This window comes from Heloderma suspectum, chromosome 10 (genome assembly GCF_057233095.1).
Source record: "Heloderma suspectum isolate Gila_16-S chromosome 10, 16-S_ref, whole genome shotgun sequence".
NCBI classification, from domain to species: domain Eukaryota; kingdom Metazoa; phylum Chordata; class Lepidosauria; order Squamata; family Helodermatidae; genus Heloderma; species Heloderma suspectum.
In genome coordinates this window covers 17,381,690-17,525,868 of record NC_139467.1, presented here as the reverse complement: position 1 = coordinate 17,525,868, position 144,179 = coordinate 17,381,690, and the positions used below count along the sequence as shown (strand labels likewise).

The following is a 144,179-nucleotide window of genomic DNA, read 5'->3' as shown; positions in this document are numbered from 1 at the left end:
GCATTAGTCATGAGATTTGCAGCTGGTCTAAATGACCTTCTGAGGTTCCCCACACAGCACCCTTCCCCAACCTGATTGCCCTCCAGATGTGTTGGACTACAACTTTGGGAGTGTTGGAGTCCAATACATCCAGAGGTAGGGAAAGGCTGCCTTAGAGCCTAGTGCAGCCTTCCACATCCTGGTGCTCTCCACTCCCATCATTCATCATGGCTGGAATGATGCGGGGCGGGGGGCAGCCCAACCCTTCTGCGGGGCACCAGGTTGCAGAAGACAGGCCTAGTGACTCTAAATGAATCAGCATTAGTGGGAGGCCAGATCTGATGGAACAAGTCTGGCAGACCCATTGTGTGGCCAATGGCTCTTAGAAGGCTCTTAAGGGGCAGCAAAAATCCAAAAATCACCCACTCGTACATCCCTATTTGGGATAACCAAAGTGCCTCTGTTCTGTTCTTTTATTGTCTCATGGAGTCCATTGCTATCCCCTTCTTCTCTTGGATTTATTTCAAAACAAACAGGACTTTAAAGGGGGAGGGGATCCAAAATAGCCCAATTGGAGTCTCCATGAATAGCATGGCCTCCCCCAACCCATCCCACCAGCTCTCCACACCTTCAAAGCATACTTTCCCTGCATGCTCCCCTCCAATTTGGCCCTGGCACCTTGATTCTGGCTCCCATGCAATGCAGTCCATTTGTTTGCCGGGGGGTGGGGGGCAGAATCAAGATAATAAAATATGGGAGCCAAAACAGAGTAGGGGAGAGGGAAGTTTGTGAATTAAACTGGACCTGCTGAGAGGTGGGGCAGGGTAGACATGCGGCATCTATGGAATGGGAATTGATAGTAGACAATTGTGAGAGATGGGCCTTGACCCATGCCTTTGTCAAAGTGGCCCTCCCCCTTTTATTAATTGCTGACAGGAGCCTTCCCTGACCTAAGTGATTTGGTTGCTCAGGTTCAGCAAGGACTACCTTAATTTGCAAAAGAGCACAAGGCTTTGAAAAATTGCAGTACGTCTGACACTGAAGTCTTGCTACACAGAGCTGTGTACAAAATAGTGCACTAACTGAAATTAGCTAAAGCAAAGTCAAAATATCTGATTCGTATAAAATATGGCATGGTTTTATTTCATATGCAACTCGGGGACATATACAGCAATATTTGTCAAAGCCTCAGATTATGGAAAAGAGACTAAATATAATATAAATTGTTATCATGAAGAACCATAAAGAAAACCGCCACATAGCCAATGAATTCCATCATATTTTTTTGTCTGTAAAGCAAAGACCTTCAGTGTGGTGGCCCCTCTCCTTTGGAACTCCCTACCCCTGCAGGTCAAACAGGCACAAACACTGTGTTGCTTCTGGCAACTCCTGAAAATAGCTCTATTCCAGGAAGCATTCCTTAACTGAACAGCCATGGTTTTTATTTGTTTTCTGTTTTTAAAAATAATAATTTTACTATGGTGTTCTTAATTCTTTTTACTTTTTTACCCTTATGTTCACCACTCCGGAATCTCTTTTAGATTTGGAGCAAGTGTTTTCATCCCTCTTTGTGTACCCCTCAAAAGATCACTAAAGATCATCCCCTTTCCACAGTGGGTGACATGTTTTTCAAAAAAGACCACCCTTTCTTTTGTCTTAACCCTATCAGAAATTCTTACAACATTCTTGCAAGGTTGGCCCACAGCATTAGTCCTATATTACAGATGATCAGGCAGAAAGGGAGAAAGAGAGGCTTTCAAAAAACCACCCTACAGGTTCATACCTGCACTGACATTTGAACCCAGGACTCATGGCTTATGACTCTCTCTCTCCTCCACCCTCTCTCCTCAACCACTACAACAGCTTTCCCTGAAGTCAGGTGTCCTCCTGACTTTTTGAACTCAGATGCCCATAAGCATGGCCACTAGCTGGGGATGATGGGAGTTGGAGTCCAAAATACCTGGAGAACACCAGTTGGGGCAGGCTGCATTACACAGACAGTGCTTGAGACCCTCTCTTAAGGGATGTCATTGGTGCCAGTCCGGTCGGTGACACCGGCTGCTAGTGATCTCTGATGGCTGGGCTGTCCACTGACCATAGAATGCTATGGCAACAAAACAGAAGCCCAGATGCTAGTCATGTCTGTTTCGATCTCCAATTGCTAGAATAGAGGATGTGCTGCTTGCCCTTGATGGGGAGTTGGGCTCATGTCATTTGCCAATGTGGCACATTAAGGCATACTCACAAGTTGTCTTCTTGCCAGAACATGGCTAGGCGGAGGGACGACAGGCTGAGGAAAGAAAAACAATGAAGCATGGTTACCGGATTCTACTTTTCCATCTCCAGTGATGGAAACAGGAATGATGTTCTGTTGGCACTTCCTTGGAGTCAATGTGCATGGAAATCCTATCTCCAGGTCCTTGTTATCTCAACCGCTATGCTGCTGACAAAGCTTGAGATGGGGGCAGGCTCCGGATTTGAGGCAGCCCTTGGCAAAGTGGTGGGCCCTTTCCTACTTCAGAGGGTTTACCTGGCAGCAATGGTGAGAGCATCAACCAGCCATTTGAGTTGCTCATAATGCCCTGGAGTGACACTACATCAAATTAAAATCCAGACACCAGGGCAGGCATCAGTGCCAGTGGGCCTTGCCTGGGAGCTGGGGCCCCAGCAGAGACATCCTGTTAAGGCAGGGATGGGGAACTTCAGGCCTGTGGCCCTAATCTGGCCCAGAGGTTCCCCATCTGGTCTAGGGATGTTGGAGAAATCTTCAAGGGAATAAAATGAGTTTGGATTTCTATGAATCTGACCCATGGGTTCTGCAGAAGACCAGCTTTTCCTGAGTCACACAGATTCTGCCAATGGAGGACCGTTTGTTTTTACTGTCCGGAATTTTATTCAAATTTAATTGTGGAAACATAGATAGAAACCAGCCAAAAATGCACATTTCCCCCATGAGCTAAAGCATGAAAATGTGCATGATGGCAGGGAGATTTATGTATTGGGGGGGTACATTTTTGAGAGTGCTAATTTATTTTGGCCACCTAATGTGAAGAGAAAACTCTCTGGTAAAGACCCTGATGCTGGGAAAGACTGACTGAAGACAAAAGGAGAAGGGGACGGCAGAGGATGAGATGGCTAGATAGCATCACTGATGCAATGAATGGACTTGAGCACGCTCCGGGAGACAGCGCAGGACAGGAAGGCCTGGCGTGCTATGGTCCATGGGGTCACGAAGAGTTGGACACGACTGAACGACAAAAATTTGTGTAAATTCGGGAAATGGGAAAAATCTGATTTTGTCAATGAGAGGACGATGGAATGAAAGGGCCCTGGCAATCCATGAAATGCAGATAGAATGGATTTCACAAAACTTATACCTCCCTAATGGTCTGTGGAGGCTTGGGCTCCCTGTCCTCTGGAAACTAATGGGAAGAGAAATCCCCCCGTTACCTCTGATCACTGAGATAACTCTACATCATATGGGTGGACTGCTCCTCCACCCCGCACCTCAGTTGGGGTGGCTTTTGTGCACATGGGTTTCACCATTCACTGCATCGCTGGGTGGCACAACCTCCTCATATGAACTGGCCCCTGGAAGGATCAGCAGGGGATAATCTGGCCCCTGACCATGAAGAGGTTCGAGGGCTCTGTGTTAAGGGACATTTTGGCACCAGTATCAGTATGTCATTTGTGATACTCACCACATTATTTAGAAGTCCAGAAGCCTGTGTAATGGAGGAAAAACAAAACCCAGATGTTACTCATGTCATTTCTTGCCCCCCATTGACAGATGGAGAGTGCTGGACTAGGGGATCTGCAAGGATCAGGAGAAATGCCCAGGGGGATGCTTTTTGCTGCCCCCCCCATCCCATGCCCCCCATCACCTTGCTGCAGATTGCCCCCAGTAAAGTAGCCACTGCTATTTTAAAGGTTTGTGACAGATCCATTTCTTGATCCAAGGATGATGGCCATGTGTCCTATTTTATAGGGGAGAGTCTTCTGTTTGTAAGGCTGACAGTCTGCTATTTTCAGGCACCCTCTGTTTGAAGGACTGCCCTGCCCAATTTAAATATAAAGAACCAGATGAAGGGAAAGCAGTCAGGGGCCCCACAGATGTCCATCAGCAGTGAGCACCTGGATATCGGACTGAGCAGGCACACAGGACACTTGTTTACCGCCACGTTGGTGAGATGCATTGTATTTCTATTTCAATGGTAGTCATTACTGTTGAAGTTGCATCAGTACATGTAAATTAGCACATCCAAAAAGTATGCAAATCTGTATCGTCTTTTGTCCACTTCTGTGATGATGCATAAGTGGTTGTCCTAGGCCAGTAGTTCAGAATGCCCATTGTTGCAGGCTAGTCCATCCTGGGATTTATACTAGAAAGAGGGATTCTGGGAGGGATAACAGGACTCTACTTACAGCAGTATGCAAGGAAGGGAGCAGAACCACAAACTCCACATCTGTTCAGCTCAGCCTGCATCCAGATACTTATTGTCATAGATGCCTCCAAACACAGTGAGCAGGTGAACATTTTTGCCCTTGCCTGTGAGCCAGAGGTTTAACACCCCTGCCGATATATTCCAAGAATATTTGAAGTGGGAGTGTGGCTACACACACTGGCCCTGCCCAAATGTCCCTATCCCCACCAACTCTGCCACCAGACCTTCATGTGTTGGGTGGAAGATCTGAAGGGGAAACCCATGTGCATTTGACTGAAGACACATAGCCCCCTCATGCCATTGGGAACATCAGTTGCATGGGGCTCATGTTTGTATGGAGGAGGCTAGATGTGTTCTGTATTTTCCCCAAACAGTCAGCGTCCCATGCTCACCAAGCATTATGGGCTGTCCTGTCCAATGTAAGTCCCCATGGGCTGTTTTAGGGGTTCTTTTCCCTTAAAGCTTTTTTTTGGGGGGGTACTTTTGGTTCCCCAAAGGCTGCTGGTACTAGAGCTGCACACAAATGGCCTCTCAAAATTCTCCAGCCTATTTGTGGGCAGAGAAATTGTGGGGACAATTTCACCAAATTTCTCCTAGGGGAGGAGAAATTCTCCAACAGTTTCACACAGATAGGGCTCACTATTGGCAGAGGATGTAGCACAAGGTCTTTCTTCTTTCCTAAGGGTTTCTAGTTTATTGCACTGCTCCTGCCAGTGGCAACAGCATCAACTGTGTTGAGGCTTCCACTTTTTTGAGGCAGAATTTTGAATTTCTTTTGGTCATATTTTTGAGCCTACCTAATCCCTGTGAGGTGGCGGAGGGTGCTGTGCGTATCTTCGCTCTCTATTACACATCTTTCTATCACTCTGCAACCTCCCAGGCCACCTGCACTTCCTGAAAAAGCCCCATGGGAGGAATTGCTTCATGATGACTTTAACTGTAGTGCGGGAAGCCAAGGAGGCTGCAGGCTGACAGAGAGATGACTGTACAATGACAGACAGGACAGGACACTCATGCACACTCCTCAGTCACCTCACAAGTAAGGTAAGCACAAGAACCCCAAACCCAGCCCATGAGAATTTCTCTGAAATTTCCCCTCCTTTGAATTTCTTTTTAAAAGCAGGGTGAAGGGTGATCCTGTCTCTCAATACACAGCTTCTAAATGGCCATCAGGACAGTCAATGCTGAAGATGTATCTATTTAAACAAGCATTTCCTGATTAGTAATTGCACTGCTCTCTTTTAATGTTCATATCATGATTTAGGATGCAATCTTGCACATGTTTAGACAGGAAAAAGTCATGCAACTCACAGCATTCCCCAGCCAGTTTGGCCGGCTGGGGAATGCTGGGATTTGTAGGACTTTTTTCTGTCTAAACATACATAGTATTGCACTCTTAATATATCTGTTTTTATACTGGCCTTCACATTGTATTTTATGTATTTTTTACACAAACTGCTTAGATATCTTAGGCTATAAAGCAATATATGAGTGGTTTAGAATAAATGAATAAATAAATAATGCTGGGACAAATTTCTCGGCAGTTTAACAGCATCAAAATGTGCATTTTTAACTATATATTTGGGAAGAAAATAGATATTTACATAAATATTTTGAGGGGAAAAATGCATGTTCTTAACATATATTCAAATATTATTTTGAGAGGAATTTCTCTTTCTCAAACACAACAGAATAATGGGTAAAAAGACACAAACAAAAGGATGCTGTCTATTTTCTTTTGCAAACAAAAAACAGACAGATCCCTAACTTTAAGCCACAGAAGAAGTTTACATTGCATTCACAGATGCCATCCAGATGAGCTGGACTACGGCACCTATCATCCCTAGACAGCATGCTCAATGGGTGCATTGGCTGGAGGAGATATGAGCTGTAGTTCAACACATTTGGAAGGCATCAACATGGAGATGGCTGAAATGGCCAACAACAAATTCATTTTTTCAAGGTAGGTGATCCTTATGTAGCTAAATCCAATTTATTCACAAAAAAAAAGAGAAGGAATTTAAGAAGGAAGCAACTGCAATGTTTACAGCATGAAGAATGGCAGTCATAGTAGCAGAAGCAGCTTAATGAAGCAGGCTGAATAAGTCCTAAACCGACAGTTCTCTGGCTAAGGCTTGGAAATATAAAGCACGAGAGCAAATCAAGCCAGCCGTCAAACAGAATGAAACCACTACTACTACAGAAGATATTGAACATACTAATATTATTTACACAAGACACCCAGACTAAAAAGGAAACTTATTTGACTTTATTTGGCTGCTAAGCAACATCCCCTGTCCTTGTGTCCCCTCCTTGCATCAAGTCGTCTCTGATGCATCCAGAGCTGCTAATTAGCTCTTTATCCTGACTGAGCCTTCCCATTTTTGTTGTTCTCCCATCTTTTTTCAGACATGATTTGTGACCTTTGGGGTAGGGGGCAGGGACTTGAAATGCAATTGCTATGCGAGCCTGTCTAGTATGAACCAGCAAACCACTGTTGAGCTCTTTCAGGGCTAATGTACATTTAATTAGAAGCTTCCTCTTCCCCCACCCACCCTTTTAAAATGGGCTAATTGGTTGCCTCCTATTCATTCACCTAGAGCACTCCTGAATTGCCTTTAATTAGTCTGTTCAATTGTTCATTAGTCTATTTTTATTTTTAATTATTGCAATTGCACCCCCTGCCTTTCTATATATGGACCAATTGCTCAAGCTGCAAAAGGAAACTGGCATTCAGAAACCAATTCCTGTCTTCATCTATCCTCACTCATGGTGACACATGAAGAAGGTTGCTCCGCTGTACTACAAGGCAGAGCCAGGCTGATCTAACAAAAATAAAGAGTGCTTGCAGCCTGGTAAAGCTTTCTTATAAATGAATCAGACAATTAGGCCTGCAATAGCTCTCCACAGCACAGGGGACAGATCTTTCCCAACTTTGCTACCCAACCTTTTCTTTTTTAAAGAGGAGGTGTCAGGGATTGATCCTGAGAGTAGTCATGTGAACATAAGGCAAAGCATGCTGCATCAGAACAAAGGCCTATTGAGTCCAGCATTCTGCTCACTCAGTGGCCAACCAGCTGCCTGTGGGAAGCCCACAAGTAGGACACAAATGCAGGAGAACCTTCCTGCTCATGTTCCCCAGCCCCTAGTAAACAGAAGCATATGGTCTCTGATACAGTAGGGAAGGGGCCATAGCACAGTGGTAAAGCACATGGCTAGCATACAGAAGGTGCCAGGTTCAATCCTCAGCATTATCTGGTAAGGTGGTAGGGGGAACCCTGCCGGAAGCCTGAGAGATCCACTGCCAGTCAAAGTCAACAGTATTGGTTTATGTGTACCAATGGTCTGACTCAGTATGAAGCACCTTTCTGCTTTCCTTATCACCATCATGACTGTTATTAAGCCATTGCTAGCCTTATCCTCTATGAATTTGTCCAATCCCCTTTTAAAGTCATCCAAGTTGGTGGCCATCGCTACATCCTGTGGTAGCAAATGCCATAGTTTTAACTATGCACTGTGTGAAGACCTCCCTTTAATTTGCCCTGAATCTCCCACCATTCAGCTTTACTGGATGACCCCGGTTTCTAGTATTATGGGAGAGGGATGAAAACCTCTCCCTATTCACTTTCTCCACAGCATGCACAATTTTGTACATCTCTATCTTGGAGGTACAATATAGCTCTCCAAAGGAAAAGCACTAGATTCTAGAAGGAAGTTATGTGAAACCATGGAAGTTTGAATCATAGAATAGTAGGGTTGGAAGGGACCTATAAGATGCTGCAGCCCATCTCCTTCCTCATTTTAGAACATGCCATTTTTGAAGAACTTGTAGCCTCTTAGGGTTCTTGTTGTTGCTGATTAAATTTTATTGACTTTGTTTAATTTCTATTTTGTTTTTACATACATCGCCCTGTGCATTTCACTGAAGAGTACTATAGAAATACCTCAGACAAACAAACCGACACTGAACGTGGTTTGAATCAAATTCAGGTTAAGCAGTAAATTGTATTAAATAAGCCAGAATTTTCTGAGAATATTCTTTCTCAGACTCAGGGAGAATTCCATCCCCTGCCATCAGAAAACATTTGCCAAAATGGCCACCACAGTGGTTCTGCTTACAAACAGGGAGAAGAATCTTGGGAGGCTATGTTCACATCAGATATCCATGGGCTCAGTTTCTTTGGCTAATAAATGAAGGGTTGGGAGGAAGAAACTAAGTCTATGTAGAAGACAGGATTCCAGTGGAACACTTACCACATCAGCATTAGGATCAATTGGACTCACCACGATGGAATCCTTTTCCTGCGGGCAAGAAGCATGGATTTATCCACAAAGTTCTGAATGGAAAATTCACATCTTAAAATGACTTTTCATTTCATAACTGTAGGAGTTTTTCTGTCTAAACATACATAGGATTGTATGTATGTTTTTATGTTTTTATCATTTCATACTGGTTTTATATTGGCCTTCATATTGTATTTTTTAATGCAAACTGCTAAGATATCTTAGGATATCAAGCAGTATATGACTGGTTTAGAATGAATGAATAAATAAATAATACTGGGCCAAATTTCTCAGCAGTTTAAACTCATCAGAATGTGCATTTTTAACTATGTATTTGAGCAGACAATAATATGTAAACAGGGATTTTGAGGGAGGAAATACACATTTTAAACACATATTCAAAGGCTATTTTGAGAAGAATTTTTATTTTTCAAAAATCTCAGATTAAGGTGGAAAAAGAAGAGAACGATGGGTAAAGAGATGCGAACAAAAAGGATGTGGCCTGGAAATAGAGAGATCCCTAACTTTAAGCCACAGAAGGAGTTTACATTGCATTCCCGATGCCCTCCAGATAAGCTGGACTATTAACACCTATCATCCCCAGAGAGCATACCCAATGGGTACATTGGCTGGAGGTGATGTGAGCACCACATCCCCAATTTGGAAAGCAGCACCAAATTGGAGATGGCTGATATATAATAACAGCAAACTCAGCTCTTCAAGGGCCGGTCCTTATGTTGCCAAATCCAATCCATTCACACAAAAGAGGAATGTTTTAGCAGGCTTTGGGAAACCCTGAGTTTTGCAGAAATACAAAAATACTATAGGGGAAAAATGATACCGGGTGGGATGGGGGACCCCAAAACAGCCCAGTTAGGATTGAGCATACTCACTGGGTATGGAAAACTAGTGCCGCGCCCAAATTTTTGACTCTCCATTTTTGGCTTTTCATTGGTGGTGGCGAGGGACAAAAACTCAGGAGAAAGATGCTGGGAGGGGTGAGAACTTTGAAGAATTTTCTCTTGGGGAAAGGGACAGGGTTTCCACATACCTTTTTAAGGACAGGCAATTCTTGTGGGGTATTCCTTCTATATATTTTTTTAATTAAAAAAACCCCCATCCCCAGATCTCCAGCTGGGCAATTCTTTCTGAATTCCCAAGAGATCATGTGACCTCGCCCTCTCCAATAGGCATTCAGGAAGAACTTCCAGATGGAAAAGAGGCCTCAGCTCCTGGAAGTACGGGTGGTGTTTCAAAAAAGAAAAGAAAGAAAACCCCTCAAGTATCATCTACACTTTAAAAAGGTATGTGGAAACTGGAAACCTTGTTTCTCTCCCCATAAGGAGAAAGTTATCTGAAATCCCCCTCCCACCCACAAAATAAGCAGGAAAAAAATGCCTCTTTCACAGGGAGAGAAAAAGTTCCTGAAAACAGGGGGCAGGATTTGGCACAGCACTCTGGAATACTGTTGGAGGGAGGGAGACAGAAAATCAGAGGGGAGGTAGAATGGAGTGGATGGACATATGAACAGAAACACTCCATGCTACAACATTTAGTTGCAGGTCCCAGTTCTTTATTAAAATTAGCAGTTAATTCCCCTACTCTGGAGCTCTCCATCAGTGTGGAAGAAGTCAGATCCTGGGCCCAGAAATGTTCCAGCTATTCAGGAAGGAAGCCACTGCCATGTTTAAAGCAAGAAGAATGGCACTAATAGTACAAAAACATCATCTAATGCTACAGCCTTATATGATATGCGGCCTTACATATAAGGCCACACAACCAGTTCTTGCCAGATTGGGTACTTCTTTTGGCACCTTAAAAACAAAAGCACACACTGGTTTCCAACTGTTCTTAGGAAGCTTTGGGGCTGGCAATGACCAAAGCTATTTGCACCAATTCAGCCAAGTGTTGCTTCTGTCGTCTGAAGAGTGCAGTATTAATAACTCAAGCAACAGAAGCAAATGTTCTTTTTGAACAGCAATGCTTATTTTAATTAATGTTCATAGATGCGGAATACAATCCTGTGCTTGTGCTTTTGGAAAGCTTCCCTTGGCTTACTTCTATACTAAGAACTGACATCCTTTGTTCACTCAGTTTTGATTCCAAGTTAGCCGAAGCAACTGAGTAAAGTAAGTACCCTCTTTAAACTGAGTAAAGTAAGTAACCCATGCGTCCAGTGACCCCTGTTTGCATCCAATGGTCTCTGATGCATCCAGAGCTGTTAATTATCTCTATATCCTGACTGAGCCTTCCCATTTTTGTTGTTCTCCCATCTTTTTTTCAGACATGATTTGTGACCTTTGGGGTAGGGGCCGGTGATTTAGAATGCAATTGCTATGCCAGCCTGTCTAGTATGAACTAGCAAACTACTATTGAGTTATTTCAGGGCTAATGTACATTTAATTAGAAGCTTCCTCTTTATCTCCCCACCCCACCCCCACACTTTTAAAATGGGCTAAGTGGTTGCTTCCTGTTCACTCAGCCAGATCATTCTTGAATTGGCTTTAATTAGTCTGTTCACTTATTCATTAGTCTATTTTATTTTTAATGATTGCAATTTCAAACCCCTCTGCCCCCCCCCCCCATTGCTCAGGCTGCAAAAAGAAGCTGGTAACTGAAGAGCCAACAGTTTAGAAAGCCTTGCTGCACCATTCAGAAACCAGTTCCTGTCTTCAACTATCCTCACTCATGGTGGTGACACATGAAGAAGGTTGCTCCACACTACTGCATGGGATCCTGACGTAACAAAAATAAAGAGTGCTTGTAGCCTGGAAAAGCTTCCTTACAAATGAATCAGACAATTGGTCCATTTAGCCCAGTATCACCCACTCCAGCCTGCAATAGCTCTCCACAGTTTGCTACCTGACAGTTTTTGGGGGGTTTTAAGCAGAGATGTCAGGGATTGATCCTGACAGTAGACATGTGAACATAAGAAGAGTCATACTGAAGCAGAACAAAGGCCTATCTCTACACTTTCTCCTCACCATGCACAATTTTGTACACCTTTTTCTTGGAGCTGATGGTTGCACAGAAGGAAGTTCTGTCTGTGCAACCATGAGAGTTTGAGATGCTGCAGCTTGCAGCCGATCTCCTTCCTCAGTTTAGAACATGCTATTTTTGAAGAACTTACAGCCTCTTAGGGTTCTTGTTGCTGCTGCTGTTTATATTTTATTGAGTTTGTTTAATTTGTATTTTAACTGTCAACTGTATTTTTTATGTATATGTATATATGTGTGTGTGTATATATATATGTATATGTATGTGTGTGTGTGTGTGTGTGTGTGTATATATATATCATTTATATCCCGCCTTTTTTCCTCTTGCAAGGAACCCAAGGCGGCTTACATTATCCTCCTCTCCATTTCATCCTCACAACAACAACCCTGTGAGGTAGGTTGGGCTGAGAGTGTGTGACTGGCCCAAAGTCACCCAGTGAGCTTCCATGGCTGAGTGGGGACTAGAACCTGGATCTCTGAGCTCCCAGTCCAACACTCTAGCCACTACACCACACTGGCTCTCAGTTGTTTTTACATGAATTGCCCTGTGAATTTCATTGACGAGAACCATAGAAATGCCTCAGACAAACAAACCCACCAACAAACCAACACTGAATGGGGTTTGAATCAAAGTCAGGTTAAGCAGTAAATTGTATTAAATGGGTCAACATTTTCTGAGAATATTCTTTCTCAGACTCTGGGAGAATTCCATCCCCTTCCACCAGGGAATATTTATCAAAATGGCCACCACAATGGTTCTGCTCACAAATAAGGAGAAGAATCTTGGGAGGCCATTTTCACTTCAGGTATCCAGGGACTCAGTTTCTCTGTCCAATAAATGAAGGGTTGGGAGGAAGAAATTAAGTCTATGTAGAAGACAGGATTCCAGTGGAACACTCACCTCACCAGCATTAGGATCAATTGGACTCACCACGATGGAGTCCTTTTCCTGTGGGCAAGAAGCATGGATTTATCCAGGAAGTTTATTTTATTTTATTTTTATTTATTTATTACATTTCTATGCTGCCCTATAGGCAATGCTCTCTGGGTGGTTTACAAAAGTTAAATCATTAATAACAATATACAAAGTTTAAAAGCCATTTACCTAAAAGCATACAGACAATATATACAAACAACATATAACTAAAAACAACCTTGAACTAAAAACAATTTAACAAAAAATAAAAATCAAACAATAAAACAACACACTTTAAAACAGCACAGCTTAAAAACAGTATACAAGAGTCAGCAAAAGGAACGAGAGTTCTAGAAAGGAAGGCCTGCTGGAATAACAGCATCTTTAATGCCTGCTTAAAAACCTTCAATGAGATCATCAGGAGCATTTCAACCAGCAGGTCATTCCACAACTGAGGGGTGGCAAAGGAAAAGGTCCTTTTGTGTGTGGCTGGCCGCTGGTCTCACATTAGGCAGCTGCAGCAGTTCTAAATGGAAAATTCACAACTTAAAATCCCAGTTTTTTTTTCTTTCTTTCTTTTTTGGAAGGTTGGGGGGTGTTATAATTGTTACTGACATAGTAGCTGCCATTAGGATTAGTATTCATGAAAGAGGGGCTTGTATATAGTGGAGATCCCCAGAAGTGGAATGCATCATGCTCTGTATACAGAGGTACACTTGTGGTTAGAGATGGTACCCTAGCTTGTAATTATAGTCTGGTTCAATATATGAATTTGTCTGGCTCCTGATGATCTTGGCTGTATTATGAATCAAGTGCTAGTTCCATAGGAAATTCTTTTCCAGCTTGGAGTGTTAAAAGAGATTACGTACATGTGGCATCAGCATTCAGCAGACCAAAAATGCTCAGCGCACTGTTTTGTGAGCACAGTTGAAGAACTCTTGGTCAGGTGTGGCGAAACGTCATTGGCTGGGGACTGAGTTTCAATCTGGGAAGGGTCTGGGGGGAGGGGCATATGCCATCAGTGGGTGGGGCCAAGAGCACAGGAGGCAGAGCAATAACAGAATGGGGAGAGCAAAGCAAAGTGGGTGGGGCGAGATGTAACTGTATCGATTTTAACATTTTCTCACCAAGCATACAAGCCCCAGCTCAGCTCAGCTCAGCTCAGCTCTAGGCATGTCTACTCAGGAGTAAGCCCCAGTGCATCAGCTTTCAGGCATACAAGGTACAGCTCAGTTCTAAAATAAAAAGGCATTTAAGGTTTAAGGCTTTTAAATAGCTGATCAGAGATAAGCACAGGGTTTCCCTGGGCTGTGCCAGAGAAAGGCTGTCTTTCTTGGGAAATCCCAGCTCTTATCAGCATTCAGAGACTACTGCACAGTGCTGGAGGGAGAAGGGGTGGAGCCTGTGGAAGAAGTTTGTGGATCTCCCACCCCAAGCTCCACCTGGAAGAGAGAGTTACCATCAATCTACATGAATTAGAAGAGGAGGGTTTCTGCCCCAAGGAGATTACAAACTAAATTTCAACAGTATGGAAGACAATAGGGAGCAGGTCAAGGTACAAATCAATGACTTGGGGACAGGGGAGAGACAAGGGTAAATAAGTTCCATTAGAAATGCATGCTTCTGTGCAATCCTATGCATGTCTACTCTCACTGAGTTCCGTTAGCTTACTCCCATGTCTGAGCATATGTGATTATAACCTAAGATATTTTGTATGGCTTTGTGCTCAATGCTGAAAGCCGTATTGAATTGCTTATTACTCTGCTCTGCTTGTACATTCTGCTACAGGCATCTGCTTAGATTGTGGGGGAAAGTGCTATGAAGTGCACGCAAGATGTTACTTGTAAGTTACTGTAACTGCTCGGGTCTAGCAAAGGGTATTTCAATGTGTTAAGAGTGCTAGGGTCTTGTAATATAGCAGTCAAGTTTTGCAAAGCTTCTTTCTAAACAGCTTGTATGGGAGCTGTGTAGGGTCTGCCCCACTGGACTCTTAGGGTGGAGACAGACATAACATTTTAAAAGTGTGGCAGAAATGCTTTGAGCTCACATTTGCTGCATTCTTGTTTTCACAGCAGCAAACGTGGGTTCAAAGCACTTTTGCCACACTTAAACTGCCTGTCTGCCTTTATCCTTGGAAAATATTTCTTAGATGCCAAGCTACATTTTATATTGGACCATTGGACCATCTTGACCTCCCCCCACCCACTGCCAACCTTAAAACACTTCTGGGATCCCTGGAACTGTGCAAGTATCAGCAACTTTCACATGATCTGCACATATGTTAGGAAGCCACGACAAGTTCTGAATTGGTATAAAAACAATATAAAGGAGTGACCCAGGGGAAAGAGGGGACCAAGAAGAAGGCCAGACAGTAGAACATCTGGTTGGGAGAGGAAAACTGGGTGAGTGAAGAGACAGAGAGGAGAGGTTCACAATGTCACAAGGACAGATAGCTGAGGATCATATGCTGATATGAGAAATCTTCACCTGGAAGCCTCTAACCTTGCCAATAAATAATTAAACACAGAATGGTAAATTAATTCTCTCTTACCAAGCTGTGGACAGACACCACCAGGAAAACAGCAGCCAGCAATGGGAACAACATCATCTTGACTCTCTTCCGTGCTCTGCTCTTTCAGATACTGAACTAAATTTTGCGTTCCTAGCTGTTCTAACCTGTGGCATTTATACTTCACTTTGCAAGCCTCACTGGGCCCACATCAAAGTCCTTTATTGTTAAGGAGGTCATGGGGATGATCACTTTACCACTTTATCAGTAAGGAAAGGTCACAGGATTAATTGCATCAGCCTACCCATCATGAGAAATAATATCATTGCATCCAACAAAAAGATGGCTACAAAGGACAACTGGGTGCATGGCATGATGTGGCAAGTGGCATTTGGCCATGCAGCAGTCATGGAAATCTGTACTTGATCTTCCATTTCTTTGATGCTTGGAAGAACCTTGAGAACATTGGGCATGCCCAGTTCTGATCTCCTGCTGTACATATATTTGAGAAGCCAAACACACCCTGCGTCATTTTCTAAGAACATTTTCCTTGATAGCCAAGATAGGGAATAACTCACCTACAGTATTTAGCAGAAGCACAAATTTAGCCATCATTTGCTAGGCTGTGAAAATGACCAAATGCATATCTGTTGCATCATGGTTATGTAGGATTGACAACAGGAATGGATGAATCAGCCTTCTTCCAATTCATGTCAAGTTTGTATGTATTCTATCAGATTGTTTTGAACAATTTCTATATTAGTCTGCAATTAAAAAAACACACACACACAAAACTCAGGAACATTCATATAGGGACAGTTGGATTGTGCTTAATCCATTCTGCATGAGTTTCATGAATTGAGTGGAGTTTTGAGATCCGTTGTTCACAAACTCATGAGTTCGGGGTAGTGGTGGTTCTACCCAGAAAATTACATAAATAAATTTGCAGCAAGTTACGGAAGTATTTACATAACAATTTATAGAACTTACATTTGTGAATCACGCAAGGTTCTTCATCTAACTTGCAGTTTTGCCTACCAATTTATCTACGTAAATTTCCAATTTTTTTTTAGACACCACATATCCATGGAATTCACCTAACATGCAGATGCTGATCTGGCATGAAATCTACAGACCAGATTACAAGTTATCCAGACTCATTCCAGTCAGTTTGGGATTTGTCTGACATCCCTACATTCATATTTATTTTTCTATGCAATTTTCCCTCACAAATTCATTTTCTTCACATTTCCCCTAATATACAGGGTTGTTGTTGGGGTTTTATTTTTATTTTTTTTTTGGCAGGGGGTAGTATGCAACATTCCCTGTGTGTGCATTGCTGTATGTAATTTTTGAACTGAGAATGGCATCACAAATTTCAGAGAAGTGTGCAGTCTGAAGGATGCCTGTGTTCCAGTCTACAAATTAGTCTGGGAAGTATGAGTCCATTCGCTTAAAAATGTGGACCTAACAAAAATCTCGCCCAGCCATTCCTTGTAAAGGATGAATAAAAAAATTTAGGGGTTTTTTGAAGTCCACAAGCCTCACCCCTTGACTCACCCCAATTTTAGACAAAACATAATCCCTGCAGATTTCAACAATAGTGGCTAAGGGAGGCCTCACAAAAGTTAAGGGCCCCTGTTGTAGCCCCCTATAATTCAAACACTGCTCTCATCTATGTTGTACTGCACTATGGAATCTGCTGGTTGTGGTGGGATGGTGTATGGATGCTTCTGGTAGTGACTGGCTCAGCTCACATGATGTCACAGAGAGTTATGACTTTTGGATGCCAATGGCTGACTCTTGAGAGGGCAAGATAATCTAAAATCATACTTTGCTGATATTTTATGATGTTCAGTTTTCAGTGCAAAACTTGCCATTTGAACAAGTGTCCAAAGGTTTGCAAACTCACTCTCCCATTTCCCCACACACACACCTGTTTGTAGCTATTTTATCCTGATCTGCTGCTTCAGTGCCATGTTTTTACTTGAATGGTAAACTTTTATTAAAACTTTATTTAAAACCCAACTTTTCAACATTCGTCATGATGTGATCCCAGCCAATCAGGAAACACATCATGGGCCAATCTGGCCAACTAAGCCAACCATGTAGTCCACAGGGCCTAAGGCAATTTCCTTCCCCAAAGCCTCTCACCTGAAGACGAGCATGAAAGGGAATCCCCATTGTTCTCTCTGATCAGTGAGCAGGGATAACAGTGGGGATTCATCCCTCAACTAGCTTCACTCACACTTCACCAAGTCAGGGTCTTGGTTGGGGCAGCTTTGCTGCACACAGGCTTTCCTGTGTTGAGCCTGTTTCCCGCCTCCCAGCTGAGCAGAGCAGAGCAAGTTGGTCCAGCTGGTCCAGGGACTACAGAAGCAGGCAAGCTCCCAGAGAGCGAGCGAACAGAGCAAGCAACCAGGGGGAGCAAACAGGAGTTGGCCAGGGGAGTTCAGCAGGGGAGGTCAAGGGGGAGGCCCCTAACATTTTTTTGTTATTTTTATTTTTTTAACTAACTTTTTTCCATTTATTTGTCTTGTAACACACACTTTCACACCAGTGGGACTCTGCTTTTAACCTCTACTGAGTAGAGGAGCAGGCACAGGCTAGTCTAGAACAATCACAAAGCTAGACACAAAAAGGGAAAAGAGGCTATGGAAGGACAAGACTCTCCAGTGGTGGTGACCTGCAAGGTGTGTGCAATGTTTGTTTTCTTGCCTGAGAACAACATGGCCTACACCTGCAACAAGTGCAAGTTGATCACGCTGCTGGAAGAAAAAGTAAGTCGACTGGAGCGGCGACTGTCGACCCTCCGGGGAATAAGAGAACACGAAGAGTTCTTGGACAGAATGGGGGAACTACAGCAGCAAAGGGAAGACCAGAAGCTTGAAGAGAACAGCAAGATGAGGCAGAAGTGGGAAATGCTGAGGTGAAGAAAAATGGAGTAGAGGATACTCCTTGGAAAAGGGTGACAGTTAGGAGAAGAAGAACTAGACGCCACTCTGCACCAGTGGAAGCAGTGGAGCTGTGGAACCGATTCCAGGTACTTGCGGATGAGACTGGAGGACAGCCTGTGGAGGAAGAATCACAGGGGAACCTGCATGAGAGTGAGGAAGAGGCTGAAGGTCAGTCAAACAGAGGCGATGAAACCCAGGCCTACAAGAAGAAGAAGAGAAGAGTGGTAGTAGTGGGAGACTCCTTGCTGCGTGGGATCGAGACCCAAGTATGTCACGAAGACCCGTGGACTCGCCAGGTATGTTGTCTCCCGGGAAGACGGATTAGAGACGTGACTGAAAGGTTGCCTGCACTCATAAAGCCCACTGATCCCTTTCTTCTCATCCATGTGGGAACAAATGATACCGCCAAGCGGAGCTACGAAGAGATCACGTCAGACTTTGAAGCTTTGGGAAGGAAACTCAAGAACTTTGGGGCTCAGATAGTTTTCTCATCCATCCTTCCAGTAGTTAGAAGAGGGATAGAAAGGGAACGAAAAATACTCTGGGTGAATGACTGGCTACGAAGGTGGTGCCGATGAGAGAGATTTGGATTCTGGGACCACGGGCTATACTTCCTGGAAGATGGGCTGTTGGCTAGGGACGGGTTGCAACTTGCACCTCACAAAGGATGGGAAGAATGTGTTTGGCCACAGCATGAAGAACTTCATCAGGAGGGCTTTAAACTGAATCCTACGGGGAAGGGAGATGTAATGTTGGGGGTAACAATGGATGTAGGCGCATGCACTGCAATGGAGAGAACAGCTCTGATAGTGCCCAATAATAGTCTTCAGACACATGTAGGAAGAAAGCCAGAATATGAAGCACATGGTCTTCGATGTCTATATACGAATGCCCAGAGTATGGGAAACAAACAGAACGAACTTGAACTCTTAATACAAGAGCGAAATTATGACCTGATAGGTATAACTGAGACTTGGTGGGATGACTCTCATGACTGGAATACAGCAATTGAAGGATATAACTTGTTCAAAAAGAACAGGAGGAACAGAAAGGGAGGTGGGGTTGCACTGTATGTGAAAAATACATGTCTCTGCACAGAAGTACAGGAGGAGGAGCTTGGTAGCCCCATCAAGAGCATCTGGGTTGAAATAAATGGAGCAAATAATAAAAGGAACCTGGTGGTCAGAGTCTACTACAGGCCACCGAATCAAGGAGAAGACAAGGATGAAACTTTTGAAAAGCAAATAGCCAATGTTTCAAGGAAGCATGATGTAGTAGTAATGGGGGACTTCAGTTTCCCCGATATTTGTTGGGAGACAAATTCTGCAAAACATGGCCCCTCCAGGAAATTCCTGACTTGTGTGGCAGATAACTTCCTCCTTCAGAAAGTAGAGGAAGGAACTAGAGGATCGGCTGTCCTTGACTTGATCCTAACCAACAGAGATGACTTAGTGAATAAAGTAGCAGTTACAGGAACTCTGGGGGAAAGCGACCATGTTGTACTTGAGTTCTTGGTTCTAAGGGAAGCAAAAGCTGGGTGTAGTCAAACGCGTACCCTGGATTTTAGGAAAGCTGATTTTAATAAACTCAGAACAATGATCAGTAAGGTCCCATGGCAAGCGACGCTAACAAGAAAAGGAGTCCAAGATGGGTGGGAGCTTTTAAAAAAGGAAATTCTCAAGGCACAATCACAAACAATTCCAACAAGAAGAAAAGGTGGAAGACAACAGAAGAAGCCAATGTGGCTTCACAAAAAGCTTAGGGATGACCTGAAAACAAAAAAGGACACATATAGGAAGTGGGAAGAAGGCCAAGTAACAAGGGAAGAGTACAGGCAGATAGCACAGAATTGCAGGGATGGCGTCAGGAAGGCTAAAGCTGAGAACGAGCTAAGGTTGCGAGGGATGCTAAAAACAACAAAAAGGCTTTCTTCAGCTACGTGCATAGTAAAAGGCAGAGGAAAGAAATGGTTGTTCAGCTATTAAATAAGGATGGCAAAACGATAACAGATGACAAAGAAAAGGCAGAGATGCTCAATTCCTACTTTGGCTCAGTCTTCTCCCAAAAGAGGGTCTATGACCCCCCTGGCAAAGGCGAAGTACAGGCTGAAGGGGCAGGATTGCAGCTTGAGATCGATCGATAGGCATATGGTCAAGCAACACCTAATGACTTTGAATGAGTTCAAATCTCCAGGGCCAGATGAACTGCATCCTAGAGTAATAAAGGAACTGGCAGAAGAACTCTCAGAACCGCTGTCTATTCTCTTTGAGAAATCATGGAGGACGGGGGAAGTGCCAGATGACTGGAGGAGGGCTAAGGTTGTCCCTATCTTCAAAAAGGGTAAAAAGGAGGAACCTGGGAACTACAGACCAGTCAGTCTGACATCAATCCCTGGGAAAATTCAGGAGCAGATGATAAAGGAATCCATCTGGAAGCACCTTGACAACAATGCCGTGATTACTTGAAACTGACATGGATTTGTCAAAAACAAGTCCTGCCAGACAAATCTGATCTCATTTTTTGATCAAGTAACCTCCCTTGTAGACCGTGGGAATGCTGTAGACATCATATACCTCGACTTCAGCAAAGCTTTCAACAAAGTGCCCCATGATATCCTGATGAGCAAACTAGCTCAAAGTGGGCTAGATGAAACAATAGGTGGATCCACAGTTGGCTACAGAATCGGACTCAAAGAGTGCTTATCAATGGGACCTTCTCAAACTGGGGAGAGGTAATGAGCGGGATACCGCAGGGCTCAGTCCTGGGCTCAGTGCTCTTCAACATTTTTATTAATGACTTGGAGGAGGAGGTGCGGGGAATGCTGATCAAATTTGCAGATGACACAAAATTGGGCGGGATAGCTAATACTTTCGAAGACAGAAACAAAATTCAAAGTGATCTGGATAGACTGGAGCGCTGGGCAGAAAACAACAGAATGACATTTAATAGGGATAAATGCCAAGTTCTGCACCTAGGAAAAAGAAATCAAATGCATAGTTACAAGATGGGGGATACGTGGCTCAACCACACTACAAGCGAGAAGGATCTTGGAATGGTTGTTGATCACAAGCTGAATATGACCGAACAATGTGATGTGGCTGCAAAAAAGGCAAATGCTCTTTTGGGCTTCATTAATAGAAGCATCACTTCCAAATCCCGGGAAGTACTAGTTCCCCTCTACTCAGCACTGGTTAGGCCTCCTCTGGAGTACTGTGTCCCGTTCTGGGCACCACACTTGAAGAATGATGCAGACAAACTGGAGAGGGTTCAGAGGAGGGCAACAAAGATGATCAGGGGACTGGAAACAAAGCCCTATGAAGAGAGACTGAAAGAACTGGGCATGTTTAGCCTTGAGAAGAGAAGACTGAGGGGAGATATGATAGCACTCTTCAAGTACTTGAAAGGTTGTCACAGAGAAGAAGGCCAGGATCTCTTCTTGATCATCCCAGAGTGCAGGACACGGAATCATGGGCTCAAGTTACAGGAAGCCAGATTCTGGCTGAACATCAGGAAAAACTTCCTGACTGTAAGAGCAATACGACAATGGAACCAATTACCTGGGGTGGTGGTGGGCTCTCCCACACTGGAGGCCTTCAAGACGAGGCTGGACAGTCATTTGTCAGGGATGGTCTGACTTAGATTCCTGCATTGAGCAGGGGGTTGTACTCGATGGCCTTGTAGGCCCCTTCCAACCCTACTATTCTATGATTCTATGATCCTCAGCCAGGGAAAGGCCACGTGCAGAGAAGCTAGGAATCTGCCCAAGGCATGGACTGGAGGGATTCCAGCCAGCACTTCAGATGGGGACCAAGTGACATCAGGGATGTGCCCTGACCCATAATGGAAGGGATGTGACCCCACCCCCTGACATCATTCAGTCCATGGGGGTGGAGTATGGGGGAATTATGTGCCCCCCTCCTAAAACAGTGCCCCAAACCTGTCATAGTGCAAATGATAAGTTCATGGGCCCATATAGCTAATCAGTTTTGGCCAGGTATCAGTCATGACTAGTTGCCCTTTTGCGTTGACTCGTAGCAGCATTATCCAATCAGTTAAGGCCACATTGTGCTCTGAATCAAAAACAACTTTGCTACTCTTGGACCAGCCTCAGATTGGGTTGTCTGTTGTTTGCAAAAGGGAACTGAGAACTGATAAGGAAGGCTGAGGAAATGAATCTTATCAGTGAAAGGGCATCTGACTGAAAGAGCATCACACGTACTCTTAGATAGAGCCACTTGGCAGACCTGCTGTGGACCCGACAGATAAGCCAAAACCATCAACCTTTTGGCAGGGGCAGAGAGAAAGCACAAGCAGCAGAAGCACCTCATGGAGTCCCCCAAAATAAATAATCCACAAAGAAAACTCACATTAGGTCTTCTCCATGCTTGTAATAAAATGAAGTGGGAATTAGGGAAGGGTGAACAAGCAACATTCAACATTGCTAGGATCCTTTGACTATCATCTCACAGTGCATCTCGTACCTGATTCCTGTTCACGTTTGCAATTGCTTCTCACTCTTCGCAAATGGGAAAATTCCACAAACGGAGCAGCATTTGAGCATGAAATTAATGCAAATTTCCCCAAATCTGCATTATTTTCCTAATTTGCACAACTTTCCTCCATAGACTAAAGCAGAGCTGATTCAGTCCACAGGGGAAATGTGCACGAATTAGAGAATTTGTGCAAAAGTGAACTGGGAAAGTTGTGCAAATCAAAAGCAGGCACACGTCCGGCAATTTGCGAACATTTTCAGTGGACACATGCTCATGATCGTGCTTGAGTGAGGCTTCGATTTGAACAGGGCACACTCACATGTATGTGAACAAAAACAGAATTCTCATACATCCCTGGTGGGAAGGAGGTGGTAATGTCCTAAGGTGGTAAAATGTAGGGCTGTGCAGGGACACCTCCCCGGACCTGATTTGCAAGCCGCTTGACAGCTTCCCAGGCAAGCCCGATCTGGCTCGGGCAAATTCAGGGAGCCCACGACTTGCCTCAGCCCTGAAACCAAAGCAGGTCCCCCCCAATGCCCCCACGCAACCCTCCAGCAACTTACCTGGGCCACTGCCTCCTCTGCCGCCACCACCGTCACCTTCTCCATTGCGTCGCCTGCTGCTGCTGTCTTCGCCGCTTCTGCAGCTGCCATCTCCTGAAGCCTGGACACGCAGGCACTCTTCTTGCAGGGAGTCGCCATTTTTAAAATGGCAACTTCCTGGAACTTCCAGGAGGTCACCATTTTAAAAATGGCGACTCCCTGCAAGAAGAGTCGCTGCATGTCCAGGCCTCAGGAGGAGGCAACAGCAGTGGTGGCGGGGTGGTGGTGGGGTGGTGGCAGCGCAGCAGAAGCTAGGAAAAGGAGGCTCAGGTAAGGACTTGTAGGCATTGGGGGGCCTGGGCCGGGGACCGATGCACACTGAGCCCCTGATCCACTCTGGGCCACTTTGTGCCCCCTCTGCTTCACCTCAGAAGGGGCACAAAGTGGCCTGAAGCAGCCCACTTCAACTCGGGGTTTGGGCCTCGGGCTGAAGCGGTGCTCAGTCCTAGTAAAATGGTCTGTACCACTTCGGATACTATAGTGTGTGTGTGTGTGGGGGGGGTACATTACTTACATCTACCTTCCATTAAAGAAAAGTCCCTGAAAGTACATAAGACCTCTGCTGGATCAGCCCCAGGCTCTGTCTAATCAACCATCCCAGTGTGGCATCCAGGTGCCTCCAAGAAGCATGCAGGTAGGCCTTGGAGGCAATAGCCCTCCCATACTGCTATCCCCCAGAGAGAAGTATTCTAAGGTATACTGCTTTTGGATATGGCGGTTCCATTTATCCACCATGGTGGTTCCATTTATCCACCATGGCTAAGAGCCAGTGATAGAGCTCTCCTCCCTCAATTTGTCTAATCCCCATTTAAAGCCATCTAACCTAGTGGCCATTGCCACATCTTGAGACAGGGAGATCCACCAATTAATTGCGTGTTGCATCTGTTCTAAAAATAGGAACAGTCAGTTTCATGGAGTAACCCCAAGTTCTGGTATTATGGGAGGAGAAAAACAACTCTGCATCCACTTTCACCATATGACACATGATTCTCTACACCTCTGTTATGTCTGCTGCCCCGCCCCCTTCCCTATCTTTTTTCCTAATCTAAAAATCCCTGAACACCCTGGCTTGGTCCCGGAGTAAGGCAGTCTCACAGAGCTCCCAGTAAAATCAATGGGAAATACATTTGATGTGTTTGACTCCTCACATTGATTTCTATGAGATTGCTTTGCCTTTCTGTAGTGACATGAAAAATTAGAACAACAAGGAACACCCTGCTCTGTGATGTACTCATTTTCAACTGGCGGGGATGTTTTTGTTTGTGCTTTTACAACATAGGTGGACATTCAGAAATGGCATTCTTTATGCTATAAGCCCAGCCAATTGGAGAATGTAGTAGTGAATCGTGGATTACATGGATGTGTGTGTGAGAGAGAGAAAGCGGGAGGGAGAGAGTATATGTATATATTAGAACTGTGCACAAATGGCCTCTCAAAATTCTCTCGCATATATATGGGCAGAAAAATTAGGGGGGACAATTTCACTGAATTTCTCCTAGGACAGGAGAAATTCTCCAACAGTTTTTCACAGATAGGGCTCACTATTGGCAGGGCTTGTAGCACAGTTTCTTTTTCCCTCAGGGTTTTTGGATCATTCAACCCCTTCTGTAGGTGGCAACAGCATCAACTATATTGAGGCTTCCACTTTTTTGAGGTAGAATTTTGAATTTCTTTTGGTTTTTGAACTTACCTAATCACTGTGAGGTGGCTGAGGGTGCTGTGTGTGTTTTCTCTGTCTATTGCATATCTTTCTAATGCTCTGCAGCCTCTCAGGACACCTGCCACTCCTGAACTGAAATAGCCTCATGAGAAGAATTACCTCATGATGATGTCTTCCTCATGATGGCTTTAACTGAAGAGTGGGAAAACACAGGCCGCCACAGAGGTTATCGTACAATGCACCTCTCTACACTCCAAGGCTACCTCATAAGTAAAGTAAGCACAAGAACCCCAAACCCAACCCATGATAATTTCTCTGAACTTTCTTCTCCTTCTTTTCGAAAGCAATTTGTCTTCTATCAAATTGAATGAGAATGGTAAAAAATAACGTGGGAGAAATTTTCAGCACAGCACCAGTATATATATATATATGTATAGACAAATATATGAGTTGCTTGTTTGTCTATGTGTTTGTGAGAATGGGTGTGTGTGTGTGTGTGTGAAAGAGAGAGAGAGAGAGAGAATTCATGTGTGTATGAGTGGTGATCTATGGTGTGAGAGAGAAAGAGATGGGGAAATGAGTTGGCTGGCAGAGTGGGGGAGAAAGAGAAAAAAGAATTTGCCTTCTATGAAATAGGTTTCTGTTGACACAAAAGCCACAAAGTTCAAAGGTGTTGTTTGGTGTGTTGGGGCTTACACCCCACCTCTGCTCTGTCCTCGGTCTCTCTGGGCAAGTTACTTGTCCTTTGTGACTAGTTACACCCCCATAACAGCCAAATTGCCAATTGCTCCCACTGGCCCAAAATAGTTGGAGACTCCCAACAATTATTGTCTCTTGGCAGAGAAATGGCAGCCCTGTACTATCACAGCAGCCATAATAGTATATGCTACATGTATGAATGAAGATAAAATACCCGCAGTGAATGTAATGCTAAATAAGCTTTGGGGTTTTGCAATACTGTCTAAAATAATAAACTGTCTTCATAACAGAAGACAGATAATGCATACTTTTATTCATTATAGTCATTGTATATGCATACACACACACACACACACACACACATGTGTGTATACATATACATGTATACACATACATGTATATGTATGTATGTATACATATATGTATACATACATATATATACATATATATATACATATACATGTATGTATATGTACATATACATATATACATATACATGTATATATATATACATATACATGTATATACATATACATGTATGTATACATATATATGTATATGTACATATACATATACATGTATACATATACATGTATATGTATATATATACATATACATATACATGTATATGTATATGTATACATATACATATACATATACATATATATATATATATATACACACACACACACACACACACACACATGCACGAAGACCCTATTCATAGTGGGCAATGATACATTTTATCCCTGATTTATTTATTTAAGGTGTTTTTACCCCACTCTTCAGCCGAAAAAGGCTCTCAGAGTGGCTTACAAAGATGAATGTTAAGACAACCCCTGCCCTCAGGCTTACAATCTAAAAGACATGACACAAAGGGAAAAGGGATTGGGAAGAAGGAGCTTTAGCTATGAACAATACAGTCACTTCACATGGCGCATTTCAGCCCTCAGCATTTCCTTGTAGATGAACAGATAGGCTTTGACAATAGAGGCATTTGATTTGGCCAATCAGGCCTGCCAAATAAGATATTAAATGTAGCTGTGGAGCTGGATCATGTCACTGCAAGAACATCAAGGTCTGGAAGAGTCCAAGAGCAGCAAAGAAGATGCAGCTCATTTTAGTGGCTGCTCTACTCTTTGTGGTCCCTGCACAGAGTTTGGTAAGAGGAAATGTCTCCTGTGGGCTGGAAGAGCTCTTTGGTTGGTGCACCTGAAGGCAATGCCTGCCCCAAGCTTTTGAGGGTCCTGGGGTAAGATGCCCTCAATGGGCCGCCTCTCTCAGTGAGTCTACCTTCTCACCACCATTGTCACCAGCTGCTATTGCTCCTCATCCTCTTTCTCATCATTGGTGTCGCTTGCTTGCTTGGCAGGCAGAGACCCAGTGAGCAAGGAGGTAGTGGCATCTAGTGCTTCTCCTTCTCACCAATGGGGCCAGAGTGAGAGTCAGGTGAACAAGCAGGTTGCATGGTGAAGAGGAGGAACAAGTCCATGGGGCTCTTCCCAGGGGGGCCCTTGCTGGTCTGTGGTCCCATGGCAGATGCCCGACTATGCTTAGCTTTGATGTCAGCCCTGCCTGAAGGCTCTGGATCCTATAGGGAAGTGTTACCTCTACCACCCAAACTCTTAACAGATTTAATTTTAAGCTTTAAAGTCATCTGTTGTCTAAAACTCCAATCCAGATTTAGCAAAGCACATCAACACACATACAACCTGGGATGATGTAGCATCACTCTGGGTCATTGTGGGAAATTAACATGGTGGCCCAGTAAAAAAGCAAAAACAAAATAAAGGACAGGCATTATCAGTGGTGGCTTTGCTGGGTGCTGGTGGTTGTGAATATGTACTCCCAAATGCAGGGATGGCCAGCCGGCAGCAAAGAAAGGAAAAGATAGCTGATAGTGTTCTCCTATGGCCAGCTTGCTACCCATGGGCTGGATCCATCATCTCAGGCCATTTTCTCTGCCTCCTGTTGACACCTTGCCCAATTTGAATTCATGGTCAAAGATTTGCCCACAATTTCATTTGTAAGGAAAAAGGAAAGTTTTTCAAGTTGTCAGAAACAGAGTTGTGATTCAACCTTGCAATGTGACGTCTCTGTTTTGACTTGGATTTAACAGTTATGTAAGTAATATGCAAATGCATGTATTTAGTAGCCACCTGAGCCATAACTGGAAACCACATGCTGCTAGATGTGTCACCTTTCTTATGGAACTGGACCGCCTGGGATGGTCTCAATTTGTGCAACAAACTGTAGCATGAGCCCTCCTCCTCTTCACCACCATTGCTGGTAGCTCAGGGGGTCCCCAATGTTTTTGGATGTGTGGGCACATTTGGGAATGTGAGAAACTGCTGTGGGCACTACCACAAAATAGCTCCCATGGAGAATGAGGCTAGTCTCAATGGCTGCTGTGAGGGCCTGGCTAGTCAAAAGTGAGCTGAAGAGGTGGGAGGGGGGCAGAGAAATAGTGAGGCTAGAGGCTGGGAGGAGGAAATAGCAAGACCAAGGGGGAGAAGGGAGATAAAGAGCAAGGCTAGAGGCTGGGAGGGGGAGAAACAGCAAGGCGAAGGGGTAGAGAAAGAGCAAGGCTAGAGGCTAGGAGGGGGAGAAAGAGGTGCGGGTAGCAAGGCTAGAGGCTGGGAGTGGGGAGAATCAGCAAGGTAAAGAGGTGGGGAGGAGAAATAGCAAGGCTAGAAGCTGGGAGTGGAGAGAAACAGCAAGATAAAGGGCTATGTGGGAGGGAAAGAGCAAGGCTAGGGGCTAGGAAGGGAGAGAAAGAAGAAAGCTAGGGATGGGGAAGGGAGAGAAATAGCAAGGGAAGGGGCTGGGTGGAGAGAAATAACAAGGGTGGGAGTAGAGTGATAGAAAGAGAGCAAGGGAGAAAGGTCTGCAAGGGTGGAAGAAGATTCAATGGGACCAGGAAGCCACACTTCCCTTCTTTTCCTGCCCACTGAACAGTTGATCAGCAGCAAGTTCAGGAACAGAATGGAGAACTTGTTGCCCTGATGTGTGTGTGTTACTTTTTAATTAAAAATAAATGTTTGAAGGGAGCAGAGAGACTGGAGAACTTTGAGGGCAGCATTGGAGGTGCCCATGGGCACCGTGGCACCCATGGGCACAGTGTTGGAGACCCACTGTGTTAGCTGATGTCTTTTGAGAGAGACAGCTGGTGAGTACAGGGACAGGAATAGCAGCTGATCCTCCTTTTTGCTGCTTACTGGCTCATCCCCTCTGGGCCAAAAGATGGGTAAGCAAGTATTCGGCCATAGGAAGGAACAGGCACAGTGGATCCATGAGGCTCTTGGCTGGAGGGACCTCTGCTGGTGCATGGGCCTTTGTGGGTGCCCAGTCATGCTGACCCCGGACATTGGTCCTGTTACCAACCCACTTTCTGGAGAACAGAGTGACCTCTAAGAATTTGGCCATCCCTCCTCATCTGCACTGCTGTGCAACTGGAGGTGCCCACCTCTGCACCGTGACATGTGTGAATGATGTGAGCATTAGATGCTTCATATTGGAATGAACCTTTTCAGGTAGGTGCATGTCTGAAGGCGCACACACAGAGCTCATCGCTGTCTATGGTTAGGGTGGCCATGTGTCCTACTTTACAGAGAACAGTCCTCTCTGAAGATGTCCTCTATTTGAAGGGCTGTCTGGCCCAAGTCTGGTTTAAAGATAAGGGAGAGCAGGCAGGGGCCCTGAAATTACCCACCCACAGTGAGCAGCTGGGGAGCAGACTGAGCAAGTAGGCACCAAAGTCACCTGGCCAAATCTCCCCTCCCTCAGGGAGACTTCTGTTTTGTACACCTAGAGGACACATCAATGATTCCAAACTAGCAAACAGACCCAGCTCTGCCCAGGTTGGAATAGCTCTTAGCTTGATCAAGTGAAGCCTTCAAGCAAACTCACACACCTGTCAGGCTTGGACACATTCTGGCTGCCCTGTCTGAGTGAAGCCATGCTTGTCAGCACTCCTAGGAATGGCCCCTGCCATGGTGCACCTGTATAGCTCCCTGAGGGAGGGTCTGTCCCCTGAGCGGGGCTGCCCCACAGCAGGAGGCAGGTGTATAACTCTGTCTCTCAGCCGGCTAATATCATGTGGCTTGAAACTATACGGAGTGCAAAGCTATGCACTGGTTAGGGATGTCTGCCCCTAGTGGCTGAAGTCGTTACTTGAGGCTTCAACCACATGGACACATTAAAAATTAATAAAATAATAATAATGCATTAAAATTATTTATTTGTTTGTTTATTCATTTCATTTCTATACCACCCAATAGCCGAAGCTCTCTGGGCGGTTCACAAAAATTAAAACCAAACAACACACAATAAAACAATTTAAAATATATAGAACATTAAAACCACAATATAACTATACAACCACAATAAAACCTAGCAGCAGTGCAGGAGTTTAAAATACAGATTTAAAACAGCAAAGATAAAAATTTAGAAAGCTAAAATGCTAAAATGCCTGGGAAAATAAAAAGGTCTTCACCTGGTGCCGAAAGGAATACAATGTAGGCGCCAGGCAACCTCACTAGGGAGCTCATTCCAGAGCCGGGGTGCCACAACAGAAAAAGCCCTGGGGTGCATGCCCTTAGAGTCGCTTGACACTATGGCACTGACTGACATACACACATCCTCTTTTATTGTTCTAGATGATTGTTATCTATTGTTATAGATAATTTATTTATTCCAAATAAAATACATTTATTTGGAATATGGTTCCATTGGTGACAGTGGAGCTTAAGGCTTAATTCTATGCACACTTTGTTGCAATATGTCCCATTGAACTAAAGGGACCTTATTCCTATTCTTATTCAAACAGGGTTGAGATCAGTTGTGTCAGCGATTTCATTTTTCATTGGATTTTCTTCTTTTTTTAAAATCAAGGATAGATGTGAAATCCACCTATATTTTGTTACCAAATGAAGTGAAAGGCCAACATGATAGATAGAAATGGTGATCGTGTGCGCACACACATGAATGACACCCTCTTTTGAATTTGCTACCTGAAATGGCCAACTCACCAACCCTGAAGCATGCATGCACAATTCTTTGGGAGCATTGTTGCCCTGAAGATCCCATACTGCAGATAAGCAGCATGGAGGCTGAGATGTGTGGGATTTCAAAGGAAATGAGCACCTATTTCCCAGAATATGTCGAAGAAGTATGGACAGAACAACACCAATGTTCTAGACTCATCTCTACAATGGTTGAAACCAGTTTGGGGGAACATGTGGTCCTCCAGATGTTGTTGGACTATGACTCCCATCAGGCCTCACCAGCATAGCCAATGATGAGGGTTGATGGGAGTTGCAGTCCAACAGCTATGTCTGCATCCATCTCTAGTTGAAACCATCCATCTATAAGTGAAAGTCATGAAGCTGAATAACAAATGATTTTGTTTTGCATGATGCTGAGGACGACAATGGGGGTGGGATGCCAGTAGGTCACATAAAGCTAAATTTCAGACCCAACTATTTTCCTCCAAAATCCTAACTCAAGGGTGGTGGAGGTGTGATGAATATGGCTAACCCCTTTAAATGTCTCCTGCTCCTGCACAGGAATATTTCTCAAATGTGTATCATATTTGATACATATCAAATGTATCATTTGATTCCTCTCTAAGGAGACCAAAGAAGCCTGCATGGGATTCCCCCCCCCCTTTAAATAACAGACCTATAATTAAAGATGTGTGGATTGTGTTTAATCTGATCTATATATGTTTTGTGGATTGTCAGGTGTTTCCTGCTCTGTTGCCCATTCATTGATGAATTTGGATTCCCCCCCACCCCTGACCATTGGAAAAACACACACACACACAATTTATGGAATGTTTGCTGGTACATAACATTTTGTGGATTTTTCTTAGTTCATTGTAAAATCACAAAACACAAAAAAACATTGCTGCACAGCTGAGACTGAAGAGAGATCAGTGACGTATAAAAAGTTGTGTGTGTGTTTTTAAAAGGCATATACTTCCCTGTACTTTATTTTTACAGCAACTTTCAAGATTGTGTATGACCAAATTTGTGTACAATTTCAGAAAGTTAAAAAAAAATGGTTTGCAAGTCTACAGAATTTGTGCAACTCAGAAAAGCCAGCTGGCTGATGATTTTGCAGATCAGATTCATAGAAATCCAATGTCATTTCAATCCGTTGTGGATTTCTCCAGCATCCCTACCTATGAGGGAGGCTGAGTGTGAGTGGCTGACTCAGAATCTCCCAGTAAAGTTCATGACGAAGCAGGTATTTGAAGTCAGGTCTCTATCTGGTATGGTGCAACATAAGTAGCTGCCTTGTACCAGGTCAAACTATATGGCCATCGAGCCCAGTGCTGTCTACTCTGACTGGCAGGAAGTCTCCAGGGTCACTGGCAGGAAGTCTCCAGGGTCTCAGGCAGAAGTCTCCATCGCCTGCAGTGGTGTAGCTGTAAATTTGGAAGTGCAGGCACTCATCGTGTCTGTCCCCATAGCCACGCCCCCCCAAGCAGAGTCCAAAAATTTCAGGCAGCTGCATTGATCTATATCAACAAATCAGTTCTAGAAGTTTTTATCAACTGCAAGCACATCCATTGGAAAGCCGATGGGTCTTCAACTGCCCATTCAAGACCAAGCCACCCGCAAAGTATTTTCCATTACAGCAATCAACAATAGACTGTGGCTGAGAAAATTCATTTCCCTCCCACCACTGGGAGGGTTGCAGGGGAGCTCAGAGGGATCAGGGAATTCTTGGGGGTGGCAGATGACATCAGCATCCCTGCTAATAAAAAAGTGCCAGCACTGCATCCCTGTCAGCCCTGGCTCCACTAGACCACTGATCTTCTGTTACCTGATCCTTTTTAATTGGATTAAACCTGGCACCTTCAGCATGCAAATCATGTGTTCTGCTACAGAGCTATGCTCCATATGGATGCTGTCTACTCTCAAATAAAATACATTCCTGGCTGCCCAGTGAGATTCCCTGAAAAGCAACATCAGATGCATTGAAATGTTGAATATCCTTAATCTTGGTTATTTTCTTTACGGTCAAAAATTGGTTACACTGAGCTAGTGGTGGCTGGTGACTCCAGTTCCAGAAGGGCTGTGCTTCCATTCAGGGTTTTCGTTACTACCAGCCTTCTCAGGGTGCTATCCATGGTGCTGAACCCATTTTGAGGATAGGGGTAAGCACCTTGGATAGCATGGTTAGAGTTTTGGCTGGTGGTAACTACAACTCTGAATGGAATGATGGCCCCCCCCGGAACTGAAGTCACCAGCTGCCACTGCATTGAACTATCATAAAACTGGCATATGAAACTCAGCTTGCCAGCAATTAAATTGATCTACAATGGCATCTCAGGAAAAAAGAAAGAAAGATTAATGCAAGCACAGTTAGGCCCTGTCACTCAAGTTACATCATGCCAGAAGATGCAGATTTCCTGGCCTAGAGAATGCAGCAGCTCATGTATGGCATATGCAAGATAGGGGCAGTATACACATGTGTATTGATCAGAGAAAGACCAACACCTTTTCTTTCTCCTTTGTAGGATCTAGGGTCTCTGCTTGGAGGTGGTGGAGGTGGCGGGTTAAAGGTAAGATCTGTGTTACTCTCTCCCATTTCTTTCTGTGATCTTCCTATTGTGAAGTTGCAATTCATCCACAAACATGACTAGGGATGGCAGAGAATTCCACCACAGACTCCAATGAGGCCTTGAATGGACTGCTCAGGCTCTGCCACACTGTGGAGTTCGCTGGGATGGACCCTACCTGCCGCCGGCCAGGTCTGGGTCCGTCTGCTGCCGCCTGCTGCCAGTCTGGTCTGCGGACACAAATGGCGTCTGGAGTAGCAGACACCATTTGCATCCCTGCTCTTTGCTGTGATAGGCTACATAAATGTTTACATAGCCTATCACGGCAAAGAGCAGGGATGCAGATAGAATCTGCTACGCCGGATGCCATTTGTGTCCGCAGACCGGCAGTGGGTAGAAGTCCAGCTGCGGACGGGCCCAGCCAGCGGCTCTGCAGACTCGCCACAGAGTGGAGCCGGCCAGGGAGGATTCCAGGGGGAGAAACGGATTGCCTCCCCTCCCCACAGACCCCCCAGTGGACTGGTGAGTGGGGTTCGTACACCCCTAAACATGACACGTGTCTTTATTGGGAGTCACGTAGCATCATCCTAAGGGACCAGACACCCCTCACACACATACACATATACACACGTAATTTCAACCCTTGCTATGTGAGGAACTGTACAAACACAAGTGATGGTCTGGGACTCAGATACCCTAAGAATGGTTTACTTGTATATATGTTCTCATCCAGTGTTAAGAACATAAGAAGAGCCCTGCTGGATCAGACCAAAGGCCTATCTAGTTGAACATTCTGTGACCAACCAGGTGCCCGTGGGAAGCTGGCAAGCAGGACAGCGGTGCGATAGCACTCATCATTATTGGAGTTCCTATTCTAGGCTCCCTCTACCAATGGCGGTTTGGCATGTGGGCATAAAGATTGAGGATTTCCAGTCACGCCATGCACATTTTCAGTCAGGAGATCCCTGTGGCCCCATCTCTGTGAGTGATGGGCAAATCAGTCTATTCCCATTTTGCGTTCAGCCGTACATCTGTTCTATCCTGCAATAATTTGTTGCAAGCTGCTGCTGCTTCTACAACTGCATGAAATTCAGATTGAAATGCATGTTTTAAAAAATATTTTCTCTCCAAATATTGCCTTTAAAAAAAAAGTATTTTGACATTTTGTTGAGCCGAGATCTATATCAAAACTTTGGGGAAGTGCAGAGGCTGGTGGATAACTAAATTCCAATCCACACACTTCCCTGGGAAGCTTTCTCTGTGTTGTTGTTCACATTCTAAAACATTGAAATGCCTATTCTAAGGGTCAATTATAGTGATGCTGGAGAAATTCAAGGTGGACTATAATGAGTTTGGATTTCTAAGAATCCAACGTGCAGAATTCGCTGTGAACCGCCCTCCACAGGCCATGCAGAGTCAGTGCTTCCAGTTAATTTCTTTATTTTATTTCCAACATTTGAATACTGCTCCATATCTATAACAGATTTTGGAGTGCTGAACAGCAGAGGTACAACAGTAAAAAGGTAAAAAGATTAAAATGCCATATTGCAATTATTCAAAACAGAACGTCGATAAAAAATGTGGCTGGTCATTTCAGGAATGCTTCCTAGAACAGAACTTCTAGTTTCGGGAGGCGCTGGAAGCAATACAGCGTTTGTGCCTGCCCGACTTCCAGGACCGTGGAGAGAGTTAAAACGGCCTTGGAGAGAGTCCCAACACGGTGGCATGTCCTGGAGTGGCTACAACCCATTTCAGGTTTTCTCCCCAAACAATAAAGGAAATCATATAGGGCAGGGATAGGCAAACAGGTGCCTTCCAGAAGGGTTTGACTACCAGTCCCATAAGCCCAAGCCAGTATGGCCAATGATCAGAAATTAGGGGCATTTTACTTCAAAACATTTGGAGGGCAACAGATTGCCTACACCTGATATAGGGCATGATCAAGATGGAGGCATGGATATGTGCATCAGAGAGGATGATGCTCTTTTCTTCCTTGTAAGGCTTGCTGCCTATGCTTACAGGAGGAGGAGGTGGTGATGACAAGGAATGTGGCGGAGGTCTTATGATACGGAAATATCTATGTCTATATCAGGGCTATTCTTGTGATGAAGTCAGAAGTTAACCTAAAACATGATACTTGTTGATCTGAATTTTCATGCAAAATATGCATTGCTGAAAGTATTTTGACACTTTTTTAAGCCAAGAAATGTGTCAAAACATTTGTAAGTACCAAAGCCCTTGGCTGACTAAGTACCAATTCCCACCTTTGCCTGGGAAATTTAGATGAGTGAAGTTCATATTTGAATTTGCAAAGGTCCAATTCCACAGGTTTCCATACTTACTATATACATTCTGGTTTCTGGTAAAATACTCTCCCTTTAAGGAGGCCTTGGGGGGGAGTTCTGCTCCCATATGTTCTTGTTGAGATGATGGATGGATGGATAGATAATAGGCAGACAGAGGATAGAGCAATTTCAAAATAAGTTTAGTGCTAAACATTTTGGCTTCTGCCCACATCAGTAGCTGCAATATTAGATGGATACCAAGAGTGGCGCTTTGGAATGCTGGGAGATGAAACTTCCTTAGGAGAAAAAGCAGAGGTGTGAGTGGTATAAAGCTTACGAATTGCCATCCAGGTTAAGGCCATGCAGACTAAGAGTCCTGAGCCTGAATTAGGGATGTACGAAACCACTTACCTGTTTCGTAAGTGGCATCTTCGGTGGGGGAGGAGGCGCTCCGTCCCTCCCCCCGGAATCCTCCCTGGCCGGCTCCGCTCCTCAGCGACTCTGCAGAGCTGCCGGCCGGGTTCATCTGCAGCCAGACATCCAGTTGCGGCAGGTCTGCGGATGCAAATGGCGGCCGGCGTAGCTCCGGTGTGCCGGGTGCCATTTGCGTCCCTTCGCTGAGCCGTGATAGGCTATGTAAATATTTATGATAGCTTTTGCTATCACAGCAAAAGCAGGGATGCAAATGGCGGCCGCTATGCCATTTGCGTCCCCACTTTTGCCATGATAGGCTATGTAAATATTTACGTAGCCTATCATGGCTCAGCGAAGGGACACAAATGGCACCTGGCACACCGGAGCCGCCGCCGCAGCTGCCGTCAGGTAGGCTCCATTCCGGGGGGCTTCCAGGGGGTGGGGGGGGGCGGGTTGCTCCATTCCACTACGAATTCTGGAGGGTCGAATTCACTGGAATTCGGCCTCCCTGGGATCCGTGGTGGAATTCTCTGACATCCCTACTGTAGATCCAGAAGTTTTCCTTTCTTTCAAGTATGTCAGTTTCCTTTATTTATTTGACTGGAATAATTGTAAGTCAGAGAGACTGTGTCCAGGCGTATTAAATTGTCTTGCAAGTGGCCACTCTAGGGTGGGTTTTTTTTAGTAAGAATTGCAGATGTGTGGTTAAGAAATCCTGTTCTGAGGTCCATGGTAGTATTTCCTACTCCACTCCCCAACAGCCCTGCCACCTGAGTTGAAAGAGGCGGCCTTGATGTTGAGGACCCCAAGGACATTGGTCTTAGGGGACTTCAGTCTTAGACACTGAGATTGTGGGTTATTTAGTGGGTTACTCTCTGGACTTGGATTTCTCAGCGGGACAGGAGGATGCTGGTCTAAGAGCAAGTCGCAACCTCTGCTTCCCCTCCTCCCCACTGCTATCTCCAATCTCAGATCCACCATGGAGTAGGGATGTAGGAACGTTCCGCCACGGATCTCGAGGAGGCCGAATTCCAGCGCATTTGGACCCCTCAAAATCGGTGGCGGAACAGCCACCGATTTCTTCCTTGCAGAGCATGCTGGCTATGTTTACAGGAGGAGGCGGTGGTGATGACGAGGAGGGTGGCGGAGTTCTTAAGGTAAGGAAATATCCATGTCTATGTCAGGGCTATTCTTGTGATGAAGTCAGAAGTTAACCTAAAACATGATAGTTGTTGTTGTCCTGGATTTTCATGCAAGATATGCATTGTTGAAAGTATTCTGACACTTTTTAAAGCTGAGAAATGTGTCAAAACATTTAGAACTTACCAAAGCTCTTGATTAAGTACCAATTCCCACATTTGCCCGGGAAATTTAGATGAGTGAAGTTCATACTTGAATTTACAAAGCTCCAATTCCACAAGCTTCCATACTTAATATATACATTTTGGTATCAGGTGAAATACTGGATCCTTTAAGGCGGCCCTGAGAGGAGCTCTGCTCTTATATGTTCTTGTTGAGATGATAGACAGACAGACATACAGAAGGCAGACAGACAGACAGACAGACAGAGGACAGAGTAATTTCAAAATATGTTTAGTGCTAAACATTTTGGCTTCTGCCCTCATCAGTAGCTGCAATGTTAGATGGATACAAAGAGTGGCACTTTGTAATGCTGGGAGATGAAACTTCCTTAGTAGAAAAAGCAGAGGTGTGAGTGGTATAAAGCTTATGAAGTGCCCTCCAGGTTAAGGCCATGCAGATTAGGAGTCCTGAGCGTGTAGATCCAGAAGTTTTCCTTTCTTTCAAGTATGTCAGTGTCCTTCATTTATTTGATTGGAATAATTGTAAGTCAAAGAGACTGTGTCCAGGTGGATTAAACTGCCTTGCAAGAGGCCGCTGTACGGTGTTTTTTTTAGAATTGCAGATGTGTGGATAAGAAATCCTGTTCTTAGATCCATGGTAGTTCTTCCTACTTTGCTCCCCAACAGCCCCTAAAAGCTGAGTTGACAAAAGTGGCCTTGATGTTGAGGACCCCAAGGATGTTGGTCACAGGGACTTCAGTGTTGGTGCTGAGATTGCCTTGATGGGGACAGACAGGGTTCCTGACCACCCTATCAACTGTGGAGCTCTTCTAACTTGTCATTGGCCAAATCGATTTATGTTAAACTCTCAGGTGGGACAGGGTTTACTTTCATTGCCTGATGGTCAGGATTTGTATTCCCTTTGATTTACAGTTCAGGAGGTTAATCCACCATTCCAAGCGGTGGCTAGAGACTGGCTACTGAGTGCTGCTTGGAAGAAGGTTGACATGATGGCATGTTGTCCCAGTTTCAGCCCACCTTCTGTTTTTAATGTTTCCCTTGTCACTTTGTGGCTTTTACTCTCTTTCTTACTCTCCCTCTCTCTCCCTCACCCCCCACTCTCTCGCTCTCTCTGTGTGACTACACTGGCTGTGGAACCTCAGGCCTGTGGGTCAAATCCAGCCAAGCTGGGGTCACAATCCTGCTCTTCAGGATTCCCCAGAAGGTGATGCCTCCTTCGCCTGGTCCCACCCCCTTTCCCCTACCTCCAATCATTTGGTGGTTGCCCAGCTTTTCTCTCTGTGTGTGTTTGTGTGTTCTTTTCATATTTCAAAGAGGCTGAAATGCCTCTGCTAAGGCTCAGAAGGTGATGCCTCCTTCACCTGGTCCCACAACCTTTCCCCTGACCACCAATCATTTGGTGGTTTCCCAGCTTTGCTCTGTGTGTGTGTGTTCTTTTCATATTTCAAAGAGGCTGAAATGCCTCCGCTAAGGCTCAGTTCCTGGCAGTAATTGCTTTAAGCTAACATATGCTGGTAGTTTTGGAAATTTTGCCCCACCCCTTTTGCCTTAAGCTCCACCCACAAGTACAATGCAGCTTCCAAGAACTCCCCCAAGATTGAATTCAGACCTCAGGCTGAAAGATGTTCATCACCCGTGGGGTACACACACACACACACACACACACACACAGATAGGTAGGATAGCACATCAATAACAGCCGTTCAAATCAATACTTTCCTAATGTGTACTTTATTTCACTGGTATTAGGAACAATTTTGAGATCGTAAGGTGGAAAGATATTTAATTGAGTGAATAATGACAGGACATTATTGCCATAAAATTCCTCAAACAAAGAACAGATGTAAGCTTTTAAAGTATTACATTAAAGCTGAGAGTTACATCAAACCCCAAAACTGGTTCAAACAAAATTCAAAAAGTGTATATGAATATTTCAGTGTTGCCAAGTTTGGGCAAATCCTATGATTTTCTACCCTGAGCAAGAAGGTTGAATGCTTTTCTTTTTCCTTGCAGGGCATGCTGGGGAATCCCGAAGCTCTTATGGTAAGAAATTATCCATTCAGGTCCCTGTATTGTTATCACTGTGAAATGTTTGCAGGCTTTAAGAGAAAATAAGAACAGCCATACAGGATCAGGCCCAAAGCCTTCTAGTCCAGCATTCTGCCTGGGAAATTCCAGTCCCCATGCCCCACGTGTCGCAGTGGGAAGGCCACAACCTGGACATGAGTGCAATAGTTCCTGCCTGCTTGTGAGCCCTCGCAACTGGTACTGAGAGGCGTAGTTGCTCTGATACTGGAAGTGGTGACAGATGGTCAATAAGAAATGATATATCATCTATTAATGTGTTACTTGTATGGAGGTAGAGTGAGACTGTACTGCTGGCTCTGCCCCCCTTGACGCACACGCACTGGCCATGCCCCCTTGACATCTTTGCATTCAGAAGCAAAGTGGTGCCTGTGTGTGAGTAGCTGATTGCACCTTGGCTCCCCTATAGGGATGTGCAAAAGTCACTTACCTTTTCAAAGGGGTGATTCGTGGGGGGGGGAGGCGCTCCGAACCTCCCCCCGAAATCCTAACCCAGATGGCCCCACTCCGCAGAGCCCCCGGCCGGGTGCATTCTCAGGCATGCAAATGGCAGCTGCCATTTGCGTTCCTGTTTTTATGCCATGATAGGCTATATAAATATTTACATGGCCCATCACGCAAAAATGGGGAAGTGAATGGTGGCCACAGATGCGGCCGCCATTCGCAAAGCAGCGTGAATGGCACCAAGTAAGTGCTCCATTTTGCGCGCCTTTCGCAGGGTGGCGGGGCAGGGGGCTTCATTTCTCCACGGATTTCAGGGGGCTGAACGCATTGGCATTTGGCGTCACTGAGATCCGTTGCGGAATCCTCTGACATCCCTACTCCCCTATGCAGAACTCCACACTGGGGGATAGACATCAGTGGGGCAGGGCATGCATGGTTGAAGGCAGGAGCAGCAAAATGTTCCCGTTCCCCCTTTTTCATTTAACAGCTTTCTATGTGTGTAACATATGAACAGAACTCTAGTCCCTGTGCATTTAATGTTGTGAAGACAGAAGTCATTTGGAAACATTGTCTGAAGCCCCGTGGTATCACGAGGGATTTTGTGAAATCTGGCCTGTGTGTCTTTTGTGGATTGTGCAGTGTCATTGGTTCTGGTGTCCATTCACAGACAGATTCATTTATTTTCATCATGTGGAAAATATACGCAAATAATTCCGTAAGAGGGTTTGCAACAATTTAAATAATTTACCTTAGTACGAAACATTTAGCATATTGTCCTGCATTCCATTTAACTTTTCCCTGCGTATATTTTCCAATGAATACCTTTGCATAAATTTGAGGAAAGCTTTTTTTAAAAAATGATCCAAGAATCCATGGACACCACACACAGCCTGACAGTCCACAGTTGTCAGGAATGCCTTTGCTGCCTACTAATTCCTTCAAATCGCCAGAATCAACAGTCAGACAAAAGGGCTGCTTTCCAAGGCTTTAATTCCTTTCAACCCAATGAAGCTTACAGATGCTAATTGCCTGAGACTCAGAGGAAATACAAAGGGACAGCCAACTAGGGGTTTCTAAGAGTTAGGATGTCAGTTGGTCTCCATTTGGGGGAAAGCGCAGCAAATCTCTGAACTTAAAGCATGGGAGGGGAGGATCTCCCCCTCTCCCATCGGGCCCCAGGGGGCAGCTGTTGATGTTGAGCCAATTGGGCTGAGCACCTAAGCTCGGCTCCCACAACCTCTCGCTTGTGCCTGCGGCTGCTCCTCACATCTAAAACCTCAACTTCTCCCTCCCTTTCCATGCCAGGGTCACTGTTGCTCCTAGGAATGTGAGTGGGGGGGCTCCCCCTCCAACTGTGCCTCTGAACTCTGAGAGAGTTCCTCTCCCACCGATTGTATCTCCTCCTCAAAATCAGAGCTGCTTTGGGACTCTATGGGCACAGATTCCACCCTGACAACAGTGGATTCTGCAGGTCAGATTCTTAGAAATCTGAGCTCATTTTAGCCATCTCAAATTTTGCCAGCATCCCTAGGTATCACTTGAACCCAACTACATGCTCATCCCTCAGCAAGGTTGGAACCTGTCATGCAGTCAGTCTTGCTTTATTTCATTGTGAAAAATGAAATATAGAAAGGTTTGTAGCATTATTCCAAGAGTTCCCAAAGACCTTCTAAGCTGTCAGCAAGCTAGAATCTACCCAAACATTACACAGAGGGCCTGTGCTTCCCAGACAGAGCTGTCCACCAGATTCTATCACTTTTGCCATGGAAGGAAGACCTGCATGTTCTGAAGGAATGTAGGATAGCACGTTGAACATTATTCATTAGGGAAATCCCCCTCCCCCCCCCACAAACACACATTCCTCCTTTTCTGATCTTCTTGAGAATCTCCAAGGAATCCCAGGATTGCCTCATCACAGTTTCAATACAACTGCTAGATGACCATGATGACAATTGTGATTAGTATATATTAGCCCCAAACGTCTGGAGGGCACCAGATTGCCTATACCTGATGTAGGGCATCAAGATGGAGACATGGATATGTGCACTGGAGAGGATTATGCTCTTTTCTTCCTTACAGAGCTTGCTGCCTATGCTTGGAGGAGGAGGCGGTGGTGACGACGAGGAAGGTGGCGGAGGTCTTAAGGTAAGGAAATATCCATGTCTATGTCAGGGCTATTCTTGTGATGAAGTCAGAAGTTAACCTAAAACATGATAGTTGTTGTTGTCCTGGATTTTCATGCAAGATATGCATTGTTGAAAGTATTCTGACACTTTTTAAAGCTGAGAAATGTGTCAAAACATTTGGAACTTACCAAAGCTCTTGATTAAGTACCAATTCCCACATTTGCCCGGGAAATTTAGATGAGTGAAGTTCATACTTGAACTTACAAAGCTCCAATTCCACAAGCTTCCATACTTAATATATACATTTTGGTATCTGGTGAAATACTGGACCCTTTAAGGAGGCCCTGGGAGGAGCTCTGCTCTTATATGTTCTTGTTGAGATGATAGGTAGACAGACAGACAGACAGGCAGGCTGGCAGGCAGGCAGGCAGGCAGACAGACACACAGACAGACAGAGAGAGGACAGTGTAATTTCAAAATATGTTTAGTGCTAAACATTTTGGCTTCTGCCCTCATCAGTAGCTGCAATGTTAGATGGATACCAAGAGTGGCACTTTGGAATGCTGGGAGATGAAACTTCCTTAGAAGAAAAAGCAGTGGTGTGAGTGGTATAAAGCTTATGAAGTGCCCTCCAGGTTAAGGCCATGCAGATTAGGAGTCCTGAGCGTGTAGATCCAGAAGTTTTCCTTTCTTTCAAGTATGTCAGTGTCCTTTATTTATTTGATTGGAATAACTGTAAGTCAGAGAGACTGTGTCCAGGTGGATTAAACTGTCTTGCAAGAGGCCGCTGTATGGTGGGTTTTTTTAGAATTGCAGATGTGTGGATAAGAAATCCTGTTCTTAGATCCATGGTAGTTCTTCCTACTTTGCTCCCCAACAGCCCCTAAAAGCTGAGTTGACAAAAGTGGCCTTGATGTTGAGGACCCCAAGGATGTTGGTCACAGGGACTTCAGTGTTGATGCTGAGATTGCCTTGATGGGGACAGACAGGGTTCCTGACCACCCTGTCAACAGTGGAGCGCTTCTAACTTGTCGTTGGCCAAATCCATTTATGTGGGACAGGGTTTACTTTCATTGCCTGATGGTCAGGATTTGTATTCCCTTTGATTTACAGTTCAGGAGGTTAATCCACCATTCCAAGCAGTGGCTAGAGACTGGCTACTGAGTGCTGCTTGGAAGAAGGTTGACATGATGGCATGGTGTCCCAGTTTCAGCCCACCTTCTGTTTTTAATGTTTCCCTTGTCACTTTGTGGCTTTTACTCTCTTTCTTACTCTCCCTCTCTCACCCCCCCCCCACCCTCTCGCTCTCTCTGTGACTACAAGGGCTGTGGAACCTCAGGCCTGTGGGTCAAATCCAGCCAAGCTGGGGTCACAATCCTGCTCTTCAGGATTCCCCAGAAGGTGATGCCTCCTTTGCCTGGTCCCACCCCCTTTCCCCTGATCTCCAATCATTTGGTGGTTTCCTTACTTTTCTGTGTGTGTGTGTGTGTGTGTGTTCTTTTCATATTTCAAAGAGGCTGAAATGCCTCCGCTAAGGCTCAGTTCCTGGCAGTAATTGCTTTAAGCTAACATATGCCGGTAGTTTTGGAAATTTTGCCCCACCCCTTTTGCCTTAAGCTCCACCCACAAGTACAATGCAGCTTCCAAGAACTCCCCCAAGATTGAATTCAGACCTCAGGCTGAAAGATGTTCATCACCCGTAGGGTACACACACACACACACACACACACTCACAGATAGGTAGGATAGCACATCAATAACAGCCGTTCAAATCAATAGTTTCCTAATGTGTACTTTATTTCACTGGTATTAGGAACAATTTTGAGATCGTAAGGTGGAAAGATATTTAATTGAGTGAATAATGACAGGACATTATTGCCATAAAATTCCTCAAACAAAGAACAGATGTAAACTTTTAAAGTATTACATTAAAGCTGAGCGTTACATCAAACTCCAAAACTGGTTCAAAAAAATTCAAAAAGTGTATATGAATATTTCAGTGTTGCCAAGTTCGGGCAAATCCTATGATTTTCTACCCTGAGCAAGAAGGTTGAATGCTTTTCTTTTTCCTTGCAGGGCATGCTGGGGAATCCCGAAGCTCTTATGGTAAGAAATTATCCATTCAGGTCCCTGTATTGTTATCACTGTGAAATGTTTGCAGGCTTTAAGAGAAAATAAGAACAGCCATACAGGATCAGGCCCAAAACCTTCTAGTCCAGCATTCTGCCTGGGAAATTCCAGTCCCCATGCCCCACGTGTCGCAGTGGGAAGCCCACAACCTGGACATGAGTGCAATAGTTCCTGCCTGTTTGTGAGCCCTCGCAACTGGTACTGAGAGGCGTAGTTGCTCTGATACTGGAAGTGGTGACAGATGGTCAATAAGAAATGATATATCATCTATTAATGTGTTACTTGTATGGAGGTAGAGTGAGACTGTACTGCTGGCTCTGGCCCCCTTGACGCACATGCACTGGCCATGCCCCCTTGACATCTTTGCATTCAGAAGCAAAGTTGTGCCTGAGTGTGAGTAGCTGATTGCACCTTGGCTCCCCTATAGGGATGTGCAAAAGTCACTTACCTTTTCAAAGGGGTGATTCGTGGTGGGGGGGAGGCGCTCTGAACCTCCCCCCGAAATCCTAACCCGGTTGGCCCCACTCCGCGGAGCCACCGGCCAGGTGCATTCTCAGGCGTGCAAACGGCAACTGCCATTTGCGTTCCTGTTTTTTTGCCGTGATAGGCTACATAAATATTTACATAGCCCATCACAGCAAAAATGGGGAAGTGAATGGTGGCCACAGATGCGGCCGCCATTCGCATAGCAGCATGAACGGCACCAAGTAAGTGCTCCGTTTTGCGTGCCTTTCGCAGGGTGGCAGGGCGGGGGGGCTTCATTTCTCCACGGATTTCAGGGGGCCGAACGCACTGGCATTTGGCGTCACTGAGATCCATGGCGGAATCCTCTGACATCCCTACTCCCCTATGCAGAACTCCACACTGGGGGATAGACATCAGTGGGGCAGGGCATGCATGGTTGAAGGCAGGAGCAGCAAAATGTTCCCGTTCCCCCTTTTTCATTTAACAGTGTTCTATGTGACTAACATATGAACAAAACTCTAGTCCCTGTGCATTTAATGTTGTGAAGACAGAAGTCATCTGGAAACATTGTCTGAAGCCCCATGGTCTCCCAAGGGACATCTATATTTTGTGAAATCTGTCATGTGTGTTTTGTGGATTGTGGGTTGTCATTGGTTCGGGTGTCTGTTCACAGACAGATTCATTTTTTTTTTTATCATGTGGAAAATACGCAAATAATTGCATAAGAGGGTTTGCAAAAATTTACATAATTCACCTTAATAGGAAACAGTTAGCATATTGTCCCCCATTCCACTCAACCTTTCCCTGCGTATATTTTCCAATGAATACATTTGCATAAATTTGAGGAAACCTTTTTTAAAAAAGATCCAAAAATCCATGGACACCACACACGGCCTGACAGTCCACCATGAATTCCACAGGTCGGATTCTTAGAAATCTGAGCTCATTTTAGTCCATCTCAAATTTCTCCAGCATCTCTAGGTATCACTTGAACCCAAATACATGCTCAGCACTCAGCAAGGTTGGAACCTGTCATGCAGTCAGTCTTGCTGTATTTCATTGTGAAACATGAAATATAAGAAGGTTTGTAGCATTACTCCAAGAGTTCCCAAAGACCTCCTAAGCTGCCAGTAAGATAGAATCTACTCAGACATTACACAGAGGGGCAGTGCTTCCCAGACACTGCTATCCATCAGATTATTTCATTTTTCCCATGGAAGACCTGCATGTTCCAAAGGACTGTAGAACAGCACATTGAACATTATTTATTAGGGAAATCCCCCCCCAACACACACACCTCCTTTACTGATCTTCTTGCGAACGTACAAGGAATCCCAGGATTGCCTCATCACAGTCTAAGTACAACTGCTAGATGACCATGACGGCAATTGTGATGAGTATATATTACTCCAGAACTTCTGGAGGGCACCAGATTGCCTATACCTGATGTAGGGCATGATCAAGATGGAGGCATGAAGATGTGCAGTGGAGAGGATTATGTTCTTTTCTTCCTTGCAGAGCATGCTGACTATGTTTACAGGAGGAGGCGGTGGTGATGATGAGGAAGGTGGTGGAGGTCTTAAGGTAAGGAAATATCCATGTCTATGTCACGGCTATTCTTGTGATGAAGTCAGAAGTTAACCTAAAACATGATAGTTGTTGTTGTCCTGGATTTCCATGCAAGATATGCATTGTTGAAAGTATTCTGACACTTTTTAAAGCTGAGAAATATGTCAAAACATTTGGAATGTACCAAAGCTCTTGATTAAGTACGAATTCCCACATTTGCCCGGGAAATTTAGATGAGTGAAGTTCATACTTGAATTTACAAAGCTCCAATTCCACAAGCTTCCATACTTAATATATACATTTTGGTATCTGGTGAAATACTGGACCCTTTAAGGAGGCCCTGGGAGGAGCTCTGCTCTTATATGTTCTTGTTGAGATGATAGGTAGACAGACAGGCAGGCAGGCAGGCAGGCAGGCAGGCAGGCAGGCAGGCAGACAGAGGACAGAGTAATTTCAAAATATGTTTAGTGCTAAACATTTTGGCTTCTGCCCTCATCAGTAGCTGCAATGTTAGATGGATACCAAGAGTGGCACTTTGGAATGCTGGGAGATGAAACTTCCTTAGAAGAAAAAGCAGAGGTGTGAGTGGTATAAAGCTTATGAAGTGCCCTCCAGGTTAAGGCCATGCAGATTAGGAGTCCTGAGCGTGTAGATCCAGAAGTTTTCCTTTCTTTCAAGTATGTCAGTGTCCTTTATTTATTCGATTGGAATAATTGTAAGTCAGAGAGACTGTGTCCAGGTGGATTAAACTGTCTTGCAAGAGGCCGCTGTATGGTGTTTTTTTTTAGAATTGCAGATGTGTGGATAAGAAATCCTGTTCTTAGATCCATGGTAGTTCTTCCTACTTCGCTCCCCAACAGCCCCTAAAAGCTGAGTTGACAAAAGTGGCCTTGATGTTGAGGACCCCAAGGATGTTGGTCACAGGGACTTCAGTGTTGATGCTGAGATTGCCTTGATGGGGACAGACAGGGTTCCTGACCACCCTATCAACTGTGGAGCTCTTCTAACTTGTCGTTGGCCAAATCCATTTATGTTAAACTCTCAGGTGGGACAGGGTTTACTTTCATTGCCTGATGGTCAGGATTTGTATTCCCTTTGATTTACAGTTCAGGAGGTTAATCCACCATTCCAAGTGGTGGCTAGAGACTGGCTACTGAGTGCTTCTTGGAAGAAGGTTGACATGATGGCATGGTGTCCCAGTTTCAGCCCACCTTCTGTTTTTAATGTTTCCCTTGTCACTTTGTGGCTTTTACTCTCTTTCTTACTCTCCCTCTCTCACCCCCCCACCCTCTCGCTCTCTCTGTGTGACTACAAGGTCTGTGGAACCTCAGGCCTGTGGGTCAAATCCAGCCAAGCTGGGGTCACAATCCTGCTCTTCAGGATTCCCCAGAAGGTGATGCCTCCTTTGCCTGGTCCCACCCCCTTTCCCCTACCTCCAATCATTTGGTGGTTTCCTAGCTTTTCTGTGTGTGTGTGTGTTCTTTTCATATTTCAAAGAGGCTGAAATGCCTCCGCTAAGGCTCAGTTCCTGGCAGTAATTGCTTTAAGCTAACATATGCTGGTAGTTTTGGAAATTTTGCCCCACCCCTTTTGCCTTAAGCTCCACCCACAAGTACAATGCAGCTTCCAAGAACTCCCCCAAGATTGAATTCAGACCTCAGGCTGAAAGATGTTCATCACCCGTGGGGTACACACACACACACACACACACACACACAGATAGGTAGGATAGCACATCAATAACAGCCGTTCAAATCAATAGTTTCCTAATGTGTACTTTATTTCACTGGTATTAGGAACAATTTTGAGATCGTAAGGTGGAAAGATATTTAATTGAGTGAATAATGACAGGACATTATTGCCATAAAATTCCTCAAACAAAGAACAGATGTAAGCTTTTAAAGTATTACATTAAAGCTGAGAGTTACATCAAACTCCAAAACTGGTTCAAACAAAATTCAAAAAGTGTATATGAATATTTCAGTGTTGCCAAGTTTGGGCAAATCCTATGATTTTCTACCCTGAGCAAGAAGGTTGAATGTTTTTCTTTTTCCTTGCAGGGCATGCTGGGGAATCCCGAAGCTCTTATGGTAAGAAATTATCCATTCAGGTCCCTGTATTGTTATCACTGTGAAATGTTTGCAGGCTTTAAGAGAAAATAAGAACAGCCATACAGGATCAGGCCCAAAGCCTTCTAGTCCAGCATTCTGCCTGGGAAATTCCAGTCCCCATGCCCCACGTGTTGCAGTGGGAAGGCCACAACCTGGACATGAGTGCAATAGTTCCTGCCTGCTTGTGAGCCCTCGCAACTGGTACTGAGAGGCGTAGTTGCTCTGATAGTGGAAGTGGTGACAGATGGTCAATAAGAAATGATATATCATCTAATAATGTGTTACTTGTATGGAGGTAGAGTGAGACTGTACTGCTGGCTCTGCCCCCCTTGACGCACACGCACTGGCCATGCCCCCTTGACATCTTTGCATTCAGAAGCAAAGTGGTGCCTGTGTGTGAGTAGCTGATTGCACCTTGGCTCCCCTATAGGGATGTGCAAAAGTCACTTACCTTTTCAAAGGGGTGATTCGTGGTGGGGGGGAGGCGCTCCGAACCTCCCCCCTAAATCCTAACCCAGTTGGCCCCACTCCGCGGAGCCACCGGCCAGGTGCATTCTCAGGCGTGCAAACGGCAGCTGCCATTTGCGTTCCTGTTTTTTTGCCATGATAGGCTACATAAATATTTACATGGCCCATCACGGCAAAAGTGGGGAAGTGAATGGTGGCCACAGATGCGGCTACCATTCACAAAGCAGCATGAACGGCACCAAGTAAGTGCTCCGTTTCGTGCGCCTTTCGCAGGGTGGCGGGGTGGGGGGCTTCATTTCTCCATGGATTTCAGGGGGCCGAACGCATTGGCATTTGGCGTCACTGAGATCCGTGGTGGAATCCTCTGACATCCCTACTCCCCTATGCAGAACTCCACACTGGGGGATAGACATCAGTGGGGCAGGGCATGCATGGTTGAAGACAGGAGCAGCAAAATGTTCCCGCTCCCCCTTTTCCATTTAACAGCTTTCTATGTGAGTAACATATGAACAGAACTCTAGTCCCTGTGCATTTAATGTTGTGAAGACAGAAGTCATCTGGAAACATTGTCTGAAGCCCCGTGGTCTCACGAGAGACATCTGGATTTTGTGAAATCTGGCCTGTGTGTCTTTTGTGGATTGTGCAGTGTCATTGGTTCTGGTGTCCATTCACAGACAGATTCATTTATTTTCATCATGTGGAAAATATACGCAAATAATTCCGTAAGAGGGTTTGCAACAATTTAAATAATTTACCTTAGTACGAAACATTTAGCATATTGTCCTGCATTCCATTTAACTTTTCCCTGCGTATATTTTCCAATGAATACCTTTGCATAAATTTGAGGAAAGCTTTTTTTAAAAAATGATCCAAGAATCCATGGACACCACACACAGCCTGACAGTCCACAGTTGTCAGGAATGCCTTTGCTGCCTACTAATTCCTTCAAATCGCCAGAATCAACAGTCAGACAAAAGGGCTGCTTTCCAAGGCTTTAATTCCTTTCAACCCAATGAAGCTTACAGATGCTAATTGCCTGAGACTCAGAGGAAATACAAAGGGACAGCCAACTAGGGGTTTCTAAGAGTTAGGATGTCAGTTGGTCTCCATTTGGGGAAAAGCGTGGCAAATCTCTGAACTTAAAGAGTGGGAGGGGAGGATCTCCCCCTCTCCCATCGGGCCCCAGGGGGCAGCTGTTGATGTTGAGCCAATCGGGCTGAGCACCTAAGCTCGGCTCCCGCAGCCTCTCGCTTGTGCCTGCGGCTGCTCCTCACATCTAAAACCTCAACTTCTCCCTCCCTTTCCATGCCAGGGTCACTGTTGCTCCTAGGAATGTGAGTGGGGGGGCTCCCCCTCCAACTGTGCCTCTGAACTCTGAGAGAGTTCCTCTCCCACCGATTGTATCTCCTCCTCAAAATCAGAGCTGCTTTGGGACTCTATGGGCACAGATTCCACCCTGACAACAGTGGATTCTGTAGGTCAGATTCTTAGAAATCTGAGCTCATTTTAGCCATCTCAAATTTCGCCAGCATCCCTAGGTATCACTTGAACCCAAATACATGCTCAGCCCTCAGCAAGGTTGGAACCTGTCATGCAGTCAGTCTTGCTGTATTTCATTGTAAAAACATGAAATATAGAAAGGTTTGTAGCATTATTCCAAGAGTTCCCAAAGACCTTCTAAGCTGTCAGCAAGCTAGAATCTACCCAAACATTACACAGAGGGCCTGTGCTTCCCAGACAGAGCTGTCCACCAGATTCTATCACTTTTGCCATGGAAGGAAGACCTGCATGTTCTGAAGGACTGTAGGATAGCACGTTGAACATTATTCATTAGGGAAATCCCCCTCCCCCCCCCACAAACACACATTCCTCCTTTTCTGATCTTCTTGAGAATCTCCAAGGAATCCCAGGATTGCCTCATCACAGTTTCAATACAACTGCTAGATGACCATGATGACAATTGTGATTAGTATATATTAGCCCCAAACGTCTGGAGGGCACCAGATTGCCTATACCTGATGTAGGGCATCAAGATGGAGACATGGATATGTGCACTGGAGAGGATTATGCTCTTTTCTTCCTTACAGAGCTTGCTGCCTATGCTTGGAGGAGGAGGTGGTGGTGACGACGAGGAAGGTGGCGGAGGTCTTAAGGTAAGGAAATATCCATGTCTATGTCAGGGCTATTCTTGTGATGAAGTCAGAAGTTAACCTAAAACATGATAGTTGTTATTGTCCTGGATTTTCATGCAAGATATGCATTGTTGAAAGTATTCTGACACTTTTTAAAGCTGAGAAATATGTCAAAACTTTTGGAACTTACCAAAGCTCTTGATTAAGTACCAATTCCCACATTTGCCTGGGAAATTTAGATGAGTGAAGTTCATACTTGAATTTGCAAAGCTCCAATTCCACAAGCTTCCATACTTAATATATACATTTTGGTATCTGGTGAAATACTGGACCCTTTAAGGAGGCCCTGGGAGGAGCTCTGCTCTTATATGTTCTTGTTGAGATGATAGGTAGACAGGCAGGCAGGCAGGCAGGCAGGCAGGCAGGCAGGCAGACAGACAGACAGACAGAGGACAGTGTAATTTCAAAATATGTTTAGTGCTAAACATTTTGGCTTCTGCCCTCATCAGTAGCTGCAATGTTAGATGGATACCAAGAGTGGCACTTTGGAATGCTGGGAGATGAAACTTCCTTAGAAGAAAAAGCAGAGGTGTGAGTGGTATAAAGCTTATGAAGTGCCCTCCAGGTTAAGGCCATGCAGATTAGGAGTCCTGAGCGTGTAGATCCAGAAGTTTTCCTTTCTTTCAAGTATGTCAGTGTCCTTTATTTATTTGATTGGAATAACTGTAAGTCAGAGAGACTGTGTCCAGGTGGATTAAACTGCCTTGCAAGAGGCCGCTGTACGGTGTGTTTTTTTAGAATTGCAGATGTGTGGATAAGAAATCCTGTTCTTAGATCCATGGTAGTTCTTCCTATTTCGCTCCCCAACAGCCCCTAAAAGCTGAGTTGACAAAAGTGGCCTTGATGTTGAGGACCCCAAGGATGTTGGTCACAGGGACTTCAGTGTTGATGCTGAGATTGCCTTGATGGGGACAGACAAGGTTCCTGACCACCCTGTCAACAGTGGAGCTCTTCTAACTTGTCGTTGGCCAAATCCATTTATGTTAAACTCTCAGGTGGGACAGGGTTTACTTTCATTGCCTGGTGGTCAGGATTTGTATTCCCTTTGATTTACAGTTCAGGAGGTTAATCCACCATTCCAAGCGGTGGCTAGAGACTGGCTACTGAGTGCTGCTTGGAAGAAGGTTGACATGATGGCATGGTGTCCCAGTTTCAGCCCACCTTCTGTTTTTAATGTTTCCCTTGTCACTTTGTGGCTTTTACTCTCTTTCTTACTCTCCCTCTCCCCCACGCTCTCGCGCTACTCTCACGCTACTCTCCCGCACGCTCTCGCGCTCCCTCTGTGACTACAAGGGCTGTTGAACCTCAGGCCTGTGGGTCAAATCCAGCCAAGCTGGGGTCACAGTCCTGCTCTTCAGGATTCCCCAGAAGGTGATGCCTCCTTCACCTGGTCCAACCCCCTTTCCTCTGACCTCCAATCATTTGGTGGTTTCCCAGCTTTTCTCTGTGTGTATGTGTGTGTGTTCTTTTCATATTTCAAAGAGGCTGAAATGCCTCCGCTAAGGCTCAGTTCCTGGCAGTAATTGCTGTAAGCTAACATATGCTGGTAGTTTTGGAAATTTTGCCCCACCCCTTTTGCCTTAAGCTCCACCCACAAGTACAATGCAGCTTCCAAGAACTCCCCCAAGATTGAATTCAGACCTCAGGCTGAAAGATGTTCATCACCCGTGGGGTACACACACACACACACACACAGATAGGTAAGATAGAACATCAATAACAGCCGTTCAAATCAATAGTTTCCTAATGTGTACTTTATTTCACTGGTATTAGGAACAATTTTGAGATCGTAAGGTGGAAAGATATTTAATTGAGTGAATAATGACAGGACATTATTGCCATAAAATTCCTCAAACAAAGAACAGATGTAAGCTTTTAAAGTATTACATTAAAGCTGAGAGTTACATCAAACTCCAAAACTGGTTCAAACAAAATTCAAAAAGTGTATATGAATATTTCAGTGTTGCCAGGTTCGGGCAAATCCTATGATTTTCTACCCTGAGCAAGAAGGTTGAATGCTTTTCTTTTTCCTTGCAGGGCATGCTGGGGAATCCCGAAGCTCTTATGGTAAGAAATTATCCATTCAGGTCCCTGTATTGTTATCACTGTGAAATGTTTGCAGGCTTTAAGAGAAAATAAGAACAGCCATACAGGATCAGGCCCAAAGCCTTCTAGTCCAGCATTCTGCCTGGGAAATTCCAGTCCCCATGCCCCACGTGTCGCAGTGGGAAGGCCACAACCTGGACATGAGTGCAATAGTTCCTGCCTGCTTGTGAGCCCTCGCAACTGGTACTGAGAGGCGTAGTTGCTCTGATACTGGAAGTGGTGACAGATGGTCAATAAGAAATGATATATCATCTATTAATGTGTTACTTGTATGGAGGTAGAGTGAGACTGTACTGCTGGCTCTGCCCCCCTTGACGCACACGCACTGGCCATGCCCCCTTGACATCTTTGCATTCAGAAGCAAAGTGGTGCCTGTGTGTGAGTAGCTGATTGCACCTTGGCTCCCCTATAGGGATGTGCAAAAGTCACTTACCTTTTCAAAGGGGTGATTCGTGGTGGGGGGGAGGCGCTCTGAACCTCCCCCCGAAATCCTAACCCGGTTGGCTCCACTCCGCGGAGCCACCGGCTGGGTGCATTCTCAGGCATGCAAATGGCAGATGCCATTTGCGTTCCTGTTTTTTTGCCGTGATAGGCTACATAAATATTTACATAGCCCATCACAGCAAAAATGGGGAAGTGAATGGTGGCCACAGATGCGGCCGCCATTTGCAAAGCAGCATGAACGGCACCAAGTAAGTGCTCTGTTTTGTGCGCCTTTCGCAGGGTGGCAGGGCGGGGGGGCTTCATTTCGCCACGGATTTCAGGGGGCCGAACGCTTTAGCATTTGGCGTCACTGAGATCCGTGGCAGAATCCTCTGACATCCCTACTCCCCTATGCAGAACTCCACACTAGAGGATAGACATCAGTGGGGCAGGACATGCATGGTTGAAGGCAGGAGCAGCAAAATATTCCCGCTCCCCCTTTTTCATTTAACAGTGTTCTATGTGACTAACATAAGAACAAAACTCTAGTCCCTGTGCATTTAATGTTGTGAAGACTGAAGTCATCTGGAAACATTGTCTGAAGTTCCGTGGTCTCACGAGGGACATCTAGATTTTGTGAAATCTGTCATGTGTGTTTTGTGGATTGTGGGTTGTCATTGGTTCGGGTGTCTGTTCACAGACAGATTCTTTTTTTTTTTTTATCATGTGGAAAATACGCAAATAAATGCATAAGAGGGTTTGCAACAATTTACATAATTTACCTTAGTAGGAAACAGTTAGCATATTGTCCCCCATTCCACTCAACCTTTCCCTGCGTATATTTTCCAATGAATACATTTGCATAAATTTGAGGAAACCTTTTTTAAAAAAGATCCAAAAATCCATGTTCACCACACACGGCCTGACAGTCCACCGTGAATTCCACAGGTCGGATTCTTAGAAATCTGAGCTCATTTTAGTCCATCTCAAATTTCTCCAGCATCCCTAGGTATCACTTGAACCCAAATACATGCTCAGCACTCAGCAAGGTTGGAACCTGTCATGCAGTCAGTCTTGCTGTATTTCATTGTGAAACATGAAATATAAGAAGGTTTGTAGCATTACTCCAAGAGTTCCCAAAGACCTCCTAAGCTGCCAGTAAGCTAGAATCTACTCAGACATTACACAGAGGGGCAGTGCTTCCCAGACACTGCTATCCATCAGATTATTTCATTTTTCCCATGGAAGACCTGCATGTTCCGAAGGACTGTAGAACAGCACATTGAACGTTATTCATTAGGGAAATCCCCCCCCAACACACACACCTCCTTTACTGATCTTCTTGCGAACGTACAAGGAATCCCAGGATTGCCTCATCACAGTCTAAGTACAACTGCTAGATGACCATGATGGCAATTGTGATGAGTATATATTACTCCAGAACTTCTGGAGGGCACCAGATTGCCTATACCTGATGTAGGGCATGATCAAGATGGAGGCATGAAGATGTGCAGTGGAGAGGATTATGTTCTTTTCTTCCTTGCAGAGCATGCTGACTATGTTTACAGGAGGAGGCGGTGGTGATGACGAGGAAGGTGGTGGAGGTCTTAAGGTAAGGAAATATCCATGTCTATGTCAGGGCTATTCTTGTGATGAAGTCAGAAGTTTACCTAAAACATGATAGTTGTTGTTGTCCTGGATTTCCATGCAAGATATGCATTGTTGAAAGTATTCTGACACTTTTTAAAGCTGAGAAATATGTCAAAACATTTGGAATGTACCAAAGCTCTTGATTAAGTACGAATTCCCACATTTGCCCGGGAAATTTAGATGAGTGAAGTTCATACTTGAATTTACAAAGCTCCAATTCCACAAGCTTCCATACTTAATATATACATTTTGGTATCTGGTGAAATACTGGACCCTTTAAGGAGGCCCTGGGAGGAGCTCTGCTCTTATATGTTCTTGATGAGATGATAGGTAAACAGACAGACAGACAGACAGACAGACAGAGGACAGTGTAATTTCAAAATATGTTTAGTGCTAAACATTTTGGCTTCTGCCTTCATCAGTAGCTGCAATGTTAGATGGAAACCAAGAGTGGCACTTTGGAATGCTGGGAGATGAAACTTCCTTAGAAGAAAAAGCAGAGGTGTGAGTGGTATAAAGCTTATGAAGTGCCCTCCAGGTTAAGGCCATGCAGATTAGGAGTCCTGAGCGTGTAGATCCAGAAGTTTTCCTTTCTTTCAAGTATGTCAGTGTCCTTCATTTATTTGATTGGAATAATTGTAAGTCAGAGAGACTGTGTCCAGGTGGATTAAACTGCCTTGCAAGAGGCCGCTGTATGGTGTTTTTTTTTAGAATTGCAGATGTGTGGATAAGAAATCCTGTTCTTAGATCCATGGTAGTTCTTCCTACTCCACTCCCCAACAGCCCCTAAAAGCTGAGTTGACAAAAGTGGCCTTGATGTTGAGGAGTGTGGTGTAGTGGCAAGAGTGTTGGACTAGGAGCCGGGAGATCCGGGTTCTAGTCCCCACTCGGCCATGGAAGCTCACTGGGTGACTTTGGGCCAGTCACATACTCTCAGCCCAATCCACCTCACAGGGTTGTTGTTGTGAGGATAAAATGGAGAGGAGGATAATGTAAGCCGCCTTGGGTTCCTCGCAAGATGATAAAAGGCGGAGTATAAATGCAATAAATAAATAAATGTTGGTCACAGGGACTTCAGTGTTGATGCTGAGATTGCCTTGATGGGGACAGACAGGGTTCCTGACCACCCTATCAACAGTGGAGCTCTTCTAACTTGTCGTTGGCCAAATCCATTTATGTTAAACTCTCAGGTGGGACAGGGTTTACTTTCATTGCGTGATGGTCAGGATTTGTATTCCCTTTGATTTACAGTTCAGGAGGTTAATCCACCATTCCAAGCGGTGGCTAGAGACTGGCTACTGAGTGCTGCTTGGAAGAAGGTTGACATGATGGCATGGTGTCCCAGTTTCAGCCCACCACCTTCTGTTTTTAATGTTTCCCTTGTCACTTTGTGGCTTTTACTCTCTTTCTTACTCTCCCTCTCTCACCCCCTCCCCACCCTCTCGCTTTCTCTGTGTGACTACAAGGGCTGTGGAACCTCAGGCCTGTGGGTCAAATCCAGCCAAGCTGGGGTCACAATCCTGCTCTTCAGGATTCCCCAGAAGGTGATGCCTCCTTCGCCTGGTCCCACCCCCTTTCCCCTGATCTCCAATCATTTGGTGGTTTCCCAGCTTTTCTCTGTGTGTGTGTGTGTGTGTGTGTTCTTTTCATAGTTCAAAGAGACTGAAATGCCTCCGCTAAGGCTCAGTTTCTGGCAGTAATTGCTTTAAGCTAACATATGCTGGTAGTTTTGGAAATTTTGCCCCACCCCTTTTGCCTTAAGCTCCACCCACAAGTACAATGCAGCTTCCAAGAACTCCCCCAAGATTGAATTCAGACCTCAGGCTGAAAGATGTTCATCACCCGTGGGGTACACACACACACTCACAGATAGGTAGGATAGCACATCAATAACAGCCGTTCAAATCAATAGTTTCCTAATGTGTACTTTATTTCACTGGTATTAGGAACAATTTTGAGATCGTAAGGTGGAAAGATATTTAATTGAGTGAATAATGACAGGACATTATTGCCATAAAATTCCTCAAACAAAGAACAGATGTAAACTTTTAAAGTATTACATTAAAGCTGAGAGTTACATCAAACTCCAAAACTGGTTCAAACAAAATTCAAAAAGTGTATATGAATATTTCAGTGTTGCCAAGTTCGGGCAAATCCTATGATTTTCTACCCTGAGCAAGAAGGTTGAATGCTTTTCTTTTTCCTTGCAGGGCATGCTGGGGAATCCCGAAGCTCTTATGGTAAGAAATTATCCATTCAGGTCCCTGTATTGTTATCACTGTGAAATGTTTGCAGGCTTTAAGAGAAAATAAGAACAGCCATACAGGATCAGGCCCAAAGCCTTCTAGTCCAGCATTCTGCCTGGGAAATTACAGTCCCCATGCCCCACGTGTTGCAGTGGGAAGGCCACAACCTGGACATGAGTGCAATAGTTCCTGCCTGCTTGTGAGCCCTCGCAACTGGTACTGAGAGGCGTAGTTGCTCTGCCTCTGATACTGAAGTGGTGACAGATGGTCAATAAGAAATGATATATCATCTATTAATGTGTTACTTGTATGGAGGTAGAGTGAGACTGTACTGCTGGCTCCGCCCCCCTTGATGCACACGCACTGGCCATGCCCCCTTGACATCTTTGCATTCAGAAGCAAAGTGGTGCCTGTGTGTGAGTAGCTGATTGCACCTTGGCTCCCCTATAGGGATGTGTAAAAGTCACTTACCTTTTCAAAGGGGTGATTCGTGGTGGGGGGGAGGTGCTCCGAACCTCCCCCCGAAATCCTAACCCCGTTGGCCCCTCTTCGCGGAGCCACCGGCCGGGTGCATTCTCAGGCGTGCTAATGGCAGCTGCCATTTGCATTCCTGTTTTTTTGCCGTGATAGGCTACATAAATACTTACATAGCCCATCACGGCAAAAATGGGGAAGTGAATGGTGGCCACAGATGCGGCCGCCATTCGCAATTTCACAAAGCAGTGTGAACGGCACCAAGTAAGTGCTCTGTTTCGTGCGCCTTTCGCAGGGTGGCAGGGCGGGGGGGGCTTCATTTCGCCACAGATTTCAGGGGGCCGAATGCACTGGCATTTGGCATCACTGAGATCCGTGGCGGAATCCTCTGACATCCCTACTCCCTTATGCAGAACTCCACACTGGAGGATAGATATCAGTGGGGCAGGGCATGCATGGTTGAAGACAGGAGCAGCAAAATGTTCCCGCTCCCCCTTTTTCATTGATTTAACAGCTTTCTATGTGTGTAACATATGAACAGAACTCTAGTCCCTGTGCATTTAATGTGAAGACATAAGTCATCTGGAAACATTGTCTGAATCCCCGTGGTATCACGAGGGACATCTGGATTTTGTGAAATCTGACCTGTGTGACTTTTGTGGATTGTGCACAAAAAATCCTTTTGTGGATTGGTTCCGGTGTCCGTTCACAGACAGATTCATTTATTTTAATCATGTGGAAAATATACGCAAATAATTCCGTAAGAGGGTTTGCAACAATTTAGATAATTTACCTTAGTACGAAACTTTTAGCATATTGTCCCCCATTCCATTCAACGTTTCCCTGCGTATATTTTCCAATGAATACCTTTGCATAAATTTGAGGAAAGCTTTTTAAAAAAATGATCCAAGAATCCATGGACACCACACATGGCCTGACAGTACACAGTAGTCAGGAATGCCTCTGCTGCTTACTAATTCCTCCAAATCGCCAGAATCAACAGTCAGACAAAAGGGCTGCTTTCCAAGGCTTTAATTCCTTTCAACCTAATGAAGCTTTGTTGTTCTTCAGTCGTTCAGTCGTGTCCGACTCTTCATGACCCCATGGACCTTAGCACGCCAGGGCTTCCTGTCCTGCTCTCTTTCCCGGAGCATGCTCAAGTTCATATTCATTGCATCGATGATGCTATCTAGCCATCTCATCCTCTGCCGTACCCTTCTCCTTTTGCCTTCAGTCTTTCCCAGCATCAGGGTCTTTTCCAGAGAGTTTTCTCTTCACATTAGGTGGCCAAAATATTGCCTGAGACTCAGAGGAAATACAAACGGACAGCCAACTAGGGGTTTCTAAGACTTAGGACGTCTGTTGGTCTCCATTTGGGGAAAAGCGCGGCAAATCTCTGAACTTAAAGAGTAGGAGGGGAGGATCTCCCCCTCTCCCATCGGGACCCAGGGGGCAGCTGTTGATGTTGAGCCAATTGGGCTGAGCACCTAAGCTCGGCTCCCGCAACCTCTCGCTTGTGCCTGCGGCTGCTCCTCACATCTAAAACCTCAACGTCTCCCTCCCTTTCCATGCCAGGGTCACTGTTGCTCCTAGGAATGTGAGTGGGGGGGCTCCCCCTCCAACTGTGCCTCTGAACTCTGAGAGAGTTCCTCTCCCACCGATTGTATCTCCTCCTCAAAATCAGAGCTGCTTTGGGACTCTATGGGCACAGATTTCACCCTGACAACAGTGGATTCTGCAGGTCAGATTCTTAGAAATCTGAGCTCATTTTAGCCATCTCAAATTTCTCCAGCATCCCTAGGTATCACTTGAACCCAAATACATGCTCAGCCCTCAGCAAGGTTGGAACCAGTCATGCAGTCAGTCTTGCTGTATTTCATTGTGAAACATGAAATATAGAAAGGTTGGTAGCATTATTCCAAGAGTTCCCAAATTCCTTCTAAGCTGTCAGCAAGCTAGAATCTACTCAAACATTACACAGAGGGCCTGTGCTTCCCAGACAGAGCTGTCCACCAGATTCTATCACTTTTGCCATGGAAGGAAGACCTGCATGTTCTGAAGGACTGTAGGATAGCATGTTGAACATTATTCATTAGGGAAATCCCCCTCCCCCCCCCCACAAACACACACACCTCCTTTTCTGATCTTCTTGAGAATGTCCAAGGAATCCCAGGATTGCCTCATCACAGTTTCAATACAACTGCTAGATGACCATGATGACAATTGTGATTAGTATATATTAGCCCCAAACATCTGGAGGGCACCAGATTGCCTATACCTGATGTAGGGCATCAAGATGGAGACATGGATATGTGCACTGGAGAGGATTATGCTCTTTTCTTCCTTACAGAGCTTGCTGCCTATGCTTGGAGGAGGAGGTGGTGGTGACGACGAGGAAGGTGGCGGAGGTCTTAAGGTAAGGAAATATCCATGTCTATGTCAGGGCTATTCTTGTGATGAAGTCAGAAGTTTACCTAAAACATGATAGTTGTTGTTGTCCTGGATTTTCATGCAAGATACGCATTGTTGAAAGTATTCTGATACTTCTTAAAGCTGAGAAATATGTCAAAACATTTGCAACGTACCAAAGCTCTTGATTAAGTACCAATTCCCACGTTTGCCTGGGAAATTTAGATGAGTGAAGTTCATACTTGAATTTGCAAAGCTCCAATTCCACAAGCTTCCATACTTAATATATACATTTTGGTATCTGGTGAAATACTGGACCCTTTAAGGAGGCCCTGGGAGGAGCTCTGCTCTTATATGTTCTTGTTGAGATGATAGGTAGACAGACAGGCAGGCAGGCAGGCAGGCAGGCAGGCAGGCAGGCAGACAGACAGACAGACAGAGGACAGTGTAATTTCAAAATATGTTTAGTGCTAAACATTTTGGCTTCTGCCCTCATCAGTAGCTGCAATGTTAGATGGATACCAAGAGTGGCACTTTGGAATGCTGGGAGATGAAACTTCCTTAGAAGAAAAAGCAGAGGTGTGAGTGGTATAAAGCTTATGAAGTGCCCTCCAGGTTAAGGCCATGCAGATTAGGAGTCCTGAGCGTGTAGATCCAGAAGTTTTCCTTTCTTTCAAGTATGTCAGTGTCCTTTATTTATTTGATTGGAATAACTGTAAGTCAGAGAGACTGTGTCCAGGTGGATTAAACTGCCTTGCAAGAGGCCGCTGTACGGTGTGTTTTTTTAGAATTGCAGATGTGTGGATAAGAAATCCTGTTCTTAGATCCATGGTAGTTCTTCCTATTTCGCTCCCCAACAGCCCCTAAAAGCTGAGTTGACAAAAGTGGCCTTGATGTTGAGGACCCCAAGGATGTTGGTCACAGGGACTTCAGTGTTGATGCTGAGATTGCCTTGATGGGGACAGACAAGGTTCCTGACCACCCTGTCAACAGTGGAGCTCTTCTAACTTGTCGTTGGCCAAATCCATTTATGTTAAACTCTCAGGTGGGACAGGGTTTACTTTCATTGCCTGGTGGTCAGGATTTGTATTCCCTTTGATTTACAGTTCAGGAGGTTAATCCACCATTCCAAGCGGTGGCTAGAGACTGGCTACTGAGTGCTGCTTGGAAGAAGGTTGACATGATGGCATGGTGTCCCAGTTTCAGCCCACCACCTTCTGTTTTTAATGTTTCTCTTGTCACTTTGTGGCTTTTACTCTCTTTCTTACTCTCCCTCTCTCACCCCCCCCCCCTCTCGCTCTCTCTGTGTGTCTACAAGGGCTGTGGAACCTCAGGCCTGTGGGTCAAATCCAGCCAAGCTGGGGTCACAATCCTGCTCTTCAGGATTCCCCAGAAGGTGATGCCTCCTTTGCCTGGTCCCACCCCCTTTCCCCTGACCTCCAATCATTTGGTGGTTTCCCAGCTTTTCTCTGTGTGTGTGTGTGTGTGTGTTCTTTTCATATTTCAAAGAGGCTGAAATGCCTCCGCTAAGGCTCAGTTCCTGGCAGTAATTGCTTTAAGCTAACATATGCTGGTAGTTTTGGAAATTTTGCCCCACCCCTTTTGCCTTAAGCTCCACCCACAAGTACAATGCAGCTTCCAAGAACTCCCCCAAGATTGAATTCAGACCTCAGGCTGAAAGATGTTCATCACCCGTGGGTACACACACACACACACACACACACACAGATAGGTAAGATAGCACATCAATAACAGATGTTCAAATCAATAGTTTCCTAATGTGTACTTTATTACATTGGTATTAGGAACAATTTTGAGATCGTAAGGTGGAAAGATATTTAATTTAGTGACAGGACATTATTGCCATAATAGGTAGACAGACAGACAGACAACAGACAGACAGTTGTTGATGTTGAAATCCCCCTCTCCCCCCCCCACAAACACACATACCCCCTTTTCTGATCTTCTTGAGAATGTCCAAGGAATCCCAGGATTGCCTCATCACAGTCTGAATACAACTGCACTAGATGACCGTGATGGCAATTGTGATGAGTATATATTACTCCAGAACTTCTGGAGGGCACCAGATTGCCTATACCTGATGTAGGGCATGATCAAGATGGAGGCATGAAGATGTGCACTGGAGAGGATTATGTTCTTTTCTTCCTTGCAGAGCATGCTGGCTATGTTTACAGGAGGAGGTGGTGGTGATGACGAGGAGGGTGGCGGAGGCATTATGGTAAGGAAATATCCATGTCTATGTCAGGGCTATTCTTGTGATGAAGTCAGAAGTTAACCTAAAACATGATAGTTGTTGTTGTCCTGGATTTCCATGCAAAATATGGATTGTTGAAAGTATTCTGACACTTTTTAAAGCCGAGAAATGTGTCAAAACATTTGGAAAGTACCAAAGCTCTTGGTTGAATAAGTACCAATTCCCACCTTTGCCCAGGAAATTTAGATGAGTGAAGTTCGTATTTCACTTTGCAGAAGTCCAGTTCCACAAGCTTCCATACTTACTATATACATTTTGGTATCTGGTGAAATACTGGACCCTTTAAGGAGGCCCTGGGAGGAACTCTACTCTTATATGTTCTTGTTGAGATGATAGACAGACAGACAGAGTGGGGACAGAGTAATTTCAAAATATATTTAGTGCTAAACATTTTGGCTTCTGCCCTCATCAGTAGCTGCAATGTTAGATGGATACCAAGAGTGGCACTTTGGAATGCTGGGAGATGAAACTTCCTTAGAAGAAAAAAGCAGAGGTGTGAGTGTTATAAAGCTTATGAATTGCCCTCCAGGTTAAGGTCAAGTGGACTAAGAGTCCTGAGCCTGTAGATGCAGAAATTTTCCTTCCTTTCAAGTAGGGATGTCAGAGAATTCCGCCACCAATCTCGGTGAGGCAGAATGCCAGTGCTTTCGGCCCCCCAAAATCTGTCATGGAACGAAGCCCCCGCCCCCCCACCCCACGAAAGGCGCACGGGACGAAGTCCCCACTGCCCCCACCCCACGAAAGGCATGCGAAACGGAGCACTTATCTGCTCCCGTCCGCTCTGCTTTGCGAATGGGGAGGCAAAGGTTATGACTTGCTCTTAGACCAGCTTCCTCTTGTCCCATTAAGCAAATGTTTTAAATCGCTTAGCTGGAATATTGTCATCTCCACTAGCTTTGTTGTTACTAATGCTTCCTAAGGCCCACTTGACTTCACTCTCTAGGATGTCCGGCTCAAGTTCAGTATCTATCATGGCTATCAGGGACATTAAGATCTTTCCTGTATACTTCAAAGAAGTTAATCCACCATTCCAAGCGGTGGCTAGAGACTGGCTACTGAGTGCTGCTTGGAAGAAGGTTGACATGATGGCATGGTGTCCCAGTTTTAGCCCACCTTCTGTTTTTAATGTTTCCCTTGTCACTTTGTGGCTTTTACTCTATTTCTTACTCTGCCTCTCTCTGTCTCCCTCTCTCTCTTTCTCTCTCTGTGTGACTACAAGGGCTGTGGAACCTCAGGCCTGTGGGTCAAATCCAGCCAAGCTGGGGTCACAATCCTGCCCTCCAGGATTCCCTAGAAGGTGATGCCTCCTTCGCCTGGTCCCATCCCCTTTACCCTGACTGCCAATCATTTGGTGGTTTCCCAGCTTTTCTGTGCGTGTGTGTGTGTTCTTTTCATATTCCAAAGAGGTTGAAATGCCTCTGCTATGGCTGAGTTACTGGCATCAATTGCTTTAAGCTAACATATGCTGGTAGTTTTGGAAATTTTGCCCCACCCCTTTTGCCTTAAGCTCCACCCACAAGTACAATGCAGCTTCCAAGAACTTGCCCAAGATTGAATTCAGACCTCAGACTGAAAGAGGTTCATCGCTCATGGGGTACACACGCACACAGAGAGAGAGAGAGAGAGAGAGAGGTAAGATTAACACACACACACATATATATATATATATATATATATATAACAGACGTTCAAATCAGTAGTTTCCTAATGTGTACTTTATTTTATTGGTTTTACGAACAATTTCAAGATTGTAAGGTGGAAAGTTATTTAATCTAGTGATTTATGATGGAACATTATTTCCATAAAATTCCTCAAACAAATAACAGATGTAAGCTTTTAAAGTATTACATTAAAGCTGAATGTTACATCACACTCTAAAACTGGTTCAAAATTCAAGAAGTTTATATGAATTTTTTCAGTGTTGTCAAGTTTGGGCAAATCCTATGATTTGTCTACCTTGAGCAAGAAGGTTGAATGCTTTTCTTTTTCCTTGCTGGGCATGCTGGGGAATCCCCAAGCTCTTATGGTAAGAAATTATCCATTCAGGTCCCTATATTGTTATCACTGTGAAATGTTTGCAGGCTTCAAAAGAAAATAAGAACAGCCATAAAGGATCAGACCCAAAGCCTTCTAGTCCAGCATTCTGTTCTGTGAAATTCCAGTTCCTGTGCACCATGAAATACAGGAAGCTTTACTCCAAGAGTTCCCAAAGACCTCCTAGGAGCTGTCCGCAAGCTAGGATCTACCCGAACTTTACAGACAGGGGCTGGGCTTCCCAGACACAGCTATCCATCAGATTTTATCACTTTTGCCATGGTAGACCTGCATGTCACAAGACATCAGGATTTGCCTGTTTGCAAGCTGGAACACAAATGCAGATGCTTTTTCCTGAAAAAGATTGTGCATTCCTGAACTTGCAATCACATTCTAAAAATGCATTTTTTAAAAATGCTCACTTTAAAATGTGCATATCTACACACACACATACACACACACATGTTTATTATGTAATTAACAGGGAGCAGTGTGCACTTTTGAAAAATGTGCAGAGAAATGCACACTTTCCCCATTCTATGAAAAGAAAAACAGGTCGATGCCTCCCTCTTGTTCATGGGTGGTGCCCTTTGGGCTACATAAAGATTGGCTCTCCAAGAAATGAGATTGCTGTTCATATCTCTGAATGATCTGGTTTTTGTTTCATTTCTGGATTTGTGAAAATTCACGGTTGTGCAAAATGCACATTTTCACGCATTAGCCTATTGAAGAAATATGCATTTTCAGCAGGTTTTTTTTTTTTTTACGTATTTTTCTATTACTAAATTTGTGCAAAATTCAGGCAAGTTAGAATCTGCCTGACTGGGGAAAAGCTGATCTGCTCTGGAATCCATGGGTCGGATTCATAAAAGTCTGAACTCATTTGATTCCATTGTGGATTTCTCCGACATCCCTAGTTACAACAGGGAGAGGCTATTGTAGAGCAAAAGTCTACAAAACAGTTGCAAAACCCCATTTCACAGCCAGGAAAGTGGTGGTGATACCAGCTGTGTTTTCCCAAGCCAGGCACATACCAGACCAACTAATTAAACTTAAAAATCCCAGAGCAAAATTGGCTACAGTAAGCATGTCTGCAACAAGGCTTTTCCCAAATGCTATTTTAGATAGGGCAAAGTGAGCAGCCTTGAAGATCAGGGTCTTTAATCAGTTTTAAAATAATTGTCACCCAACACCTATCCTCCTAGAATTGAAATAAATGCTTACAGTTTGCAAACAAAGCATTCTAAACAATCCATGTTTTTAGCAGTTCCCTTGGTTTTAATCCTTCATGTCCCACTGAGAAAAAGGGAAATGTGCCTCCTTCCTCCTGCCCAAACTGTTAAAACACTAAGGGTACAATCCTATTGATTGCGCCCTCGGTGATTGGAAGCCCCAAACCTGGAGGTTCCCAATCATCCAATGCAGAGCTTCAGATGGGAAAGGAAGGAGGCTGGAGGAGGCTCAGGATAAATCGCATCCTGGCCTCTCTGGTCTCCTCTTCTCCCCACTGTTTTGTGTTTTGCCAAGAGACAAAGGTTCTTAAGCGGATTCAGAGGCAATAAGCACACAAGTGGATAGAAGTCAAGGATTTTATTAGGTAGCAGGCAAAATGATACTGAGAAACATAAGATACTGAACAAGATAGCTTGTTTCCCCTTCCTTCCTGTTGTCAGGAATGCCAGGAGTGACGATGGAGAGACCCCTGTCAAATGGCTGGCATGTAGCACCTTCTGCAGTCCAGGTCTGCCTCAAAGTCCACTGTGAGCAAGTTTCTGGGAACTTATATACTTGAGGGCTGCATGGACTTTGTGCTGGCTGGCCACGCCAGTGACCTTCAGCACATCTGGTGTGCTGGTCAACACCCATGTTCTTACTTATTCCTCCAAAGTCATAAGATAAGCCTGAGGTCGTGGCCATCAGCCAACACAGGCCACTCTGGTGACCATCCTTCTCTCCTTAATTAATATCACCTGTGGACAACTGACAGAAAATACAGAGAAGTAATATGAAGCCATTTTAAAGGAACCAGGTTCTCAAATGGGAATTCACGCATAGAAAGGGAATGTCTGTATACCAGGTATGCTCCTTGATATACATAGGTCTTCTGGTTTGATTTTCCCATACACTCACCCACCAGAATGCCCCCTTTCCCCCTCTCTGAGATTGATTTTCTGACCTTGGAGGCCAGCTGGCATGGTTCTTTCCATGGAGGCTGCGGGGGGGGGGGGGGATCTCCAACTCCCCCTTCTGTCAACAGAGCACTATCTCTGACCTCAGAGGGAGGAATCCCCACTATCTTATGACCCCTCATCCAGTCTCTAGGGGCCAAAGAATTGTGCCCTAAAACACTTAACACACACCCCAGGTCATGAGAATAGCTTACGTTGGCTGGGGAATGATGAAAGTTGTAGGACTTTTTTTAGTCTAAACATGCACAAGATTTCACCCTGAGGCTGCAATACAATAGCCACTCAGTGGGGCTTACTTCTGAGTAGATATACACAGGACTGAACTTTTAAAAGGTCTGACTGGTAGAAGCTGGAGAGAAGCAATCAGAGTATCTATACCAGTAGAGACATACTCACAAAAAGAGAGGCCAATGGCATCTCCACCCTGTCCAAGGAATAGCCCGAGGGTGGGGGGAGGACATGAGCAAGCAAATGAAGCAAAGATGCATAAGAAATTGACTTGCCACTTCATGTACATACTTTCATACAGTTTCAGAAAGAAACAGATGCAAGAAGCTAGTGAGCCACAGCAAAGCAGTTATTATCCCCCTCCCAAACCTTGTGATATATAACTGCATTCTTTTCCTGGAAGGAAGGAGCACAGATATCTTTTAAGAAATGAACAAGAAAGTTGACTGGTTTTTTCTTTTCCTTGTAGGGCATGATGGGAAATATTGCAGCAGGGAACTATTCATTCTAGGGCCTGTATTGTTATCATTGCAAAATGTTTAGGCTTTAGGAGAACAGGAACAGTGGCCAGCCAGGTGCCCCAATTGGAAGCCCACAAGCTGGACATGACTGCAATAGTACCCACCCAACTGGAGACTGGCACTGAGAGGCATACAAGCTCTGATACTGAATGTGGTGTGTCAGTAAGAAATTATAGAACATCTGTTTAGGTGTCACTGGCATGTAGGCTGTGGAGAGTGAAATTGTGCCACTGGCTCCCACCCCTCATGATGCACACCCATTGGCCGTACCTCCTTGACATTTGTGCCTATGTGTCAGTAGCTGATTGTGCTTTGATTCCCTTTTGCAAACGTCTACATAGGATGGATGGACATCAGTGGGGAAGGGCATGCTTAATTGGGGACAGGATCAGTAACATGGTCCCACTCCCCCTTCTCCATGTGACATCCTACATGTGAGTAACATGTGAGTCCCTGTATTCTCATGGCTCTGAAGGCAGATGTCATCCACAAACATTATGGGAAGGCCAGTGGTATCACCCAAAGTGACCTTCAAATACATTTTTAGCCCTCAGCAAGGTTGGATCCTGTCACAAAGTCTTGAAATGTGAAATATGGGGAGGCTTGTAGCAGCACCCCAAAGGGTTCCCAAAAACTTTCTAAGCTGCAAGCAAGCTAGGGACTACATAAAGATTACAGAGAGGGGCAGTCCTTCCCAGAAAGAGCTGGCCATCACATGATGCCCATAGCAGAACTATACCAATGGAATTCAAACTCTTAAGCTTGAGGCACCTCTTCCCATATTCACTTGCCTGCTTAGTGGAGGACATTCCCTGTATTTCTGCATGCTCCAAAGGATTCCGGGAGAAGTATTCTAGAACAGCAGTGTAAAAACTGTCCTTCAGGGGAATCTGCTCCCCATCAATGATCTTCTCAAGGACTTCCAAGGAATCCCAAGATTCCCCAATCACAGTTTGTTCACCACTGTCCTGGAACGTCTTTTTTTTCCATTATTAGTTAGGACAATGTGCCCCTTTGAAAGACAGAGTTGCTCAAAGTGGCTTACAATATATAAAACAAACAAACAAACAAAAACAATAATTAAAACAAAGTTTGAATAAGCTAAGGAGAGCAGCAAAACACATACACAATCAAATCTAATAGCCAATAAATAAAAGTAAGCAAAATCTTAATTAACATCAACTACATCATACTGGTGACTTCAAAAGAAAAAAGGGGGAAATAAAATCACTAGAAATTGCCATCTTGCAATTGAAAGAGCCACGGAGAGAGTCACATCATGGTGGCATTCCCTGGGACACCTAAATCCCTTCACAGATGAAGGGTCCAGGCTTCCTCCACCCAAAACAAAGGAAATCAGGTAGATCAGGGGTATGCAGTGAGGTGCCCTCCAGAGATGTTTGACCAAAACTCCCATAAGGAAAGGCCAGTGTGGCCAATGATCCTGAGTTATGGAGGTTGCAGTCCAAAACATTTGGAGGACATCGGATTGTCTACCCATGATGTAGGTCATGACCAAGATGGAGGCATAAACGTGTGCCTGCCTGCCATTATTGATCTCCTTGGGGACGTCTGAGGAATCTTGAGGGCTTCCCTGAATGCTGTTATGAAACCAGAGAACTTGATCATGCCAGAGGCTTTTCTCTTGCAAAAATAAAGGGAAAAGAAAACCTTCCTCAACTAGAAATGTCATCATCTCATAATTAAAAGCGCCATGGGGAGGGTCACAATATGGTAGCACAGTCTGGGGCAAATGAAACCTTTGTTCAGAGCAATAGGCAGATTTCTTCACCCAATAACAAACCAAGTCATGTAAGTCACATCCATGATGGAGGCATAAATATGTGCATGAGAAAGGATGACACTGTTTTTCTCCCTTGCAGAGCCTGCTTGGAGGTGGTGGTGGTGGTGGTATGGTAAGGAACCATCCATTTCAGTCTCAGTCTTGTTATGAAGCAAGATGCCATTCTGAAACATGGCTCACATCATTAATAGCAGTCTTGTATTCTCAACTCAATAAATCCCAAATACATCCTCATTTCTATTTTATTTTTATTTTTGTTTGTTTTATTGCATTTCTATATCACCTTTCTGGAACTAACCAAGGCAGTTTACAAAAAAAGAAAACAAGCATCATAAACAAATAAAGGTATAGCAAAATGGGGGGGAAAACCCTGCAGAGTTATTAAGGAGGGACAGACCTTCCCACCAAAAGCTCTCAGCCAGTCACATTCACATCACAAGTGGCATTCAAGCTTTCCAACTTTAGAGAGCTCTTTTCACATCAGCTTGTTGATTTGCTGTGGAAGTCCTGCATGCTGCAGAGGATTCTGGGAAGTATTATCAGGTAGTGGCAGCAAGCCTTTCTTTCAAGGAAACTTGCCAGCCCATTACTGGTCTTCTTGGAGATTTTAGCACAGCCTGACAACCAGTGCACTATTTATTATTTTATTTATTATTTTTATTTATTTCATTTCTATACCGCCTAATAGCCAAAGCTCTCTGGGCGGTTCACAAAAATTAAAGCCACTAAATCATGGCAGAGAGTTTTCTCTGTGAAGGAAAACAACAATAGCAAAAAAGGAAAACTTGCCTAAGTACGGTATTGCCATTTTGCAATTAAAAGAGCCATGGGAAGTCTCAAAGAGGAGAGGAGACAAGAGGAGGTTGGGGGATGTTAACCTGGTGTTGAATGGGGTACGGCTACCCTTGAAAGACCAGGTCTGCAGCCTGGGGGTCATTTTGGACTCCCAGCTGTCCATGGAGGCTCAGGTGTCAGCTGTGAGCCAGACAGCACTGTATCAACTCCAGCTGATACGGCGGCTGCGCCCCTACCTTCCCGATCATCTGCTCACATTGGTAGTACATGCTTTGGTCTCCTCTCATTTAGACTACTTTAATGCCCTCTACGTGGGGTTACCCTTGAAGACAGTTGGGAAGCTGCAGCTGGTACAGAACGTGGCGGCTTGCCTGATTACAGGCAGCCGCCGGCGAGATCACATCACTCCAGTGCTGAAGGACTTGCACTGGTTACCAGTTGTTTTCTGGGCCAAATTCAAAGTGTTGGTTTTGACCTTTAAAACCCTATATGGTTTGGGCCCAGGCTTTCTTAAGGACCGCCTCCAGCAACACCAGATAGGCCCGCTTAACAAGATCAGCCTTGGATGGCCTTCTCTCTGTACCATCAGCCAGGACAGCTAGACTGGTGGAGATGAGGGAGAGGGCCTTCTCTGTGGTGGCCCCCACTCTGTGGAGGCCCCCACTCTGTGGTGGCCCCCACTCTGTGGAACTCCCTCGCTAGGAAACTCTGCCATGCCCCCTCTTTACTGAGCTTCCATCGCTCATTGAAAACGTGGTGGTTCAGGCAGGCATTAGGGTATATTTAGAAATATGGTGTTTTTACTGTAGAATGTTATTGTTTTAAACTGTTCTATTATATACTTTGTACATCGCCCAGAGTGGCTGGGTGACCGGCCAGTAGGGATGGCAGAGAATTCCACCATGGACTCCAGTGAGGCCGGATTCTAAAGAATCCAGCCCCCCGGAGTCCATGGCGGAACAGCGTCCCACACCCGCTGCCCCCCCCTGCGGAATCCCCCAGGACAGACTTACCTGGTGGCGGATGCGGCAGCGGATGCAGCAGCGGATGCGGCAGCAGTTGAAGCAGCGCTCCGGCCACTGCCGGGCTGCTGCGGCCACAAATGGTGGCTGTCATAGCGGCTGCCATTTGAGTCCCTACACTAGCCCGTGATAGGCTACGTATATATTTATGTAGCCTATCACGGCTAAAGCAGGGACACAAATGGCGTCCCCTATGCAAGTCGCCATTTGCGTCCACACCAGCCTGGCAGCAGCTGGAGGCCCCACTGTGGATTGGCCCGGCCAGCAGCTCTGCAGCATGGCCACGGAGCAGAGATGGCCGGGCAGGATTCCGGGGGAGGGGACCGGATCGCCTCCCCCCTCGTTGAGGATTCTAAGGGGAGGAGCGGATCGCCTCCCCCCACCCAGCAAATGCCCCGACCAGAACCAGGTAAGGGATTCGTACATCCCTACGGGCCAGATGGGTGATTAATACATTTAATAAATAAATAAAAAAGCAGCTCACAGGTAGGGATGGGCAAACTCATTATGGTCCCGGTTGCGTGCCATTCGCCAGACCCCACCAGCTGCCTGCCCCTGCTTGCACACACTTACACATGTGGTAAGTCTCCAGATGGTCTGTGAGTGCCCAACGAGCAGCACACAGCTGCCTGATCCCTTGACAAAGTGCCATTTTGCATAAAAATGGTGGCTTGGCCTTTTTCATAAGGGCTGATTTTGTGCAAATGGTGGCCATAAAGCAGCCATTTATGCAAGAATACAGGCGTAAATTACCAATTGTGCCTGTAATCTTGCATAAATTGTCCCTTGACAGCCACCATTTGCAGAAAAGCAGCCTTTATGAAAAAGGCCAAGCTACCACTGTGTGGCACAGTGAGGGATCAGGGATCCCTGACTCAGTGTGCACTGAGTCAGGAACTGCGGTGATTTGCAGACTGGTATCTGAGGTGATGATTTCTCACCAGGCCTTGAGCCACAGTTAGACACCTGCAATTAGAGATGGTGCGGGCGCCTAATTCAGTCTGAGAATCCGGTGGAACCGCCCCTGCCTGCACCCCCGAGCCCCACTTGCCGAGCCCCTGCCCCTGCTCACCCCTTGCCCACACTTGAGAAATTCCCTGCACTCACTCTGATGGCCTTTTTGAGCTTTGCCGTCACCATTTTTTGAGAAATAAAATGGTGATCGCAAAAATGCGCATATTTGCGCATATGCAAAAATGTGCATTCTGTGAATGGCCATATTCGCGTATGTGTGAAAATGTGCGTTTTTAAAAAAACAAACATCTTTGCACGCACAGAAATATTCACCTTCACAAAAATGCACATTTCACACATGAGACTATGTGCATTGTCAAAATACACATTTTCATGCATACAAAGACATGCACATTTTCTGCAATCACCATTTTGTTTTTTAAAAAAAATGGATACCGTGGAGCTCAACGACGCTGCTGGGGTGAGTGCAGGCTGCTCGCCGAGTGTGGGAGGAGCTCGAGTGTGGTCTGGGGACCAGCGAGCAGGGGCAGGGGCTGGGCAGGAGTCTGGAGAACCCGGACGAGAGTGATTTTGCACATGCCTACCTGCAACATCCCTACTCGCAGGCTGAAGCATTTACTGGCCTGAACATTCTTGTGTTGTACCCCCCTCCCCAATAGCCAGAAAAGCTACTGCAGCTCATCAACCTGACCAGGCCAGGTGACCTGAAGAACCAGTTACAGCCAGGCTGGCTCTGTATAACTGTTGCTCAGTTTGAGGAAATTGTTGCACTGAATAACAAAACAGGCTCTCTTCCATGTTATTAGGTATCTGAGCACCAACGTGTCCATGGCAATGTCTCCTGCTTCTGGCCCTTGGCCCTTGTTGCCTGGAATCTGACTCTTGCTCTGTCTTTGACCACGTTATCCAGCTCTGTCCCTTTGGACCATGGTCTATATGTGCCAGCAGCATCAGTGGCACAGCCTGTCAACGCAGTAGCAGTTGCTGGAGCAAATGAAATGCCATCATGGCTGCAGGCAGAGTCCAGACTTCTGCACCCAGCAACCAAGTTAACCACAGAGGGCATATCCAAGATGAGGTCATGAACCTGTGCATTAAAGAAGGATGACTATCTTTTCCTTTCCTTGCAGAACCCATTGGCTATGCTTGGAGGAGGAGGAGGTTTGTCGGTAAGCGCCATTTGGGGACCTTTTTAGACAATGGTGTTATTGTGCAAAGAACATCCTTACTGAGTTATTTTGGATGATCCCAATGTCTTCCCCTCAGCTAGTTTGTCTGGTGTGTGAGTGTGTGTGCAAACATCCTTCTCCAGCTGCTGCATCCAATATGGGGTAGGGATGTACAAGAATTTTGTTTCTGTTCACAAAACATCAGGATTTGCCTGTTTGCAAGCTGGAACACAAATGCAGATGCTTTTTCCTGAAAAAGATTGTGCATTCCTGAACTTGCAATCACATTCTAAAAATGCATTTTAAAAAAAAATGCTCACTTTAAAATGTGCATATCTACACACACACATACACACACACATGTTTATTATGTAATTAACAGGGAGCAGTGTGCACTTCTGAAAAATGTGCAGAGAAATGAACACTTTCCCCATTCTATGAAAAGAGAAACAGGTTGATGCCTCCCTCTTGTTCATGGGTGGTGCCCTTTGGGCTACATAAAGATTGGCTCTCCAAGAATTGTGATTGCTGTTCATATCTCTGAATGATCTGGTTTTTGTTTCATTTCTGGATTTGTGATAATTCACGGTTGTGCAAAATGCACATTTTCACGCATTAGCCTATTGAAGAAATATGCATTTTCAGCAGGTTTTTTTTTTTTTTTTACGTATTTTTCTATTACTAAATTTGTGCAAAATTCAGGCAAGTTAGAATCTGCCTGACTGGGGAAAAGCCGATCTGCTCTGGAATCCATGTGTCGGATTCATAAAAGTCCGAACTCATTTGATTCCATTGTGGATTTCTCCGACATCCCTAGTTACAACAGGGAGAGGCTATTGTAGAGCAAAAGTCTACAAAACAGTTGCAAAACCCCATTTCATAGCCAGGAAAGTGGTGGTCATGCCAGCTGTGTTTTCCCAAGCCAGGCACATACCAGACCAACTAATTAAACTTAAAAATCCCAGAGCAAAATTGGCTACAGTAAGCATGTCTGCAACAAGGCTTTTCCCAAATGCTATTTTAGATAGGGCAAAGTGAGCAGCCTTGAAGATCAGGGTCTTTAATCAGTTTTAAAATAATTGTCACCCAACACCTATCCTCCTAGAATTGAAATAAATGCTTACAGTTTGCAAACAAAGCATTCTAAACAATCCATGTTTTTAGCAGTTCCCTTGGTTTTAATCCTTCATGTCCCACTGAGAAAAAGGGAAATGTGCCTCCTTCCTCCTGCCCAAACTGTTAAAACACTAAGGGTACAATCCTATTGATTGCGCCCTCGGTGATTGGAAGCCCCAAACCTGGAGGTTCCCAATCATCCAATGCAGAGCTTCAGATGGGAAAGGAAGGAGGCTGGAGGAGGCTCAGGATAAATCGCATCCTGGCCTCTCTGGTCTCCTCTTCTCCCCACTGTTTTGTGTTTTGCCAAGAGACAAAGGTTCTTAAGCGGATTCAGAGGCAATAAGCACACAAGTGGATAGAAGTCAAGGATTTTATTAGGTAGCAGGCAAAATGATACTGAGAAACATAAGATACTGAACAAGATAGCTTGTTTCCCCTTCCTTCCTGTTGTCAGGAATGCCAGGAGTGACGATGGAGAGACCCCTGTCAAATGGCTGGCATGTAGCACCTTCTGCAGTCCAGGTCTGCCTCAAAGTCCACTGTGAGCAAGTTTCTGGGAACTTATATACTTGAGGGCTGCATGGACTTTGTGCTGGCTGGCCACGCCAGTGACCTTCAGCACATCTGGTGTGCTGGTCAACACCCATGTTCTTACTTATTCCTCCAAAGTCATAAGATAAGCCTGAGGTCGTGGCCATCAGCCAACACAGGCCACTCTGGTGACCATCCTTCTCTCCTTAATTAATATCACCTGTGGACAACTGACAGAAAATACAGAGAAGTAATATGAAGCCATTTTAAAGGAACCAGGTTCTCAAATGGGAATTCACGCATAGAAAGGGAATGTCTGTATACCAGGTATGCTCCTTGATATACATAGGTCTTCTGGTTTGATTTTCCCATACACTCACCCACCAGAATGCCCCCTTTCCCCCTCTCTGAGATCGATTTTCTGACCTTGGAGGCCAGCTGGCATGGTTCTTTCCATGGAGGCTGCGGGGGGGGGGGATCTCCAACTCCCCCTTCTGTCAACAGAGCACTATCTCTGAGCTCAGAGGGAGGAATCCCCACTATCTTATGACCCCTCATCCAGTTTCTAGGGGCCATAGAATTGTGCCCTAAAACACTTAACACACACCCCAGGTCATGAGAATAGCTTACGTTGGCTGGGGAATGATGAAAGTTGTAGGACTTTTTTTAGTCTAAACATGCACAAGATTTCACCCTGAGGCTGCAATACAATAGCCACTCAGCGGGGCTTACTTCTGAGTAGATATACACAGGACTGCACTTTTAAAAGGTCTGACTGGTAGAAGCTGGAGAGAAGCAATCAGAGTATCTATACCAGTAGAGACATACTCACAAAAAGAGAGGCCAATGGCATCTCCACCCTGTCCAAGGAATAGCCCGAGGGTGGGGGGAGCAAGCAAATGAAGCAAAGATGCATAAGAAATTGACTTGCCACTTCATGTACATACTTTCATACAGTTTCAGAAAGAAACAGATGCAAGAAGCTAGTGAGCCACAGCAAAGCAGTTATTATCCCCCTCCCAAACCTTGTGATATATAACTGCATTCTTTTCCTGGAAGGAAGGAGCACAGATATCTTTTAAGAAATGAACAAGAAAGTTGACTGTTTTTTTTCTTTTCCTTGTAGGGCATGATGGGAAATATTGCAGCAGGGAACTATTCATTCTAGGGCCTGTATTGTTATCATTGCAAAATGTTTAGGCTTTAGGAGAACAGGAACAGTGGCCAGCCAGGTGCCCCAATTGGAAGCCCACAAGCTGGACATGACTGCAATAGTACCCACCCAACTGGAGACTGGCACTGAGAGGCATACAAGCTCTGATACTGAATGTGGTGTGTCAGTAAGAAATTATAGAACATCTGTTTAGGTGTCACTGGCATGTAGGCTGTGGAGAGTGAAATTGTGCCACTGGCTCCCACCCCTCATGATGCACACCCATTGGCCGTACCTCCTTGACATTTGTGCCTATGTGTCAGTAGCTGATTGTGCTTTGATTCCCTTTTGCAAACGTCTACATAGGATGGATGGACATCAGTGGGGAAGGGCATGCTTAATTGGGGACAGGATCAGTAACATGGTCCCACTCCCCCTTCTCCATGTGACATCCTACGTGTGAGTAACATGTGAGTCCCTGTATTCTCATGGCTCTGAAGGCAGATGTCATCCACAAACATTATGGGAAGGCCAGTGGTATCACCCAAAGTGACCTTCAAATACATTTTAAGCCCTCAGCAAGGTTGGATCCTGTCACAAAGTCTTGAAATGTGAAATATAGGGAGGCTTGTAGCAGCACCCCAAAGGGTTCCCAAAAACTTTCTAAGCTGCAAGCAAGCTAGGGACTACATAAAGATTACAGAGAGGGGCAGTCCTTCCCAGAACGAGCTGGCCATCACATGATGCCCATAGCAGAACTATACCAATGGAATTCAAACTCTTAAGCTTGAGGCACCTCTTCCCATATTCACTTGCCTGTTTAGCGGAGGACATTCCCTGTATTTCTGCATGCTCCAAAGGATTCCGGGAGAAGTATTCTAGAACAGCAGTGTAAAAACTGTCCTTCAGGGGAATCTGCTCCCCATCAATGATCTTCTCAAGGACTTCCAAGGAATCCCAAGATTCCCCAATCACAGTTTGTTCACCACTGTCCTGGAACGTCTTTTTTTTCCATTATTAGTTAGGACAATGTGCCCCTTTGAAAGACAGAGTTGCTCAAAGTGGCTTACAGTATATAAAACAAACAAACAAACAAACAAAAACAATAATTAAAACAAAGTTTGAATAAGCTAAGGAGAGCAGCAAAACACATACACAATCAAATCTAATAGCCAATAAATAAAAGTAAGCAAAATCTTAATTAACATCAACTACATCATACTGGTGACTTCAAAAGAAAAAAGGGGGAAATAAAATCACTAGAAATTGCCATCTTGCAATTGAAAGAGCCACGGAGAGAGTCACATCATGGTGGCATTCCCTGGGACACCTAAATCCCTTCACAGATGAAGGGTCCAGGCTTCCTCCACCCAAAACAAAGGAAATCAGGTAGATCAAGGGTTTGCAGTGAGGTGCCCTCCAGAGATGTTTGACCAAAACTCCCATAAGGAAAGGCCAGTGTGGCCAATGATCCTGAGTTATGGAGGTTGCAGTCCAAAACGTTTGGAGGACATCGGATTGTCTACCCATGATGTAGGTCATGACCAAGATGGAGGCATAAACGTGTGCCTGCCTGCCATTATTGATCTCCTTGGGGACGTCTGAGGAATCTTGAGGGCTTCCCTGAATGCTGTTATGAAACCAGAGAACTTGATCATGCCAGAGGCTTTTCTCTTGCAAAAATAAAGGGAAAAGAAAACCTTCCTCAACTAGAAATGTCATCATCTCATAATTAAAAGCGCCATGGGGAGGGTCACAATATGGTAGCACAGTCTGGGGCAAATGAAACCTTTGTTCAGAGCAATAGGCAGATTTCTTCACCCAATAACAAACCAAGTCATGTAAGTCACATCCATGATGGAGGCATAAATATGTGCATGAGAAAGGATGACACTGTTTTTCTCCCTTGCAGAGCCTGCTTGGAGGTGGTGGTGGTGGTGGTATGGTAAGGAACCATCCATTTCAGTCTCAGTCTTGTTATGAAGCAAGATGCCATTCTGAAACATGGCTCACATCATTAATAGCAGTCTTGTATTCTCAACTCAATAAATCCCAAATACATCCTCATTTCTATTTTATTTTTATTTTTGTTTGTTTTATTGCATTTCTATATCACCTTTCTGGAACTAACCAAGGCAGTTTACAAAAAAAGAAAACAAGCATCATAAACAAATAAAGGTATAGCAAAATGGGGGGGAAAACCCTGCAGAGTTATTAAGGAGGGACAGACCTTCCCACCAAAAGCTCTCAGCCAGTCACATTCACATCACAAGTGGCATTCAAGCTTTCCAACTTTAGAGAGCTCTTTTCACATCAGCTTGTTGATTTGCTGTGGAAGTCCTGCATGCTGCAGAGGATTCTGGGAAGTATTATCAGGTAGTGGCAGCAAGCCTTTCTTTCAAGGAAACTTGCCAGCCCATTACTGGTCTTCTTGGAGATTTTAGCACAGCCTGACAACCAGTGCACTATTTATTATTTTATTTATTATTTTTATTTATTTCATTTCTATACCGCCTAATAGCCAAAGCTCTCTGGGCGGTTCACAAAAATTAAAGCCACTAAATCATGGCAGAGAGTTTTCTCTGTGAAGGAAAACAACAATAGCAAAAAAGGAAAACTTGCCTAAGTACGGTATTGCCATTTTGCAATTAAAAGAGCCATGGGAAGTCTCAAAGAGGAGAGGAGACAAGAGGAGGTTGGGGGATGTTAACCTGGTGTTGAATGGGGTACGGATACCCTTGAAAGACCAGGTCCGCAGCCTGGGGGTCATTTTGGACTCCCAGCTGTCCATGGAGGCTCAGGTGTCAGCTGTGAGCCAGACAGCACTGTATCAACTCCAGCTGATACGGCGGCTGCGCCCCTACCTTCCCGACCATCTGCTCCCATTGGTAGTACATGCCTTGGTCTCCTCTCATTTAGACTACTTTAATGCCCTCTACGTGGGGTTACCCTTGAAGACAGTTGGGAAGCTGCAGCTGGTACAGAACGTGGCGGCTTGCCTGATTACAGGCAGCCGCCGGCGAGATCACATCACTCCAGTGCTGAAGGACTTGCACTGGTTACCAGTTGTTTTCTGGGCCAAATTCAAGGTGTTGGTTTTGACCTTTAAAACCCTATATGGTTCGGGCCCAGCCTTTCTTAAGGACCGCCTCCAGCAACACCAGATAGGCCCGCTTAACAAGATCAGCCTTGGATGGCCTTCTCTCTGTACCATCAGCCAGGACAGCTAGACTGGTGGGGATGAGGGAAAGGGCCTTCTCTGTGGTGGCCCCCACTCTGTGGAGGCCCCCACTCTGTGGTGGCCCCCACTCTGTGGTGGTCCCCACTCTGTGGAACTCCCTCGCTAGGAAACTCTGCCATGCCCCCTCTTTACTGAGCTTCCATCGCTCATTAAAAACGTGGTGGTTCAGGCAGGCATTGGGGTATATTTAGAAATATGGTGTTTTTACTGTAGAATGTTATTGTTTTAAACTGTTCTATTATATACTTTGTACATCGCCCAGAGTGGCTGGGTGACTGGCCAGTAGGGATGGCAGAGAATTCCACCATGGACTCCAGTGAGGCCGGATTCTAAAGAATCCAGCCCCCCGGAGTCTGTGGCGGAACAGCTTCCCACACCCGCCGCCCCCCGCGGAATCACCCCAGGACAGACTTACCTGGTGGCAGATGCGGCAGCGGATGCAGCAGCGGAACCGGTGGCGGTTGAAGCAGCGCTCCGGCCACTGCCGGGCTGCTGCGGCCACATTTTTGTCCCTACGCTAGCCTGTGATAGGCTACGTATATATTTATGTAGCCTATCACGGCTAAAGCAGGGACACAAATGGCGTCCCCTATGCAAGACGCCATTTGCGTCCACACCAGCCTGGCAGCAGCTGGAGGCCCCACTGTGGATCAACCCGGCCAGCAGCTCTGCAGCATGGCCACGGTGCAGAGACAGCCGGGCAGGATTCCGGGGGAGGGGAACGGATCACCTCCCCCCTCGTTGAGGATTCCATGGGGAGGAACGGATCGCCTCCCCCCCACCCAGCAAATGCCCCGACCAGAACCAGGTAAGGGATTCGTACATCCCTACAGGCCAGATGGGCGATGAATACCTTTAATAAATAAAATAAATAAAAAAGCAGCTCACAGGTAGGGATGGGCAAACTCATTATGGTCCAGGTTGCGCTCCACTCGCCAGAGCCCACCAGCTGCCTGCCCCTGCTTGCCACATGTGGCAAGTCTCCAGATGGTCTGTGAGTGCCCAACGAGCAGCACACAGCTGCCTGATCCCTTGACAAAGTGCCATTTTGCATAAAAATGGTGGCTTGGCCTTTTTCATAAGGGCTGATTTTGTGCAAATGGTGGCCATAAAGCAGCCATTTATGCAAGAATACAGGCGTAAATTACCAATTGTGCCTGTAATCTTGCATAAATTGTCCCTTGATGGCCACCATTTGCAGAAAAGCAGCCTTTATGAAAAAGGCCAAGCTACCACTGTGTGGCTCAGTGAGGGATCAGGGATCCCTGACTCAGTGTGCACTGAGTCAGGAACTGCGGTGATTTGCAGACTGGTATCTGAGGTGATGATTTCTCACCAGGCCTTGAGCCACAGTTAGACACCTGCAATTAGAGATGGTGCGGGCGCCTAATTCAGTCTGAGAATCCGGTGGAACCGCCCCTGCCTGCACCCCCGAGCCCCACTTGCCGAGCCCCTGCCCCTGCTCACCCCTTGCCCACACTTGAGAAATTCCCTGCACTCACCCTGATGGCCATTTTGAGCTTTGCCGTCACCATTTTTTGAGAAATAAAATGGTGATCGCAAAAATGCGCATATTTGCGCATATGCAAAAATGTGCATTCTGTGAATGGCCATATTCGCATATGTGTGAAAATGTGCGTTTTTAAAAAAACAAACATCTTTGCATGCACAGAAATATTCACCTTCACAAAAATTCACATTTCACACATGAGACTATGTGCATTGTCGAAATGCATATTTTCATGCATACAAAGACATGCACATTTTCTGCAATCACCATTTTGTTTTTCAAAAAAAATGGATACCGTGGAGCTCAACGACGCTGCTGGGGTGAGTGCAGGCTGCTCGCCGAGTGTGGGAGGAGCTCGAGTGTGGTCTGGGGACCAGCGAGCAGGGGCAGGGGCTGGGCAGGAGTCTGGAGAACCCGGACGAGAGTGATTTTGCACATGCCTACCTGCAACATCCCTACTCGCAGGCTGAAGCATTTACTGGCCTGATCATTCTTGTGTTGTACCCCCCTCCCCAATAGCCAGAAAAGCTACTGCAGCTCATCAACCTGACCAGGCCAGGTGACCTGAAGAACCAGTTACAGCCAGGCTGGCTCTGTATAACTGTTGCTCAGTTTGAGGAAATTGTTGCACTGAATAACAAAACAGGCTCTCTTCCATGTTATTAGGTATCTGAGCACCAACGTGTCCATGGCAATGTCTCCTGCTTCTGGCCCTTGGCCCTTGTTGCCTGGAATCTGACTCTTGCTCTGTCTTTGACCACGTTATCCAGCTCTGTCCCTTTGGACCATGGTCTATATGTGCCAGCAGCATCAGTGGCACAGCCTGTCAACGCAGTAGCAGTTGCTGGAGCAAAAGAAATACCATCATGGCTGCAGGGAGAGTCCAGACTTCTGCACCCAGCAACCAAGTTAACCACAGAGGGCATATCCAAGATGAGGTCATGAACCTGTGCATTAAAGAAGGATGACTATCTTTTCCTTTCCTTGCAGAACCCATTGGCTATGCTTGGAGGAGGAGGAGGTTTGTCGGTAAGCGCCATTTGGGGACCTTTTTAGACAATGGTGTTATTGTGCAAAGAACGTCCTTACTGAGTTATTTTGGATGATCCCAATGTCTTCCCCTCAGCTAGTTTGTCTGGTGTGTGAGTGTGTGTGCACACATCCTTCTCCAGCTGCTGCATCCAATATGGGGTAGGGATGTACAAGAATTTTGTTTCTGTTCACAAAACATCAGGATTTGCCTGTTTGCAAGCTGGAACACAAATGCAGATGCTTTTTCCTGAAAAAGATTGTGCATTCCTGAACTTGCAATCACATTCTAAAAATGCATTTTAAAAAAAAATGCTCACTTTAAAATGTGCATATCTACACACACACATACACACACACATGTTTATTATGTAATTAATGGAGGAGGAGTGTGCACTTTTGAAAAATGTGCAGAGAAATGCACACTTTCCCCATTCTATGAAAAGAAAAACAGGTCAATACCTCCCTCTTGTTCATGGGTGGTGCCCTTTGGGCTACATAAAGATTGGCTCTCCAAGAATTGAGATTGCTGATCATATATCTGAATGATGATGGTCCCTTTTTTCCCTCCTTGTAGAAACTAACAGGCATGCTTGGTACAGGCAAACAAGCGGTAAGAAACTCTCCTTGATTTATTACATTTAGTTATTATTTCCCTATTTATTGTAAGGGCTCCCCTTCGCTATTTTTCTTGTGATGCAGCATCCTTCATTTAACAGCCAATTCTTTTCTGGCCCTTCATGTGAGTCAAGATGTTATCAAGAGATATCATAATAATACACTAAAAGAGAGGAGCAAACTGATAGGTTTTCAGTGAATGTTAACAAAGGGGACACGTCCAGACTTATTTGGCAGCTTTCATATTAAGCCACCATTTGAGAGTGAGTCTAGGTGAATCTGTTGGTTTCACTTTCTCCCACATTTGAATTTTTTGAATCTCAGGTTCTTTCTCTCCTGAATATGAAGAACTTCATGAATTTTGGAGGATTCTTACAAAAAATGAATTGAAACGAAATTCTCACCTACCTATGCCTGTCAAATTCAAGTGGTATAGCGATTCCCAGAATGGAGAAGACCAATCCCAGCTCCAGGGTTTTGAGGACCTGTGGGCATGGTGCCCCCCATGTCCCCCTCCCTCAGTGAGTCTTCCTTCTCACTGTCATTGTCACCAGCTGCTATTGCTTCTCATCCTCTTTCTCATCATTGCTACCACTTGCTAGCTTTGCAGGCAGAGAGCCAGGGAGGAAGTAGGCCGTGGCATCCACTTCTCCTCCTTCTCAATACCTCTCTTGTCTGGACCAGAGTGAGAGGCAGAGGAACAAGCAGGTTGCCATGGTGATGAGCAGGAGCAAGTCCAGGGCGGTCTTGTCAGTGGGCCCCTCCTGGGGTGTGGGCCCTTGGCAGGTGCCCGACCCTCCCTATGCTTGACACTAGCCCTGGAAAGGACCATGTTGCATCTGCCTGCCATGTAGTTGTTAAAGATGAGGAGCTGATCAGAAAAAAAGAGATGGCAACCCTAATTCAGCACTAACTTGGCTGAATACGTAGGAATTCAAAGCCAGAGTTTGAAGAGCTAAAGACTCAAAGCCCTGGGCCTGGATTAGGGCTATATGAAAAATTAATTTCAGTTCATTCTTTATCAGGATTTTACCCAGTCCATACCTTGTAGACAGAACACAGACTTGGGCACTTCACAGTTGAAGTCCATACATTTCTGAGCTTGCAATGTGATTCACAGACACCTCCCCCCCCCCACCCCAGCATGCATACATTTGAAAAATGTGCACAAAAAAGTGTGTACTTTTGAAAGATGCATAAAAATATTATTTAATCAATGGAAGAAGAATGTGTACATTTCAAAGATGTGTACAATTGATGCATACCATTGATGCATACAATTAGAAAAATAGGCACAGATTTTCATGAGAAAAGAAAAGAAAAAACAAAGCTTGTAATCTGGTATGGACTTGAGTGGGAATGAGCTCTGAGATGGAATTCAGTGGATTTTGCTGATCCACACATCACAAGTCACAACCAGAGGTTGGTGAGGGGCTTAAAATGATGATGATGATGAAAACAAGGAGCGCTTTCCCACATCATGAAATAAGCTAGGAGCAAAGAGGCAAATCACTGCATCCCTCTCAAGAAATTTCAACAGAAATCTCTATCTCCCTGAGAAAGTGTCTGAAAAAAACCTCTTCTTTCTCAGTCAGCAGTGGGAAGACTTTTGTGAAATTGGAGGTAGAGGAATGCGGCACAGCACTAAAATATATAAAAGATCAGCTTTTGCCTTAACTGTTAGGAGAATCTGATTATGCATGTTCACTTTGTACAATAAGCACATACTTTTGAACCAACTCGCTTCTAATCTTTTTAAGCAGACCAACACCATGAGCTTACATACATGGCCGGCAATTTGCTGCCCTCTCGTGGCACCTGGAATTGACCACCTGAGGCAGACACCTTGCCCTATCGAATGGCACGGCCAGCGCTGGTCCTATGTTTTGTTACTTTACATGTTACATTGCATTCCCAGCCCAAATCTATTCTGACTTGTCATGCCAGTTTGAGGCCTGCCCTTCCATTAGCATTCAAAGGCCTCAACAGACAGTTGGGCCATGTGCAAATGCAGATGGACCTGGCTGCAAATAGCCAGACCCTATGCCCCTTGTATGCCCCATCTGCCCCCACTGTACTAGCTTATTGTCCAAATGAAGAAACCACTCTTGTTTTGTTTTGTTTTTCTTTTCTTTATAGGGTGGAAAAAACAAGAAAGGCAAGGTAAGAAGTTCTGAAGAATCATCCCCTTTACTTCCAAACCCTACATGTGGGATGTCAATAGGGATGGGCGAATCTCCCAACATCCGGTCTGGGGGGGAGGGTTGGCCGCTGGGCAATTCGGGCTGTTTGGGGCCCCGCGGACTTCTCTGGAGCCCTGCTATGTCCACCAGAGTTGGCGGAGTGACTCTCCAGCTTTCTAAAAGACGTGATGGATATCATGGGAATATTATGGCCTTAAATGGCATATTGTACACCATTTGTAGCCATAAAGCACTTACTTTTACATAAAGTGCAGCAGTTTACAGCTGTCTTTAGGTAAAAGTAAATGCTTTATGGCTGCAAATGGCATACAATATGCCATTTACAGCTGTAAGTTTCCTGCGATAAGCTAATGGCAGCTGCCATTCATGTATCGCATTTTTTAGAAAGCTGGAGAGCTGCCCCATGGGAACTATTCCTGATGTGGAGGTGAGTGCGGCCAGTCCGCTGCGGACTCTGGAGGTCAGATTCTTTGGAATCTGGCCTCATTTGAGTCTGTGGCAGATTTCTCCACCGTCCCTAGATCTCTCTCTCTCTCTCTCTCTCTCTCTCTCTCTCTGGTAGCTCTCATTCCCCCTCAGGTTCAGGGGGCCAAATCCAGTCTACCTGAGCTCCCAATCTAGCCTTCTGGGGTTCCCTAGAGGGCCACACAGCCCTTTCCCCCAACCACTGACCATTTGGTGGTTTCCTGGCTGTTGTGCCCTTTTTCCCTATTCTAAAAGGTTGAGATGCCTCCCTTGAGACTCAGTTACTGTCAGTAAGTGCTTTAAGCTATAACATGCTGGTAGTTTTTTGTACCCTGCCTTTGCCTTTGCACACACACCCCCTTTTGCCTTCAGCCCCACCCACCACTCGATTATGGCCCATGACAGCTTCTACAAGGTTCAATTTGGCCCCTGGGCTGAAAGATGTTCCCCACCCCTGCTGCCCCAGAAAGAGAAGAGAGATCTCTGGGGAAGAAGAGGAAGAGATGGGGTGTGGGAAGCCTCTCCCCACTGCTTCTGTGCCTGTTAAGGGAGGCAAGAGGCTTCTGGGCTATTGCTGATCTTGCTGGCTCGCAAAAGGGAGAAGGACAGGTTGGAGTAACCATGATGTGATGGTAAATTTGAAAGTGGAAGTGTTCATCATGAGAGTCCCCATACCCACACCCCCAAGGAGATTCCAAACCTGCAGAGAGCTGTGTTGATCCATATCAACAAACCAGTTCTAGCAGTTTTCATCATTTCCAGGAGTGGGATGTTTGTACTGTGTGTGTGTGTTTGTGAAGCCCGTGGTTCTTGCTTGCACATTCAAGACCAGGTCACCCCAATATATGTTGGATTACAACAGTGATAGCTCAAAACAATGTATTGTTACTGGTAAAATCCATTTCCTCCCAACTACTGTGAGAATTGCAGATAACATCAGGGAAATCCAAGGGGGCAGGTGTGGCCGTGGATGTCATCACCCCTGCTAATCAAAACATCCTGGTGCTTCAACCCTGCAATCCCTGGCACCACTACCGCACTATGGAGCAGCCTTGGGCAACACCACTTTTTCCTAGATGATGGGACAAGGCCAATGTGACCATTGCCTTCACAAGGCAAGAAATCACTTGAAATTGCTTTCTTTTTTTCAGGTGGGAAAACGTCGGCAACAAAAGAGAAAGGTGAGGATGAGCCATAGGGAATAGCTCTGTTTGCTTCCAGAACTGCTTCAGTGGGTGTAATTCGCCCTTTTCATGCATTATATGCATGTGGGGCTATCCAGCGTCATGACTACGGATGTTGGAGAAATCCTCAACAGAATCAAATTATTTCAGATTTCTATGAATCCGACCCACGGATTCCATGGTAGACCAGCTTTTCCTGAGTTGCACAGATTCCATAGACTTGCAGACTGTGTTGTTGTTGTTGTTTACTTTCTGGAATGTCATGTAAAAAAAAAAAGTAGAAAAATATGCAGAATTAAAAAAAAAAAAAAAACAGCAGAAAATGTGCATTTCCCCCTTAGGCTAATGCATGGACATGCACATTTAAGGAGGTGTGAGTGCCTTGGGGGTTGGGTATTTGTGCATTTTTGCACCTGCAAATATGCACAACTGCTGCTGCCACAAATGGCATCCAGCGTAGAGCATGCCATTTGCGTCCCTACTCTTTTCGTGATTGGCTACATAAATATTATGTAGCCAATCACAGCCAAGGGCAGGGACGCAAATGGCGTCTGCTATGCCGCATGCCATTTTGTTCTGCAGCCCGGCAGCAGATGGCTGCGGAACGAAGACAACGACCCGGACCAGCTGCCGCCAGGTAGGATCCGTCCCAGGGGGATTTTGGGGGGTGGCAGGGGGGTAGTCTGTGGCAGATTTCTTTAGAATATGGCCTCATTGGAGTCCGTGGCAGATTTCTCCGTCATCCCTAATCTCTGTGAACACCATTGGTGTTCACAGCTGAATGTACTTTACTGTGTTAGGCTGCAAGCACAAGGACAATGACAATCTGGCTGGCCTGTGATCCTCACTAAGTATCTCCATAACCTGGATTTTTGTCTGCCATCTTGAATGTATGTTTAATTATCCCATGGTGGATAATATAAGCTTGATATATTAATATACCATGTGGTTTTGATGCCTATTTGCACCCTTCTTCGGGTCGTACCCAGAGTAGCTGCCCCTATCACTCCACCCAAATTACAACAACTGAACTGAACAAAAATTTATGGCGTGGGTTTCTGAAGGACTGCTTATGCCCATGGGAGCCTGCCCATAAATTTAAAATATGTACCAGGGACCCTGCTCTAGATGCCACCACTTATAGAGGTCGGGCCAGCGGTGGCTGGGGATGCTGGAGAAATCTGCTATGGACTCAAATGAGGCTGGATTCCAAAGAATCCGACCTCTGGAGTCTGTGGTGGACTTGCCACATTCACCTCTGGGTCTGGAGCTGTTCCCACGAGGTGGCTCTCCAGCTTCCTATAAAATGAGATACACTAATGGCAGCTGCCATTAGCTTATTGCAGGAAAGTTACAGCTGTAAATGGCATATCGTATGCCATTTGCGGCCATAAAGCACTTACTTTTACCTAAACACAGCTGTAAAAAGCTGCAATTTAGGTGAAAGTAAGTGCTTTACAGCCACAAATGGTGTCAAATGTGCCTTTTGCAGCAGTAATTTTCCTGCAATAGGCTAATGGCAGCCGCCATTAGCATATCGCATTTTATAGGAAGCCCGAGAGCCACCCAGCCAGATGTGGCAGGGCTCTGGAGGACTCCACAGGGCCCCAAGCATCCTGAATTGCCCCACAACAGACACACACACCCCGGACTGGACAGAGGGGGGTTCACTTGTCAACTCTTATGTTCTCTCCTGGCCATGCACATGTGTGTACTCTTTTTAGGTACCAGGTGCAGTCAATTTTAATTGCTAATATTTTAATGCTGCACTTGCTGTTTTGTTACTGTGTATGGTTTCTACGCCTGCACATTGTTTTATTGTTGGTCTTTCAGTCACTGCTTTTGAGGTTTTGCTTTATTGTTTTTATTGGTAGCTTCAATTATTGCTGTTAAATATACCTTCCCCACACCCAAATTTAAATTATTTAAATTATTGTTGTTAAATATATCCCCCCCTCCCTAAAATAATTTAAATTATTGTTCTTAAAAATACCTCCCCATCCCACCCCACCCCACAAACACGGGGGAGATCCAGTCACAGATGTTGTTTGGCCCTCAACATGTAAGCATTGGAGTGAGAAGGGTATTTCCCCCCGATTTTAGAATGAAATTTAAATTTGATCCATCCCACTGAAAAATCGGTTCTGAAAACTAGATATGGGGGAGTGTGTGACAAGAGTTGCAGGCAGAACCCCATGTCTCCCTTGTGGCTTTATCTCTTAAGGTTCGCAGTATATTTATGGTTCATTAATTTTTGGCCTTCCATTGCAGGGAAGGGGCAAAAAAATGCCACAAAACCAGGTGAGTACTGAAAGTCCCTATGCCAGCCGTTACCTCCCCCCCACACTCTTGGTAGGCCAGCCACTGTCTCCCTCCCGCTCTTGGCAAGCTGGCCACTACTTCCTTCCCACACTCAGTAGACCAGCCACTTCCTTCTTAGTAGGCTGGCCACTGCCTCCACCCCCTCACGGGAGGCCGGTCATTGCTTCATGCCTATTCCCAAAAAACAGCTTGGTCATACTTGGTGGGTCCTCTACATATCACATGAAGGATCTTGTCATGAACAATAGTTGTTGTTGTTGTTATTAATGTGACTGATAGACAGCATACTACAATGGATTTGCACCCATGGCCAAGCATAGTCATATCCAGCAGCTGCATTGGCTTAAACTGCTTGCTACATATTATGTATGGGCCAGCATCAAGTCAGGGAGTGCATGTTCTTAGTTTTTATGAAAGGGGATCAGAAAAGTCAATAATTTTTTTTCTACTTTTTCTTGCAGGATGAGAAGTAATGAGCAAACAAGGGGTAAGTCCTTTGTAAGCATATCTGCACTATTTAATCATTTATTTACATTTCTATAATGCTACCATTTCCAAACCACTTAACCATCATGACTTCCTGTAAAGAATTCTGGGAACTGTCATTTCTCGGGGGCACTGAGAATCCTTTCTTGGACAGAGCCCTAGCTCTTCAAGTGTTCCCAATGTTGAGGCACCTTCAGCATTTACAGAGATAAGTAACATGACTCTTATGGACTTGTAAAGCTTTAAACCAAGGACTTCATTCTCCCTACATTGTTCATTACTGATGGGTTTTCTCCTCAGGATGCTAGAAAAAATTCACAGCCTCTGCATGTTTATTGAGAAGTCCCACTGTGTTCAGTGAGGCTCACTCCCTTGTAAGTGTGTTTAGGATTGCAGCTTCTGTCATTGCAAATATAACATTTTCATTTCATTTATCATATTTCTATACTGCCCCATAGCCAAAGCTGTCTAGGCAGTTCACAGAGATTAGAAACCATTAAAATACATTATACAAAGTGCAAAACTATTTACATAAAAATATATAGACAGACAAATTTTTAAACAATCAATCAAAGACAATCCAAGACCTAATTAAAAGCTCATTATATGCTGCCAGATGCCTGAGAGAAGAGGGCAGTTTTAACGTGGTGCTGAAAAGATAACATTGTTGGCAGCAGGTGGGCCTCGTCAGGGAGATCATTCCATAATTGGGAGCCACCACCAAGAAGGCCCTCTCCTTTGTTGCTGTTTTCTGAACCTCCCTTGGAGGAGGCATCTGGAGGAGGGCCTTAGATGCTGAATGTAGTGTACAGGTTGGTTCATGCCGGGAGAGGCGCTCCATCAGGTATTGTGGTCCTGCACCACGTGAAATGAAGGATAGTGATGTGATCTACAGGAGTTTGCACTGCTCCATGTTGTGATGCAATTCTTGGCAGTTTTTAAAACAATGCATTTAAGTACATATTTGAGAGGGATGGATGGATGGACGGATAGACAGATAGATAGACAGACACACACACACACACAGAGAGAGAGAGAGAGAGATTAAGAAACAGAATGGAGTTATGGGTAAAAACGAGCAAATGTGATCTGGACTGGAAGAAATAGATTTTCCCATCCCGATTCTGCAACAGCATGTACTGTTTTAGCTTCTAAAACAGATGTGTTAGTAAAGCAAGCAGCCCAGGTGTGTGTTAAAGAGGGATAGAAAGAAAGCTGTGCATTCAGAATCACCACCTTGTCTATCTTTGTTCCTTCTAATTTTGATCAGAGTTCAGGCATGCTGCATTTCCCCATATGGCTTTTAAATAGCCATGTGGAGCCAGAGACAGGCTGGAGAAAGCAACATGAGAGGCGTGAATGCAGCTTTCCTTTGTAGTGCTCCAGAACTCTTCTGAAGGGAAAAGAAAGGAAAAGAGAAAAGTGCTGCTGCCTGGTAAAGAGGGTGGAAAGAGCAAGTATGAGGGGGCGGGGCAAGCAAAGAGAAAGAGTGGCTATAAGGTGGGAAGGGAAGGAGAACACTGATGTGAGGGGAGAAAGAGCAGTGAGAGAAAAAGAGAGGGAGTGCAAGGGAGGGAGCAGAAAGATCATCAAAAGAGAGAGCATGGGAGGGAACTCAGAGGGGTGCACACAGGAGTGTGGGGGGAGACCAAGACAGCATCTCATCCAAAGCCCCATCAACCCCAGCAGCACCACTGATTGGCATGATGCATTCACACGCAAACATGTGCGTTGGACTCATGAACTGCCTCTTCCACCGTGCTCAGATATTTAAATTGTAGGGCCACCAGCCCCCACTTGTAGAGTGTAGGGATGTCAGAGTATTCCTCCATGGATTCCTGTGAGGCCAGATTCCAGTGAGGTCGGATTCCAGGAACGGCCTCCTGCCCCCCCCCCCCGTGGAATACCCCCAGGACAGAACTTACCTGGGGCGGATGCGGTGACAGCTCTGGCTGGTCTCCCAGCCACCTGTGGTCGGGCTGCTGCGGCCGCCATTTGCATTCTTGCAGCCGTGATAGGCTACGTAAGTATTTACGTAGCCTATCACGGCAAAGAGCAGGGATGCAAATGGTGGCCGCTACGCCATTTGTGCCCCTGCTCTTTGCCATGATAGGCTACGTAAGTATTTACGTAGCCTATTATGGTAAAAGCAGCCATGCAAATGGAGTAGCGGCTGCCATTTGCATGGCTGCCTTTACCATGATAGGCTATGTAAATACTTGCATAGCCTATCACGGCAAAGAGCAGGGGTGCAAATGGCGTAGCGGCCGCCATTTGTGTCCCTACTCTTTGCTGTGATAGGCTATGTAAATACTTATGTAGCCTATCACGGCTGCTTGCAAGGACGCAAATGGCGGCCGCTACGACAACCACCATTTGTGGCCTCAGCAGCCCAGCCACAGCCAGAACTCCAGCTGTGGCCGGCCCCGGCCAGCGACTCCACGGAGCTGCTGCGGAGTGGAGCTGGCCGGGGAGGATTCCGGGGGGAGGGACAGAGTGCCTCCCCCCCACCGCAGATGCCCCGGCGCAGAGCCAGGTAAGGGATTCGTACATCCCTAGTAGAGCGGCACTCTATTGCACTACACCCTAAAGTGGTCCACCACGAAGGTCCGTCACTGGAGATGCCAGTGCCACACTTGTTTGCCCCTAGAATGGCAACTGACAGGCCCAGGAATCTTCTTGGAGGTGGGCAGATTTGATCTCATGATTTCCAGTTGCTCACCCCAAGTCTTTTTGCAAGTTTTATTTAGGACCTCTCTTCCCCACTCCAATCTTTCCCAAAATTTCTGGAATTACTTGCACGCCTGAAGCCACAATGTACAAACGTGGAAGCTGAAGTGGCAGTTCAAACCAATAACTGCTGCACTTTTATCCTTTTAGCTGAAAAGATCCCAGGACTCCTGGATGTCTGCAGAATTAATGGAGACGGTTCTAATCATGGTCAACAGATCATGCAACCTAAACAGAGCTTGGTGGTGGTGTACGAATGGTATGATTTTCCTTTAGTTTCTGTAATGGGATATTCTGCTTCCCATTGGCCTGGGAAAAGCTTCATGAAAATAAAACAATTCCAATTGCACAACATGATGGTGGATTTGTGTTTATGAGGAAAACCTCTGAGACTGATAGAAGCCTAGACTGTGCTCGTAAATGCAGAAGTTGCCCCCATGGGATGTTGGAAAGTGGCAAGGGTTTCATATGGGGCGTTCTGGATGCCTTACTCTCTGTGCCACCAGGGTATCCTATTGGAAAAAGAAGCTTTTTGCTGTCCTTCAGAGCAGCAGTGATGAGAGAGGGGGTTGCCCTGAGTCCCAGCAGTGAAGGCAGGAAGAAGAGGTTACTCAGGGTAAACACCAACCCAGCAAGGTAGACCATCACCACCCCTTACATCCAACTCAACCTGAGGCAGGGGACTTTCAGAACTTACAGCACATCTCTAAGTAGGGATGGACAGATTCACCTCTGTCAGTGGTCATTGGGTGTTCGCCAAGCCACCGCCCACACCTGCTTGCACCCCTGGACAGCTCAGCAAGTACCTGGCGAGTGCCGCAGGGCCATCCGTCTCCTTAGCGAGCCCCCATTTTGCATAAAAATGGCAGCTTGAGTTTCTCCGTAAAAGTAATGTTGCATAAATGGCAGCCATAAAGGGGCCATTTACACAACATTAGAGGTGCATTAGAGAAACCTGAGCCGTCATTTTTATGCAAAATAGGGATGCTGGAGAAATTCGAGACAGATTAAAATGAGCTTGGATTTCTAATAATCTGACCTGAGGAATCTACTGCGGAGCACCCCCCTCTCTGGATGTATGGATTCCCCACCGTCCATTCTGGTGGGGAATCCACCCGAGGGGAGGCAATCTGTTCCTCCTCCCTGGAATCCTTCAGAGTGGCTCCGCTCCACGAGGATTCTGCGGAGCCACCCGGCTTGAGGGCCACTTACCTGGACCCATTTGCCTCTGCGCCGATCGCCGTATTGCTTAAAAAAATGGCGATCGGCAGGATGTGCCCATAGACTTATATGAAAAATAGAGCCGTGAATCTTGTGTATAAGTCTATGGACACTTATACGCAAAATAGAGCTGTGAATCTTGCATATAAGTCTGTGGACACTTATATGCAAAGTAGAGCTGTGAATCTTCCGTGTAAGTCTATGGACACATAGACTTATATGCAAGATTCACAGCTCTTGTTTGGGTATAAGTCTATGGGCACTTCCTGCCGATTGCCATTTAAAAAAAAAAAATGGCGTTCAGCACAGAGGGGAATGGCTCTGGTTAAGCAAGCAGCTGAGAGCCGTTCCACGCAGAATCCTCCTTGAGCGGAGTTAAGTGGGACTGTCCTGCCACAGATTCCAGAGGACAGATTCCAAAGAATCCAGCCTCATTTGAATCCACGGCAGATTTCTCTAACATCCCTACCCCCCTCAGGCCATGTGGATAGGGGTGGACAAAAGTCACTTACCTGTCCTCGAAGGACGTTCGCGGTGGGGGGGAGGCGCTTCGCTGGTCCCCCCGCGAAGTTCAGGCCGGGGGGGAGGCTTCCCGCCTCGCCCCGGCCGAAATTCAGGCCGGGGGGGATGCTTCCCGCCTCACCCCGGCTGAAATTCAGGCCGGGGAGGAGGCTTCCCGCCTCGCCCGGCCGCGAACGCGAAAGTTAAAAAACAAAACAAAACGCCCCCTGATAGGCTATGTGACGATTCACGTAGCCTATCATGTCTAGATCTTCAAAGTCAGCCGTGATAGGCTATGTGAATCGTCACGTAGCCTATCACGGGTGACTTAAAAAAAAAACAAAAGCGCGTACGCTAATGGCGACCCCCATAGGGAGCCGCCATTCGCGTTCCTTATTTAGTCGCTGTAGTCTACGTAAATGTTTACGTAGACTACGGTGAAAATAAGGGCAACGCAAATAGCCTATCACGGCTGACTTTGCAGATCTAGACATGATAGGCTACGTGAATCATCACGTAGCCTATCAGGGGGCATTTTGTTTTGTTTTTTAACTTTTGCGTTCGCGGCCGGGCGAGGTGGGAAGCCTCCTCCCCGGCCTGAATTTCAGCCGGGGCGAGGCGGGAAGCCTCCCCCCCGGCCTGAATTTCAGCCGGGGCGAGGCGGGAAGCCTCCCCCCCGGCCTGAACTTCACGGGGGGACCAGCGAAGCGCCTCCCCCCCACCGCGAACGTCCTTCGAGGACAGGTAAGTGACTTTCGTCCACCCCTATCCGCATGGCCTGAGGGGGGTAGGGATGTTAGAGAAATCTGCCCTGGATTCTTTGGAATCTGTCCTCTGGAATCTGTGGCAGGACAGTCCCACTTAACTCCGCTCAAGGAGGATTCTGCATGGAACGGCTCTCAGCTGCTTGCTTAACCAGAGCCATTCCCCTCTGTGCTGAACGCCATTTTTTTTTTTTTTAAATGGCAATCGGCATAAGTTTTTTTTTTTAAATGGCAATCGGCATAAGTCAGCCGTGATAGGCTACGTGACAATTCACGTAGCCTATCACGGCTGACTTTGCAAATCTAGCCGTGATAGGCTATGTGAATCGTCACGTAGCCTATCAGGGGGTGTGTGTTTTTTTTTCTTTCATTGAAATGGCGGCGGCGGCAGCCGGTCGAAAGACTGGCTGCCGTTCCCACCTCGCTCGAACACCCGCCGAACCGCCGGCCGGACCAGCCACCGGGAGGGACATTCGGTGAAGGTAAGTCCCGTCCCGGGGGGGGTGCGGGGTGCGGGGTGCGGGGGGTGCGGAGGATTTCTCCCCGAAACTTGTTCGGGGGGCTGAACACATTGGCGCTCGGCCCCCCGAAGTTTCAGGGAGAAATTCTCCGCCAACCCTACATGCGGAGTCCGTGGACTTCCGGATTATTTTTTTTACTTTCCCAAAATGTACACATATAAATCCGTAGAAAAATACATAAGTTTCTGCTGAGGAATGTTGAATGGAATGGGGGACAATACACTAAATGTTACATACTGAGGTAAATTGTGTAAATACTTAGGTAAACATTTACACAATTATTTCCATATAATTTTTCTGCATGACGAAAAGAATCCCTCTGTGGGCGGATGATGGAACGAAAGGCGCCTGACAATCCACGAGACACAGACGGAGAGGATTTTACACAGTCCGTACATCCCTAACGCAAACTAGTGGCTTGCTAAGGGGACGGGTGGCCACCTAGTGCTCGTGGACCACACAAGGGCCCAGCAAATGAGTCCAGTAAGTGGCAGCAGCATGGCAAGCAGGGTCTGGAGGGGGTGAGAGGCGGGAGGCCACCAGACTCTCCCCCCCCCGACTCCTGCAATATCCCCCTGAAGCTTATGAAATAGAGAACCAAACTAGCCCCTCTGTTTTTAAGGCTTAGGCCTGAAACCTCAAGCAGTAGCATTAACCAAGAGGAAGACTGGGTTTAATACTGAGGCAATTTAGAATGAAAAGCACCCAGACAACCAGCTATAAGAGGTAGTAAGTTTATTGGGAAAGGGGAATGAAAGACACCCAAGAATGAGAGAACGTTTGGAAACAATACTTCAAGGGAAAAAATAACATAGCTACCTAAACCTGACTATATGTAGCTAGGCTTCAAATAGGACAAGGCCCGAGCAGCAACACTTGGAGTCTTAAAGCAAAGGCAAAATGAAGACAAAGACAATGGGGCAGCGACACACATGCGCGCGCACGCGCACACACGCGCGCGATTATATGCCCAAGCCCCTGACAACTCCAAGGTGATCCTTATTAGCCAATCACAAGCTTGCTGGAACAGCTTTCCCAGGCCTCTTCAGGGGTGGGGTGAGAGATCCTACAAGGATGCACCCGAGATCACTCAGTCCAGTTAATTGGGCCCTGTCCTGACCTTGTGGCTGCTAGAGACATCATGAGATAACCCCCACACAGGGGATGTATCACGACATGCAGCCTCAGCCTTAAAAAATGGAAACTTAAAGGCCGCTAGGACACAGAAAGAAAATGGAGTTCTTAACAGCCACCAGAAGAAATGGCCAGAGGGTGCTATTGCACCTACCAGCTCAGATGGGATCAGGTGACACAAAGAGCCAGTAGGGCCCCACTTGTTCCCATAGAGCTGCTGAATCTGGCCTAGCTTGCGCATTCAGGTGTCCCTTTCCTGCCTGCTTCATGGCTTCCTTTCAGAACACCAGTCCCAACCTGCCATATACCCTGTTAAGTCCTCATTCCCTCTAATAGCAAACTTGGGTGGCTGAGTACCTATCCATTTGGAAGAAAACAGGACTAGCCAAAAGTAAGATTGTTGTTTCTACATTCTCATGGACTACTCGGTACGCAGAAGTACATGACTTTGTCAGTTAGAAGAACTTCTTTAAAAATGCCACACACACAAAAAGGGCCTAAGGAAGACCTGCAAGCTTCCAGGGCACATGGAACATTGAGGTGGCAGAAAAGAGAGAAAGGAAACTGGAGGTAGTGTGGGGAGAGAGTAGTTAGTTGGCCTGCTCTAGCAGCTTTATCCTGGAGGGGAGATTAGAGTCAGGGGTATGCTTGCTGTGAGGTTCAAAAAAAAATCCCCTACCTGCATTATATACAGATGTTTCTATAGGAAGGAAAGGGAAAAGGATGTCCTTGCCTTTTCCCACTGTCTTCATCAGAATGCCACTGTGAGCTTCTCTTCCAGCATTACTTTGAATACCCCATGTTGATCCCTTACATGCAACTTGGTACAGTCCAGACCAGACACAGCTTTACCACCTCATCAACTGTTTGAGAGTCCCTTCCTAGGTCACTGATTTCCTTTCTACAACTTTTACATTTGAAAACCCAGATATACTGAACATGGCTGCAAATAATTAGACATTGAACAAGGAGTGGGTTAACAGATTCACATGACCATTTGGTCACACAAGACTGTCAACATCTCAGTCTCTGGAAATATTGATGAAATCAGATAACCAAATTCTATGCTGATTGGGTTTGATTCCTCCCCCTGACTCCAATTTCCATCAATAAGACTGTAAGCGTACAATAATCTTTAAATGGAAAGGACAAATAGAAGTGGGTAAGGTACAAATTAGCTGGTATGTGAATAAAAGGAAAACAAGAGTCTACCATACAAGGTTGTTGTAAGGACTGCAAAGAAAATGTAGCTTCCTGGTTGGAAGCCACTGTTCCCCCCTCCCCCAGATAATGTAAAAAATGAGAGGCTTTGTAGCTTGGTGAAGACACACAGAAGGTCCCATCCCATGTTCAATCCCTGACATCTCAAGCTAGGGCTGTGAAAGACTCCTGTCTGAAGGGCTACTGTGGAAATACCTCTCTGAACATTTTCATGATGGTGGGTATATATAAGCATTATAACAAGCAGTTATAACGGTGGACTGCTGACATCCCATTTTGTTTTGTTTTTAAGATAATTTAGCTTGCTCTGTTGATTCCATCAATTTCTAAGGAACAAGTTGGGCTCTTTGCTGCTGTTTTTTTCCAGTGGTGTAGTATGCCGCATTCATCAAGCTTTTCTAAATGTGCACTTGTGATTCCTTATTCAAGGTTGTTCACAGGTTCTTTAGATGATGCCATGATCCTCCAGTTTCACTTCTGTTATATAAGAGCACTTCCGTGTGTGTGTGTGTGTGTGTGTGTGTGTGTGTTTAAAGTGGGTAAAATATTATTTCTGATGGTGAAAGAAAAGGTATTTTCTACTTGTGTATTTGCACTATTCTGCTGCAGCACAGTGCCACCTAGAGTTTATGTGGTGGAAAAGCAAGAAAGGAAAAGTTCTTTGTGAAGAGTTCAGAGATCTCAATTCTGTGACAAAACCAAAAGTAGATACAGCAGTTAACGGCTTTGTGTAGAAAAGCATATTGAGTGGATATGTGTAAAGCTTCTCATGGTTATTTCAGTGGGAGGAAGGTGATTCCATATCAGGAAGTTTAGCCACAATCCAAACTTAGACGAGCCCCTTCCACTGGCTTTCCCAGTTCTACTTTCTCCCATTTTATTTATTTATTTAAATTTAGTAATCGCCCGTCTGGCTGGTCACCCAGCCACTCTGGGCAATGGACAACAATAGAAACAGTTTAAAACAATAAAATTCTACTTTAAAAACTTCATATTTCTAAAAATACCCTAACCCACCCCAAACGCCTGCCTGAACAACCACGTTTTTAATGTGTGGTGGAAGCTCATTAAAGAGGGGCATGGTGAATTTGCCTGTTCCCCAGTTCCCATCAGTGTTATCATGTACACTCTCTGCTCAGACATCCTTCATTGCCTGCATCTCATATTAAATAGAGGCATCCCTCCCTCGCCCCCACAATTCCCTCCTGTGGTAACACCCACTGGGGAGTACACAACACTACCGCTAATGTAAATTATGTTGTGCTAGTGTGAATGACCTCTAGCACCATGCCAATGGCACTTGCTGGCTCAGTGGGTTTTCTGGAGAAACCTGTCATGCCAGCAAGCACTATTGGCTTTACCCCAGGGGGTTGCTTATGCTAGTGCAATGCAAGTTACATTAGTGCTGGTGGCACATTGGATACTGCCCTTAGTTTCCCTACTCTGTGGACTGGGGGACATTTGGGGGACCTATTTGTCAGAAGAGAATGGCCATTGGGTCCCTGACATAATTTCCATACATGTTTGTGAACTCTGAGTTTCAAAAGCACAAGAACCAAGTGGCCTTGTTGTCTTGCCTCTTCCTGTCCCAGGCCCTGAGGCCTTCTGGGAAGATTCAGATTTGGAGGAGGCTCATTTAGAGCCTGCTCAAGCTTTGGAATGTAAAGAGGGCGAGCGCCTGACTCTGACTGCCTTTCCAGAGGGGAGCAGGCCGGAGGAGACTGATATCCCCGGCCCTGCCAGTTGCAAGATTTAACCTTGGGAAGTGTGCCAGGGGTCTGGGGGCCTCTCTGCAGGAAACAACCAGGTTGGAGCCTCAGATGAGGAAAGGAAGGTTTCAAATGTGTCTCTCCTTGGGAACAGAGCTGTCTAAAGAGATTAGAAGAGAGACGCCCACTATGGCGTAGTTCCAGCTTACAGTTTGCCTGCAGGGAGTGCCTGGACAGGCGAAGAACTCTAGGTGTCCCACATCTGTTTAAAAGCAGCTCAGGGAGCTTCAAGGATACAACGTCTTTAGTACTGGAAAGCTCTCTTGTTTGGACTAAACCTGAACCTTGATCTTTTGACTTGCCTCAACTCTCATGTTCGTGGGACCTTGTCTTGGAAATTATTCCTGAATCCTGAACTCTTCTAAGTCTAGAAACTACACCTTTGAAACTCTGTCTTAGATTGCATCGCTGGTCTTCAGAATCCTGCTCCCAGTTTCTGTTTAGATTGTGTCTTGGAACTTAATGTTGGATTTTACAACCTTGTCTGTGCTCTTACTTGAACTGTTTTATCTGGACGGTAACCTCTGTGAAGTTTCTATGCCACAGACTCTGAAGGATTGCTTGTGTCACCATCTCACTATAATAAAGAGAGTTCACTGTTTATTTTAACCTGTGCTAAGTTGTTTGTGGTACAAGAGAACTGGGCTTGACACTTGTTTCCCTGCTTATGTTGAATTAAAAATATCTGTACATTAGAACTCCATGGTATATTGAACATGCACTGCTCTGGGTATTTTGTCCAAAACTAGCGGGACAGGGCTTGATCTACCAATCGATGAAAGGCACCCAAAATAAGCCCACATTTTTACTCCTCCAATACCATTACACTGACACTTATCACCATTATGCTGCAATCAATTGTATAACCAGACCATCACAAGCATCAACTGAACTGGGCTTTGTAGGGGTTGGTCTTATAGGCCCCTTCCAATCCTACCATTCTACTATTCTATGATTCTAGTCAACCCAGTTTGAGAACTTTCCCAAGTATGGGCTGAACTGGGTGTTCACCGTGAACAAGCATACCTGTATGACTGTAATTAGGGATGTATGAGAAATTTACAATCATACCTGTACGACTGTAATTAGAGATGACTGAGAAATTTGTTTCAGTTCATTTTTGATCAGGATTTTATCCAGACTAGACATGGACTGGACATGAACTCAGCCAAAGTCTATACATTTTTGAGCTTCCAATTTGATTTGCAGACCAAAAAAAAGAAGCGTTCGACAGCATGCACACATTTCAAAATGTGTGCATTTCAGAAATGCACACAAGTGAGTTTTGCTGATTCACACATGTTGTTGTTGTTGTTCAGTCGTTCAGTCGTGTCCGACTCTTCGTGACCCCATGGACCATAGCACGCCAGGCCTTCCTGTCCTGCGCTCTCTCATCCCTAATTGTAATTCCCCCTAGGGAAGAGAACTCCCTGACCAGTTGTGTGAATCAGCCTTCAGTTCAGTTTATTTCATCTAGTCAGACTACACTAGATAATTACCCACCATCTAATTGCCATCTCGCCTGTACTTGCTAATTTCATATATCACACATTCAGTTCTGTTGGGCGGGGGGGGGGTCACATTTTTGTGACATGCAGACTAATTCTGAAAAATTCAGAATTCCTCAGCAAAAACAGCAACATGGCTGAGCTCATTTCATGCCAGCAACAACCTCTCTCAGACTACTGATACAACTAAACAATGTTAGTGGAACTGCAATTTTTATTTTATTTTTATGCAAAGTTTTTGCCATCCTCCACGGTAGTGATGGGCCTCCATTGCAAAGGCAACAAAAACAATTAGTGTTACAGAATTTATCTAGTTTGTGCTAGTATGTTTTGTGATTCTCTGTTTTAATTTGATTCGCTTTGGGGTGGCGCTGTAGAATACATAAGAGCAGGAAACCTTCATCAACATGGTACAGGATCTTCAATGTGTCATCCCATTAACGCTTCTAGAAATACAAAAGTCAATGATAGCTGGTAGCCTAAACATTCCCATGGAGCTAGGGCTTAAAACATTAATTCATAGACTGAGAGATTAGTTCATTTACTACAGAGTGCAGACTGTGGACAGGGTTGAAAGGGCCTCTAGGTCTCATCAAATTCAATAAATGCTTCAGCTCAACAGTGCAATCCTAGGCATGTCTACTCAAAAGTAAGTTCCACTGAGTCCATTTGGCCTTAGGCTGCGATATTATACACACTTAAGAGTAAGTTTCATTGAATTCACTGAGGCTAATTTTTCAAATAGTCACATATAGGATTGCACTGCACCTCCCTGAAAAGTGAATATTGCATCAATGAAATCAGTGGAACTTGGAAATGTTTAACATACTCTTCTGAATTACGGCCCATCCTCCCCCTTTTATTGTAGCACACATTTTACTATATTGGGTGCCACAGAAAGGTTCCAAGAGAGATGAGCAGATGTTAGGATTACAATCTAATAAAATGCAAAAGGGAAAGGAATCAAGAGGGAAGAAAAATAACTAACTGTGGAAAGAACACTTGCCTTTTTCCTTTCCCCTTCCCAACCCCTTTTCCTTCTGTACTGTGGCTTTTTAGATTGTATTGATAGTTTGTAAGCTATTCCAGGAGCGTTTTTCACTGAGGAGTGTGCTAAAATGCCATCGATAGATAGATAGATAGATAGATAGATAGATAGATAGACAGACAGACAGACAGACGGCCAAATATTAATAGGAGGAAAGAAGAAGGGCATTTAAAATAAGAGTTTTTCAATAACCTCTTAAAGGAAAAGAAGAAGCCAGTCATATCATTAATGGAAGAGCAACCAGTTAAAAAGAATGAAGGTGCTAAAATAGCACAGGAGAGATGAAGTTAAAGAGACCATGAAGGGAGAGAGAGAAAGAGAACCCAGAGACAAAAGCTAGCAGGGATTTTAAACTGAGACTCTCCCCTGTGAGCTTCAGTTGTAGCTGTGTGCCAATTGTTCCTTGAAATACTCCACCCCATCAGTGGGCAGAGAAATTGAAGGGACCACTTCACTGAACTTCTCCAACAGTTTCTTGGGGGTCAGGCTCACCATTAACAGTAGCAGTAGTCCAGCTCCATTCTTAATTGCTAAAGTTTGTTGCCATTTGCTGCCATTGCAAATGGCGGCAGCAGCAACTGCATTGGCAGCCTGGCCACCATTTTGCATCTTACACAATGCTTGGGACATAATGTTGTTCTGGTCCATTGGCGTTGGGCGGGGGGGAAGAGAGATGGAGGCTTCCACCAAAAACTGGTGGGGAATATTTAGAGATATTCTGGAAAGTGGCCTTCTTTTTCCAGAGGGGCATGAAAAAGAAAATGATGTCAGAAAAACGTATTCTGAGACATTTTGGTTCCATTCTAGATTTCAGTACTGGTAGTATTATTGGAAACCACTGGTGTGCCTCCATTGTTTTGATCCTTGACATAAGATGCTTCATTTCAGAACAAATAATTTATTCATGCTAGGAATGGGTGAGAATTTCAGTTCAGCTCATGTTTAATAAGAATTTACCCAGTCGTTTGAGTTTTTAGCTCTTCAAAGACTGGGTTTGAATTCCTGTGTATTCGGTCAGGTTAGTACTGAGTTTGAATTGCCACCTCTTCCTTCTGGCGGGCAGGTAAAATATGGTCCTCTTCATGCTGGGAATAGCTGTACCTATTGAATTTGGGTGGTGCAGATGGTTGAGAATTTTGTTTCAGTTTATTTTTGATAAGGATATACCAAAATTCTTACAGTTCTTCAGTTTCAGGATAGACAGTTGGTGGTTAATATTTTCAACTGAACAAATGGCCTTTCTGTATTGATTTAGCTAATTAGAAATACTCACTGACAGACTACGGCCAGCTCCAGTTCCACCACCTCCACGAAATAGGGCACCAATCAACTGAAAACAGAGAAGTAAAGTTATTTCTAATGCTTAAAAAAAGAAAGAAAGAAAGAAAGAAAGAAAGAACAACCCTCTTATTTGGAAAGATGGGCAAAAGTTGGTTTTAACATTAATAAACCTCTCTGGAATCATGAGATTCCACATTTGCCACATTTTATGTATTTTATTGCTGAAGTGCTTCTGCCTTGAAAGGCGGGCGAGAAATTGTTTAAATTACATAAATAAATAAAACAAATCTGTGCTTCTAAGGCCAGGGTGGACACCAGTTCCCTTATGTACATCAAAGGCACCCACCGAAAGCACTCAGGTTAAGAGCCGCTAATTGATTTCTTCAACTTGTATTTGCCTTTCAAAATGCCCTTTGTGGTTGTTGACAACTGAATCATTGCTGTGTTTCTGCCACATTTGCTCATCCATACTCCAGGATAAAGCCATGGCAGAACTCACAAGACCCATCAAGAAACATATCATACGATAGCCTTATAAAGCCCGAATGTGACACCCTTTCCGAACTATGCTCTCCACTCCTGAAAGTTGCTCTTTCAGCAGTTCAGGTCATTGGGGGAAACAATCTAAGAATGCATTTAATGCTTAAAAAAAGTGGGATCCCCTTAGAACTGGGGTAGGGCATCCTGTGTCCTTAGACTTGCCAGCAGCCCTGGACTGAATTTCAGAAGCCCTTTCCAAGCAGGCAGTACAGACCTCTTCTAAGAAAGATCTGTCCTTCCACCAGCAGCCTGCTGGGCAGGGAGGAAAAGAAAGAGAAAGAAAGAAAAAGAAAGAAAGAAAGAAAGAAAGAAAGAAAGGAAGGAAGGAAGGAAGGAAGGAAGAAGGGAGGGAGGGAAGGAAGGAAGGAAGGAAGGAAGGAAGGAAGGAAGGAAGGAAGGAGAAACTGAGTAGCCCTGTCCACTGATTCTGGACAAAATGCCCACCCACCACTAGCATGTGGCCCCTGACAGATTACTCTCAAGGGAATGCAGCCCTCCACAGAAAGAAAGAAAAAAAGCTTCCCCAACCCCTGTCTTAGTGAACCTAAGGTGGCAGGGGACAAACATGGTATCTCTGGCACTCTCCATTTACACTCAATAAATGTAATTCAGTAAGTGCACAGTCCTATCAATTGTTCCCTCACCCCTTGGAAGCCCCAGAACTCTGTGACTTCCGAGTATCCTATTCCCTGCCAGGTATCCTCTGCCCACCTTGAGAGAGTGCTTCAGAGGGAGAGTGAAGGAGGCTGGAGGAGGCTCAGGATAACTCATATCCTGGCCTCTCTGGCCTCCTCCCCTCCCTGCCCACCAGAACACCCCCTTTCCTGAGGGTCCAAGGTTGCTTTTCCAAACTCGGAGAGGCAGTCAGCATGGTTCTCTCCATACCAGCTGTGGGGGGGGGGGAGAGGTCTGCGGGTTGATCTCTGACTCCTCCTTCCAAGTTCAGAGCACTGTCTCTGACTTTGGAGGGGTTTTATGAGCCATCCTACAGTCACTGGGACCCTAGGATCACTCTCTAAAGCTGGCAATGCAAAGGAAACACATAACCATGGAGGGTAGAAGAACAGGTAGCAGTAAAATTCTGCCAAACAAATGTCTCATTTTCTTTATTTAACAATTTCACAGTGCAATAACACCAAAAAACTTTTACTGGTTGAACAGCAATGGTCACTGCCAATACTACCAGGAAGTATACCACCAGCATTCTTGACTGTGTTTAAGAACAACCTCTGTTATTCAGAAAGATGGGCAGAGAACAAGACACCTCTCAGAGACCTTAGGTGCCCTCCATGTTTGCCCTTCATACTGTTCATCCTAAGGCCAGGTAAAATCTCAATCCCCTCAGGGATGCATGCATGAGGTATCTTTCCCAGGGTTGAAGTTCAGAGCCTGCAAGTGACATGCCGACATTCTTCTTTACCTTTTCACCCATTCCATGATGCCCTTGACAAGACTGAATCATTGTCTTTCCTCCTGAAATTTCCCATCTACATGCCATTCTAATGGCTTGGTAATATGTTGCAGCTATCCTGAGATGCACCATTCAGCAGCTCTGGAGATGTGTAAGAATTTGGAAATACAGTGAATGTGTACAGCCCATGGGCTTAAAGCAGTTATGCGACTAGGGGAATTATGGGAATCCACTTAAACTTATGTTGTATTTTGAATTAGATCATGTATCACTGTGGAAAACACTGAATATCATCCACTCAAATAAATTCTCCTCTGTTTATGATCTCTCGATATAAACTTAATGATTCTCCATTCAAGATTAGCAGCAATACTCACTGGAAGTTTAGAAAGACCTTCACTCTAAAATATATATAAAAAAAACATGCAGTTAATTCTTAGTCTTATTTTTACATCACATAACATTTATTAACATGAACATGGGCAGAGACTGAATAACCATTGCACCCTCCCCACTGGTGGTGCGTAGTTCTCCCAGCTGACTGGGTTTTATCTGCTCTGCTGAGTTCTTCTGCCATTTTGTTTTTTGTTTGTTTGTTTTTGAAGAGAACAGGCATCTGTTGGAATGTTAATGCCATGAACCTCTGTCTTAGGCACAGCTGGTATATGTTTCTAAATAAAACCTTTAATCGCTGAAAAGCTGTAAGTCTGCTGTGACCTTCTTCTAAGGAAACTGAACCCTGGGTGAATGCTGGGACCCCTGAAGGCTCTCGCCACTCAGAGGTGGGATGCACATATGAAACAGTATTGGCTTCATAACAGTTATTTGTTCATATATCAAGAGCAAAAAAAGCCAATATGGTGTTATTGTGCAGGACTGGGGAGATCTGGGTTCAAATGCCCACTCAACCATGAAGCTCAGTGGATTACCTTGGGCCACTCACTACCTTTCAGTTAACCACCTTTAAGGATTGTTGTGAGGCTAAAATCAGATAAAATCTATTGCCATTTTCTTGTGCACCACCCTCATGGTTTTATTGAAGGGTGGCCTAAAATCAGAGAGAGAGAGAGAGAGAGAAAGAGAGAGAGAGAGAGAGAAAGAAAGAATCTCCCTTACCCTGAAAAGATAAACCATTGACTTGGATTCCTGCATTGAGCAGGGGGTTGGACTTGATGGTCTTGTAGGCCCCTTCCAACCCTACTATTCTATGATTCTGTGATCTGGATACATCTGAACATTAAAATAAAAATAACAACTGAAAAGACACTAGAAGATTGTATATGTATTAGAGTTCTTTTTCCTTGAATTAGCTACTTAGAAAAGATGTTAAAAATGGTTATTGTCATACCAAGGTGAAGAACCATCTGGTCGTTGCCACCAATCAGAGGGAGGTTGCAACACCCCTGTGCCCCCCACCCCACCCCATCCCCAGGATGTTCACTGTGACAACAGGAACTCTGGCTTAGCATCAGCATTGGTCAAGGAATCAGCAGATGTGAAGAGATAGCTTCTTCTCTTTGGATTTGTAAATTTATTTGAGCATACTGCACACCGCTTGGAACCAAATGTGGGCCTGAATGCAATTTGCAGTTGGAAATCTGTATATCTATATGCTTGTGATCAGATCTGTGCACCCCCTCTCACACACAAACAGAGGCACAAAGCATTTAAAAAGTGTGCAGCTTTGGAAAAAAAAATGTGTCCATTTGAAAAATATGCATGTATACACATTAGTTAATTGGAGAAAAATCAATACATTTCAAAAATGTGCAATGAAAATGCATACATGTAAAGAAATGCAAATGGAAATATGGACCAATTTTCATACAAGAAAAGAAAAAATCACAATCTGACAGAGACCAAAATTCAAACAAGTGTAGAGGTGGAAATCAGAGACGCTTGACAAGCTTGGATTTTGCTGATTTAAGGGATGTCCGTTGCAGGGAAATCCAGCTCTTTGGGGCTCGTCGGATTTCACTGGAGCTAGGGATGTACGAAAGTCACCTACCTTTTCGAAGGGTGACATTCACGGTGGGGGGGGAGGCGCTCCATCCCTCCCCCTGAAATTCTCTCCGGCCGGCTCCACTCCACGGAGATTCCGCAGAGCCACCGGCTGGGGCCGCCCGCAGCCGGACATCCAGCCGCTGGGCAGCCTGCACAGGGACGCAAATGGTGGCTGCTGTAGCCGCCGCCATTTGCGTCCCTGTATTTTGCTGTGATAGTCTACGTAAATATTTACATAGCCTATCACAGAAAAAACAAAACAGCGAATGCAAATGGCAGTGGCTATGGCGGCCACCATTTGCGTTCCCTTTTTTTTTTTTGCCGTGATAGGCTACATAAATATTTACATAGCCTATTACAGCAAAAAAAAAAAAGGGAACGCAAATGGCGGCCACTACGCTATTTGCGCCCCTCTCTTTTGTCATAATAGGCTATGTAAATATTTACATAGCCTATCACATGGCAAAAAAAAGGGAACGCAAATGGCAGCCACCATAGCCGCCACCATTTGCGTTCCCTTAGTTTTGCCGTGATGGGCTACGTAAATACTTACGCAAATAGCGTTGCCCTTATTTTCGCCGTAGTCTACGTAAATCTTTACGTAGACTACAGCGACCAAATAAGGAACGTGAATGGCAGCTCCCTATGGGGGCCGCCATTTGCGTACGTGCTTTTTTTTTTTTAAGTCACCCGTGATAGGCTACGTGACGATTTACGTAGCCTATCACGGCTGACTTTGCAAATCTAGCCGTGATAGGGTACGTTAATCGTCACGTAGCCTATCACGGGGGCATTGGGTTTTTTTTACTTTTATTGGAATGGCGGCGGCAGCAGCCGGTCGAAAGACCGGCTGCCGCCTCTGCCCCTGTCAAAGACCTGCCGAACCACCGCCGGGACCCGCCGCCGGGAAGGACATTCGGGAAAGGTAAGTCCCATCCCGGGGGGGGGGGGGCGGAGGGGGCGGAGAATTTCTCCCCGAAACTACTTCGGGGGGCCGAACATGTTGGCACTCGGCCCCCCAAAGTTTCGGGGAGAAATTCTCCCCCATCCACAGATAGGCTACATAAGTATTTATGTAGCCTATCATGGCTATATGGAAGAAGCGAATGGCGGCTGCAGACGCGGCCGCCATTTGCAATGCAGTCTGGACGGCAGCAGGTAGATGCTCCATTCCAGGCCCATTTTGCAGGGGTAGGCGGGGGGCTTCGTTCCGCCATGGATTTTGGGGGACCGAATGCACTGGCATTCGGCCTCACCGAGATCTGTGGCGGAATTCTCTGACATCCCTACCTGGAGCTCCTGGTTTGGCCTGCATTTGCAAGCCAAGCCACAGGCTTTTTCCTGATATCCAGGAACTTAATTGGTTTTTTCCCCCTGAAAATTGCCATTTCCCCAGGATCTCCAGTGTAGCACCCATGGGTGCCATTTCCACAAATTGTGGTCATATTTTGTGCAAATTTTGGCTGTAAATTGTGCAAATGTGAACCATTTGCACATATTATGGCTGCAATTTGTGCAAATTAGGCAAATTTGCACAACTTACAGCCACAATTTGCACAAATTAGGCAAATTTGTGCAATTTGCAGTTGCAATTTGCACAAATGTTTTTAATGAGGGGGGGGAATATAGAAATTCTGCCAGCTGGCCCGACTCATTGTGCACTGAGTCAGGCCAGCTGACAGAAGATGGAACAGAATCCAGGGGGCTGAAGTCATGAAATCTCATTGAGCCCCACCCCCCAACCAGATTCATTCAACATCCCTAGCTGATTCACACATCCCTAGCCCAGGAAGACATCTGAGCTTTGCGGAGAAACTAAGACAATTTGTTGCCTCCATAGTGTACTTTTAGTACTAGCATTTCTGGGGCAGGGAGCGGGGGAGTTTCAACCTAAGTTTGTGGAGGTTGGATAGAAGTGCAATGCTCAGTATACTTCCCACCTGAATGCTAGTTTTGGCCACAATCCATCCTGGCACAGTGCACTTATTCCCCTGGCTCTGAAATGACTGCATGCTAGGGACATGGGTGGTGGGTGGGTGAGTCACTCCACATAGGATTAGCAGACCACTAAGGAGGCAATCATCTCCAGGGGTCCCCAAGCTTTTTGAACCTGTGGGCACATTTGGGAAGTTGAGAAACTGCTCTGGGCACCACCACAAAATGGCTCCCAGAGTGGATGTGGCTAGTCACATAATGGCTGCCATGGGGGGCTGGCTAGTCAGAAATGAGCTAAAGAGATGGCAGGGTAGGGGGAGAGAAATAGTGAGGCTAGAGGATGGGAAAGAGGAGGGAATAGCAAGGCAAAGGGCAGAGAAAGAGCAAGGCTTGAGGCTAGAAAGGGAGAGAAAGAAGACTGCCCAAACATTTTCCAAGGTTTTCTTAAAACTTTTTAAGGGGGCAGGGAGGGGAGAGTTTTATGGGTGCCATTGGAGGTCCCTGTGGGCACCATGGCACCCCCAGGCACTGCACTGGGGATCCCTGATCTATGCCCCTTCCTCCTTGGCTGATCCCTATAGTCCTGGTATGGAAGGAGTAAAGACTGAAGGAGCTAGAAGATCAGAACTTTCACTCTTCTGCTGTTCTCCATGATATTTCATTATATTAGTTTTTTATAACAACAACAGCAACATTTGTATAGTGTGTTCAAGGTGCTTCACATGAACTACTGTATCTTGCTGAAATAGTTAAAATAACTATTACAGGTAGGGATGTACGAATCCCTTACCTGGCTCCGCGCAGGGGCATCCGCAGTGGGGGTGAGGCGCTCCTCCCCCCAGAATCCTCCCTGGCCAGCTCCGCTCTGCGGCAGCTCCGCAGAGCCACCAGCCAGGGCTGTCCGCAGCCGGAATTCCATCCACGGCTGGGCTGCTGTGGCCACAAATGGCGGCCATTGTAGCGGCCGCCATTTGCGTCCTTGCAAGCTGCCATGATAGGCTACATAAGTATTTACGTAGCCTATCACAGCAAAGAGCAGGGACACAAATGGCGGCCGCAACGCCATTTGCGCCCCTGCTCTTTTCAGTGATAGGCTTAGGGATGGACGAAAGGGACTTACCTTGTCCCGCAGCTTGCTTCGCAGTGGGGGGGGGAGGCGCTTCGGTTCTCCCCCCAAAGTTCAGGTGAGGGGGGGAGGCGCCCCGCCTCTCCCGGCCGAAATTCAGGCCAGGGGGGGAGGTGCCCCATCCCTCGCCGGCGAAATTCAGGCCGGGGAAGAGCGCCCCGTCTCCCCGGCCGCGAAAAAAAAAGTAAAAAACACACATACACACATCCGTGATAGGCTACGTAATGATTTGCGTAGCCTATCATGGCTAGATTTCCAAAGTCAGCCATGATAGGCTACGTAAATCGTCACGTAGCCTATCACAGGTGACTTTGGAAAAAAAAAAGTGCGTACGCAAATGGCGGCGCCCCATGGGCGCCGCCATTTGCGTTCCTTATTTTGGCATGTCTAGTCTACGTAAAGATTTATGTAGACTACGGTGAAAATAAGGGCAACGCAAATAGCGTTACCTTATTTTCGCCATAGTCTACGTAAATCTTTACGTAGACTAGACGTGCCAAAATAAGGAACGCATGGGGCGCCGCCATTTGCATACACGCTTTTTTTTCCCCCAAAAGTCATCCGTGATAGGCTACATGACGATTTACGTAGCCTATCACGGCTGACTTTGGAAATCTAGCCGTGATAGGCTACGTAAATCGTCACGTAGCCTATCACGGGTGTGTGTGTTTTTTTTTACTGTACTTTTTTATTTTGTAATGGCGGTGGCGGTAGCCTGTCGGGAGTCCGGCCACCGCCACCGCCCTCGCCGAAACGCCGCCGGGACCCACCGCCGGGAGGGACATTCGCCGAAGGTAAGTCCCATCCCAGGGGGGGCGGGGGGCCGGCGGAGAATTTCCCCAACACTTTCGGGGGGCCGAATGCATCGGCACTTGGCCTCCCGAAGATTCGTGGAGAAATTCTCCGCCATCCCTAGATAGGCTACATAAGTATTTACGTAGCCTATCACGGTAAAGGCAGCCACACAAATGGCGTAGCAGCTGCCATTTGCGTCCCTGCTCTTTGCCGTGATAGGCTACATAAATACTTACGTAGCCTATCATGGCTGCAAGGATGCAAATGGCGGCCACAGCAGCCTGGCCGCAGCTGGCCAGGAGACCGCCACCGCCGCCACCGCCACCACCGCATCCACCCCAGGTAAGTTCCATCATGGGGGGATTTCACAGGGGGGCGGGAGGCCATTCCACCATGGATTCTGGGGGGCCGGATTCTAATGAATTTGGCCTCACTGGAATCCGTGGCGGAATTCTCTGACATCCCTAATTACAGGTAAATCCAATTTATTATTCCCATATTGCAGCTGGGGTGACTGCTGGCAGAGAGACAGAGACAGAGACAGAGAGCTAGTGTGCACTAGATCTCTCTCATTAATGCATACTAGTGAATAAATAGAAAATAATATCTAGTTAACTGATGGGCTGTTGTAGGGTTACTGGAGGGTTGTTTCCCTGTCCAACAAGCCATGCCTCCCAGGTTCAGACAAGACAGCAAACCATGACAACCCCCTGCTGTGGGTTGAATATTCAAAATGGCTGCCAGCACATGCTGAAACCCACCATGGCTTAAATAAGCCATGGTGGGTTGCAGTGATCATGAGAACTAACTCAGAGAGAGAGAATTTCCTAAGACCACCTAGTGACTTCATGGCAGACATTCAATTTGAATGAAGGACTTCCTGATTTGCAGCTCAGTTTGTTAGATGAAATGCTATACCATACTTCACCCTTCCTGGAAGGCAGTTCATAGCAGATGGTATGAAAGGCAAAAATAAAGAAACTTTATTTTCTTTATTCTCACTTCCCCGGAGGAGGTAACATCTCACTTCCCTAGAGGAGGTAAACCAGGATCCATCTGGAATACCAATGAACATTAAAATAAACAAAAAAGTGGAAAAAACACAAAGAAGATCTTATACATACGGGAGATCTCTTCCTTCGAATTATCTATTGAGAAAAGACCAAAGCAGCATGGTTAATGGCATATCACTTGGGAAGGACAGTATGATCCCTGCCACCAGTCAGAGGAAAGTTGCACTCTTATATATGTATACAAAGATATATAGTAGGAAAGAAAACAGTGACTTGGCAATAGGCACCTGGGGAAAACTACTACCAATAACTCATCACACAGGAATGTGGGTTCAACCCAGTTTGAGTCCATCCCAGGAGAATAGCAGGTTCCTTTGCAAGTGCCTGCAGAGGGAGGTTGGAGCAGGTTGAGCTGGAAGTTCAGCTGGCTTACTGGGCTTGGTCTCGGGGGGAATGGAGTTATCCAGTAAAAAATATGCATACAAAAATGTGTATAAAGGATAGTGCACATGAAAAATAATATATTAGTGAAAATAACATTAACATGCATTATATTTGAAAAAGCAATTGCAAAAATATGCATGTTGAGTTAAATTGTGTACCAAAATATACGTACTGGTATTAATTCACACATAAATGTGTGGAAATTTTCTTGAAAACTTCTTTTTTAAATATGCTAAAATTCCAGGACGAGGCAACCTTAAAACTGGAAAAATTCTCAAAGTACAGAATGAATTGAACTTAAGACTGGAAAAAAAGAAAAGTTCATGGAGTTGAAAAATATCCACATCCATGCTTTAGTTAATGGAAGAAAAATGCGTACATTTTAAAAATGTGCACCAAAATGTATATATTTAGAGAAATGCATACTAATTCCTGTTTGAGGGGGGAAAACTTGCCATCCAATACAGGCCCAAGTCAGAATGAGTTCAATAGTTAACAATAGTAATAATCTATACTTTTGTATAACACATTCAAGGTGCTTCACGTGTATTATCTAGTTGTGATGGTTACAACAACCCTGTAAAATAAGTAACATTATTATTCATATTGCAGAATGCAGATATGCAGTGGGGACTGAAGCTGAAAGTCAGTGGCTCACCTAAGGCCACCTAGTGAGTTCATGAGAGAGATGAGATTCAAACAGGGAACTTCCTGATTTGCAGCTCAGCTTGTTAGCCTCAATGCAGCACCATACTGCAGCTTTCCATGTGTTGGATCTCAATTCCCATCATTTCAGCCAGTGTGGCCATGCTGGCTAGGAATAGTGGGAGTTGTGACCCAACACAGCTGGAGGGCTCCAAATCTGGAATCGCTGTTTTACACATTGACTTGTTTTTGCAGCACATAGTGGATTGGTGTCAAGACACAGCTTCCACAAAGCCACAGGGTGATCACTAGGGATGGCGGAGAATTTCTCCACGAATCTTCGGGAGGCCGGGTGCCGACACATTCAGCCCCCCGAAAATGTTGGGGAAATTATCCGCCGGCCCCCCGCCCCCCCCGGGATGGGACTTACCTTCGGCGAATGTCCCTCCTGGAGGCGGGTCCCGGCGGCGTTTCGGCAGCATTTCGGTGAGGGTGGGGGCAGCGGCCGGTCTCCCGACCGGCTGCCACCACCACCGTTACAAAATAAAAAACTACAGTAAAAAAAACAACAACACACACCCGTGATAGGCTATGTAACAATTTACGTAGCCTATCAGGGCTCGATTTCCAAAGTCAGCTGTGATAGGCTACGTAAATCGTCACGTAGCCTATCACGGGTGACTTTGGCGGGGGGGAAGCGCATACGCAATTTGCGTTCCTTATTTGGACAGGGTAGTCTACGTAAAGATTTACGTAGACTATGGCAAAAATAAGGGAACGCTATTTGCGTTGCCCTTATTTTCACCGTAGTCTACGTAAATCTTTACGTAGACTAGACGTGCCAAAATAAGGAACGCAAATGGCGGCGCCCATGGGGCGCCGCCATTTGCATACGGGATTTTTTTTTTCCAAAGTCACCCGTGATAGGCTACGTGATGATTTACGTAACCCATCATGGCTGACTTTGGAAATCTAGCCATGATAGGCTACGCAAATCGTTACGTAGCCTATCACGGGTGGGGGTTTGGGGTTTTTTTTTACTTTTTTTTTCACGGCCGGGGAGACGGGGCGCTCCTCCCCGGCCTGAATTTCGCTGGCGAGGGATGGGGCGCCTCCCCCCCAGCCTGAATTTCGGCCGGGCGAGGCAGGGCGCCTCCCCCCCTCGCCTGAACTTCGGGGAGGAACCGAAGCGCCTCCCCCCCACCGCGAAGCAAGCTGCGGGACAAGGTAAGTCCCTTTCGTCCATCCCTAGTGATCACTGATGGCCCATCTCTCCCTGATGGGCTCATTTTATTACAGGCAATTTTATATGAGAGAGGTTTAAAAAAAAAAAAAACTCTTCTGCATGGAGGTACAGTCATATCATGGTGCTATTACATGAATTTGCTGAATGTATAAATCAGCATTAAGTGAATAAGCTAAATAGAAGAAATTCTCATACTACAGATCTTACCTTCAACAGCTCAAGGGTTGGAGGTCGGGCCAACTTGTTGGGGGGAAAAAGTCAGAGACATAAGTTATTAGTTCCAGAGGTAGTGACATACTAGTGAATAAATAGCAAACAAGTATTCTTTTAAAGGGAACAAGAACGGCCACTCAGCTATCAGAAGAATAAAGGGGGGAAAGGCGTTTGGAACACTCCTCTTTAAAGCCAACATCAGTACTGGCTCCAGGTTTTGAGGGCCTTTGGGCAAGACCCCCTCAATGGGCCCTCTACTTCAGAAAGTATTCCTTCTTACCACCGCTGTCACAAGCTGCTATTGCTCCTTCTCCTCCTTCTCATCGTTGCTACCACTTGCTTGTTTGACAGGAAAAGAACCAGTGAGCAAACAGGCAGTGACATCTGCTACTTCTCCTTCTCACCACCACTGTTGTCTGGGCCTGAGCAAGAGGTAGGTGAACAAGCAGGATGCAGTGATGAGAAGCAACTCCAGAGGGCTTTTGTGAGTGGGCCCCTGCTGCCCAGTCATGCCTACTCTTGACACCAGCCCTGCCCAGGACTGTGAAGCCACGAGCATATATACTAACAGCAATCTCAGTTCTCAAAGTACCAGTCCTTACGTAGTCTAAACAGTGACATCCACGCACAACAGGGAGGTATTAGCAGGCTTGAGGAAACCCTAAGGCTGAATCTACACATAGTAGTTATACCGTTATCATAACTATTGGTGCCCATTGGTGTCATGTGTACCAATAGTTATGATAATGGCATGATAATGGTATAACTGCTATGTGTAGATTCAGCCTAAGTCTTTCAGAAGTACAACAAACCTTGGGGGGAAAAACCCACCCAATATAGTCCAATGAGAACTAAGCATACTCAGTGGGGGCAGAGTGCTGGCTGACTAGTGCGGGGTGGGAGGAAAGCCAGGGAGGGAGTGGGAATTGAACTGAAGAACTCCACACTGCAACATTTTGTTGCAGGACGCACATGCCATGCTTTTACAACAGACAAATGTTGCTTTTCAGGCTGTCCCTTGGTTTGGGCCATTTCAACTGAAGTCAATTAACAAACTTGGCAAATATACTAAGTGACTACATTGCTCCATGTGCACAAGCAAGGTGAGGAACAATTCTGTTTGCTTCTGTACAGATTGTGCCAATGCCAATGGAAAAGTGGTTTTGATTAACCCACCTGGTTTCTTATATTGCAAACACCTCCCCAACAACATCCCACTTTCAGTCTCATTCCTTTTGACTGATCCTGCCTTTTCTTCCACAGAAATATCTTTTGGATACTTCTTTTGGATACCCCAAAGTATCCAAGGTAGTGTACCTCCTTAGGTTTAGGAGACAGATTAGAGCTTTCTCCTTTTGCATCACATTTGCATGTGGTTGATTTTAATATACACCACCAGCAGTTAGTATTCTAGCCATGGGCTAAATTAAAAGAACTGAGTAGGCATTCTTGCACCTAAAAATAACCCTATTACTCTACGCGGATGATATTTTATTTTCAGCCTCTCAAGTTGGTTTGAGAAGATTGTTAAGTCAGTTCAACTCTTACTGTTCAGAAAATGATTCAGTCATCACTGCAGCAAAATCTAAAGTAATAGTCTTTGGTAAAAAGAAAAAAAAAACACTGCGTAGATGGCTTATCAGTTCTAAAGAGCTACTAGAACAGGTACGATTGTACTGTTATCTTGTCATAATTTTCAGCTACAGGATCCTGGGAGTTTCAAATAAAGAAACTGCAATCAGTTGCTTGTGTCTGTGTGCAATCCCTAATCCTTGCTGAATTTCAGATAACTTGGGTCAATATGCATGACTTTGAATATTTTTAAAGGAAAGATGATCCCAATGTTAACATCCAGTGCAGAAATTTGGGGATACACGGATCTCAACAAAATAGAAAGAGTTCAAAATCATTTTCTCCGTATGGTCCTAAGGGTTTCAAAACCCAAGGCAGCTTATTTAGAGCTGAGTTGGGGATGGGAACAATTAGTGGTATAATTTATCTCAGGATGGGAAATTACATGGGAAGAATAAAGCCGTTGTTGAAGTCAGACTACCCAGGTTGTGTCTACTCTACAGGAACAGAGAGTAAGCAATCTAGATACTTCATGGTTGCAGAAATTCTCAGAATTATTTCCAAATTTTGGTTTTTCCTTATAGGCTTTAAATACATGGGGAAATGTTATCAGAAACAGCTTTAAACAAAAGAATTTTGGATGTCTCATACAGCCTTTCTTACATCCTCTAGAATAGCTAGGTGGTTGGTAAATACCAAACATCAGCATCAGTGTGAAGGGTACCTCTTATTCTCCATGACAATGGAATATTGGAGGGCTTTCATTTCACTCAATTGTGCTTCGAACAAATGGACTGTATGATGAAATCTGGTAGATTTCATGGTATACCGGTCCAAGAAAAATTGTGTGTTTCTAGGAAAACAGCTTTTGAGGATTTGACGACAAATTATATCCTTGAATGACAGTTATACACTAGAGACCATTATTTAGATCCCTTTTTAAAGAAAATGAAATTGTCGGATGTAAAGAGGAAACTCTGTTTTCTGCTGTAAGCAGCTAACCCATATGTAGTCTGGAGGGTTGCTTCTTTTACAGTAAAGGCTGCTAAATGTGGGGAGAAGTGTGTCGACTCCATTGCCGTGAATTGCCTGGGAGATTCTAAAATATGAGAAATGCATTCTGATACAAATTTATAATGTCATGCATTTTATAGGCAAAGCTTATTAGTTTAGGAATATGTTTTAACTCTAATAATTTCAATGACTAATTTTAACTAGTGATTTCTGTATTTTTATGTAGGTTTATATTTAAGAGTCCTTACCAGATAATTGGCTAGTTGTCTATCTGTGGAACACACCCTAACTTCTGCCCACCTCTGCAGCAGGAGATAGTGTTCTACTCATACTAACGTATGAAACTGCTTGCTACTTTAAGAATATGTTTGACCTTAACAATTTTAACAACTAATTTTAACAGGAGATTATTGTTAGGGATGGGCTACTTCATCCCATCCTGCACTGCATGCCACATGAGGCTGCCCGCTCCTTCACTGAGCTGCCATTTTGCATAAAAATGGCTGCTTGGACTTTTTCATAAATAATCATTTATGAAAATAATGGCTGTAAAGGTGCCATTTACACAATGTTACAGGCGTAAATGAATCATAGAACAGTCATAGAATAGTAGGGTTGGAAGGGGCCTACAAGGCCATCGAGTCTTGGTAAATGGTGTATTTACAAAATGGTGGCTCAGCAGGGAAGGAAGCAGAAAGCCATGTGCTTGCCTAACTCAGCACCTGCCCAGTTGCGCAAGCACGGGGTTCCACGGACTGGCATCCAGGGGGCTGAGAGAGCAAGAAATCACCAAGCCTTGATCCCCAGCTAGATGCCCTGCCATCCCTAATTATTGCATTTTTATGTAAGGTTATGTAATTTTTGTTACTCGGTTTTGTGCTACTATGGTCTAAGGACTAATGCAATAAATGTTATTCATTGGACCTAAAAAAAAAAGCCCAACACAACCTACTTATTCAGAAAGTTAGGTAAAGAAAGGAAGGACAGACAGACAGACAGACAGACAGACAGACAGGCTGAGGTTAACATTTTTACTCAAACAAATGCCCCATCTGTACTTGGTTTTTTTTTCACAGCATAAAATAGCAGGCATATCCACGAACAATTAATTAGAAATACTCACTCTGAAAGTACTGCCAAGACCATTGCCAAGAGCATTGCCAAGACCGCTGCCAACTCCACTGGCAAGTCCACTGGCAAGTCCACCAGTTAGGCCAGTAACAAACTAAATATACAGAAGTAAACACTTAGTTTTTATTTCAAAAATAACAAACACCTCTTATTTGGAAAGGTGGGCAAAAGTTGGTTTTTTATCATTAAGAAACCTCCCAGGGATCATGAGATTCCTCCACATTTGCCATCTGTTCTTCTAAGGCCAGGGCAGACACCAGCTCCCTTACTTACATCAGAGGCACCTGCCGAAAGTGCTCAAGTTAAGATTTCTTTGACTTGTATTCACCTTTTAAAATGCCTTCTGTGGTTGTCAACAACTGAATCATTGTTGTGTTCTGCCACATTTGCTCATCCACACTCCAGCATAATGCCATGGCAGAAATCATGGGACCCATCAGGGAACATATCATATGATAGCCTTATAAAACCTGGCTGTGATGCCCTTTCTAAACTATGCTCTTCCTTGTATTTAGACCACTCCTGAAAGTTGCTGTTTCAGCAGTTCATAGGAAACAATCCAGGAATGCATTTAATGCTTAAAAGGAGTGAGATCCCCTTAGAACTGGGGTGGGACATCCTGTGTCCTTAGGACTGCATGCAGCCCTGGGCCTAATTTCAAAATGTCAAGTGGTCAGTTCAGACCTCTGGCAAGATCAGTCTGACCTTTTCCCAGCAGCTCACTGGGGAGGGAGGGAGAGGGAGAGGGAGAGGGGGGTGGCCTACCCACTTTGACACTGGCTATAGTCACCAATGGCATCTGGCCCCTGACAAGTTACTCCCAAGGGAAAGTGGCCCACCACAGGAAAAAAAAAAAAAGGTTCCCTACTCCCTGCCTTAGCAAACTTAAATGCAAAAGGCAGCAAGGGCCAAACTTGGTATCTCTGGCTTTCTCCATTTGCACTCTGTAATGCACTGCAGTGAAGCTGGTGATTCAGACATAATGTTCCATCATGGAAGAGGGGAAGAGGAGGACAGATAGAGCTTCATTCTCTCAAACAAATGTCCCTTTTCTGTATATAGTATTCAGAACCACGAAATATCAATACTCACTGACACAAGAAAACTAGCATTTGGTGTGCTTAAAAACAACCCTTCTTATTCAGAAAAGTGGGCAGACAATAGCAGACCTCCCAAGAACTCTAGGTGTCCTCTTACGCCTCTACCTTTATCTACTTTGCTCTCCATTCTAAGGCCAAGGAAGATATCAGGTGTCCTCAGGTGTATCTGAGGTGCAGTTTCCTGAAGCTCAGTACCAGTTAAGTGACATCTTTAAGTTCTTTGTTTACCTTTTAAAATGTCCTTTGTCGTTGACAAGACATCATTATTGCCTTAAGTTTTTCCCATCTGCACTCCATTCTAAGGCCAAATCTCAGCTATCATGAGATGTATCTTTTAACAGCTCAGGAGATGGGCAAGAATTCATAAATGCAGTAAGTGCTCAAATGGAGTCCCAGCTCCTTAGAACTTGGGTTGTAAAATGGGGCAGTGGACATATACGCCAGCATGGTACTCTCCATTTTATCTCAGTAATATAGGGGTTAGGATTAGAGAAGAGCTATGAAGACCACACAAAGTTACAAATGCATCTTCATCACGTCTTGTGCTGGAGACACAGACATTTGGTTTTTCAGAACATTGAAGGAGGCTTAAGAAAGGGATCACTGCTTGACCCATCTACATTTGCCCCTGGCGAAAAGGTTTGGCATGTTTTTGTACTGTTTCAAAAACCTGCAAAACCTGTTTAACCAGAGGCAACAGTGGGGCAAAAGAAATATGTGTGCACATCATGGGAAGTGAAACCACTCACAAACCACTTTCAACTCTCTTATAATCTATTGCCTTGTCTCTAGCCTTAGGAAAACTCCAACTAGGTTATAATTATAATGAATTATATTCCCTAACAGATGTGGACAGGACAATTGTTTTTTTTAAAAAAAGAAATCTTTCTGTTTGTCTTTTTCTAATCTATGAACATATTTTTACATTTCATCACAAGGGTGCCTGGCCCATGGTCTCAAATATCAAAGCTGAGATGCTAGCAGAATTATGGAAATCCACTTACTCATGTTGCATTTAGAATGTGATCACACATAGATCCCACACTGTAGAAACTGCAGGGATATTATCCAGTGAAATTAATTTAACGTTGTATCAGATTTCTCAGTATAAATTAAAATATTCTCCATTCAAAATTAACAGCAATACTCACTGGCAATTTAGGCACAACACCTCCACCCTAAAATGTAGAATTGCAGAGTTAACTCCTGTTCTTATTTCTACATCGTATACATCATTCACCAGCCTGGGCAGAGACAGGATAACAACAACAACAACACGTTGCAAAGTGTGCACACCATAGAGGCTACTCTGGTTTTTTTTTATTTTAAAAAGAGTGCAATAGAGTTTTCAAGGTGGGTGTTGTTGCATTTTTATAGTGTATGAAATGTCTTCCCATTAAGAGAACCTTTGAAGATTCTATGGAGTGTTTGAGCACCCTTGAAAAGGGGTTTTTAAAACCTGAAATGCATTGGGCTTTAATTAAATGTCTTTACAATTGTTCAACTTGCAGTGCTTTTTTGCTCAGGCACCTGGGGATCCCCTCCTTCAGTCTGCATGGTGCCTTCCCTTGTTCGCTCAGTCTTTCAGGGACCCTGGTCCCAAGCTGTATAGAGCTTTATAGATCGTAACTAGCCCAGAAATTGTGCCCAGGCACAGACCAGTAGCCAATGAAGCTATTGTAACGAGAGAATCATGTGCTCCCTATACCCCACCCTGGTCAACAGTCTGGCTGCAGCATTCTGGAACAATACAGCTCCACGTAGAGCATATATTCAAGCAGTCTGAATGGGATGTCACTTAGGCATGTATGACCACGGCCAGATCAGACATCTTTAGGAATGGATACAGTTGGTGCACGCAAATGCACTTCTGGTCACCACTGAAACCTCAGCTGAATCCAGGAGTACACCCAAGCTGCAAGTCTTTCGGGGAAGCATAACCCCATCCAGTTCAGGGTGAATCTCTGTTCCCTGACCTGCCTTTCAACTAACCAGCAACACCTCTATCTTGTCTGGATTAAGCGTCAATTCGTTCCAGTCCGTTACTGACATTAGACACTGATTTACAACTAGAACAGCTTCCTTGGATGTATATGCAAAAGAGTGATAGAGCTGGGTGTCATCAGCAAACTGAACTCCAAAACTCCAAACAACCTTTCCCAGCAGTTTCATATAGGTGTAGGGGACAAGTCTGGACTCTGAAGGGACTACAGGCCAGTGGCCCCAGCATCACACAGGAATCCTCCAGCACCACCTTCCGAAATTGCCCCTCCAGGAAGGACCAGATGCACTATATAACAGTTCCTCCCAATCCCATCTCAGACTGAGAAGGATACCATGGTCAGTGGTATCAAAAGCTGCTGAGAGGTCCAGCAGAACCAACAGGGACACACTCCTCCTGTCCAGCTCCTGGCATAGATGACCAGAGCAGTGTCTGTCCCATAACTGGGCCTGAAAACAGATTGAAATGGATCTAGATAAATCTGCATCATCCAGAAACCCCTGGAGCTGAGAAATCACCATGCACTCCAGCACCTTGCCCAAGAATGGAATATTGGCCAGAAATGATCCAGCACAGTTGATAGATAGGGATGTGCAAACCCACCCCGTCCGGGTTCTCCGGGTGCCCGCCCAGCCCCTGCCCCCACTCACCAGTCCCCGGACTGCGCTTGATCCCTTCCCGCACTCGGCGAGCAGCCTGCACTCATCCCAGCGGCCTCATCGAGCTCTGCAGTCGCCATTTTTTAAAAAAATAAAATGGCAATTGCAAAAATGTGCCTATTTGCATAAGTGCGAAAATGCACATGTCCTCAAAATGCACATTTTTGTGCATACACAAATATGCGCAACCACAGAACACACATTTTCACATACGCAAATCTGCACATTTGGAAAACACACATTTTTGCATATGCAAATATGCACATTTTTGCAATTGACATTTTGTTCTTCAAAAACTGGCTACCACGGAGCTCAACGAGGCTGCCAGGGTGAGTGTGGGGCAAGTGGGGGTAAGGGCTAGGCAAGCGAGGCTTGGGGGTGTGGTTAGGGGGTTTCCACCAGATTCCTGAATGGAATTGGCACCCACATCATCCCTATCGGTAGGAGACTTTTGGATAGCTGAGGGCAGTGGAGCCTGCATTTTCACTGGGTGGGCTGTTTTGCCCATCTAGCAAAATCTCATCAGAGCGGAAGGGAAGAAGTCTGGAGAGGCCTCAGGGTAGGTCTTATCCTGGTCTCTCCACTCTCCTTCCCTCCCCACCCACCAAAATGCCCCCTTCTCTGAGGTTGAGTTCCCAACCTCAGAGAGCACCCAGTGGGGTTCTTTTTGCGCTAGCTGTGAGGGGGGCCAGAGCTCCGATTCCCAGCTCTGAGGTCAGAGGGCTGTCTCCGACCTCATAGCGGGAAATCCGAAATATCCTATGGCCCCTCAGATGCTGTCTAGAGGCCATAGGATTACCTACTGAGAAAAGATCAAAACAAGATGGTTAGTGGAATATCAAGTGGAAGGAGAGTCTGGTCTCTGCCATCAGTCAGAGGACCTCACCCATGCCCAGGAAGTTCACAATGACAAGAACAACCCCAGCTTAGTACCTGCCATTGGTCAAGGGACTAGCAGATGTCAAGAGATTACTTCTCCTCTCCCTGCCAAATGCGCCCTACTCCCACTGACAGCTCTGGCACTGCACTGCAGTAGAAAGTGGGAAATCATTCTGGCCTCTGTCACCAGCCAGAGGACTGGACCATTGCTAAGCCACTTGCAGAATTATAGCAATCAACTTACTCCTACAGTGATGATGACAAGCAGAGTTCACACATCACCCTGGAAGACAAGCCATCCCGTCAAACAAATACTCCCCTCAATATAAAACGAAGCGTTCTCCATATATAGGTAAGAAGGCAGCCCATGCATGCAAAATGATACGTAATACTCACCCCACGCTTAATTCGAGGCCTTTGTCCCTGAAATGCAGGATGTTTACAGTTATTTCTCATTCCTATTTTTCCTTCGTGTATTATTCACTGAGATGAATAGAGATTGCACCATCCTTAAGGCATGCAGATTAGGGGACCTGGGAATCTGATAGGTATCACTTCTTCCTCTGTTGTTTCACTCCATTCTAGGGATGTCGGAATCCGGTTGGGGGGGTGGAAGACTCCCTTCTGTCTTCTGCCAGAGAGCCTGGCTCAGTGTGCAACGGGTCCGGCCAGCTGGTGGAATGTCCATAAATTGTAGGGGGGGTGCGTAAAAAAAAGATGTTGTGAAATTTGGCTGTAAATTTGCACAAATTATGCGAATGTGTGCAAAGTACAGCCAAGGTCAAAAAATGTGTTCAAGGTTCCGAGAACTGAGGGCAACCACACAGCATGGCTCGGAAAAGCAAGCCGAGTTGGGCACGCTGCAGAAGTCTGGCGAGCCCCAAAAGGGCCGGATTTCCCTGCGACAGACATCCCTACTCTATTCTAAGGCTCAGGATAGGGATGGGGGACAAATTCACATATGAACATACCATATTTGTAACCTCATTGGAGAATCACTTTATATCATATGTATATATATATATATATAGTATGCATTTTCTCCCATTGAGTAAAGTGTTTATGTGCATATTTTTTAAAATGTATGCATATTTTCAAATGCATTTTCCAAACTTGCACAGTTTCTGACATTTTTGTTTGGGGAATGTGTGATTCAATCCAAAATCTCATAAATATATGGATTTCCGATTTCTGCTTGGATTCAGACCCACATTTGATTCCAATGGGGTTACAAATACAGTATGTTCATAGTACAAATACGGTATGTTCATAGTACAAATACGATATGTTCATAGGGCTGGAAGGGGCAAGGCCCCTTCCAGCCCTACTATTCTGTTCTATGATATGTGAATTTGTCCCCCATCCCTATCCTGAGCCTTAGAATATATATATATATATATATATATATATATATGTACATTTAGAGCAATATCCATGGAAATACATACAAATGTCCATGCCAGAAAAGAAACACTCACCATCTGATACAGATTTCCATGTTGTTTTTTGGTTTTGGTTTTACTGGACATGGAAAAATGCATACATGTGAAAAAAAACTTGCACAGACATGCCTAAGTCAACGGGAGAAAAGTGTGTATGACAAATGCACACATTTCAAGAAATGTGCATAGAAATAAGTTCAAATTTCTGTGTGAGAAAATAAAAATTGTTATCCAATATGGATCCAGGTGAGAACAATCACTGAGGTGGAAATTGAAGAACCTCAGAAAGACTGAGTTTTGATTAAGACATCTGTAGCCCAGGAAGACATCTCAAGTTTTGGAGGCATCTAAGAAAATTGTTGACTCTATAGTGTACTTTCAGTTCTAGCATTTCTGAAAGGAGAAGGAAAAAAGCTTCCACCTGAGATAGTGGAGGTTGCATGGGAGTGCACTGCTGGGTATATTTTTCCACACATCACATGTGGGACATAATCCTTGGTTGCATGGTGTACTTATACCCTTGGCTCTCACATGACTGCAGGCTAGCAACAGAGGTTTAGGGGAGTACTAATGAAGTGGGAGGGACCGCAGGTGGCTTAGTGGTTAAGACGCTGAACTGCCGACTGGAAGGTCGGCAGGTCAGCAGTTCGAGACCTGAGTGCTGCATGACGGAGTGAGCTCCTGTCTTCAGTCCCAGCTTCTGCCAACCTAGCAGTTCGAAAGCAAGAAATTGCAAGTAGATAAATAGGTACCACCTCGGCGGGAAAGGTAACAGCGTTCCGTGCACCTGGGTGTTCAGTCATGCCGGCCACATGACCACGGAAGCGCCTTTGGACAGCGCTGGCTCTTCGGCTTAGAAACGGGGATGAGCACCGCACCCTAGAGTCGGACACAACTGGTTGGGGACACCTTTACCTTTTTAATGAAGTGGGGGGGGGTGCATTCAGGCGGGTTCACATGCATTATCTCTAACCCTGTGAAGTAAAGATTATTTTCCCCCTAATGGAGATGGGGAGACTGAGGCAGAGAGGGAGAGGGAGAGGGAGAGGCATGCCTAAGGCCATCTAGTGAGTTTGTGGCAGAAGTGAGATTCAAATGAGGCACCTCCTGATTTGCAGCTCAGCTTGTTAGCCAGAAGACTACACCTACTGCAGACCTCCTGGAAGGAAGCTAGTGATAGATGGCTTTCTTATAGAAGGAAGGAAGGAAGGAAGGAAGGAAGGAAGGAAGGAAGGAAGGAAGGAAGGCAGCCAGCCACTTCCCCAGGAAATAAACCAGGATCCATCTGCATACCTCTGAACATTAAAATAAAAATTAAAAAGCCACAAACAAGATTGTATACGTACCAGAACATTCATTCTTCCAATTATCTATTGGGGCAAGATCAAAACAACATGCTGAATGGAATATCAAGTGGAAGGACAGTTTGATCTCTCCCACCAGTCAGAGAAGCCCCACTCCCAGGAAGTTTACAGTGACAAGGGGAAACCCCAGTTTAGCATCAGCCATTGGTCAAGAACTAGTGGATGTGAAGAAAGTGGAGTTTTATGAAAACATTTTGGAGGGCACAATCCTATGGGGATAGTCGTCTGCCTCCAAGCTCAGAGGTGACTGATTATCCAATGCAGGGTGAGTGGAGCATGGAGGAGATCTTCTCCTCCATGCTCTAGCAACCCTAGGGATGGGGGAGAAATCCTCCATGGACCCCATGAGGCCGGATTCAAAAGAATCCAACCTCCGGAGACTGTGGAGGATCAGAAGACTTACCTCTGCCTCCTGGAGAAATCCTCTCTGGCCAGATCCTCCGCACTGGCCGGCTCCAAAGTGTCAGCAATACGGTTGCCATTGCCATATCGCTGGCTGGGCTGATTGACTGCGGGCACAAATGGTGTCCACTATGCCATTTACGGCCATAAAGGTATTAAAAAGGTAAAGGTAAATGCAGCAGTAAATGGTTGCATTTAGCTTAAACTAAGACCTTTATGGCTGCAAATGGTGTAGTGGATGACATTTGGGTCTGCAGTCAATTAGCCCAGCCAGCGATACGGCAATGGTGGTTGTATCACTGGCGCTTCGGAGCTGGCTGGCAGCTCTGTGGAATCGCCACAGAGTGGAGCTGGCCAGCCAGGATTCCAGGGGGGAGGAAAGGATCACCTCCCCCCCCCATGGACACACACACCCCAGAACAACAGTAAGCCATCCGCCCATCCCTAAGCCAATTCTTGCTGTCTAGCCTGGGTGGCTCGGAGCAGGGGAGGAGGCTGGATGGCACATAGGAAGCATCATACCGGTGCTTCCACTGTCCCCTCCCTTCCCCACCCCCAGGAATGCCCCCTTTTCCCCTGCTCTACACTGCTCTTCTGAGCATAGAGCCAGGGAAAAACTGCACCACTTATGAGGCGACGGGGGAGGGGGCGGGGAGGTGGTTTTCTGGGGACCGACCTCAGAGCACTGGCTCCAAGGTAGGGGTGTACGAAACCCGCTTACTTGGCTCCGCTGGGTTCCGCTGGGGGGGAGGTACTCCGTCCCTCCCCCTGGAATCCTGGCCAGCCAGCTCCGCTCTGCGGGGATTCCGCGGAGCCACCGGCCGGCTCTGCCAGCAGCCAGACATCCGGCCGCTGGCTACCAGGGACACAAACGGCGGCGGCCATAGCCGCTGCCGTTTGCGTCCCTGAATTCAGCCATGATAGGCTACGTAAAGACTTACATAGCCAATCACGTCTGGGTTAAAACAAAAACAAAAACGTGTACGCAAATGGCGGCGCCTACGGCCGCCGCCATTTGCGTTCCTTATTTTTGGCTGTCTTAGTCTACATAAATATTTACGTAGACTAAGGTGGCGAAAATAAGGGGGAATGCAAATAGCGTAGCGGATGCTATTCGTGTTCCCCTTTATTTTCACCGTCTTACTCTACGTAAATATTTATGTAGACTAAGATGGCGAAAATAAGGGGGAACACAAATAGCATCCGCTACGCTATTTGCGTTCCCCCTTATTTTCGCCACCTTAGTCTACGTAAATATTTACGTAGACTGAGACGGCCAAAAATAAGGAACGCAAATGGCAGCGGCCGTAGCCACCTCCATTTGCATACTCTTTTTTTTTTAACCCAGCGTAATAGGCTATGCAAGTCTTTATGTAGCCTATCACAAATGGGGGGGGGGAAACTGACTGCAAATGGCGGCGGCAGCCAGTCAGAAGACCAGCCGCCACCGCCACTGAAGCCGCCGCTGGAGCCACCGCCATCCGGAACATCCACCCCAGGTAAGTCTTGTCCCGGGGGGGATGAGCGGGGGGGCGGGGGGGGGCAGACGGTTCCGCCACAGAGTTCTGAGGGCCGAATGCACTGGCATTCGGCCTCACCGAGATCCATGGCGGAATTCTCTGACATCCCTACTCCAAGGTCAGTTCCCAGAAACCAAAAAATCTTATGGCCATCTAGCCACTGCCTAATGGCCATAGAAATGTGACTTAGCTGTTTAAATTGTTTTCAATTTTGTATGTTGAAAAATTTAGACTGTTTTTAACATAATGTTGTATTTCATAATATTGTTGTATCTTTTATGAATTGTTGCAAACTGCCCAGAGAGCTTCAGTTATGGGGCAGTACAGAAATCATTATCATTATCATTTCCCCCCTCTCCTTGCCAAATATCCTGTCCTTTCACTGCCAGCTCTGGCATTGCACTGCATTAAAGACTGGATGGTCATTTTCACCTCTTTCACCAGCCAGGAGACTAGGTCAAAGTTTGCAGAAGTGTAGCAATCCACTTACTCTGACAGCAGTGATGGCAAGCAAAGATCATGCATCATCCTTGAAGCCAATGGATGAACCATCCAGTCAAGCAAATATTCCTCAGTATAAATGAATGGTTCCCACATCCCACTATATACATAGGATGGTGGCCCACCCATGCAAAATGATGAGCAATACTCACTGGAGACTTAAGGAGTCCATCCTGAAATGTGGAATACACATGGTTAGTTCCCATTCTCATATTTACATTATGTAATATTCACAGAGGCAAATAAAAACTAAATCATCCTCAAAGCCTGAAGACTAGTGTACCTCATAGTGATGTATGGATTTTGTAAAATTGTTCTGTCTGTGTTTCGCAGATAGTCAGGTGCCTTTCATTCCATCATCTGTGCATTGACAGAACTGGTCCCCCCCCCCCTAAGATTGGACATTTTCATGCTTTAGCTTATGGGGGAAATGCACATTTTTGGCCAGGTTTTTTTTTTAAAAAAAAATTGCATATTTTTCCAAGATGAAATGTGCGCAAAATTCTGGAAAGTTAGAAAAACAGTTTGCAAATCCACAGAATCATCAGCCCAACAGGGGGAAAGCCAGTCTGCTGAAGAATTTGCAGGTCGGACTCATGAAAATCTGAACTCATTTGGTTCTGTTGTGGGTTTCTCCAACATCCCTGGTACCTTGGTCTCCAATAGTCAGCCTTTCCTCCACCATTGTTTTTCAGGTCCAGGGTAGGATTGTGGAGAAATTCTTGTACATCTCTGTGTAAAAGAATGAGACTTTTTACACCTCTGTGGCTAATTGTCAAGGGCTCCTTGGAGGCCTCTCTCAGTCTAATCCAGTAGCCAAGTCCAGACACAGACAAATGGATTCTTTTCAAAGCTTTATTCCTCTTCTACAACTTAACAAATCTACTGTTAGCAACTAGATATGAGCAGCAGAGTACCTATGCCCTATGTTGGAACAGTTGGTCCCCATTTGAAAGGGAATTACTGGCAGACCCCTGAACTTAAGGACTAGGGAGAGTCCCTCCCCTTTTCCCTTGGATCCTCTGGGCGCAGCCGTTGTTTGCGCGCCAAACGGGCACTACACCTCCTTTCTGCGCCCTCCATTTGGCGCCGCTCTCTGCGTCGGCGTCGCGTGTCCATCAAGTCTGCTTCCCGCACTCTGTCACTCCCAGGACTACTATCTAAGCTAGGAATGCCGGTGGGAGGAATCTCCGTCAGCTGTTGGCCCTGGGAAAGAGGAGCACACTCCTCTCCCAGGAGCGACTGTTCTTCCTCAGAATCAGAACTACTCTGGGATTCTATGGGCTCAGTGTCCACCCTGACACTAATATTCAGTAAGACAAAACTTTGCAAAACTAAACTAAAATACATTTAAATATAATTTGGGGGAAAGTAGAGAGTAGGGATGTCAGAGAAAACCACAGTGGAACCAAGGAAGTTCAGATTTTAATGAATCCGACCTGTGGATTCCACAGCATACCAACTTTTCCCCTGTCAGGTGGTTTCTGTGGACTTGCGGACTGGTTTTCCACCTTTCCAGAATTTGCACAAATATCGCCATGGAAAAATATACAAAATTTTAAAAAGGCCAAAAATGTGCATTTCCCCCATAGGCTAAAGCATGAAAATGTGCATGTCGGGGGAACTTGCACATTTTCTCACATGCATGTTTGTGCAAATGCGAGTTTGTACAGATGCAGATTTGCACAAATGCAGAAAGAAAAAAATCTGATTCTGTTGATGGGCCGACATCAACTGAAAACTAAAAAATCCTCGGTGGGCAATGAAACAAAACATAAAGCAATCCATGAAGCACAGACAGAATGGATTTTATACAATCCGTACATCCGTAATAGAGTGAAATAAAACTCAAACGGGAACTACAATCGCTTGAAATGCATAGAACTATACAGGCGGGAAGACACACACACATGCATGCACACATACACACACTCAAAGACCAAAACCTCCATTTCCTTTAAGTATTTAGTTACTTTAAAATGCCCTAGTGTACTTCCCTTACAAAGCTTATGTCCTTTGTTTCCTACATACTGACTAATCTTCCCATCAGGGAATGTTCTCAGCAGGTATCCGTGGAAAACAAGGTGACCATTACCATTACTATTACTATTATTAGTGGTGGTGGCGGTGGTGGTGGTGGCGGCCATTTTGATTTCCCCCAAAACACCAGGAAAAATGGCATGAAGGGAAATCAATGTGGCCACCACAATGAAAACAGGGCCTACAAAGGAGGCAGGTTTTTCCCCCCTTTCTCCTCAACATCCTAAATCAACAGCTGACAGGTATGATGGAGGCTTTTGCATCTGCACCGGCTTATGGTAAGTCCCATTGACTTTCATTCCTTGTTTAAAAGCTTATTTAAAATAAAATTAAAAGAAAAAAGAAAGAAAAAATATATTCCACCTACCCAACACAAGGGGAACAGGGAACCATTAATGTTTTAGATTTAAAAAACAAACAAAACAACTTTTTTTTTTTTCCAGAAATGCTTTTGGGGAAAGGTCTCCAATATTAATTTGCAAAGTCACTTTTGACAGAAGGACTGAGCGCTCTCTCTCTCTCTCTCAACTGCTTTTTCTCTCTCAGTATTTCATCAATCATCCTGAATTTTTCAACCAATATAAAACCAACACTTCTTTCTGGCCCTTGTAAATGTCAGAATGATTGGTCAAACTGTTTAAATTTTATGAAGGTTAGAATGTGGTGAAATTCTAACTCTTCTCCTTATAAAAGCTTTTAAGGGAGCAATCCTATCTGGATCAACGGTCACCTCCGACTGTAGGGATGTACAAAATGGACTTATCTGATCCTGCAGCTTGCTTTGCGGTGGGGGAGAGGCGCTTCGCTTCTCCCCCCGAAATTCAGGCCGGGGGGGAGGCGCCCCGCCTCGCCCGGCTGAAATTCAGGCCGGGGGGGGAGGTACCCCGCCTCGCCCGGCCGAAATTCAGGCCGGGGGGGAGGCGCCCTGCCTCGCCCAGCCAAAATTCAGGCCGGGGGGGAGGCGCCCCGCCTCACCCGGCTGAAATTCAGGCTGGGGGGGGAAGCGCCCCACCTCGCCCGGTCGAAATTCAGGCCAGGGAGAAGCGCCCCATCTCCCCGGCCGCGAAAGAAAAAGTGGAAAAAAAAAACCTGTGATAGGCTACATAACGATTTACGCAGCCTATCACGGCTAGATTTCCAAAGTCAGACGTGATAGGCTGCGTAAATCATTACGTAGCCTATCAAGAGTGACTTTGAAAAAAAAAAAAGCGCGTACGCAAATGGCGGCGCCCCATGGGCGCCGCCATGTGTGTTCCTTATTTGGTCCCGGTAGTCTATGTAAAGATTTACGTAGACTACGGCTAAAATAAGGGGAACGCTATTTGTGTTGCCCTTATTTTCGCCGTAGTCTACGAAATCTTTATGTAGACTACCGGGACCAAATAAGGAACGCAAATGGCGGCGCCCATGGGGCGCCGCCATTTGTGTACGCGCTTTTTTTTTTCCCAAAGTCACCCGTGATAGGCTATGTAACGATTAACGTAGCCTATCACAGCTGACTTTGGAAATCTAGCCGTGATAGGCTACGTTAATCGTTACGTAACCTATCACGGGGTTTTGGGATTATTTTTTTACTTTATATTGTAATGGCGGTGGCGGCAGCCGGTCAGAAGACCGGCTGCTGCCCCCGCCCCCGCCGAACCGCCGCCGAACCGTCGCTGGGACCCGCCGCCGGGAGGGACATTTGCCAAAGGTAAGTCCCATCCCAGGAGGGTGGCGGGGGGTGGCGGAGAATTTCACCGCCAATTTCGGGGGGCCGAATGCATTGGCATCAATCCCAGGGAAAATTCTGGAGCAGATGATAAAGCAATCCATCTGGAAGCAGCTTGAAAACAATGCCGGGATTACTTGAAGCCAACATGGATTTGTCAAAAACAAGTCCTGCCAGACAAATCTGATCTCATTTTTTGATCAAGTCACCTCCCTTGTGGACCGTGGGAATGCCATAAACATCATATACCTCGACTTCAGCAAAGCTTTCGACAAAGTGCCCCATGATAGCCTGATGAGCAAACTAGCTCAAAGTGGGCTAGATGAAACAATGATCCGGTGGATCCACAGTTGGCTACAGAATCGGACTCAAAGAGTGCTTATTAATGGGACCTTCTCAAACTGGGGAGAGGTAACGAGTGGGGTACCGCAGGGCTCAGTCCTGGGCTCAGTGCTCTTCAACATTTTTATTAATGACTTGGAGGAGGAGGTGCAGGGAATGCTGATCAGATTTGCAGATGACACCAAATTGGGCAGGATAGCTAATACTTTGGAAGACAGAAACAAAATTCAAAGTGATCTGGATAGACTGGAGCGCTGGGCAGAAAACAACAGAATGACATTTAATAGGGATAAATGCCAAGTTCTGCACCTAGGAAAAAGAAACCAAATGCACAGTTACAAGATGGGGGATACATGGCTCAACAACACTACAAGCGAGAAGGATCTTGGAATTGTTGTCGATCACAAGCTGAATATGAGCCAACAATGTGATGTGGCTGCAAAAAAGGCAAATGCTCTTTTGGGCTGCATTCATAGAAGCATCGCTTCCAAATACCGGGAAGTACTAGTTCCCTCTACTCAGCACTGGTTAGGCCTCATCTGGAGTACTGTGTCCAGTTCTGGGCACCACACTTCAAGAAGGATGCAGACAAACTGGAGAGGGTTCAGAGGAGGGCAACAAAGATGATCAGAGGACTGGAAACAAAGCCCTATGAAGAGAGACTGAAAGAACTGAGCATGTTTAGCCTTGAGAAGGGAAGACTGAGGGGAGATATGATAGCACTCTTCAAGTACTTGAAAGGTTGTCACAGAGAAGAAGGCCAGGATCTCTTCTTGATCATTCCAGAGTGCAGGACACGGAATAATGGGCTCAAGTGACAGGAAGCCAGATTCCGGCTGAACATCAGGAAAAACTTCCTGACTGTTAGAGGAATACGACAATGGAACCAATGACCTAGGGAGGTGGTGGGCTCTCCCACACTGGAGGTATTCAAGACGAGGCTGGACAGCCATCTGTCAGGGATGCTCTGACTTGGATTCCTGCATTGAGCAGGGGGTTGGACTCGATGGCCTTGTAGGCCCCTTCCAACCCTACTATTCTATGATTCTATGACCCTTGCCCTCAGTAGGATCATAAGATTCTTGATGCCATGTACAGAGAATAGAACAAAAGCACAGTGCAGTCTCAAGATACCTTGTTTGAACTTATCTGAAGAAGAGTTTTATGTCCCAAGAAATCTTGCAACCCCAGTTCTACAGCTCATGGAATATCTTCCTAAACATTCATGAAAAGTATCACTTGACTCCTTTAAAAGCAGAAGTTTCCTTACCGATATGCTTTCCTTTGGGAAAAAGACAAAGATGAGAAGAACAGGAATTACAACCTGGAGGTTCATTTTGACTTCTCCTTGGCACCATTCAGGTGTGAAGACACTGTTGTGAGGACTAGGTACCTTTAGCTTCAGTATTTATGGCATACATCTATCTACAAATGTCAGTCAAGGTGGGCCAACATAATACCTCCATTGTCAAGGGGGCACCAATCATTTTTGTCAATGAGGAAAGATTAACTTTATCATGACCATCATGATATGGAAAGCAATTGTGAAATCCAAACGACAGGACCAACTTGGTGCTAAAGAATAAACTGCATTATTCTGCCTAAAGTGGGTGTTAAAGTGGTTCAACTTAACCTTTTCCAGACATGTGCAAGAAGGTATGTGCTAGAGCATGCAGGTGGCACAGGCAAATAACACTTTCCCTTCATGGTATAATTAAGGGGTATATTTCAGAGCAGGGATGCATTTTAGAGGTGGAAATTTTAATGCACATTCAAAGAAGAAAGAAGGCCTAAAAATGTAGGGTTGAATTCAGCCAGGCATACATAGAGTGGACTGCTGAAAACAATGGGACTTAAGTAACTCATGAGCAACAAGTCCCATTGAGTTCAGTAGTCTACTCTAAGCATGACTAAATCTGGATCCAGCCCAATGTGTCTACCAAGTTGACACTTACACATTATTGCCTTAAACATTATCCAGAAGTTTCTTTAAAGGCTTTTTAAGCATACCTCAAAATCATTTTTTAAAGTAAAATATTTGAAATTATAATTAGGGATGGAATGACACCCCCCCATCTGGGTTCTCTGGGTGCCCACCCAGCCCCTGCCCCCACTCATGTGCCCCTGGGTGAGCACCCTGCCACCAGCACTCACCTGGGACCCATCCACAAGCACCATTTTGCCAAAAAAAAATGGTGATCACAAATATGCACACTTGTAGTCATATGTAAAATGGCACCGTGAATGGCCCATATGTGCAAGATTGCAGGAATAACTGGGCCACTTACACCTGTAATCTTGTATATATGGGCCATTCATGGTGCCATTTTGCATAAGACTAGATGTGCACATATTCATGATTAGGGGTGCTGGAGAAATTTGAGAAGGATTAAAATGAGCTCGGAATCCAAACTCTGGAATCTACTGCAGATAGCCCCGCTCAGGCCATGCAGAGTCCATGGACTTTCAGATGATTTTTTTTGCTTTCCCAAAATTTACACATATAAATCCGTAGAAAAAAATATGTAAGTTTCTGCTGAGGAAACACTGAATGGAATGGGGGACAATACACTAAATGTTACATACTGAGGTAAAGTATGTAAATACTTACATAAATACTTACGTAAATATTTCCATATTTTTCTGCATGATTGAAAACAAATATATTTGCATCTGTTTGTGGGTGGATGACGGAACAAAAGGCACCTAAAAATCCATGAAACATAGACGGAGCAGATTTTACACAATCTGTACATCCTTATTTGTGATCACCATTTTTTCACAAAATGGCAATCATGGCGGTCGCAGATGGGTCCCAGGTGAGTGCTGGCAGCTTAGTGAATGGGGGGGGTTGAGTGGGGTCAGGAGCTCAGCAGGCAAGGCTCAGGGGCATGGGCAAAGGAGAGTCTGCCAGACTCCTGGATCCAATCGGCTGCCCACGCCATCCCTAATTCCAGTAATCAAATTAAGATTCCAATAAGATGTTGAGTTTCAAATTTGCATGAAATATGTTCTGCATTGTAGTGATTGTACCTGACAAAGTATTCAGGCAACTTCACACATCACACAGCAGCAAATCTAGTGTACATCAGATGTACACTAGACAGAGAACCTCAGATCCTGGCACTTGGATAAGTGTTTCTGTATCATTGTTCAGTCGTTCAGTCGTGTCCGACTCTTCGTGACCCCATGGACCAGAGCACGCCAGGCCTTCCTGTCCTGCGCTCTCTCCTGGAGTGTGCTCAAGTTCATATTCATTGCATCGGTGATGCTATCTAGCCATCTCATCCTCTGTCGTCCCCTTCTCCTTTTGCCTTCAGTCTTTCCCAGCATCAGGGTCTTTTCCAGAGAGTTTTCTCTTTGCATTAGGTGGCCAAAATATTTGAGCTTCAGCTTCAGTATCTGTCCTTCCAATGAGCATTCAGGGTTGATTTCCTTTAGGATTGACTAGGGATGGCAGAGAATTTCGCCACGGATTCCAGTGAGGCTGGATTCTGTTTGGTCATGGACCAAATATTTGAGCTTCAGCTTCAGTATCTGTCCTTCCAATGAGCACTCAGGGTTGATTTCCTTTAGGATGGACTGATTTGACCTCCTTGCAGTCCAGGGGACTCATAAGAGTCTTCTCCAGCACCACAGTTTGAAAGCATCAATTCTTCGGCACTCAGCCTTCCTTATAGTCCAGCTCTCACAGCCATACATTACTACTGGGAAAACCATCGCTTTGATTAGACGGACCTTTGTCGGCAAGGTGATGTCTCTGCTTCTTATTATGCTGTCTAGGTTTGCCATAGCTTTCCTCCCAAGGAGCAAGTGTCTTTTAATTTCATGGCTACAGTCATCGTCTGCGGTGATCTTGGAGCCCAAGAAAGTAAAATCTGTCACTGCTTCCATTTCTTCCCCTTCTATATGCCAGGAAGTGATAGGGCCAGATGCCATGATCTTCGTTTTTTTAATGTTGAGTTTCAAACCAGCTTTTGCACTCTCCTCTTTCACCCTCAACAAGAGGCTCTTTACATCCTCTTCGCTTTCTGCCATTAGGGTGGTATTGTCTGCATATCGGAGGTTGTTGATAATTCTCCCAGCAATCTTAATTCCGACCTGTGATTCATCCAACCTGGCATTTCTCATGATGTACTCTGCATATAAGTTGAATAAGCAGGGTGACAATATGCAGCCTTGTCGTACTCCTTTCCCAATTTTGAACCAATCGGTTGTGCCATGTCTGGTTCTTACTGTTGCTTCTTGACCCTGGTACAGGTTTCTCAGGAGACAGGTATGGTGGTCTGGTACTCCCATCTCTTTAAGAATTTGCCAGAGTTTGTTGTGATCCACACAATCAAAGGCTTTAGCGTAGTCAATGAAGCAGAAATAGACATTTTTCTGGAATTCTCTTGCTCTCCATGATCCAGTGAAAGTTGGCGATTTGATCTCTAGTTCCTCTGCCTCTTCGAAACCCAGCTTGTACTTCCAGTAGTTCTCGGTTCGCATACTGCTGAAGCCTAGCTTGTATGATTTTGAGCATCATCTTGCTGGCATGTGAAATGAGCGCAATTGTGCAGTAGTTTGAACACTCTTTGGCGTTGCCCTTCTTTGGAATTGGAATGTAAACTGACCTTTTCCAGTCTTGCGGCCACTGTTGAGTGTTCCAAATTTGTTGGCATATTGAGTGCAGCACTTTAACAGCATCATCTTTTAGGATTTTAAATAGCTCAGCTGGAATGCTGTCACCTCCGCTAGCTTTGTTGTTAGTCATGCTTCCTAAGGCCCACTTGACTTCACTCTCTAGGATGTCCGGCTCAAGTTTAGTGACCGCACTATCATGGCTATCAGGGACATTAAGATCTTTCCTGTATAGTTCTTCTGTGTACTCTTGCCACCTCTTCTTAATCTCATCTGCTTCTGTTAGGTCCCTGCCTTCTTTGTCCTTTATCATGCCTGTCTTTGCACAAAATGTTCCCTTGAGATCTCCAATTTTCTTGAAGAGATCAGTAGTCTTTCCCATTCTGTTGTTTTCCTTGATTTCTTTACATTGTTCATTTAAGAAGGCCTTCTTGTCTCTCCTTGCTATTCTCTGGAACTCTGCATTCAGTTGGATATATCTTCCTGCTTCCTGATTGTCCTGCTTCATTTTGTACACCCAGGCCATGCCTGCCTGTTATCCTGGTGATTTCTTGATTTCCTACTGTAGCATTCCAATCCCCTATGATGAAGATGACATCTTTTTTTGGTGTTATTTCTAGAAGGTGTTGTAGGTCTTCATAGAACTGATCAACCTCAGCTTCTTCAGCATCAGTGGTTGGGGCATAGACTTGAATTACTGTGATGTTGAATGGTTTGCCTTGGATTCGTACTGAGATCATTCTATCATTTTTAAGATTGTACCCCAGTACTGCTTTTCCCACCCTTTTGTTGACTATGACAGCTACTCCATTTCTTCTAAGGGATTCTTGCCCACAGTAGTAGATATGATGGTCACCTGAATAAAATTCGCCCATGCCTGTCCATTTTAGTTCGCTGATTCCCAAGATGTCGATGTTCAATCTTGCCATCTCATGTTTGACCACCTCCAGCTTACCTTGATTCATTGATCTGACATTCCAGGTTCCTAAACAATATTGTTCTTTACAGCATCGGATTTTCTTTTCACCACCAGACACATCCACAGCTGAGTGTCCTTTCGGCTTTGGCCCAGCCGCTTCACTCTTTCTGGCGCTACTTGGAAATTCCCTCTGCTCTTCCCCAGTAGTATATTGGACACCTTCCGACTTGAAGGGCTCATCTTCCGGCGTCATATCTTTTAGCCTTGTGATACGTTCCATGGGGTTTTCTTGGCAAGAATACTGGAGTGGGTTGCCATTTCCTTCTCCAGTGGACCACATTTTGTCAGAACTCTCTGCCATGACCTGTCCGTCTTGGGTGGCCCTGCATGGCATAGCTGATGGCTTCACTGAGTTACGCAAGCCCCTTCGCCACACCAAGGCAGTAATCCATGAAGGGGTTATGTATCATACACATCTACAAATATTCAATCCCTCTTCTATGAACAAAAACAAATTGCTTTTGACTTAATATCACAAGACAAATTAGATTCTGAATATCAGTATGTCAACTGAGCATCCCCTGAAAACACACTCTTTTTTTTGTTATTATTATCAAAGAAGGATGTGTGCCAAGGACTGCATATCTCACTGCTTTTTAAGCAGTTCATGTATTGTGATCTTATTTTTTCTAAAACGAGAGAGGAACATGTCATGCTTCATTTGATTATTCTTCAGTGTTTTTAATCTGTACTATTATGGTCCCTGGGAGGGTGTTCCAGAAGCCATAGGATAAATTGGATCTGTCTAAAGGCAGAGACCCCTTCATGGATCTCCGCCTTGTTGTGGCGAAGGGGCTTGCGTAACTCAGTGAAGCCATCAGCTATGCCATGCAGGGCCAACCAAGACGGTTGGCCCTGCATGGCATAAAGATCTTTACGTAGACTACGGCGAAAATAAGGGCAACGCAAATAGTGTTGCCCTTATTTTCGCCGTAGTCTACGTAATCTTTACATAGACTACAGCGACCAAATAAGGAACGGGAATGGCGGCTCCCTATGGGGGCCGCCATTATCCGTACGCGCTTTTTTTTTAAAGTCACCCGTGATAGGCTACGTGACGATTTACGTAGCCTATCACGGCTGACTTTGCAAATCTAGCCGTGATAGGCTATGTTAATCGTCACGTAGCCTATCACGGGGGTGTTTTTTTTTTTTTTAGTTTTATTGGAATGGCGGCGGCAGCCGGTCGAAAGATCGGCTGTTGCTCCCGCCCCTGACGAAGACCCGACGAACCGCCGCCGGGACCCGCCGCCGGGAGGAACATTCGGGAAAGGTAAGTCCCGTCCCGAGGGGGTGCGGGGGGCGGGAGGGTGGAGAATTTCTCCCCGAAACTTGTTCGGGGGGCCCAACACATTGGCGCTCGGCCCCCCGAAGTTTAGGGGAGAAATTCTCCGCCAACCCTATGTGCTAGGCTACGTAAATGTTTACGTAGCCTATCACGGCTGAGTGAAAAAAACAAAACAAAACCGTGCGTACGCAAATGGCGGCGCCCATGGGCGCCGCCATTTGCATATGCACGGTTGTTGTTGTTGTTTTTCACTCAGCTGTAATAGGCTACGTAAACATTTACGTAGCCTATCACGGCTGACTGCAGGGATGCAAACGGCGGCGGCCACGGCTGCCGCCATTTGCATTCCTGGCCAGCCGGGATTCACGGTGGGAGGGACGGGGCACCTCCCCCCCATCGCGAATCAACATTGGGGATCAGTTGAGTGACTTTCGTACATCCCTAGTGCCAATTCAGGCAAGCTTGCAGCTTTCTGCTTTTTTATTTGCACAAATCACGATTTGCACAAAGTCATGGTATGAATATTTATGAAAATTGTGATTTCCATAAATATTCATATGCACAATTTTGCGCAAATCACAACTCGTGGATTTTTGATGGGGGGAAAGGCTGGAAAGTTCCTGAGTTTTGGAAACTGACCCACCACTCAGCTTGCAAAAGCTCGCTGAGTCAGGGGCGCCATGGGGATCTGTTGAGCCAAAAGCAAACAGGATTTCCCCACAACACCCATCCCTAGGGCAGAGGAAGACTCCTGGAGCAGCCTGCAGAAGAGAGAGCTGAAGCCTGAAAGACAGCTGGTGGCAGTAGTCTGGAAACTGAACAGCTGCTGGACCAAACTGAAGACTTCAAGAGAAGCCTGGGAGCAGCAGTCAAGGTTCCAGGTGAAAGTCAAACCCAGCCAGAAAGAAAACTACCATTCAAGCTAGGGGTGGACGAAAGTCACTTACCTGTCCTCGAAGGATGTTCGCGGTGGGGGGGAGGCGCTTTGCTGGTCCCCCCACGAAGTTCAGGCCGGGGGGGAGGCTTCCCGCCTCGCCCGGCCGAAATTCAGGCCGGGGGGGAGGCGCCTCGCCTCGCCCGGCCGCGAATGCAAAAGTTAAAAAAAAAAAAAACGCCCCCTGATAGGCTACGTGACGATTCACGTAGCCTATCACGGTTAGATCTGCAAAGTCAGCCGTGATAGGCTGCGTGAATCATCACGTAGCCTATCACGGGTGACTTAAAAAAAAAAAAGCGCGTACGCTAATGGCGGCCCCCATAGGGAGCCGCCATTCGCGTTCCTTATTTAGTCGCTGTAGTCTACGTAAATCTTTACGTAGACTACAGCGACCAAATAAGGAAGGGGAATGGCGGCTCCCTATGGGGGCCGCCATTATCCGTACACACTTTTTTTTTTTTTTTTTAAGTCACCCGTGATAGGCTACATGACGATTGACGTAGCCTATCATGGCTGACTTTGCAAATCTAGCCGTGATAGGCTACGTGAATCGTCACGTAGCCTATCAGGGGGCGTGGTTTTTTTTTTCTTTCATTGCAATGGCGGCGGCTGCCGCTCCCGCCTCGCTCGAACACCCGCCGAACCGCCGGCCGGACCAGCCACCGGGAGGGACATTCGGTGAAGGTAAGTCCCGTCCCGGGGGGGTGCGGGGGGGGTGCGGAGGATTTCTCCCCGAAACTTGTTCGGGGGGCCGAACACGTTGGCGCTCGGCCCCCCGAAGTTTCGGGGAGAAATTCTCCACCATCCCTAATTCAAGCCCTCATGTTAGGCCTGTGAGTTAGCTGGGATGAAGCTTGATAGGGGAATTGGCTTAAGGTTGGTTTGGGGTAGAAACTGGAGCTTCTACCACCTGATCAATAGTAAAAGAAACTGTGTAGAAACCCTGTTTTAAATGTAGTAACAATATCCTTAAAATAATAAGCTTTGTTTTCTTTTTTAAATTCTATATATCTTTGTTTACTTTTTTGGCACCTGCTCTGATCGGCTTTGTCTCACACCTAATGGCCAGTTACCTTAGGAGAAAAGGTGTATGTTAAATAAAAGGTGTGTATTTTAATGGTGGGAGCAAAAAGGAAGAGAAGGATTACCCTTTGGTGAGGAGTGATCGTCCACATTTGGGGCGAGGGGTGGGTTTTCCCTAGTGTACAGGCCCCCACCCCAAGAACCAGGTCCTCCACATACCCCTAGGATTCCTCCCCCCATATTTTTTTTTCTGCAATCCTTAGACCTCCCTCAAACCTGGTGATGCCCAGGGATGTTGGAGAAATCCGCAATGGAACCAAATGAATTTGGATTTTCATGAATCCAGCCCATGGATTCTGCAGAGGACTGGCTTTTCCCCTGTCAGGTGGATTCCACAGACTTGAGGACCAATTTTCAAACTTTCCAGAATTTTGCACAAATTTTATCATAGAAAAATACAAAATATTTTTTAAAAATAGCCAAAAATGTGCATTTCTCCCATACGCTAAAGTATGAAAAGGCACATTTGGATGGAATGTGTTTTTGCACCAGTGAAATTGTGCAAAGAAAATTTGCACAAATTCGGAAACAAAAAAATCCAATCCTGCTGATGGGTGGATGATGGAATGAAAGGTACCTGACAATCTGCGAAACACAGATGGAATAGACCGTGCACAATCTGTATGCCCCTATGGCTCCCTGCTGTGTGAATGGTGTCATTTTTTGCTACATGAGGACCCACACTCACCTCTGAACTTCAGAAATAGAAGGAAATATGTTTTACTGTTATACTGCTTTTAATTGTTTTCAGTGTTTGTGATTTCTCATATTTATTATTTTAAAATGCTCTTAGTTGTTTTCAGAGTGCTTCATGGAGAGGCAGAATATTCAGTTGATTTTATATATTACTTACTTATTACATTTGTATCCCATTATTCCTCCAAGGGGCTCAAGGTGGTGTACATAGAATCATAAAATCATAGACTCATAGGGTTGGAAGGGGCCTACAAGACCATCGAGTCCAACCCCCTGCTTAATGCAGGAAGCTTGATTCCCAAGCAGTCTCCCATCCAAGTTGTAACCAGGGCTGACCCCGCTTAGCTTCCAAGATCAGATGAAATCAGGTGCATCCAGCATCCTCCCATGTATTAATATTTCTCAAAAACACACACATCATTATTTATTTATTTATTTATTTAGCATTTACAGAGCACCTAGATTTTTCTAAGAACAGTCCATATATTGAAAGACAAGTTCACAATCTAATCAACACAATGCAAAAGGAAATGGGAATGGGGAAAGAAGAGGAAAGGAAGTATTGGAGCTCCTTCTCTGTTTGATGGATAGGGCTAGGTTGATCTCAGTTCTCATAGGTGAACTTTCTGGAAGGGAAGGGCAAAGCAAGCTCCATGCAGCTGTTCCTTCTCTGGCTGATGAATGGATCCAGATGTCCTGTTTCATCAGAGATACTGTCATCTCCGCTAAGCAACAGCCCAAGCAAGGGAGCATGAGGTAAGGTGTCTGACTGAATTAGGTCTGGGACACTGCAGGTTCAGAACCCAGGACAGAACTGGGAGTACTGACCCAGGGACTGTGGGATCGAATTCACGATCATGGAGAACAATCTTTCAACTGATGGCAACTTGCCTCAGCGCTAGCTGAGAGTAATAGCCAGAACAGGAGTTCCTTCTGGGAACTCCTCCTCCTCCAGTGCTATATCTGGTTTTTCAAGGGCCGTGCCTTTTTCTGTTGTCACTGGCTTCTTCTGGGAGGTGACAGTCTGAGCAGTTAGAGAACACTCCCCAGGGACTCACTACTCACTGGAGAAGTCTGAGGTCCACTCCTTGGAGGCAAAGGGCAGAAGCATTTCCAGGGATCCAAGGAGGAGGACCCATCTTGTCAAGGACTGGGAACTGATTCTGACCCCTCCTCAGGTTTGCTGTCAGTGGAACCCTCAGTCTCTGAGGGCTCTCAGTCCTGGGTCATGACACCAAGTTGATCTTCTGCTAGCCATGATGATCTCCCTGTGAGAAAAAGGGTGCAATTTCCCAGTGGCCTTTGGTTTCCTGCCCCCCTTGATCTTCTGATTTAAATAGGAACTATGATGACATGCAAGCAAGAGCTTTAACTAACATATTTCAATTGACTCGTAAAAAGGACATGCTTCTTGCCAAGAACAGAGAGTTAAGGTGAAGAAAGGGTCAGTATGTACTACCGCACCTAAAATATTCCAAGAATTCGATGAAAATTTTCTTTTGGTTTACACTTGATTGAAGCTGTTGTCACAAAGGGCTGAATAAATCTCATGAATCTATGTGGTCATCAATCATTTGATATAATCAGAGGGTATAAATATTAACACAGTTGCACTTGGTATTTGTGTTCGTCATACCACACTCAAATAATCCAGAGAATGCCATCCAAAGGGGTCATTGCATCTGACCAACATATTTCACCACCTGGAAGATTCAAAGAGCAGTAATTTGCCATTGTATGATAACTGGTATAACCGACTGCAAACTGATTCAGTAAAACAAGCTTCACACCTTAAGGGTAGGGATGGATACAGCTGTCAATTTTGGTTTCTCTCCATTTATCATTATCCCAAACTTAAATTTGTTATATTCTGTTTCCACATCAGATTATGGAAAAAGTTTGGTAAGTCTGCATGAAAATCTGTGGGCATTTTCGTGTTCATTTCGCCTTAAATAAGCATTTTTGTATACAATGTTGCATAATATACATAATTTTGCAAATAATTTGTTGTTCAGTCATTAAGTCATGTCCAACCCTTTGTGACTCCATGGACCATAGCACGCCAGGCCTTCCTGTCCTGTACTCTCTCCTGGAGCGTGCTCAAGTTCATATTCATTGCACCAGTGATGCTATCTAGAAATCTCATCCTCTGCCGTCCCCTTCTCCTTTTGCCTTCAATCTTTCCCAGCATCAGGGTCTTTTCCAGGGAGTTTTCTCTTTTCATTAGGTGGCCAAAATATTTGAGCTTCAGCTTCAGTATCTATCCTTCCAATGAGCATTCAGGGTTGATTTCCTTTAGGATTGATTAGGGATGGCAGAGAATTTCACCATGGGTTCCAGTGAGGCCAGATTCTGTAGAATCTGGCCCCTTGGAATCTGTGGCGGAAGGGCCTCCTGCCCACCTGCCCGCCCACCGCGGAATCCCCTGGGACAGCACTTACCTGGAGCGGATGCGGCGGATGCGGGGGCGGAGGTGGCGGATTCGGCAGCGGCGGCGGATTCTGTGGTAGCAGCAGCAGCAGATGCAGCAGCAGTGGATGCGGCAGTGGTGGCGGCGGGGTGGGGCAGTGGCGGGGGCAGCGGCGGCTGGTATCCTGGCCAGCCGCAGCCAGGTGCACCTTATGCAAATGGTGGCAACTATAGCGGCTGCCATTTGCGTTCGCTATTTTTTGCCTTTCTAGCCTACGTAAATATATACGTAGGCTAGAACGGCGAAAAATAAAGGAACACAAATAGCGTCCACTACACTATTTGCATTCCCCTTTCTTTCGCTGTTTTATCTTACGTAAATATTTACTTAAGATAAATCGGTGAAAAATAGTGAACACAAATGGCAGACGCTGTAGCCGCCGCCATTTGCGTACACTGTATTTTGGGGGGGGGGGGTTAGTCATGATAGGCTATGTAAATTCTTATGT

The 144,179-nt window shown here is 45.4% G+C and overlaps 3 protein-coding genes across 4 annotated transcripts in view; 1 reads left to right on the top strand and 2 right to left on the bottom strand.

Moving 5' to 3' along the window:
• Window positions 1-9,872, bottom strand: part of LOC146337840 (uncharacterized) — a 16,104-nt gene extending 6,232 nt beyond the window's left edge. Inside the window, exons 1-4 of the mRNA XM_084814362.1 lie at window positions 9,760-9,872; window positions 8,679-8,726; window positions 3,681-3,704; window positions 2,225-2,269 (exon numbers count right to left, since the gene is read on the bottom strand). Of these exons, the coding sequence (XP_084670488.1) occupies window positions 2,225-2,269; window positions 3,681-3,704; window positions 8,679-8,726; window positions 9,760-9,828 (186 nt within the window). The 5' untranslated portion in view covers window positions 9,829-9,872. The remainder of the gene's footprint in view (window positions 1-2,224; window positions 2,270-3,680; window positions 3,705-8,678; window positions 8,727-9,759) is intronic.
• A 27,034-nt stretch (window positions 9,873-36,906) lies between these two features.
• LOC146337839 (uncharacterized) lies at window positions 36,907-91,986 on the top strand. Its single transcript, XM_084816324.1, has 24 exons — window positions 36,907-36,969; window positions 39,148-39,177; window positions 41,743-41,808; window positions 43,866-43,895; window positions 45,903-45,968; window positions 48,014-48,043; window positions 50,620-50,685; window positions 51,576-51,719; window positions 52,762-52,791; window positions 54,800-54,865; window positions 57,114-57,143; window positions 59,974-60,039; window positions 60,934-61,077; window positions 62,206-62,271; window positions 69,163-69,195; window positions 73,006-73,044; window positions 77,760-77,792; window positions 81,589-81,627; window positions 82,205-82,240; window positions 84,385-84,408; window positions 86,066-86,095; window positions 88,370-88,399; window positions 88,882-88,907; window positions 91,787-91,986. The coding sequence occupies exons 1-23, from the start codon at window positions 36,907-36,909 to the stop codon at window positions 88,891-88,893; spliced, it is 1,173 nt and encodes a 390-aa protein (XP_084672450.1). The 3' UTR covers window positions 88,894-88,907; window positions 91,787-91,986.
• Window positions 91,987-100,473: 8,487 nt separating this feature from the next.
• Window positions 100,474-122,794, bottom strand: LOC146337838 (uncharacterized). Of its 2 annotated transcripts, XM_084814361.1 has the most exons (8): window positions 122,730-122,794; window positions 119,945-119,971; window positions 117,686-117,787; window positions 113,971-114,003; window positions 111,540-111,563; window positions 104,933-104,956; window positions 102,597-102,653; window positions 100,474-100,721 (listed from the first exon to the last, which is right to left on the bottom strand). In XM_084814361.1, exons 1-8 carry the CDS (start codon window positions 122,787-122,789, stop codon window positions 100,713-100,715), a joined length of 336 nt encoding a protein of 111 aa, XP_084670487.1. In that variant the 5' UTR covers window positions 122,790-122,794; the 3' UTR covers window positions 100,474-100,712. The 2 variants fall into 2 exon arrangements, 1 of the variants encoding a protein (XP_084670487.1); XR_014784919.1 differs by lacking the exons at window positions 117,686-117,787; window positions 119,945-119,971; window positions 122,730-122,794 and adding an exon at window positions 114,257-114,605 and having other exon boundaries at window positions 100,477-100,721.
• Between the last annotated feature and the right edge of the window lie 21,385 nt (window positions 122,795-144,179).

Excerpts from the sequence above, each read along its gene's own strand:
- LOC146337838 (XM_084814361.1), bottom strand. The coding sequence starts at position 122,789 with ATGAGAAATAACTGTAAACATCCTGCATTTCAGGGACAAAGGCCTCGA. Across the intron at positions 111,564-113,970 it reads CAACCCTTGAGCTGTTGAAG|ATAATTCGAAGGAAGAGATC; the intron begins GTAAGATCTGTA and ends TTTTCTCAATAG. Across the intron at positions 104,957-111,539 it reads TTCGAAGGAAGAGATCTCCC|AGTGAAGGTCTTTCTAAACT; the intron begins GTATGTATAAGA and ends TATATATTTTAG.
- LOC146337839 (XM_084816324.1), top strand. The coding sequence starts at position 36,907 with ATGCTGGCTATGTTTACAGGAGGAGGCGGTGGTGATGACGAGGAGGGT. Across the intron at positions 41,809-43,865 it reads AAGGTGGCGGAGGTCTTAAG|GGCATGCTGGGGAATCCCGA; the intron begins GTAAGGAAATAT and ends TTTTCCTTGCAG. Across the intron at positions 54,866-57,113 it reads AAGGTGGTGGAGGTCTTAAG|GGCATGCTGGGGAATCCCGA; the intron begins GTAAGGAAATAT and ends TTTTCCTTGCAG.